At 48.6% G+C, this 124,879-nt stretch overlaps 1 protein-coding gene across 3 annotated transcripts; it reads left to right on the top strand.

The window, feature by feature from the left end:
- The first annotated feature begins 13,108 nt into the window (after nucleotides 1-13,108).
- On the top strand, nucleotides 13,109-124,065 carry GAS7 (growth arrest specific 7). Of its 3 annotated transcripts, none has more exons than XM_064151130.1 (14): nucleotides 13,109-13,359; nucleotides 53,455-53,578; nucleotides 72,300-72,371; nucleotides 74,695-74,747; nucleotides 77,797-77,850; nucleotides 88,927-89,016; nucleotides 90,924-91,039; nucleotides 97,999-98,073; nucleotides 102,465-102,543; nucleotides 105,010-105,138; nucleotides 107,626-107,749; nucleotides 109,979-110,058; nucleotides 112,797-112,895; nucleotides 113,576-113,696. In XM_064151130.1, exons 1-14 carry the CDS (start codon nucleotides 13,177-13,179, stop codon nucleotides 113,576-113,578), a joined length of 1,281 nt encoding a protein of 426 aa, XP_064007200.1. In that variant the 5' UTR covers nucleotides 13,109-13,176; the 3' UTR covers nucleotides 113,579-113,696. The 3 variants fall into 3 exon arrangements, with proteins under 3 accessions (XP_064007200.1, XP_064007199.1, XP_064007198.1); XM_064151129.1 differs by having other exon boundaries at nucleotides 13,112-13,359; nucleotides 53,458-53,578; nucleotides 113,572-124,065; XM_064151128.1 differs by having other exon boundaries at nucleotides 13,112-13,359; nucleotides 113,572-124,065.
- The last annotated feature ends 814 nt before the right edge of the window (nucleotides 124,066-124,879 follow it).

Raw genomic sequence — 124,879 nt, 5'->3', positions numbered from 1 at the left:
CGCTGCGGGACTGAGACGCCAGAGTGGGCCGCCCGACGCCGCCGTGACTAGGCTGGAGCTCTCCGCCGGTCCAGAGGGGATGTCGGGGAGGTCCCAGGCTGGCAGGTGCCTGCCGGCTCCGAGCTTCTGCCTGCTGAGGGGTCGCTGTTCGGGCTCCTGCCTTGATTGCGGTTGGAGTCCGTGTTTCGGAGGCCTCCCCGAGAGCAGGCCTCCGTATGCCAAGACACAGAGTGCCCCGACTCTGTCCCCGGCCATGGCCCTGGCTCCGTCGCCCAGCGCAGCTCTGGCTCCATGACACTGCGCTGGCTCTGTGGCCCAGCTTGGCTCTTCATTCATCATTATCTACGTGAAAAAAAAGGAGAGTTTCTGGAAAGCAGAACTGTTGTGAAGCCCGGAGTGACCGACCACTCAGTGCAAAACGTCAGGAGCTCAGCTTTGCTGGGTGGTCACGTCTGGCCAGGAGGTAGCGTCCGAGTGACAACCAGTGGCTCTGGCCATTTCACTTGGTCTCGGTTTTGTCTTCAGGCACACGTGCCACCACCACGCATCCGCTGGTGACCCCTGTTCCTGCCTCCTCCCCTTCACTTCAGTGCTCAGTGGCCTGCTGTTGTCCTGCTCCCTCTTTCCGTAGCATTCCTTTCCCCCTTGTGTACTCATCTGTCAATTGCTCTCATACATTGTGTTCCATCTGAGTTTTTGTCATCCTTTTTCTGTTTCTCCTACCCTGCCATCACTGCTGGCTGCAGCCCATGTGCCTCGTGGCTGGCCGTTCTCCCGTTCACATTCAGGGTGCTTTGTGCCAGTCAAAGCTCTCTGATGTTTTGTCTGCTGCTGCCCCATCAGATGGTGACACTGCCTGTCAAGCTCACAAAAATCAACTTATTCTTTTTCCCTGTGTCATGGCTACTTGCCATCCTAGCTTGCATGTACTTCAATGTGACATCTTCTGTTGTTGAAGATGGATGTGGACAGCCCAGTCAAAAACACAGCAGTCTGTGGCTTGAGCTGTCATTGTGCGCAACACCCCCAAACTGGCAGGTCCTGCCCACACTCTCACATGATGTGGTTTTCATTCCACAGCTGTGCACATTAGGACCACGTCTGCCCCAGCCAACAAGCAGTGCTGTGATAAGCACAATACTAGCAGACAAATCAGTAGATTAGCAGGGTTCAATGCGTTGTTAAATAAAAGCCTGTTCTCAACACTCTTATTTTCACAGAAAGGAAGAAAAAAGGGAAGGAATGAGAAACAGCTCTTGCCTGGGAGATTGTTCTGCAGGAGTGGTTTTTGAGGCTACTTTATTTACTGCGATGATGACTGCAAACATATTTCTAAAGCTGAAAGCAAAGCCTTTGAAAATTTGTTTGCACACTCAGAAACTTCTAGGTGTGCTTTGTTGTTGTCATGAGATCACTAGAGAATTCTGAGTCTTTTGCTTGTATCAGTAAGAGAGAGGTGATGGAATGAAGGGATGCATAACCAGCACTGGCACTTTCTCAGCATGCTGTGCTGGTTTAACACAGTCTGCTCTCAGAAGCAAACCCCCCACACACAGAGGGGAGGGAAAGTAACACAAAAAAAAACCACTGGGCTGAGATAAGGAGTTGAATGAGATGCTGTGTGATGAGCTAAGATTAGCCCCCAATAAATCTACTCAAGCAGCTCAGACAGCTTAGAAGCAAACGAAGCTGGATATTTACAGCCAGGTAAAATTTACAAGCAGATAATACAATACATATGTATAAAATATATTTACAAGTATTTTCAATTTAGAAATAACACAAGGATGCTCACAGGGATCCCCCTGAATTGTTCCTCAAACCCTCTCTACCAAAGCCCAGAAGGGGCTAGCAGCCACCTTCTACTCCTCAGAAAACTGAAAAGGCCTCAGCTGTTAATACTGAGCCAAGGTTAGTGCAGAGATCAGTGCAGAGGCGCTAAGGAACAGCAATGCAAGGAGGCAGAAAGGCAAAGACAGAGAAAGGAACAGTCTATAGGGCAGATTATATACCAGTTCAGCAAATGAATGAGATGATATAGATTTCTCTTTTTGTTGTTCTCCTGCATCCAATGCAATTCTTTATTTAAAACTTCAAATGAAGCTGGAGTGTTAACCCTGTAGCTGTCACATGCTGCAGTCGGCAGTTCCCTGCGGCTGTTGTGCGGACAAGCAGAAGCAGCAGCAGAAGCAAGTGACAGAACAAACTCCCCAAGCCCACAGCCAGCCCAACACCCCAAAACTGGAAAGTGAAAGCAGCAACCCAAACAGGAAGCCTCTCATGTTGCAATCTGAACTACAAGCTCCACGGTACTTTGCTCCAGCCAGCACTGTCACTTCAAAGCTGGCATCATATCAATAAGGTAGCAAATGCTCATCAGCAGATTCAATTGGCTGAACCCAGCCATCCAGTGAGACTTGGACAGACTAAGAGATGGGCAAAGAGTAACCAAATGACTTTCAACAAGGACAAGTGCAGAGTCCTGCACCTGAGAAGGAATAATAAAGTGCACCAGTACAGGAGGTGATCTGCTGGAGAGCAGCCTTGTGGAGAGTGACCTGGAGTGCTGATGGATAACATCCATGGGACAGCAATGTGGCCTTGTGGCCAAGAAGGCCAATGGGATCCTGGGGTGTATTAGGAAGAGTGTGTCCAGCAGATCCAGGGAAGTTCTGCTCCCCCTCTACTCTGCCCTGGTGAGACCCCATCTTGAGTACTGCCTTCAGTTTGGGGCTCCTCAGTTTAAAAGGGACAGGGATCTGCTGGAGAGGGTCCAGTGGAGGGCACCAAGGATGATTAGGGGACTGGAACTGCCTGATGAGGAGAGGCTGAGGGACCTGGGGCTGCTTAGTCTGGAGAAGACTGAGAGGGGATTTAATAAATGTCTATAACTATCTGAGGGCTGGAAGTATGCTGGCATACTGGGAAGGATCCAACAAAAATGGCTAGCATCACTCAGCTGGATTGTGTGTGCTGTGCGAGATGTGAAGGGAATGATGTTCTTTTGGCCTTAAGAACGGTAGTGAGGGATCTGACTGCTGGAAATGGGGTTATGAGTTGAGATGCATCCAAGCTTTTCCTGCAGGTGCACAGTGAAAGTGCAAGAGGCAATGAACTCTTGTTCCAAACCAGGGAAGTTCATTTGCAGCAAAAGGAACACATTATTTACCATGAGAGTGCTGCAGCCCTGGGACAGGCTGCCTGCAGAGGCTGTGGAATGTCCTTCCAGTGGAGGGCTATGAGGATGATTAGGGGACTGGAGGGCATGGCTTATGAGGAGAGGCTGAGGGACCTGAGGCTTTTTAGTCTGGAGAAAAGGAGACTTAGAGGGGATTTGATACATGTTTATAAGTATCTGAAGGCTGGCCAGGAGGGGGGGACAGGCTCTGCTCACTTGCTCCCTGTGATAAGACAAGGAGCAATAGGTGTAAGTTGCAGCTAAAAGAGGTTCCACCTCAACGCAAGGAAGAACTTCTTTACTGTAAGGGTCACAGAGCACTGGCACAGGCTTCCCAGAGAGGTCGTGGAGTCTCCTTCTCTGCAGACTTTCAAGGCCTGTCTGGATGTGTTCCTCTGTGATCTGTGTTAGATAGTATTGTCCTTTGGCAAGGGGGTTGGACTCAATTATCTCCTTGGGTCCCTTCCAACCCCTGATATCCTGTGATCCTCAGGGATCTCCAGAAACATGTGGAGGAGTCTCTGAGTCCTGCTTTGAGTAAGACTGAAGACCTCCGATATGCCTGTCAGTGGCCATTTCTCACTGCTGTAGCTGAACTCACTAATGCAGCAGGAAGAAAGGTGCATTCTGCTGTTTGAAGACTGATCACTGAAAAGGCTGAGGACTGCAGAGCTGATACCAGCCACAGGAAGGTCACCCTAGCAGGAAGAGTGGTGGCTGGGACAGTCTTCTGATTTAGGCACCATCCGAGTCAGCCATCAACTCACCTCCTTCAACCCTCGAGTCCTCAGGGATAAAATGCCAACTGCTTTCCCCTATTATATTTGTACAGCACAAATGTGTAATGTCTGTCGGGACATGGTGCTGGATAACCTGCTTTAGGTGGTCCTACGTGTCCAGGGTGTTTGGGTCAGATCACCTCCGGAATTCCCTTACAGCCTCAACCTCTCCACAGTTCTGTGGTTCTGATTGTATCTGTTGATTCTAACATTCTGGCCAGCTCCAGCCACTTGGCTTCACTCACAGCAACATGTTTCCTTTCATGTGTTAGCACCTCTGCCCCTTGCTTACCACCTAACATCCTAGAGAGAGAGAATAGCATTTCTAAGTCAATCTCGAACCCAGCTAAAAAAAAAAATATATTTCTTGTCTGCAAGTTTTCTGGGTGTGGTCCACATACCTAGAGCTGTCTTGCAATTATTATGTCATAGGGATGTGTCACCATTTGTTTTAATCTTTCCTGATCATCTTAATCTGCATCCCCAGAGACTGTTACCTCTCTGGGGCAACAGAGAGGATAAGAACTCTGAGATATTCTTTCTGTACTCTTGGATAAGATACCAGGAAGCAGAACCTTCCCCACTTGGTTTTCAGGATCTGGATTTTCCTCATTCATGGCCATGGGGGATTTTCTGATAAAATCTGGAGTTTTTGTTTTGTTCAGCCAGTACCCAAATTTTGCAAGATATATGATGTGAAGATCATTGTGGGTTTTTTATATTAGTCTATATCACTGCCCCAGGTGGTCCCTACTGCCAACTTCACAGTCATTGAGGCAGCTCCATGTGCAGGTGTAGCTTTCAGTGCTCTGGGAAGAGTGCCCCTGCCTCTTACCACTCACCCACTGCAGTTGGCAGAGGTGCTGAGTAGCCTGGCAATACAAGGGAGAGGGCTAGAGTGAGTCATCTGTGAGGTCTGAGAATAATGTAGGGGGTGGAAATGTCACTAGGTGGATCCTTCTTTGAAAATGAGGTGAGGAAAAGTTTGGCCACGGTGAGCAGTGCCATGCTGAACCTTTATCAGAAGCAAGTGGTGGCCTCGCAGTGACCACTGGCAGAGTGAGCTTCCTGCCAACCTGGTGTTTGCCAATGTGTGGCAGCAGCAGCAGATCTTAGGGATTAAAGTTGTCAAGGAAAAATGAATGCTGTTTCCAAGAGTTTCTGGGATCGAATCCTCATCTTCAATACTACTCAGGGTGAATATAGTTCTTGCCTAATTCTTAGAGACTTTCCTGTATGAGTCATTGTTCACAAGAGAATGGCAGCTTTATACACAGATGGTTGCAGAACAGAGACACCATTGAGAGGAAAACACTGAGACATCTATGTCCTGCAGATACAGGCACACACTTACACACAGATCAACAGCTTTGTCCACAGAAAGCAGTCAGTCCTGCTCAGTGTGTTCAGGCAGGGTCTCTGCTCTTTCATGACACAAGAAATCCCTGATGGAATTCAAGTAATGAGCAATTTATGCTGAAGAGGGAAGCTTAGTGTCAGTGAAATATCAGTGTCCAAACCAGCACACCCAGAGGGAGCATGGCTGGAGGACTGGCTGGATGGATGGCTCTTCTTAGCTGGCCACAAGCCCAGTTCTCCATGGGATCAAAAGAGAAGATCAGATGTGCTGGGACCCAGCAAGCTGCTGCAGATGATCTGTAAATCCAGATCACACCATTATGAAAATAAGTCAGAGAGAAGAAGGTTTGAAGGAAGATTTTGGTGCCTCTCCATGTGATTTTGGACAGGTGCCTTGAGACTCTAAAAGTAGGTGATTCATGGCCACATCTCCACACGCAGGCACCTTTCAGTCCAATGGTTCGGGTTTGGACACCAGTACCACTAGCAGCATAAAGGTCACTGTTGACACGTTGTGCTTGTGGCTGTGGGCCAGCATTGCCTCAGATGAAACAGGCAAGGGGCAGCTTCCAAAACGTGCTGCCTGCCTGGAAACCTTTTCTGCAGAACTTCAGGGATGCCAGAAGTTTGCATGGACTTCGAGAATACCTGTCCTAGATAATGGAAAGAAGCTATTAAATACAAGATGCTCCCTCTGCCTAGGGAAGACCTGAGCTATCCTTTGCTGGGAATCAGGAGGATGCTCTGCAGAAATAGCTCTCTGCACCAGTCCTTTTTGCTAGACTGCTGCCATGAGATACTGCTGGAAGTGGGATGATAAACCAGGCAGATCTGTGGTCTAATCCAGAACTATTTTACTTGTGTTGCTGTATAACTCCAAGAAGTTGAGACTCAAATGGCTGCAGCTCACTTGTTACTGACACCAAAACTGTATGATTTATAGATAATACCATTTATCAGTTACATTGATGATGGGACAGACAGACAGAATCTTCTCAGAAAGTTAGCTTCTGATACCAAACTGAGAGGCTTGGATGATACACCTGAAGCCTGTGTGGCCATTCAGCAAGACATGGACAAACTGAGAGATGGGCAAAGAGTAACCTAATGAAGTTTAACAAGGATGAGTACAGAGTCCTGCACCTGGGAAGGAACAATAAACTGCACAAGTACAGGCTGGGAGGTGATCTGCTGGAGAGCAGCCCTGCAGAGAAGGACTTGGGAGTCCTGGTGGACAACAAGTTCTGCATGGGACAGCAATGTGGCCTTGTGGCCAAGAAGACCAATGGGATCCTGGGGTGCATTAAGAAGAGTATGTCCAGCAAGTTCTCCTCCCCCTCTGCTCTGCCCAAGTGAGACCTCACCTAGAATATTGAATCCATTTCTGGGCTTCACAGTTCAGGAGGGACAGGGACCTATGCTAGATTCTGTAGTCCTGCTCTGGCAAGAAGGTTGGGCTTGATGATCTCTGGAGATCCCTTCCAACCCCTAACATCCTGTGATCCTGCAATCCTTTCTTTCTTTCCATGGCTTTTCTATTTAACATGAAATAGTTAAATATCCAATAAATACAATTGTGTGACCCAGTGCTTATTAGAACTGGAAGAGAAGACAAAGCTATGTTATCTGCCATAATGAATATCAGTGCTTAGGGGGCATTGAAGTTATCTAGAGCCAGGTCTGTCCTCTTTGTGAGCATCCTAGTCACCAGGAAATGCCCTGGGTATGACCTGCATATTTATTTTACACGAAGAGGAATAGCAGTGAGATGAACTGAAGGAAGCTTTCTGCTGAAATTCTGGAGACAACCAATTGCAGCACTGTTGTGGCTTAGGATTTGCAGAGCTCCTAGGAAGGAAGAAATGAGCACTGAAGTGCTGGAGGCAGGGCCTGGCATCACCACCTCAAACTAAGGGGTTGTGACTACAGCCTGCTGTTGATACTCAACTCTAAGGCAGAGTCAGAGCTGTGACTCACATTTCTATGACCAAATATATGCCTGTCCTGTGTCAGGGTGGGACCTGCCTTGCCTGTCAGAAGAAAATGTGACTGGAAGTATGCTGATGTTATCAGGACAGTTTGTTATTCTGTCTGCTTCCAAGAAAGGAGTGAATGGAAGCAATCAGCTCTCCAGGTATGCAGTATCCTGGCAGGCAAATCCAGTTTAGTCTCAGGTGATTCACCACAAGCTGTTTGTTCATGTAAGATCACTGTCCATTTATAGACAGGGACTACACTTGTTTATGTCTGACTCTAAAATAGTAGGTGCATCTCTGGGCACTCTTAGGACAAAAATGACTAAACCTGTCTTGGAACATCACAGTGGCAACAGCCAGGCAAAGCACTACTTGTCCAATCTTATTTTCAGAACCAACCTTGCAGAGGGGGAGTTCCAAGGTCAGCAGAGCCACATTGCTAATGGCAGGGATCAAAGGGAAATCCAATCTGCACCATTAAGGGATTTTTTTAATTGTGTTTGAATCATGGATTTGATCACAGGAACAGGAGTCACAACTCTGAGTCCTCTCCTTGGAACCTTTGAGGTCCTGAATGCCTAAACTTCCAAATGTGAGACACAAGGGTATCTGGCTTAGAAACCCCTGAACTGCAGTTAGGTGGACAGTGGGAGAGTATTCAAGGGAAGCTCTGCTATGTTGTGCATCACTCCACCCTGTGCACTCTTTTTGCATTGCTGTCAGACAGAAGGCTGGAGACTGGATGAGATTTCACTCTGAGCTCCTCTACCTGGTTTTGTGTTGTGGCTACTCAAAGTATTGAGAATGGCCCCTTCCATCAAAAGATGTAGCTTTTCAGCACTGTAACAACTGGAAGTATCTCAGACCATTCCTCTTCAACGACACAACTAATTTATCACAGATTCTATGATTCTATGAACAACAGAACTAAATTATGTTACTCGATTAGATTCCAAAGGTCATTTAAAGACCCAGTGCTATGTGTGGTTTCTTTTTATTCTCTTTCTTTCCGGGTCCTTGGACTCAGGAGATCTCCTGGTGTTGCTGTGTCTTGTAAACAGGCATGGCCAATCAATTAGTAATGTGAATCTGGGCCACTCGGTTCAAGAAAGACCTCAGGGAACTGCTTGAAAGGGTCCAGCACGGAGCCACAAAAATGATAAAGGCAGTGGAAAATCTTCCCTAAGGAGGACCTGAGGAAGATGGGCTGTGCTGCTTGGAGAGGAGGAGCCTGAGAGGTGACCTCATCAATGTTTATAAATATGTAAAGGTGAGTGCCCAAAGGATGGAGCCTGGCTCTGATTGGTGATGCCCAATGCCAGGACAAGGGCAATGGATGGAAGCTGAGGCACGGAAAGTTCCATGGGAACATGAGGAGGAATGTTTTTCATGTGAGGGTGACAGAACATTGGAACAGGCTGCCCAGGATGGGTTGTGGAGTCTCCCTCTCTGGAGATACTCAAAACCTGTCTGGATGCATTCCTGTGTGACCTGCTTTAGGTGATCCTGCTCTGGCAGGGGAGTTGGACTGGATGAGCTTTTAAGGTCCCTTCCAGCCCCTGACATTGTGTGATTCTGTGTAATCTCCAGTCCATCCTGAATAGAAAACTCTTCCATGCACCTGTGCTAGCCCTTTTGTACTTAGAGCTCTACAGGCTCTTCTCAGTGAAGACAGCAGGAGTGGTTTAGCTCTTTTTCATGGGCTAGGCAGATTGTCAGATGTTGTTTTAAACAAGCAAAAGATTGGCCATGCTGCTTCTACAGCTGTCAGATGTAAGCTTTCTTCTGTTATTCCCAAGGTGTTCTGAGGTCCTTCTGCAGGGAATCTGTCCATCTGTATAGGGCTTTAGTGGCGTCATTTTAAGCTGTGGGTATAACCTGTAAAATCATGGAATAAATGGTCTCAGCCTGGGTAACCATGGCTGGGACTTGCACTGTTGCCTGAAGCTAGTTCTCATTCACAGGTAGCATTTCAGTGACACTAAGATTTGTTTAAAAGTTTGATGTCTAAGACTGAGGTCTCCACTCTAAATTCTTTGGTAGCAGGGAGTGGGGAGAAAGTCCTTTTGAGTTGAGATGCACAGAATCAGAGTGGTAGGGGCTAAAAGGGACCTCTGAAAGTCATCTATTCCAACCTCCCCTGCTAACATCAGAACACCTAGATCAGGCTACATGGGAATATGACCAGGTGGGTTTGGAAAGTGCAAAAAAGTAGACTCTTTCTGTCACCTAACACAGAATATGTTCATGTGTCACTAATTTCAGGATTAATTTCCCATTGCTACGTGGAATACCCTCCTACAGCACATGACAGAGTGGGTGTGACAGCTGTGGTGGTTCAGGAAGTAAATTCTGAGAGATCTTGCAGCCAGAGGGATTGTTTTGATCATTGAGTCAGACCTACAAAGTGCTGGCCAGAGAACACCTGCATCCAGCCAAGATGCTGTAGCTGAGCTGGAACAGTTGACAGAAAACAAGGCTGAGATTGAAAGCTTACCAATTCTTTCCAAAGCCTGATAGCCTTGAAGCTGAAAATCTGTGTGTTTTGGGGATGGCTTCTGTGTCTTCCATCTAGTCACCCTGGCTCCAGTATGCTAAATAAAAAACCTTTCTGTGCCCATAGATAATATTCCTCATAGCCAGCAAACATGTAACCTCTTAACATCCTTCATGGTAAAGGCAGTACATGCTACAGAAGCAAACATTGGTCTAAGCCTTTGGTAAGAGCTGCTTTCCGTGCAGGATGAAGCTGAGGAGCAGGACCAAACCTATCTCGAGAAGCTACCATGTAATGATCTGCTTGGCAATAAATCACAAATACATAAGTATTCTGGCAACATTAAACGTAAGAAAAGTAAACTTTAGACTGAAATTCCTTGTTGTACATGAAAGCCAGAACCTAGAATCTGTGACCAGGCAAAGCTGGGTTTGTGTATGCTGAAGAAAAATAGAGGTGGCTTGGTTCGATTTCAGTTCTCGCTGTCTATAAATGGCACAGTCAGAGAAGACTGCTGGGAAATGTCCCTGAATGTGTGCCATGGTATCAAGTCTATTGCTTTTCACCAAGCAAGGCACAGCTGGTGTGATAATAGCACATAATGGATCAGAGTTCAATAGTTATCAGCTTAAATGCCTACCAAAAGGGGATATTTTAAGCAATTTACCACAAATTCAGAGAATTAAAAAAAAAATGTGGAAAGCAGTCCAAAAATTGTTGAAACAATCCTAAGGAAGAAAAAAAAAAATACAAAGAGCTCATCTCAGTTGGCTGCTCAGCTTGTCTGAATGAGGGAAAGCTAGGGCTAAAATCACCTTCTGAAATCTTTGGGAGAAAGACTACAGTCAGGTACCTGACTGCTCACTTTAAAGGAAAAGCTATAGCAGGAAAGGAGAGGTAGAATAATGCTCAAATAAAATGTCACAGAAATAAAAACTTGTGCAACCCCAGGCCAGGGGACACACACATTGCTCAGTGACCTCATTGCTGTCTACAACTAACTGAAATTTCCTGAAGGGTGCTTGTAGCCAGGTTGGGGTTGGTCTTTTCTCCTAAGCAACCAGCAACAGAATGAGGGGACACAGTCTCAAGTTGTGCCAGGGGAAGTATAGGCTGGATATTAGGAGGAAGTTCTTCACAGAGAGAGTGATTGGCATTGGAAGGGGCTGCTCAGGGAGGTGGTGGAGTCACTGTCCCTGGAGGTGTTCAAGAGAAGACTGGATGGGGCACTTAGTGCCACGGTCTAGTGATTGGATAGGACTGGGTGCTAGGTTGGACTGGATGATCTTGGAGGTCTCTTCCAACCTGGCTGATTCTATGATTCTGTGATTTACACGGTGATACATTATGGGCACAAAAGTTTGTTCTGAACTTGCTCCTCACTCCTAGTTGCAAAGCAAGAACAGCTCAAAAGGAGAAACAGGAGGCTCTTCTGCTCTCTGGAGCAGCACGCGTGAGTACACCACAGACAGCATAGGAGCATGCCATGTTTCAAACCTCCCTGAGTGGAAGATCTCAATGCACCACAGAGAAATGCAGTGTGTGCTGCTGCTGCAGAGACGTGCAGACACTGGGCCGAGTCAGACCACACACTCTGAGTCCTGTGGGCTGCAAAGACTGAGAACTTTTGCAACAGTTGTGGTGGAGTGTGCTGCACCCACTGAGGTGACTGATGTGTACACCCATCCACCACGTGTGTTCTGAAGTCAGTCACTGCTCCTGTGAGCCTCTCCTGTGGCCAGCAAGGTTCTCAGACACATGCACACCCAGTCAGTGCTCACACATTTGCACACCCCTAAGGCCCTCACAGATGCCCTGGAGCTGGATGTGTGTTTCCCAGCCCACTCACAGACACGGTGTCTAGGAGGCAATCAAGTGAGCATAGGAGGAGACATGGACATGTCTGCTGGGCTCATCTGGTTCCCGTGGGTCAGTGTGGGGAAGGACCCTCTCATGCCACTGATGTCTGAATACAGCAACAGGTTTGGGTGCTCATTACCCTCTCACTGCCTACTAAAGGTGGCGGGTTTGGATCCAGCTCTTTTGGTCTCATCCCTTGCACACCACCCTGGTGTGAACTCTACATGCACAGAGGTAAGCCTCTCCCTCTGCTCCACGCACCACCCGTGCTGCTGATGGATGCCATGCAACACAGCTTGCCAGACACGTGTTGGACACATACAGGGGTGTCTAACAGACAGCTTCTCACATACTTCAGACACATTCAGTGTCACCATGGCGCCTTTCACAGACACACAAGGGTGTCTTGGTGTCACAGAGATGGTCACTCTCATGTGCTGACATGGGTGCCCCTAGCAAGCACACACATGGGTACTACTAAGAGACAGTGTCTGTCCCCAGCTTGTGATCTCTGTCACACATAGGGCTGTGGGGCACATGAATGTCACACATGGCATCCCTCAAACACACGGTGCCTGCCACACAGGTGACGTCTCACACACAGGGCTGTCCAGCACAGCACACTGGTATCACATACAGCGTTTCTTGAACACTCACTGTTGCACACATACGGTGTCTCCCTCAGCCCCTCACAGACACAAGCAGTGTCTCTCAGGGTCACACTCACTCTGTCCCGTTCTCACACACGATGTCCCGTTCTCTCACACGGTGCCTCGTTCTGTCACACACGGTGCCCCGTTTCCTCACACTGGCTCTGTCCCGTTCTCTCACACACGGTGCCCCGTTTCCTCACACTGGCTCTGTCCCGTTCTCTCACACACGGTGCCCCGTTTCCTCACACTGGCTCTGTCCCGTTCTCTCACACACGGTGTCCCGTTTCCTCACACTGGCTCTGTCCCGTTCTCTCACACACGGTGCCCCGTTTCCTCACACTGGCTCTGTCCCGTTCTCTCACACACGGTGTCCCGTTTCCTCACACTGGCTCTGTCCCGTTCTGTCACACACGGTGCCCCGTTTCCTCACACTGGCTCTGTCCCGTTCTCTCACACACGGTGCCCCGTTTCCTCACACTAGCTCTGTCCCGTTCTCTCACACACGGTGCCATCCCGCACGGGCGATTCTCGTCCCTCCCCGGCCGCCTCTCCCCGCCTCTCGCCTCCTCTCTCCCCGCCGCATTCCCAGCCCCGCCTCTCCTCCGCCCCGAGTCGCGGTGCCCGTGGGCGCCCGGCGCCGGGCTGCTGCGCTCCCGCCGCGCCCCCGAAACCTAGCCAGGTCGAGCCGAGTCAGGCCGAGCCTAGGGGTGCCGAGCGCGGCCGCGCCGAGCAGGGCGGGCGAGGGGCGAGGCCAGAGCGGCCCCTCCCGCAGCCCTGCGCGCCGTGGGGCGGGCAGCGGCGCTCCGGGCGGGCGTGGAGGGGCCGGCGAAGCCGGGGCGGCTGCGGGCGGAGTGTGGCCGCGGCCCGCGGCAGGATGTCGGGCTCCCGCTGCCAGACGCTGTACCCCTTCTCCGGGGAGCGGCACCGGCAGGGGCTGCGCTTCGCCGCGGGGGAGCTGATCACGGTGCTGCAGGTGCCAGACGGCGGCTGGTGGGAAGGGCAGAAGGAGGATGGGCTGCGAGGATGGTTCCCGGCCAGCTACGTGCAGCTCCTGGAGGTAAGAGCGGGCCGGGGCCGCGCCGACCGGGCGGGCAGGGGGTGTGAGGAGAGAGGAGGAGGGAGCCGCTCGGCAGCCAAGGGAAGGAACGGGGCCGGGGGAAGGAAGGAGCCGTCCCGCAGCGCTCCGAGCCCGGTAGTCCCGGGGCTGACCCGCTGGCCGGTGATCGCGAATCCCTAGCGGCTGCAGACCGACGTGGCTCTCGTGGACCGGCCTCGGCATCGCTCTGTCCCGTGGCAGGGGCTCCGTCCGCCCAGGTACAGGGCAGCCAGAGAGAGAGAGCAGCCAGCCCGGCCCCGCTCCGGCAGCTGCCGCTGGTATCTTCAGCTGGAGCGGCAGGGTTCGGTTGTGTGGCTGCAGGACCCTCTGCACACTTCATGTCTTCACAGTTGTGAAACAGCAGCAGGAGGTAGTGGCTGAGGAGATGCAGCTCCTGCCAGCCATGCCTGTGGGCCAGATGCTAGCCAAGTGCCTCTCCCTCTCTCTCCCCTTTTCCTCATGTCTCCTTTTGCTGAACATCTCTTCGCTCGATGTTGTGGAAAATGTAACTCAGATATGTCCCTTCTGCAGCAGCACTTCCCCAGCTGCCTGGACACATTCTGCTGCTTGTGTGTGGCACTGTCCCAGAGCGCCCCAGCAGAGTTAGAATCAGTTTCCCAGACTCAAGGGTCATGGAGCTCCATCAAGTTGCTGAAGCTCTGTTAGCTTCAGTTATCTTAAGGGCCTTGACAGCCAAGGTAACAGTTGTATTCCCACCTCAGGACTGCCTGTGTCTGAACTTATTCATTACTTTCCTATGCAAACAAGACAGGGTAGAAGTGTAAAGTCTACAGTATACATCCACGAGGTGTGTACTCACAACCTCTGTTTTTCTGAAGGTGAAATCTGAAACATCTTGTGCTAAAACAAGAACCTGCCATGATCCTGCCAGTCCTTCTCTTGATGGCCATGCCTGATTGTCATTTGGAACTTAATTAACCTAGGATGTGGCTGTGCAATGGCCTTTTGAAGTAGTGCATGTGTGGTGTTTGGGCTAAAGTGGTTGGCAAGAGAATATTTCTCGGGTCAGCCTCTGTTTGTCCTCTGGGTTTCTAAGGGGAATCAGATGGTCTTCTTGCTCTACCTGCTTCAGCTTTTCAGTGCACAACCCCTGGGGAATCTGATGGCAGAAATCACAGCCCTGGGCAGAACTGGACCCACCAGATGTGTGCAGAGCAGCATTCTGTGAGCAAAGGTTCTGTGCAAAAGGATGTTTTACCTATAGATCTGGCATTGCCTTTTGGTTTCTCTAGACCAAAGGAAGTTACAAATATGTGATGTTTCCATTGAGCTTTTGTTTCTCTTCTTACCTGGAAAGACAGGAAAGCAGAAGCAAAATTTCCCCACTCAGTGCTCTAGGAGTGAGGCCAGGGACTTTTCTGTGCCACTGAAGCACTTGGCTTTTTTTTTGTTAGCTTAAGAATGTAGGAGTCCTTTTGTTTGTCAGTTTTGCCTCCTACATAATCATTTACTGAGAAACGTGAATGTTTGTGGTTTCACAAATTGCTAAATATTTACACATCCAAAGAAGAACTTAGGAATTGTTTGAGGCAAGATGTATCATGAAATGAGATAATCTCTGCTTGGTAGAGGCAGTGGGAAGTCGCTTCTGTGTACACAGTAATTTTGCTTTCTTGTCATCTCACTCTAGGAAACTCCTCTTTTCCTACTTAAGTCTGAGCAAGTTCCACTGTGCTCAGATCAATGCTTGCAGCCCCCAGGATGTGCCTTTCTGACCTTTGGCTCATGTACCACTGCAAGCAGACCAGTTGACCACACAGCCTGGCCTCTTTTCTCTCGAGCAAACCTTTGAGAAGGAAGATGGCAGGTGCTGAGTGATGTTCACTCTGGCACAGGTGCTCCTTTTCTCCAGAGGAGGTGCCTAACAAGGAGTACATGCCTGAGTTAATAAATATGTCAGTAACCAAATTAACCAAATGGATAGGATGTGTACTTGGCACACATTGTGGCAGGCTGAACATGTGAAAAGAAGAAAGTTCTGTGTGTGTCTCTCATGGCTCTGTGTAGGCAGCCTCTTTCCTGTTTGCGGGTATGCAGGTAGCTTACTCAGGCACCTGGTCTAACTGAAGGACGCCACAAAAGAATGACTTTCCCTTTCTGTCATCTGACCCAAGCCCCAGTCCAACCATGCTGACCCTGGAGCAGGTGCATAACCAGATGGGGCCACTTGGGCTGGCTTTGGGTGGATGTGGCCCTGCAGCTTTTGGTAAGGTTTGGTGTTGTGTTCTGAGCTGAATTTAACCACACACTGTTTATGGAAGAAGAAGATGCTATTCCTGCCCTCTGCCCTATTCTCACTTCCCCAATGCCAGTTCACTCCAGCAGCTACCTGTGCTTCTCTCTCTGGAACCTTGTACCTGACTGTCCGGAATGATGGCTGACTGCATTTTCTGACACAGCACTGACTGAACATGGCTCATGGCATTGTCCAAGGATGCCACGAGCCTGGCATATGCCAAGATGCATTCTTTCTCCTCACAGCAATACATGTCAGGTGGCTGGCTGTTATCAAAAGGAGATGGCCTTCTGAATTTAGTAACTCTTAAGTCTGCCTCACTGAGTATAGACAGGAAAGATGGATTTTCTCATGCAAGTTCATGTTTACCAACACTCTGACAGTGCTGCTGTAAAGTCTGCACTGAGTTTTGGTCCTGAGCTCAAAGAATGAATCAGGAAAGGTGTGAATGGCAGCAGCTGAGAGAGAACTTTTCCACCTTGGAGCAGTTTAGTGGTCTGTGGTGTGTTGGTTCCTGCTGGATGAAGGAAGAGCAGTGGCTGTTCTGGTGCTGTCTCTGGCTTGAGAGGAACTGTGCTGCACCCACTGCACCTGCTTCTCTTCACAGGCAGGCAGATCATCTGCATGCCACATGGCTCTATGTGGTTTGCCCAGGAGCTGAGGACATGACAGGTACTTCCTCCTCCTGTGCTCCCAGGGGGTGGTAGTGCTTGGCTCCTACACAGGGAGATAGGTGTCCATGGCTGGTAGGTCACCACAGCACATCTGAATGGCAAGTGTGGAGCTGGACAGTCTGAGAAAACTTCGAGTATGGCTTATGGGAAGTGAACTTTAGAGCTAGACATGAGTGTCCTGAGGGATTGCAGCCTTTGCCTTCTGAGTTCTCTTACAGCAAAAGTGGGTTTTCAACTCCTTCATCACAGAAGATCATGGAAAGGATCGAACCTGTAGCAAACATGGGACAAGAGAGACACAGGGAGGTAAAGAGGTAAAGGAGTTTGGCATCATTTGGTCTCTGGTCTTGTGACTGCTGCAAGCACACAATGTTAGAACAAAATAAAATGATGTCTGAATGTTCTGCTCAGGGCAGTGATGGAAACAATGAGAGATGGAGGTGGACTGTGGGAGTGTGTGGTAGGGATAAGCCAGAAACAAAATGTCTCTGTGAGCTCTGGAGAGGATCCAGTTGTCAGAGAGCAAAAGGGATAGCAGAAACGAAAAGACTACTGAAAGCAGAAAGCAAGGTGAGCAAGAGAGGGCATTAGCTCTGTGATGATGGGGTTCTAGATAGGATCTCTGAGACCAGGCTGGTTGGCAGCAGTCAGAAGGCTGCTGTGATTGTGCTCTCAGATTCAGAGTTTGAAGGGACCTCTGGTGTTCAGCTAGTCCAGCTTCCCTGGCCACATCTGGGCAGGGAGTACATGCAAAGATGAACTCTCCAGGACCTTTCTAGGCAATCAGAAGTCAGTGTGTGATTGTAGTCACTGTTCTTGTGTTTTGTTGCAGCTTGTACCCATTGCTCATCCATCCTTTCACTGGGTGTCACTGGCTCTGCTTTTCTTACTGCACCTCCCACAGCTCTTTATGCACATTGAAAACATCTCTCTTGAGCCTTTTTGTCTTGTTGCCAGACTGTCCCAGTTCTTTAAGAGTTTCCATGATAGGTGTTCCTAGCTCTTAATCATCATTGTGGCCCATTGATGGACTTCCTCCAGTTTGTCCTTGTTCTGAGAAGCTAAGTACAATTTCTTACACTCTTGTGCTCTGGAAGATGTGTTTATGGAAACACAGTCTCTAACAATCTATTGGCACCAGAGGAATCCAAAAGAGTGCCACAACACCCTTCTGCAGACTCAAGGGCTTGGGAGAGGAGGAATGTTGTTGCTTGTAATCCATATCCCCCTGAGTAGGTGCATCATCAGTTTCTACCTTCACCCCTCCTTTGGTGATGCTGACCACAAGACCTGGAAGTTGGGGTCTAGCAGCTGCATCTTCTGAGCATTTTCTGCCTCGTGCATACTTCTACATTTTTGCCTGATCTTTTGACTGTTTGAGCAGAGCCATGCAGGGAACCTCTGTACCAGACTATTGCAGTCCCAGGTTAAGCAATTGCTCTTCCCAGCCTGGTGCAAAGGGGAATGTGTGCCGACAGAGTGCCATGGTGGACTCAAGTATGGTTCAAATGGAATGTGGTATGTGAGGTATTTCTTAATAGCTGAGGGCAACAAAATGTTTCCTGCTCAGAGGCTAAGTGCCTCCTGACCCCACCTGCATGAGAGATGCTTGAGGTGATGATATGTATAGAATGGTATATAAAGCTCTAGACCTGAGAGCAGCTTAGGACAGGTCTCAGGTTTATCACAACCTTTATGGTGCAGGGCAGCACAGATGTCAAGTGGGTAAGGTGATGACAGAACTCTAGGGTATGTACTCCAGGAGATGCTCTTTGTGACCCTCAAGAAACACTGTCTACCTTTTTCTGAGGAGTGGTCTGCAGAGGGGTGGGGAGATGTGGATGTGTCATTCAGCCCTGCACACAGGCAGTTTGTTTAAAATCTATTTTGGGCATTGCTTTTGTATTTGTGGTTAGCAGGCAAGCACTTATATAAGCAGCAGCATATGCAAATCTGCTGAAAATTGTCAGCACTTTTTATAGCTTCAGTCATCCCACAGCTGTAAGTCTCTGTATGAAGCACAGTGTGTGCTTCCAGCAGGGATGAAGATGGGGAGGTGGCTCTGGAATCTGACTGAGCAAGCTGGACTGAGTGGGACTGAGAGCTCATCTTGCCTGCACTTTCACAGCTTGATTTACTGGAACGGGGAGGCAGTGTGGCGCGCAAGCACTGTGCACATGGGGCACGTGCAGGCACCCAGCAGTGTGGAACATTCACAGAAGCACAGAGTGTCAGGGGCTGGAAGGGATCTCCAAAGCTCATCCAGTCCAACTCCCCTGCCAGAGCAGGATCACCTAGAGCAGGTCATACAGGAACGCGTCCAGGCAGGTTTTGAATATCTCCAGAGAGGGAGACTCCACAACCCCCCTGGGCAGCCTGTTCCACTGTTCTGTCACCCTCACAGGGAAACAAATTCCCCCTCATGTTTAAATGAAACTTCCTATGCCTCACCTTCCACCCATTGCCCCTTGTCCTGTCACCAGCATCACTCAGCAGAGCCTGGCTCCAGCCTCCTGCCACTCACCTTTACATATTTATACACACTGATGAGGTCACCTCTCAGTTTTCTCTTCTCCAAGCAGCAAAGCCCCAGCTCCTTTAATGTCTCTTTATAAGAGAGATGTTCCATTCCCTTCAGCATCTTTGTGGCTATGTACTGGACTCTCTCAAGCAGTTCCATGTCCCTCTTGAACAGAGGGGCCCAGAACTGGGCCTTCCACTGCTGTGTAATACTAGGGAGAGTAACTCATCTCACCTAACCCAAGTGGCAGCACCTGCCACATGGACCTTGAAACCTTCAGACATTTGAGCCTGGAGGCTGAGGAACACTGAGCTGCAGGAGGCATGGCATGAACTGCTTCATTCTTTGTGCCCAGGTAGACAGAACGAAAAAAGGATGAAAGGAATCCATGGAAATGCTAATGCCTCTAATTTATTTTGTAATAGCAGAGAATATGTAGAGGATTTTTGTGCCAAACTGTATCTTGTAAGCTGATAAGATCCAAGGAGACAGTGTGCATAAAGGGAAAATAGAAGCTGCCAGCTGATGAGCAAGGAAAGTTCCATTTCATAACAGAACTCAACTTCTGAACATTTGTATGAAACTGTGGTGATGAAATCCCTGTTTTCATGTTAGTGATGGAGTGTTTTTCACATTAGTGGTGGGGCCAAGATAAGCCCCAGACCAGTTCATCAAAAAATACCTGGGAGTGAACATTCTGTAGCCCATGCTGTGCTGTGTGCTATTGCAGCAAAGAAGCTGCTGTCTGCTATCATGGGAGCTACAACATCCACACTACACACTTGGAAGAGAGGAGAGGCTGGCACCTGTGGCAGCAGGACCTTTCCTGATGGCTGTACAAAGAAGGTTGTGTATGGAGGGTGCCTGGCTGGCTATGAGTACCTGAGACCTGGGCTCTTTGTATCTGGCGCTGATACCTTCTGCATGCAGCAATGGTGCTTTGTTTTCTACATCCTTGGAGTTTGTTATCTCACATCCTCCTGTTCTTCCAACTTCACACTCAAAAATGAAGAGCACCAAGGACTGAGGGGATATGTAGTACAGCTGTGTCGTACTACTGCTTTCTCTAAAGATGCCCTGGGGAGCAGGTGCTACTTCAGGATGCAGTCTGATGTGATGGGAGAGGAGTCTGGGCATTAATCCAGTGTGATAAGGCTGTGGGTGCTGATCCCTTCTGTGGTTTCTAAGAGACTAGGGAGTGTGCTCAGGAAACCTGTAGGTTGCTCAGCTGCTGATGCCACAAGCTTAGCAGTTAAGCTACTCGGCTGAGCAACTGCCAGGCTAGAACTGGTGCCCCCATCTCCTGTCGACCCAGCCCAGGGGTGGCTGTAGGTATTCTGGCTCCTCCGCTGCCACTGGGGGTGAGCAGCAACCATAGCTGAAGAGGGGATGGCATCTCCTGGTGCAGGATGATGTTGGTTTCCCTGGTGCAGGGAGGACTCCCTGTGGTTGGTAAGGCTGTGGGTGGAGGCTGCAGTGGGTGTTGTCTCAATGGGAAGGCCTCAGTGCTCACAGCTGCTGAGGCTGGTCTGCTTTGCATGATCCAACAGCAAACCTCCGTCCAGAGTGGGATGTTTGCAGGATCGGAGTGACAGTGAGAATTGTGTGGTACTGCTGTGCAGTTCAGTTTCAAGACGTTGTTTCTGCATCTGTATCTTTTCAGACATAGAAAGCCCACTGACTTTTCTGGCAAATGTGAACAAAACTGAACAATCTGTTTTCTCATATTGAGAGGCTGAGGAAATTACATTTTGTTGCCAGAAGATCACTTTCTGATCAAGGTTTCTGAAGGGTTTTAAAGCCCTGTGAGAATGTGAGGAGATGTGATGCTGCAGCTCAGTCCCTTGCTCTAAAGTGTGCCAGCTGTCATGGATCTGGTGTTAGTTGTCTAGGACTGTTGAAGTAAGAGGTAGAATTCAAGAACTGAGTGGTATGATAAATACAAAAGATCTGTGAAAGGAGAGTTCATACTGATGGGAATGGCTTCTGTCCTCTGCACAAGCATGGGTTCATGAATGCAGCACCACACAATCACAGAATACATCCAGTTGGAAGAGACCTCAAAAGCCATCCAGTTCAGCTCTTGACCCAGCACTGAAGGGTCAACACCAAACCATGTCCCTAAGTGCAGAAACACATCCAGGGATGGTGACTCCAGCACTACCCTGGGCAGCCTGTGACAATGTTTAAGAACCTTTTCAGTGCAGAAATATTTCCTGCTATGAAGTCTTAACCTCCTCTGGTGCAGCTTGAAACGATTTCCTCTGGTTTTGTCCCTAGCCACCAAGGAGCAGAAGCTGCTCCTCACTCCACCCTCCCTGCAGGGAGCTGCAGAGAGCAATGAGGTCTGTGCTCAGCTTCCTCCTCTTCAGCCTGAAAACCTCCAACTCCCTCAGCCCCTGCTTATAGCCCAGGCTCTTCTTCAGCCTCTGGACATGCTCCAGCCCCTCAATGTCCTTCCTGCAGTGAGGGGCCCAGATCTGAACACAGGACTTGAGCTGTGGCCTCACCAGTGCTGTGCACAGGGGGATGATCACCTCCTGTGCCCGCTGGCCACAGTGTTTCTAACCCAAGCCAGGATGCCATTGTCCTTCTTGTCCACCTGGGCACTGCTGGCTCATGTTCAGTCACTGTCAGCCAATACCCCCATGTCCCAAGCTGCAGCTTTCCAACCATACATCTCCAAATCCGTAGCTTGCTGTGGGGCTGTTGTGACGAGGTTGAGAACCTGGCACTTGGCCTTGTTGAACTTCATACAATTAGCCTTAGCCTATGGATCTGAGCAGTAGCATGTGGCCTTGCAGAAATTTCACAGGACAGAGCTCTGTAAGGCGTTCTTTATCCTTAGCTACAAGATGAAAACTGGAGGTTTTGTCTGGAAAGTCCTGGTTCTGCTCGTGGGTGATAAAGAGACTCTAAAAATGGTCTCCGAGGAGATGCCAGCCTTGTAGGTGTTAAGGATTAAACGAGCCACCTCGCACTTGTGCATCAAAGGTGGGGACACAGCTCAGAACAAAAGTGCAGATCAGTTAAAGGCTCACCTGAAGATCTCTCAGTTCCCCTCTCTTCTGGGCTCTGAATGGAGCATGCATCCCATGGACAGCCATCAGAGTGATTCCTGCAGTGGTAGTCGTGGGGTACTCTGAAGTAGACTTACTTCTCACCTTGGCCACAAAATGCACCCCTGGCCTCAAGTGTGGCACAGCAAGCCACAGGCACTGGCTGCAGCACATGGTGCTTTGTGCTGAACGTAGAGTAAAAAACACAGGGTAGCAATGATGAGGAGATGCCAGGTATTCAGTGTGTTCTAAAAAAGGGCTCTTTTGTGATGTTCAAAATAAAAAAAAATAGCTCTGAAACCAAGAGGAGAAGATTCTGGCAGTGTTGGAGGGGTTTGGTTTCCTCTGCTTATTTCATTTTTCCCTGCGATAACAAATGACCAGGTGGAATTAACTTGTCACTTAAATAATCAGAGCAAACTCCTGTGATTCCTTACCTCCCATGGTTGCTTTTGCCCCACAGAGCACATTAGCAGTTGTGCACACTGGTTCTGCATTACCAGAGTGTTAAGTGTATGCTCAGCACTTGGCTAGCAGTGTTTGCCTGACTGCTGACACCAAGTGCATCCCCAAAGACAGGACATTCTTCTGTTCTGGGCAAGTCACACAGGAAGGTGCAAGCAAGTACATGCTGCTGCAGGTAGTCTCTGTCTTTGGACTGTTGGGATTGTTTTTGCTGCTGCCAGGCCTCAACTCAGGGCAGCAAGGGTGGCATTTGTTACATTGGGAGCGTTCATTTAATGGCAGGACAGGGGGCAATGGGTAGAAGTTGAGGCATAGGAAGTTTCATGTAAACACGAGGAGGATTTTTTTCCCTGTGAGGGTGACAGAACGCTGGAACAGGCTGCCCAGGGGGGTTGTGGAGTCTCCCTCTCTGGAGATATTCAAAACTCACCTCTATGTGTTCCTGTGTGATCTGCTGTAGGTGATCCTGCTCTGTCAGGGGAGTTGGACTGGGTGAGCTTTGGAGGTCCCTTCACATTCTGTGATTCTCTTATTCTGTGATCCTGTTCTTGCCACAGGCAGGGCACAGGCAGCATGGCAGCAGCAGCACTAGTGTGTTTTGGGCTGTCTGACATGACACCCAGATTTTTCTTTTTGATGCTTCCAGGGAGCACCTGTTCTGTGCAGCTCCTCCAGAGCCCAGGCTCAGGGATGTGCCTCCCTTGCTGCCAGTGCATGGAGGGTTTGATGGGAGGCTTCCAAAGGCTTGGGCTGTGCTGTAGTGGCTGCTTTCTGCTGTGCACAGGTGCAGTAACCCTGCATGGCTCCACACCTGCAGACAGGGAAGGAGGGCTTGGGAAAATCTGAGAAGAGTGAGGGGAGATGGCATCAGTGCTTACAAATACTTCAGGAGTGGGTGTCAGGAGGATGAGGGCAGCCTTTTCTCACTGGTGCCCAGCAACAGGAACGAGGGGTGATAGGCACAAAGCTGAACACAGGGAGTTCAACCTAAGCATGAGGAGAAAACTTATTTACTTTGAGGGTGGCAGAGCACTGGAACAGGCTGCCCAGTGAGGTGATGAAGTCATTCAAAGCCCACCTGGATGCCCTTCTGTACAGCCTGCCCCAGGTGAACCTGCTCTGGAACCTGATTTCCAACAGAGCCCTCCCCACCACCAGTGTGCCACTCTGTGGTTCTGTTAGTGTGCAACTGAAGGCAGCAGTTTGTTCAGCCACTCTTAGTCAAGAAGAGAGTTCTCCAACAAGCGTTTGGCTTAAAGTATGCTGTAGAGCAGTTGGAATTTTTTATGTCACACTACCCTGTGAAACATTACCTATTAAGAGGACCTGTGTAAAGGGCTGGAATGTGACAGGAAGCCTGGACTACGAGCTCAGCAGATTGACTGAGCCCATGCAGGAAGGGCAGTGCCAGCCAGAGCCCCTGGCATGTCTGTCATGCCAGCAGGAGGGCACTTGTGCTCGAAGTGGGAAACAGGCTGCACTCCATGGGATGGAGACTGTGTCCCCTGGCTGCCGTGCTGCTTTCTGTGTACGCACTGTCCTGGCAAGCTCACCTTTTACAGGTGGCTGTAACAGCAGAGAATGGTTTTCTGCTGGTGCTACTAATCCATTTTTCCACACGAGCCTGGCAGTTTGGCTTTTGCATGAGCCTCCTGTTTGCGGCTGGCTCCTTCGCTGGCACATTCCAGGAGGATGCTTTGAGTTGCTCAGGAGCTGCCATTCTGCTTTTGGTAGAGCAGCACATCTAGCAGTGGAACAGGCCAAGGTCTCTTCAAATAGATCCTTTTCAGTATTGGTGAGCAGTCTCCACAGGACTCAGTGGTTGGTAAGGGCTACTTTGGAGTGAATTTATGCTGGCTGACAAGTGACTTTGGTCACTGATCTTTGAACCTCTAGACAAGTGGAAGTTTTCTAGGCCAGGCTGGATGGAGCTTGGAGCAGCCTGACCTAGTGTGAGGTGTCCCTGCCCATGGCAGAGGAGTTGGAGGTAGATGATCCTCGAGGACCCTTCCAGCCCTGACGATTGTATGATTCTGTGATTCTAAGTGCAAAGGTTGGAAATCTTTGGCATCGTTTGAGAAACATCTGGCACCTCTTCTGACATCCATGGTTGATAAGAGTCCTGTGCAGGCTGTTCTTGAGCCACAAATATTCTCCCTGTGGTGCTGGCTGCAGAAGCACTGTTGTCTTCCAGTGTTGGCCTAAGCACCAAGTTTGTTTACTGACGAGGTATCTCAGGGCTTCCCGAGCTCTGTGGCAGCTTGCAACAGCCCTCAGCACCTCTCTGCAGCTCCAGTCTGCAGGATGTGTGCTAGGAACAAAACAATTTCAACGTTGACTCTTTCATCCCTCTTGATGAGTTCTGTGCCTCTCTTCCACTCTCTCAGTTGGTCTTCCTTGGAGGAAAAATAAAGCTCAGCAAAAGGTAATTAAACGTAAAAAGTCGTGTGAAGACCCCAGATGCTTCTGTCTCACCTGGGATTGTGTTTAGCATGCAGAAGGGGATCTTATTGGTGGTTATAGATAGCTGAAGAAGGGTCCAGGCTCTTTAGAGTGGTGCACAGTGACAGGACAAGCAGCAATGGACACAAACTGGAACCCAGGAAGTTCCACCTCAATATGAGGAAATACTTCTTTGGTATGACGGTGCTGGAGCCCACGAGCAGAAGTTGTGGAGTCTTCTTCTCTGGAGACTTTCAAGGCCTATCTGGATGTGTTCCTGTGTGACCTACTGTGGGTAATCCAGCTCTGGCAAGGGAGCTGGACTTGATGATCTCCAGAGGGTCCCTTCTAGCCTGTAGCATTCTGTGATTCTCTGATGCTAGGGCAATCAGGGCAGGGGCAGTGCTGCAAGGCTTTCACGTGTGACAGAGAGAGAAAGCAGGAGCTGGCTCAGGGCTGGATATGTTGTCACTCATAGCCTTTGAAATGCTCTCTGACACTCAGCCAGTCCAGGAATGGATAAAAGGGAGAAAGGTGTGAGAGTGAGGAGGGTGCAGAGGCACATCACAAGATAATTAAAATCCTCATTTAATTTCCCTGTGTTTGCCCATGTCTTTTACTTGGAAACCCTATGAAATCATCCTTAATGTTCAGAGGCAGATCATGGCCCTTCCCCAGCATCTCCACATCCCTGCTGTAACAGGGGCTCCAGAACTGGATGCAGTACTGTAGTACTCCAAGATGTCAGCACTCCCAGGAGTACCTGACACACACACTGATGCTGCCATCGTGGCTGCAATATTGCTGTTGAGTGTACTCTGGCACTCTGGTTTTTTTTTTCCCTATGCTAGTCTAGAAGCACTTTCAGAATGTTCTTTCAAAATGGCTGACAGGATCTGCTTTGTCTTCCTAATCCTGTCTAATTCACTTATTTAGCACTTTAGTCATGTTTCCTGAACCAAAGCCCACGTTGCTGTGTGCCCGCTGCTCCTCCTTAGCCATGTACCACAAAGCTGGACCTACCATGACAGGCTGGTGTGTGGCAAGAGCAGGTTCAGCTGCTGCAGAAGTGAGGATTGGTCAGAGGGGAGGCACCATCAAGAGCTGGCAAGGTTTTGGTAGTAGAGATGTATGGAGGAGTTTGGAGGAGGAAGAAGATTTGGATCTACTGAAGGTCTATAAATAGCTGAGAGCTGGGGGTCAGGAAGGAAAGGACAGGGACAGTCTCTGCCCACTTGTACCCTGGGGCAGGACAAGATGTAATGGATGGAAACTACAGCACAGGAAGTTCCACCTCGGCACAAGGAAGAACTTTTTGACTGTAAGGGTCCCAGAGCACTGGCACAGGCTGCCCAAATAGGTTATGGAGTGTCCTTTGAAGACTTTCAAGGCCTGCCTGTCTGGATGTGTTCCTGTGCGACCTGAGCTAGATTGTATGATCCTGCTCTGGCAGCAGAATTGGACTGGAAGATCTGCAAAGGTCCCTTCCAACCCCTAACATCCTGTGATCCCATGATCCTGAGCTTGCAAGGGGTGACAGAGAATGAAAAATTCCTGCAGTTTGGATTCAGTACTGGTATGGCAAATTGCCTGCAGGCATTGTACAGAAGAGGAATTACATTTCCAAGGAGTGGGCAAATGCTGAGCTCAGAAAGGAATGAGCAGACACTGGGCTGCTGGGTGCTGTGTGCTTTGCAGTCCCAGAGAAGTGTGTATTGTCTGCAACTTTCAGTTAAAAATCCTGCTGAGGGCTGTGTGTGTAGCACATGGCTGAGCAGTTCCAGCCCTGCCCATGGAATGAGCTGCCTGAGCAGCAGATTTGCTTCTCCTGTGCCAGCTGCTACATAATAGGACTAATTCATTACCCAAGGCCAAGTAATCACTCTCAATAGCAAGATTTAGAGGAGAGCCTGTGACTTGTCTCATTGAGATGTGAACTGCTGATTTGCTAATCAGCAAACTGATAACTGGCACCAAATGAAGCATGGCATTGAGCCTCAGTCTGATATGGGATGTGGAACTTCAGGTATTTCCAAACAGAAATGATGTTGAAGTTATCTGTGAATCTCTTCTGGAAGGTAAAGTTGAAATGGAACTGTGTCAGTGAGCCTCTGTGCTCAGCTCCTGTCTCAGCTGCATTGCGCCAGGTCTTGCTGGACTCCACCACTTCTGCCCGCTCCTCTGCTCTTGGGGAGCACAATTTACCAAGTCTGAGTATGGATCTTTGGTGGAGGACAAAGCCAGAGACGTGATGGTGGGCTCCAGCTGAATGCAGGGATGGGGCCGTGGCAAATTCTTCTGATGTGCATCTTGCTGACTGTGCAGGAGGTGGTGAGGAGGAGAGCTGCTGCACTTCCTAGCGCAGTGTGGTCACTGGGGCTGGTGCTTTGTGCTGTCCAGTGTGCACCAAGCAGGATGCTGCCTGTCCCATCACTGCATCAGGTAGGGCATCTTCCAGCATAGCTCTGCTTAATGATCCCCTGCTGCTGCAGCAGCACTACAGGTTATCTTCTGGCCACACTGGAGCTCCAAGGACAGGTAACTCCCAGATAAAGACCACCAGTCCTAAGCAGCATATGAAAAAGGAAAGAGACTGAGGGCTGGTGCCCTCTCTGTGAAGCAAAGAGCTGAATGCTACAACTCCAGCTGCATGTTTTACTGGATTGGGTTGGAGAAGCTGATCACAGAGCTCCACCCAGTGATGCCCAGCAAGTTCTTTATACAGCAGCCTTATAGGTTGGCACTACTCATTGTGTGCACCCAAGGGAGGACCCCTACAGTCTGATCTGGGATGTACAGGAACTGTCACCTCCCTCATGACTGTGACCCAGTGTTCCCTTTCCCGAGGAGGCTGCATGTCCAGGCCAACAGCTGCTCTACCTGTATGTTCTGGGCTGAGAGGCAACCAAGTGCAGATCATTTCAGATACAAAAATCACCTCACAAAATCATTTGCACAGATGTCACACAGGAAGCTGGCCACATCTTGGCACTCCGGGGCTGGCAGGCTGCTGGGCTGCCTGCTGCTGGGTTGCATGGAGAACTGGGCTGGGCTGGCCTGCTCTTCTTGGAAAGGACTCTTCTTCACCATTCTCCTTTCGCTTGACCTCAGTGGACTTTGCATTAGGCTCAGAGTCTCAGCAGCTGATGGGTCTCATCCCTTCCTCTGAGCTGACTATGAACAGGTTTGTTCTTATTCTTTCATCATTTCAGCAGAACTGGGGGAGCTGGTGTTGAGCAGAAGGTACTGGTGCTGAGCAGAGGGGCCAGCCCAATGCCCTGCACTGGGTCTGCAAAGCATCATCTCTTGGACCCTGCACTTGCAGCTGAAATGTGGTGATTTTGTAACAGAATGAATGAAGTTGGCTGAAGTTCTGGAGTGGGTGGTGCTGGAGAAGCTGTGGATCTCTGGGAATGGCTTTTTTGTGGCTCTAGAATCAGTTTTGCATTCAGTTTTGGCATCTCATTACAAGAAGAATGTGGAGGTGCTGGAGCCAGTGCAGAGGAGGGCAAGAAAGCTGGGGAAGGGCCTGGGGAATAAATCTGATGAAGAGCGACTGAGGGAACGGAGGATGGTTAGTGTGAAGCAGAGAAGGCTGTGGGCAGACCTCATTGCTGTCTACAGCTACCTGAAAGGAGCTTGTGGAGAGGTTGGTGCTGGTCCCTGCGCACAGGTAAATAGTGATAGAACAAGAGGGAATGGCCTCAAGATGCCACTAGGTAGATTTACACTGGACATTAGGAAACATTTCACGGCAAGAGTGGTCAGGCACTGGAATGAGCTGCTCAGGGAGGTGGTGGAGTCACCAACCCTGGCTGTGTTTAAAAGTCATTTGGATGTGACGCTTAAGGATATGGCTTAGGGTGAACTTTGTAGAGTAGGGCTAATGGTTGGACTTGATGATCCTGAGGGTCTTTTCCAACTAGAATGTTTCTGTGATTCTGTGACTGCTTGGTTTGGATGCAACAACTGTGTCTCTGCCTGTAAGGGAGGGCAGAGAGCAAGTGTCATGGTTCTTCATTGTCTCTTTGTGGCATGCAGCTTGAAGGACAGATGTCATAGAATCATAGAATGGTCTGGGTTGGAAGGGATCTCCAAACCTCATACAGTGCAACCCTGCTGCAATCAGCAGGGACATCTTCCACTATGTCAGGTTGCCCAGAGCCCTATCAAGCCTCAGCTTGAACATCTCCGGGGCTGGGGCCTCAATTTCCTCCCTAGGCAACCTGTCCTTGAGCTTCTTCAGGCTTGAAATGTGATGCAGCTAAAATACTTATTGCCACTTTCATTTTAACAAATAAGCTTACATCTTGGCCTTCAGTAGAGCCTTTACCTCCAAGATGACTTCTTCTGCCCCATGGGCAGTGGCAGGTGTCTTTCTCTGCCATGTAATATGTGACTGCCTCACTTGCCTCACCAGAATAATTCTGAGTAACAGAATCGAGCTGTTGATCTTTACAATGCAGGACACATTTTTTTTCCTTTCTCCTTTCTTTATGATGTTGTCTTCCTCGACAGCTTTCACATTTTATTCTGAAGGTGAGACATTTATTTATAAATAAATTGAATAGATGCATTTATAAATTCTTTGGTATTGACTCATTTCCTCTTCTCTCTGCTGGGCTTCAGCACCTGCAGCAGGAAGGACTCCAGTAATAGGAAGGCAATATCTTCAGTCAAAGGACTTAAATATATCACCCCAGAAAAGAGCAAGTCAGATCTGAAAGGTGTTCCTGTAACACTAGTTTTGATCTCAGCCCTGCTTCCTGCCTAAAGACTTCTTCAGTGGAGATCAAGAAATGTCACATTCATTACTTTTGCTCAGAGCATGCTGAGAAAATGGATTTGAGCTCCAGAGATTGTTTCTCTTGTGAGCATGAGCATGGGCAGCCATGAGTAACAGCAGAGTTGCAGTTCTCACACATTTTAAGATGATATTATTCTGAAGACCAAAAATGTTTGATGTGTTGCCATGGTGTAGTAGCATATGATTAATTAAACTCAGACCCAGTATGTGCAAGATGACTGCTAGAATTGGGCCAAACCCAGGATTCCCTCCCAGATTTCCCTCAGACAGAGCAGGTTCTGCGTTTTTTTCCCGTGATGAGATCCTGCAGCTGTGCAGGATTCACCTCTTGTAACCAACTTTTCTCCTATCATCCACTCAGGTACAGGAACTTGGGATGGGCAACACAGAGTTGCTGTGGCAGGAGCACCACTGCTCTGTTGACACCCACTGAAGCATCAGTGAAAATGGTGCCCAGAACTTCACTGAAGCAGCAGTGAAAATGGCAGTGTTCTGTGGGCACTGCCCAGGAGGAAGCACACACACAGGTGTCACAGAGAGGCAGCTCCTGCTGAGCCTATCTGGAAGCTTTTGCTGTCCCAGTTCAGCGACAGGCACAGCAACATCTAGGGTAACATGAAAGATGTTCTAGGCTGTGACAGGGGAAGACCTATGGTGAGGGTGTAGGCTGTGACAGGGGAAGACCTATGGTGAGGGTGGAGAGATGACCTGGTCTGGCCTCCCTTTCAGTCATTCCCTGCCACTTTAATCCCATCTGCATTCAGCAGCAATCCCATGATGACCCTGCTGAACCTCCATCTTTAAACTGGTCCAGTTCTCAGCAGCAGGATCCTTGCTGTTTTGCTGGGCTGGCTTCTTTGCTGGCTGAGCTCACAGGGCCACGAAGTACTAGAGCCCTTCAGAGAGAATGTCAAGAGTGGGGACGGGAGTGGATTCCTGCTGTGAGCCAGTGTTTTATTTACCCTGTGATTGTGATCTCCAGGGATGCTGAACATGTCCCTTGCCTCTCTGGAGCTGGTGTGGCTGTCAGGAAGCACACAGATCTCAAGGTGTTACAGGTGGTACCAGGGCCAGACCTCCAGCTGGTCACTAGCATGTAGGTGTTCAAGCAGGTCATCTCCACCATCTCAGGCAGGCATCCAGCCGTTTTGGACAGACACTGGTTTCTTCTAAGAGAACTGCAGTTGGGTTATGCTTAGCAGGAGCTGCCCCACAGATGTCATGGAGAGAAGTTGCACTTTTCAGGAGGGAAGTGGTGCAGCCAGTGAGGAACCCTGAGCAGGGCAAGCTCCTGACAGAGGGTACCTCTTAGAAGTGTGGATTTGGGATACTTTACAGAGGCTGTTTCCATGACTCCTAGATTAGCTGTCCCAAAACTTGTGCTGCAGTGCTTCTCTGTTTTTAATGCTTTCCACAGGGTAGCAGATTGTTACTAGGAAACTTCTGACTGTTTATTTTTACATCAAGTCTGGATTAAAAATAGAATTCTACCTTTTTCACCAAAACACATGGATTAAAAATCCCATGGCCTTAAAAATCTCTAAAAATCCGAATTAGTGGGATATAATTGGCACACTCATCAGGGCTTCCCTGCTTTGCTTCGGTTTAGGTTGCTTTGCAGCTTCAGGCTTCAGAATATCTCTGCTGCAGATACTGCTGTGGTTCACGTGCAAAAGTTCACAGTGATTCATGCCTAGGAATTATTCCTTTGTGCCCTTTTGAGGTGATGATGTCCAGGCAATGATACATGAGACTGGAGAAAGGTGGTGTGCGAGTACAGGGTGCAGGGTGACACCTTGGCTGGGCTGCTGGGCTGGAGTGGGCTAGGCAGCTCCATATTTCAGCCTCTCACACAAACCCTCAGATGTTGCAAGCATGTGTGTGCTGCAGTGCCTAGGGGCTTTGGCAGGGACCACTCAGCCCAACGCACTTAGCGGGAGTCCAAGGTCACTGCTCTGAAGAAGCCTCTGAGAATACAGCACAGGCTTGGGTCTGCCATCCTGTCAACTTCCAGCTGATTTTTACCAGGTCTTTTCAAAAACAGTGACCTTGTGTGTTTGTCATTCAAGCACATTAGTCCTTACTGACATTTGTGAAGGCCTCTTTGGCTCTGTGTTTCAGAACAGGTTGGAAATGTCCTCTTGGATTTGTCGTAGAATCACAGAATGGTTTAGGGTGGAAGGGACCTCAAAGCTCATACATTTCCAACCCCCTGCTGTAGGCAGGGACACCTCCCACTAGAACAGGTCACTTAAGGCCTCATCCAACCTGGCCTTGAACACCTCCAGGGAGGTTGTGGATCACAGAATGTGATCTCGTTCTGTGCTCCACAACCTCCCTGGGTAACCTGTGCCAGTTTTTCACCACCCTCACTGGAAAGAACTTCTTCCTAACATCCAGTTTAAATCTCCCCTCTGCCAGTTTAAACCCATTACTCCTCATCCTGTCACTACAAGACCTTGCAAACAGTCACTCTCCAGCCCTCCTGTAGCCCCCTTCAGATACTGGAAGGCCACTCCAAGGTCTCCTCAAAGCCCTCTCTTCTCCAGGCTGAAGACCCCCAACTCTCACAGTCTGCCTTCATTGTATGGATGGAGAATTGTCTGAATGCTCAGAGAGGTGGGCAATGACCAGAACTCAGCTGAGGTCTTCCACAGCCTTTTGAAAACAGCCTGGTTTGTGTGTCACAGCATCACAGCATTAACCAGGTTGGGAAAGACCTCTGAGGTCATGGAGTCCAACCTATCACCTAACCCTTCTAATTAACTAAACCATGGCACCAAGTGCCTCATCCAGCCTCCTTTTAAACACCTCCAGGGATAGTGACTCCATCACCTCCCCATGTCTGCAGGGTTTGGTTAATAGTAGTTGAATGGCTTCTTTCTATTTGATCTTAAATACCAGGATCAAAGAGAGTCAAAACAATGGTAGCCAGGGCCTTATTCCCAACAGCTGCCAGTCCAACCATTGCTCATAGACTCATAAAATCATTTTGGTTGGAAGAGACCACAGAATCCAACCATAGTCATGGCTCTGACAGCTGAGTCCCTTACTCTCAGAAGAAATTCCCTCCCCCCCCCCAGAGGACTGAGATGAAGCAGATTTAAGCAAGGTTTTCACTAACGACAGAACTCCAGCAGCAGAGGCCTTTGGAAGAAAATTCTTTGTGATAATATTATTGAAGGTTGCATTGTGGGTGCCAGCAGAAACACTACAAAGGCCCCACCCCAATTCTTTCAGCTTCAAGTGTTGACCTTCTCTAAATAGCATTTTCTCACATTAGGGTTTGTTTTCTTTTTAATGCATGATATCATGCTTTAAATAACATTTCCATTTTCATGTCAAGCTCGTCTATTCCAAGCCACCTCAGGGAGTGTTAGCATAGTGTGATCTTTGACAACAACTACCCACGTTACATCCATGGATCTCATACTACAGTTGTAGGCTCACTCCTCTGCTCCCTGAAAGGCTCAATAATTCCTACCTAATTTCTTCTTCATCTGCTCTTTTCTTAAGGAAGTCCAAGCTGCCATGACTTCTATATCTCCTCAATTCCCAACATTCCTTCCTGCAGTTTAAACCCATTTTTTATCCCACCTATCATGGATGGGAAAATCATAGAATCATAGAATGGGTTGGGTTGGAAGGGACCTCTGAAGCTCATCCACTCCATCCACCTCTGCGGTCAGCAGGGACATCCTCAACTAGGTCAGGTTGCTCACAGCCTTGTCAAGCCTCACCTTGAATACCTCCAGGGATGGGGATTCAACCACCTTCCTGGGCAACCTGTTCCAGTGTTCCAGCACTCTCATGGTGCAGAACTTGTTCCTAACATCCAATCTAAATCTGCCCCGCTCTAGTTTGAAGCTATTGCCCTCATCCTGTCAGTGCAGGCCTTTGCAAGCTGTCCTTTTTTTCAGCAGCTTCATGATGTTTCTGAGACACTCCCCTCATTCCTGCTCTGCATTAATTGTTTGTTTCTTTGTTTCTTTGTTTCCAGGTTATATTTTTTCCTATATATCTGTTTTTCACTCTCTTCTGGACCATCCAGCTTGTTCATATCTTAAATAGTGAACCTCAGAGTCTGACCACTGCTCCACATGAGGTCTTACCTGGTCCATGTCTCTCAGGCTGCTCTCTTGTTTTCCTTCCCAGGAAGATGTTTGTCTCTCCAGGAGAGTGTACCACTGCTGACACCTCTGTGGCCTCACTCCTACCCTGGGGCCAGTGTTCCATCATACACAGATGATCAGATTGGTTCAACAGATCTATCCATGACAAAATGCTGTAGGCTTTTCATTATATCCTTGTTGTCTGCTCAGGGTCTAAATATTTTGTTGATTTATTTTTCTAGGAACTGGACTTCAAGTGTCTGTTCCACAACTCCATTTCATGGAACCACAGAATCACAGAATCTTAGAGGTTAGAAGGGACCTCCAGAGATCATCCAGTTCAACTCCCCTTCCAAGGCAGAAGCCCTTAGGGTAATTCACACAGGAATGCATCCAGGTGGGTTTGGAAAGTCTTCAGAGAAGGAGACTCCACAACCTCTCTGGGTAGCCTGTTCCAGGTCTCTCACCCTCACTGTAAAGAATGGGGAAGTTTCTCCTCATGTTGAGCTGAAACCTTCTCTGTTCCAGTTTGTAGCTGTTGCTCCTTGCCTTATTGCTGCTGACCACCGAAAAGAGTTTGGCCCCAGCCACTTGGCACCCACCCCTCAGATATTTGTATACATTGATCAGATCTCCTCTCAGCTTTTTTTTCAAGACTAAACAGCCTCTGGGCTCTCAGTCTTTCTCCATAGGGAAGATGCAAGTCTCCCCATCATCCTTGTGGCTCTCCACTGTACTCTTTCCAGTAGGTCCCTGTCTCTCCTGAACTGCGGAGCCCAAAACTGGACACCGCATTTCCTTCTTTTCCTATGTCCCCAGTCATGCACAGAGCATGTGTTGCCCACCCTTCTTTTCCACAAATGCTCAGAGGTGTCTGACAAATGCTCTGAGATTTATGAGCCAGTTCTTTAGAATTCTGAGGATGAGTTTCTCAGTCTCAGTGTCCTTCAACTTACTTCTTCCCTACTGCAGGCCAAAATCCTTTGTTCCTAGTCTGAATGTGGCAGCCACTTGGTCATGGATCACTTCTTTATTAACAGATGACTCTTTGTTGAAGATATGGAGCCATGGGTACCTCCTCTTATCTGCTGAACTGCAACTGCCTCCCCTGCTTGGTCTTCCCCTTAATACTGCTGCATTTGTAGAACATTTCCTGTTACTGTTAATGCTTCTCTGCTGATTTTATCTACTTCTGTGCCTGCCTACACTTCTGTATTTGTCTTAAGAGTAACTGGCAGCTTAGTTTTCATTTCAAATCAATATAAAAGGTTTCTTTCCTTACACACATAGTGCCAGGGACAAAGGGTTCCCAGGCCCAGTGACTTCTGATGTTTCCATGTCATAATTATTACAATTCACTGCTGCAGTAAGAGGTAATTATATCCTGTGGAGGTAAGAGGAAGATGTATATTGAAATGCTTAATTTTGTAAACAAGATTAACTTATTGGATGCAGAACAACCAAGCAGATAGAGTTTCTGTCCCTGCTTTGAGAGACATGGCTTGGTGATGAATCCTGAGCAGCTCACACACTGGAAATGCATCCTCGTTGCAGGGTAGTCCCAGGGATGAAGGGGTCAGCTTTCCTCCCAAGGAGCACATTCAGTTCCCAGCTCTGCAATAAGCTTTATCTGTAGTGGGCATTAAGTCATAGAGGCTTGGTGCCTCTGGCTCCCTTCGTATAGCTACAGTAACTCAAAGCCAAAATTCCATTTAAACTTGGTTGTTGTGGCAATAAGCAGCTGCTGTGCTTGCTCATTCTGTAGGCAGCACACAGGCTGAAGCTTACTTCTCTTGGAATGGCAGAGGTTGTGAATTGCATGGAAATAAGATATTTGGGGGTGAGTTCAGCACTGAATTCTGTACTTCTGTGTCTCATCCCATGTCAAAGGGTAAGAGCATGGCCATAGACTTCACCAGTGGTGCATGACATGGACTGGCAGTTCTTTAACAGAAGAGCTGGGCAGGGGAAAGCAAGGGGACCGTTGGTGGTGTGTCAGCTCTGCAGTGTATTACCTGACCCACTGTTAGGACCCAGGGAAGTCCTGCCAGGAGCAACCACTGCCTCCTAGCACAAGTTCTGCATTTCCTGCACAAATCCTCAAAGTGATGGGTGACTTGGCATAACCATGCTTTAACATTGGCCTTGCTTCTAAGAGCTTCCTCCCTCCTTTTTGCTGCTTAGACAGATTAGAGGTGAAGCAAAAATGCATCCTCACAGACATGCGAATGGAAGCTTGAAATCTGGGAAAAGCCCAGAGGAGAATGGAGGGCCTGGGAGGGAAATCTGACAGGCTTAAAATGGACAGGGAGTTGATTTCCTCTAAAGCAGCGTTACTGGGCCAGAGGAGTGAGTGGGGAAAGAGCGCAGGGGGCAGTGATTCAGTGACAAACTCTGTTCTTCTGAGAGTGCTCAGTTACTGCGTGGGGCGAATTCAGATTCATCAATAACTGTTTCCAGGGATTTCCCTCCCACTGGCTGCCTTGTTTTGGGCTGTTTTCCTCTACTTGCATTTTTTCCAAGGTGAATATCAACTTGATATTTCCTGTGAGCATTCCTGCCGGCTCCACTTTGCTGCATGCCTCTGTCCTGGCTGCAGCTGATGAGGATCCCTGTCCTGGACCTGCTTGCCTGTGCTAGCTCCTGGCACATCTACTGAGGTCTGCCTTTGTCTCTTCAGTCCTTTCTACCATCTCCAGTGTGCTGGTTTAATTGTTGTTCTTGTATATGTGCCATCCCAGGGCTACATGCACAGATGTGGTGACCTGGATATTCTCCTCCTGAGATGAAATGTTTGTGTGGTGGAGTTTCATTAAAAAGAGATGAAGTGGGCAAATGAGATTCGAGTTCCCTTTAGTGTGCAGAGGGCCGGGAGCAGTAGCTCTGAGGACATGAAACTCATGTTTTTCAAATGCTCAAAGGTATGCCACTAATGAGAAAGCAAAGATGAACAGACTCTTTCATGTCAGCAGTGGTATGATGAGGCATCCCTGTTACCAAGGAGCAGTCTGTTGACTGCTCACTTGCAGACCTGGGTAGGTGGCGTGTGGGAGAGAGATGCAAGTGTCGTCTGCGGATGTTGTCCTCCAAGGCCAGAAAGGGGAGTGAAGCCTCTGTGCAGGAGTACTAGAGAGGGGCCAGTAGCTACAGAGAGCACTTTGTGCTGCCAGGGTTGATGTGAACCCCGTCAGTCCTTCCTGGGAGTGGCAGAAGCTGCAGAAGGGACAGGAGAGCACATGGCTCTGGCACAGCAGTGGAGCTCCTCTGCTGCTCTGCCTGTTGTGGAACTTCTTCAGAAGCAGCTGCTGGTGCTGCATTAACTGTATGTTGCATTTGCACTTTTTTCCATTCCTGTAATGGGAAGAGGCTTGTAAACAAATACAGGATACTGTGGTGTCAGCAAGCAACTGCTGGTGTTGTCCAGACCTTCCTGCGGGAGGGAGTCAAGGCAGCCAGGCAGAGATGCATGCGGTCATGCTCAGCATGTCCTGCCTGAGCAACCACCAGCATTGTCAAGCCTGAGAAGGCTGGTTTTCCACAGTGTCATGTCAGTCCTCCATCGGGTACAAAGGTAGTCCCCTGCATTGCATTTTTAGAGCAGGGGCCACTGAAAAAAAAGCTGCAAGTTCAGCAAGCACTCATGTCAGCAGGGACGCACCCACTGAGCCTGACAGGAGACCTGGGACCCAGCTGCAGGGGTTGTGCACTGTAACACAGAGCCCTAGAGCTGCCAGCCATCCCTTTGCCACCTTGTGTCCCCAGCAGGAATAGGCACACGGCCTGGTGCTTGGCATCACACCAGCCCTGCTCCCAGCTCAGCTCCGACTCCTGCTCCAGCGGTGGCTGCCTGTCTGGTGATGGGCAGGCAGGGTCTGGGGTAAGCCATGCCTCCGTGAGGGGCCCTGGCTGGGGTTCAACAGGCTTGCTTGGCCTCGTCAAGCTGTGGGAAAGCCTTCTTCCCTTGCCTTTTGTTTGCTCATTTGTTAGGAATTATAGCAGCAGCAAAAGGAAAAAAGAAGCCTGGCGTGAGCGTCTGAGCGCAGGGAGGGTTACAGGCAGCAGCAGCAGCAGCAGCCACATTCCCTGCGCCTGAGAGAGATTAGGGGGGGGGGGGGGGGCGCAGGAATGTGCATCTGGCAGCACTTTGTATCTTGGACATTGCATTGTTTTCTCTGCATCCGAGGTTCCCGAAGTTTTGGTTGTGGAGGGCCATTAGTCCAGGGAACATCAGGTCAGGGCTGCATAACACATTTCCTGTGCAGGGAAACACTGTTTGAGAGAAACTTGAGGACGCTTGTAAATAAAAAGTCCTCATCCAGGCTACCTGCTAGGAGCTTTATCTAGGGATCCTGACCTGCCACAGCAACAAAGGGAAGGAAATTTCATCTTAAAATGCAGGAAAATGGATCTGTAATGTGCCAAAATGTTAATAGCTTTGCTTAAGCCTGGGGCTGGGAGCGGAATCTGAATGAGCTATTCCAAATTTATTTTAATTGCATAGATTTGGAGATAATATTTAGGATAAAACTATCTTAGTAGAAATGCAGATTGTTCACGTAAGACATAAGGTTCTCTGGGACCTAGTCCCAACATCCCTCCTAAAAGACATCAGATATTTAAAGACTTTTAGAAAGTAATTAAAGATAAGCACAGTCAACTAGCCCAGATTATTCTTTGGACAATCCCAGAATATTCTTTTGTTAACTTCTCTTGAGAAAGATCACAGTTTCACAGGATGTTAGGGGTTGTAAGGGACCTCTGGAGAGCTTCCAGTCCAACCTCCCTGCCAGAGCAGGACCAGAGAAACTGGAGCAGGTCACACAGGAACACATCCAGACAGGGCTGGAAAGGCTCCAGAGAAGGAGACTCCACAAACTCTCTGGGCAGCCTGTGCCAGAGCTCTGGGACCCTTACAGTCAAGATCTTCCTCATGCTGAGGTGGAACTTCCTGTGCTGTAGTTTCCATCCCTTGCCCCTTGTCCTGTCCCAGGGCACAGGTGAGCAGAGGCTGTCCCTGTCCCTTCCTTCCTGACCCCCAGCACTCAGCTCTTTATTGACATTGATCAGATCCCCTCTCATCCTTCTCCTCTCCAGACTAATCAACCTCAGGGCTCTCAGCCTTTCCTCATCAGGCAGTGCTCCAGTCCCATCAGTGTCCTTGTAGCCCTCTGTTGGACTCTCAAGTTGATTTCTGTCCCTCTTGAACTGGGGAGCCCAGAATTGGATGCAATATTCCAGGTGGGGCCTCACCAGGGCGGAGTAGGAGAACACACCAGCTCTGTAGGTCTAATCAGAAACTCTTCTATGACGCTTTACTTGGTTTTCTGTCTGACAAATATTCTGCCTGCTTGCTCCAAAACGTTTTTGCCAATAGACATTTTTGGCAGATGGCTGCAGCAGAGGTGGAGGTTGCTATGCCGTAGCTTTGCAGCGCACGCTTGTGTGTGCACGTGGGAGAGAGTCTCTGTGATTTAAGTGAGAATCTTCCTAGAGCAGGCCCTGATTATTAGCTGTTGTGGTTGTATTGTGTCTGGAAGGCTGCAGCACACAGCAGTTGAATCACGCTTGTTAAAAAACCATAGTGGTGCATGCAAAGGGGTGCCAGGAAAAGGCATGTCCTGGCACGGCCCCCTGGCACATGGTGTGTGCTTGTGAAGGTATGGTGTGGAGGCATATTGTACCCTTGAGAGCAAAAGTGTCTTTCATAGTGATTTGTACATTTTACACTTTAGTTTTATTCATGTCTTACTCATTTTGCATCTCATGCATGGAGTGGAGAAGTGTCCCAGTTCCATGGAAGCCACAAAAGTAAGTGACTGTTTCCAAGAGCCCTGGCATTCACATCATCTCTGGATACCTGCAGTCCCACCTGGAGCAGGGGCTTGCTGCTGGGGGCTGTTGTTTCTGTGTCTCACTGCTGTGGCTGACACTGGGCCTTGTTTACCTGGCTGCTGTGCTCTGGGTCAGGTGGTGAGCTCAGAAGAGAAGATGCCTGCAATTCCTGGGGGCTGTGGAGAAGGCTGGAGGCAGACAGGCTGACAGGATGCTGCGGCAGGGCTGGTGGAGGGGTCAGTAAGCAGGTGGGCAGCCCCTGGGAGCCTGTGAGAGGCCAAGGGTCCCCTGCCCATGTCTGTGGGCAGGATTTTGTTCTGGGGTTCAGGAGGGCAATACAAAGTGTGGTGCAACACAGCAAGTCCATGCATGTGGTCAAGAGCAGCCCCAAGAGAGCCTCACAGTGAGCAAGGCACAGGTTTACTTCTATTAGTTATATAATATCTACAGTACCTTATATAACTAATATATTACATAAGGACTTTCCTATTTGAGCAGTTACTTCTTCACATTTGTCTTCAGATAAAACCTTTGGCATTTGGGGGGATGGCCATGGCAGCAAGGGGTCTGCCCACAAAGACCAGAGTGGCTTGGGGCTCCTCTCCCAGTTCTTCATGTGTTTGGCAGCTCTCTGCAAGCAAAGGGAAGGATCCAGTCGTGACAGTGCATCTAATCCTCTGAAGCCATCAGTGCTTCCTGGCCCTGGCTGGAGAGAGGGGACACGTTCCCATGTGCAGGTGAGCTTGGCTAGGCTCAGGGCTGTGTCCTGGTCTGCCAAGCTTGTGTTGTGTCAGCGTGGACAGGAGGGAGTTTTCAGCCAGGCTGAGCTTTCCTGCAGCACACGGGCTGGAGGCCCCACATACAAACCTTTGGCATCATTCCCAGATGCTTCATTTCTCCCCAGCCAGCTGCACTCAGAGGGCCATAAGAGCCCAGCAGACAGCCGTGCTGCCCAGCTCCTTGCCTGCTCTACAGCCTGCTGTGGGTGACTTCTCTGCCCCCTTTTCCCCTGCAGCAGCCCAAGAGCAGAGAGAGACTGCACATTTAGGTGGCTGTGGGGACTTTCTATTTTTAACTGTTTCCAGTGCAGAGCACCTGGAGCAAGCAGCTCCCTGGCAACCTCTGACCTCTGGCCGTCCTGCTGGTCTGCCATGCTTTGCAGCCACTCAGAGGGGAATCTGTCCCCACACTGTGCCATTTCAGACTGGAGACAAGCAATACTGCTGCAGCTGGCCTGACCTGGCCTTGTGACTCTTTGGGCCTATGTGGGTGACTCTTACAGTACAAGGTTTGCTCAACAATAGCCCTCTTGTCCCTGGCTGCTCAGGACAACAAAGCTCTTCAGAGCACTTGGCCCTGGTGCTTGGCCCTTCGTACCACATGCTGATGTCAGAGATGGAGCGACACATCCCTCCTGATGCCAGGGCTCCTGCCTCCTCCTGGGCTGCCCTGGCACAGGCACATCCAGCTACCCAAGTGCTGGTGCAGCCTCATTCCCAGGCATTTGCCTTCTCCAGCCCATTCCCACTCTACCAACCCATGGTGTGATAACTCACACCTGAGGAAGTCTTAGGATCCAGAAGAGCCAGCTTATGGCAGCCTCTGGCAAAGCTCCAGGCCTCAATTCCCCTTGAGAGGATGGAGCTGTAACTCAAGTAGCCTATGCCAAACTTTGCTGTGCCCCAGTGAGCTGAGTGTGTGCAGCAGTGTGCAGAGCTTGGGCATAGAAACATGAAGCTGCACTACCATCAACTTGGTGACCCAAGCTGACTGTATTAGTAGGAGATGAAACAGTCCCAGACCTCTGCAGCCTGTATTGTTTTCTGCTAGTTAGCAAATTAGGTGCCACGGTTAACTCTGGAGAGCAAAAAACAACACTACTGAGAGGAACACAAGAGGAATGGGAGAGTGATAACTTCTTGCAGAGAGATGTGGTGGAGGCACCATCCCTGGGGACGTTCAAGGTCAAACTTAAAGGGGCCCTGAACAACCTCATGTAGTTGGAGATGTCCCTGCTGACTGCAGGGGAGTTGGACAAGATGACCTTTGAGGGTCCCTTCCAGCCCAATGCAGTCTGTGACTCTGTGATTCCCTTGATTCTGCAATGGGTTTCACCCCAGACAGTGTTTCTGATTGCTCTCATGCACAGGGGAGGCCCCAAGCAGAGTGCTCTCTCTGTAGGATTAGGTACTTTGATTCTCCACCAATCATTGTCCCTCTGTGTTACTTTTCCTGTGCTCCACTGTGGCTGCAGCTGAGGCCACTTGGGAGATCTTCCCCCTATCAGTGCCAGAGCTTTGCAGCTGCCCAATATGACCACTTGCAGCTTCTTTCACAGGATCACAGGATGTTAGGGGTTAGAAGGGACCCAAAGACATCATCAAGTCCAACTCCCCTGCCAGAGCAGGACCATACAACCTAGCTCAGCTCACAAAGGAATGCATCCAGGCAGGCCTTGAAAGTCTCCAGAGAAGAAGACTCCACAACCCCTCTGGGGACCCTGTTCCAGTGCTCTGTGACCGTTACAGTAAAGAAGTTCCCCTTGTGTTGAGGTGGAACCTCCTGTGCTGCAGCTTCCACCCATTGCTGCCTGTCCTATCCCAGAGAGCAAGTGAGCAGAGCCTGTCCCCCACTCCTGACCCCCAGCCCTCAGTTATAAACATTGATTAAAACCCCTCTCAGTCTTCTCCAGACTAAACAGCCCCAGGTCCCTCAGCCTCTCCTCATCAGGCAGTGCTCCAGTCCCCTCATCATCCTCCTAGTCCTCCCTTGGACTATCTCCAGCAGATCTCTGTCCCTCTTAAACTAGGGAGCACAGAACTGAATGCAGTACTCAAGATGCAGTCTCACCAGGGCAGAGTAGAGATGGAGGAGAACCTCCCTCAATCTCCCCTCCAATCTCATTCTGGTTGTCACATTTCCATGTGTAGCTGGGCTGGATGATAATAGCTGGGAAGGGCTGCTCCAAGGGAGTGAGACAGATTTGTCCATTCAATGGAAGCTGATCCATTAGCACAGAAAGGAAAAATGACCATGTGTTGTCCAGGAGGTGATTCCTGAGCTCCCCATGGGTGGGGATGCATTATTAGACTGTGCATGTAGCCATGGCCACCACCTCCTTGACAGGCTTACTCAGAGCAGACCCCACACCCATCTGGCTCTTTGGGGTCTTTGGCACCAGCTCTGAGGGTGATACTTCACTTCCCATTTCTTGGTTGTTAATTCAGTGCCAAGACTCTACACCCTTGTCAGTGCTTAATACTGTCCCAGGGCAGCACTCACCCTTGCTGTGAGCAGGCTGGCAAGGGAGCTAAATAAGGTGATGGATTCTCAGGAGCACAATGAGAGCTCAGGCAGAGCAAGAGGTGAGGAAGCCACAGCCAGGCTACCTTCTGCAAGTTGCGCCCACCCTGCCACCACGCCTGCTGCTCCCCACATTGAGAGCTGGCACAGGCCTTTTGGTCTCTTCCTTGCTAGCTCCCTCCCCCCAAATCAGGGCTCCCCTCCCATGCACTTTTCCCATAGTGAATCTCACCCCTCCCCATCATTCTTAATCCACCACACTTCTTACCCCTGCCTGGCTTTCCTCTCCTCGGCCAAAAGAATTCGATAGCTGTTGTGAAGCACCTCCCTGACCTGCTGATTTGCCAGGAAGTGAACATTGTCTGCAGTAGGATCTGGCCCAGCCCTGGTGCCAGGGGTCCTATGAGACCACCGGAGCTCAGCTGCAGCTCAATGCTGTGGCCTCCCAGTCTGACCCCTGCTGTGGCTTTGTGCACCAGGCAAGAGTTGAGAAGGGAGAGGACCGAGCTGCACTGAAGTTGCTTGACTATTTCACCTCTGGCTTGACAGCCTCTCTTTTGAAGGGGTTTAGGCAGGATTCCCAGATCAGAGCATTTCTCTTCCAACCCAATTTAGTCTCTCACACAGAACTGAGCCAGAAAACATCATCCAGTCTGTCTCCCTGGGTCATGTATCCTTCAGAAACAATTTGGGTTTCCCCAGCTTAGGGTAGTGGCAGAGGAATGTTTACCAGTCCCAGAAGGCTGATTCTCTGCACACACATTGCAGTGTGCTCTACTACCTGAGAGCAGAGTCCTGGGCACATGCCTGCACCACAGCCAGGGACCCGGGTGGGAGAGGAGGGAGGATTTAAGCAGCTGTGGATCTGTCTGGGAGAGCAGGCTCTCAGCAGGGACAGCAAAGCTGGGTGGGAAGCATAGACACTGAAGTTCAGAGCCAGACGGGAAACAGAGGAGTGTGGAGCTGCAGGAGAGCTAAGGGGCCGCCAGGGCACAGACACAAGGTCCCCTGGTCATCCTCCCAGTCACAGCTGTGGTGAGTTGGTAGGAAGGTGATAGAGATGCCATCCAAGGAGACAGCAGCTGCATGGAGATGCTAAATTTAGTTGGAAGGAGAGGCGAAGAAGGCTTTGATGTGGCACAGAGGAGACTTATTAGAGCAGGGAGATTTTTAAGACCAGGAGAAATGAGAGCTGTCCTACTGGAGTGGCCTGTGGGATCTGTGCTGGGCATAAATCAGCCCATGGCTCCAGCCTGGCAGCACAAGCATCACTCCGAGGTGCCCTAAGCCTTGGCACAGGCAGAGGGGCTGTTTGGGGCTGAGGAAGAAGGCTGGTGTTGCGGAAGGTGGCCAGACACGAGGCCGAAAGAAAAGGAATGCCACTGGCTGGGCTGTGGGGGCTGGAGAGGCAGTGGCTTTGGCAGTGTCTTGCTGTATTTCTGCTGTAGAGGCGGTGCCCACAGGGCCACCCAGGCAGGGCAACTCGTCCCCAGCCGCCGTGTGCCATCAAACTGAGCCCAATGGGAGCTGTGCTGGTTGCCATGACAACTGGAACAGGGCATATGACCCGTTCCACTTTCTAAATATAAATGTGTTTCACACAGTGTATGTGACTCCATGGAAACCAAATGTTGAGCAAGAAAGATTGCATAAAAATGAACAAAATAGAGAATGACTCAAAGTGCTGGAGAGAGAGGCTGTGGGTGATGCTCGAGGGGTTCAGAAGTGCCCCAAGCATTCCCCTTCACCAGGACACGCCCATGCCTAGCCTGGGCAGGATCTGTGGGGCACTTCTCAGCACTGGGACCTCCATGCCAAACTTGGGATGCACGTGAGTATTGCTGTAGGCATCCCTGCCACCAAGGGTCCTCTGTGGACTTCACTTGCTAGCAGATCCTGTTTGCAGCATCAGCTGTGTTCAAACACAGACCTCATGTCTGACTGTACCATGTGCCCCTTGTTTCTGCCTCATACCCTTGGGCTGAGTGACACCTCTGCCAGGTGAGGTATTTACAGGTATTTATGGCAGCTGCAGATAGACAGAAATGTAAGCTCAGGGATGTCAGTACAGAGCAAGCTTTTTCCCACAGGGATGGTCTGGTGCTGGTTTAAGTTCTGATTATTCTCTATCCTTGCACTGCTTCTTGCCAAGAGATTCGGCTGCATATTTTCTCCAGCTTTCTGTCACCTGTGATCCTCCAGCACTGGGCAGGATGCTGCAGGGGAGCTGCTTAGCTGGACTCTGTAGCCTTCCTTTGTGCTGTTAGGTGTGCAGCAGACATGCAGTGGCAGCAGCAGGTTGTGTAGTGACACTGCACTTACCTCAAACCTGTCCCACAGCTAAAGTCATCCTCCTAAGATGCTCCAAGGGTGAACAGATAAGAAATCAGATTATAAAGTCAAGGAATAATTACAATTGGAAGGCACTTCTGGAGGTCTGTGGTCCAAGCCCTTGTTCAGAGTTAGCTCAGGTTGCCCAGGGCCTGTGTTTGTGGTCTGGGGATCGCTTTGCTTGAGCTCGGTTGTGTGCTCGGGAGCCCCCTGGGCTGCAAGCTGCCGGAGCGGAGCGCAGTGTGAGCTAACACCTTCAGGGAGCTCGGGCTTTGAAGTGCACAGATGTTTCCTCCCTAGGATCCCTCTTTGAAGGGGAATGGGGATTTCCTGCAGTTTAAAAATGGGAAGTGGTTTTCCTTTATTGTGCAAAGCTGAACATGTCAGTCATCATGGGATGGACTGACGTGTGTGGGCTCTTCACTCTATTGCTTCACTTTGCTGTGTGAAACCCCCTTTGACTTGCCTTTTTTTTCTATCACTAAGAGAGCATCACGTTGCCAGTGGTCTTCGGAAAGGAACAGGATGAGTTGGACTGCTGCTGAGTTGGTCAGGAAGAGCAAGAGAGGAAAACAAAAGAGAAAGTCAGAAGAGGTGGAGGCACCCCCAGTGCCTGCGGGCTGGGCACGCTGCCCTGTTGTGAGCTGGCTCAGCGGGACAGCAGGTGCCAGGGCTTCAGTGTGCAGCCCATGACTGCTGCCCTTTTTCACACGGAGCATCCAGGATGTCTGACACAATTTACAGTCTCTTCAGACATACTTCTGGATAATCTGTGCTTAATAGGACATAGGCAAAAGACTGTCCACTGGTCAGGAGTGTCACCTCTGGGTCACTTGAGATGCTGTGGGGTGGCTGGCCTGCCTGCAGTGGTTGTTCTCCTCTCCTTGACACTCCTAACTCACTGCCTGTGGATGTGGAAGTAATGAGCCACAGGTAGCAGCCAGGCTCGTGTGCTCTGCCCTAAAAAGTATGTCCTTCTGCCTCTTGTCAGTGCTGGGCTAGGTGAATTAAACCCAAAGATCTGCACTTTCTTCATATGCTCACTTTTGCCAGCCCTCTGGTGCATGGTTTAGTGATACTCTATCTGCTTTGAGATGCCTTTTGCAATTTATTGCTCATTCCTAGTTTCTTTCTGCTGTGCATTTTGCAGGGCATCCTGTCCCTGTGTTTCTGTAAACAGCAAAAGAAACCATTGCTTGCCGTGGAGAATGAGGCCAGCTTGGTGGCTGGATCTTCTTTGCCCCTGCCCACCCCTGCTACAGGGACTTTGATCCTAGGAAACCTCTCAGGAGGGAAGCACTCGTGTTGGTGGGTCTGACTGATTTGAGAGATTCTTGGATCCTTTTTTCAGGCAGCAAATAGAGATGCAGGAGAGTTTCACTAGGATTACATGATCTCTGCTCTGCTCACGTTGTTCAGATTTCCTGTGTCCTCAATGGTGTGTTGCAGACGTCCTTTTGAGGTCCAGATCTGCCTGTACACCACCAAGCAGCAGCTGGTGACACTCCCAAGAGTGACAGTGAGGGGAGTGGCGTTTCCCTCAGCTCAAAGGCGCTGCAGGAGAAGCAAGGTTTGGAAGGCAGAAGAGATTGCTAGTCTACCCAGCCTGAGCTTCTGCACTTTCAAACCAGGGGCTTCAGGGCCCCATCTCTTTGTCTGATTGGAACAGAACAGGTCTTCCAGAAAGAAGCATTTAATCTTGATGGAGGAACTGCAAGAAGTGCACAGCCCCATGGTAAGCCATTCCAGTCGATGCTTATCCTCAGGACCGGCAGCTTCTTTTGAATCTAAGCCTGTCTGCTTTCAGCTTCCAGCCCCTGCCTGCGGCGCTGCCTTTGCTGGCTCCTAATGCTCTCTGCTGGCAGCGACACCTCCTCTCCGCGCCGTCCTTTACCTGCTCACAAACTGTCCTGGCAACAAGTCTCCTAGAAATAGGGACAGGAGATCACAGTAGTAGCAGACTTGCCAAGCTGTCTGAAAACGAGGGGTGCAAGCAGAAGGGCCGCGCTTTCCTGGTGCCATGTGGCTGGGCACAGGCTGTGTCCCGGTGCGAGCCGGGCTGGGGGGAAGGTTGGAAGCCTGCCCGGCGGTGCCAGCTGCGGAGCGGAGCTGGGCTCCTGAACACCATCTGCTGGTCGCTCCCCGGCTCGGTGCTGCGCTGTCTCGGCAGCAGCACCGCACATCGCTTCGTGTCAGCTGAGCCTCATGTTGTCCCGCAGGGCTGTGCAAACATCGTTCCAGTTTGACTGTGCCGGGGCTAGAAGCAGGGGCCGCAAGGGACCTGCCTGTGACTGGGTGGTTTCTGCCAAGAAAAGGAGAGCAAGAAACCCCTCCTGGGCCTCAGATCTCCTGTTTTGGCAGAGGAGGGATGGTGTACTGTGATCTCTGCAGCACTCTCACTCCTGAAAGAAAGCTAAGTGTGACAAAACCAGGAGCTACTTAATCTGTAATGCATTACGGTGCCCAGCCCCATACGCTCCTGCCCCAAGCCATCTATCCCAGAGCCTCCTGGTAGGCTGGTGAGGAGCAGAGGATGAATCCAAGTTTCATTTCTTCTTCTGTTCCTCTCCAGTGACATTTTAAGTTCCTCCTTGCCTCACAGAGCATCAGTTTGGAGCAGAGCTGACTGGAAGTTCAAGTGCGTGTGTGAGAGAGAGTTGCACTGGGACCACTTAGCAGCTCTGGGTTGTCCTGCATCCAGAGGATCTTCCTTTGCAGTCCCCATGGGGGGATGAAAGCCTGCCTAACAGCGAGCTGCTGTTTAGCTTCACACACCTCTCTAAAGCAGAAAGAAGAGATCTCTACATCCATACTTAATACATACCCAGGCAAACCATTTTCCCACTGTGTTTGGCAGTGCTGGGATTTCCCTCCTGAGCAGTCCTCTCAGCTATCATTGCTAAGGACCTACTGTGCTCACAGCACTTCTTTATTTGCAAAATCAGAAGCAAAGGCAGAAGCACTAGGGACTCAAAACTAGAAATAGCAACTGCACAACATAATGCTTGTGTGCTTTGGGGAAGTGATATGCATTTCGTTAGGGACTACAGCTACAGCACTGGCTTCACGTTGGTCTCTATTTCCAACCAACATCTGCTGGTGCCTGCTCTGTACTGTCCACATCTCTCTCTTGGCATAGCCACACAACCATGTACAAGACCTCTGCTTTTTCTGCAATCCATGAGGGAGACCTGAAGCAACACTGAAAATGTGACCCAAAGAATGTTGGGGCAATCGCAGAACTGTCCTCACAGGATGCTGATGTAGACTATGTGAAATGGAGTACTACCAAAGGCTGAACCTAGTGTGGTCTTCTGCTTGGTTTGTGGGACCATGATAGGACCCTATTAAGGAAGAGGGGCAGTGGATTCAGTTCCAGAAGGAAAAGAAAGTTAAGGACAGAAATGGCCAAGTGTGGGGTACAAATGTGTGAAATCCTGTGCCTTCTAGATTCTGGAACAGAACCCAGTGTTGGGCTGTCCCACATTTTTCTCTCTGGGATGACCATGCACACTGTGGAATCATCTAGGCCAGAGATCTGTGCAGTGACTCTGAGGGACCCAAACTGCTGTGAAATTCTTCACAAGCTGGTACACTCCTGCACTGTGTAATTGTTTTTTGTTCATTGTGCTTTTGCAAGCAGTAATAGGGGACCACTAACCCTCTGATGGAGACCATCCAGAGGCTGTCCCAGGATTTGTCCCTGATATGCTGAGGGAAACTGGTTTGAAAGTTTGAAAAATAGCTTAGGGCTCTCCTGCTTTCTTCCTGATCTGACCTTGTCTTCATATGGTACTTGATCCTGAGCCTCTGAATGCCCTTGAGCCCTGGCTTTCTCCTCAGACCCATCTGCTTTGGACAAGGACTGCTTATAAGTAAAGTGCAAGGAAGCACCTCAGGAGTTAGCCCTGGAAACAGAACTCAGTCGGCCTCTACTTGGTTGCTATTGTAGTTACTGTGGGGACTGCACCATAAGACTTACTCTTTCCAAGAGTTCTTTTCTTCCTGATGTTTCACTCCATTAGATGAAACTGCAGAGAGGAGTGTCTCACAGAGATGTGAGGGAAAAGCTCTTCTTCATGGCAGGTCACTGAAGCTGAACAGGACCAGAAAGTTGCTTGCACAGAACAGCTTTTGTTTGTGAGGTCCATGTGATCCAAGCATGTGGCAGTGCCATGCAGCAGTCTGCTGTTTTGCATCACCTGCACGAGCAGTGAGCAGCTTCCAGAGATGGCATGCCTGGGGAGCCTCCAGGGAGCTATTTTCAGGCTTGACTGAGAGTAAAACCAACAAAAGTATGGTGCAGGAGAGTAAGGCTACACTGCAGGTGTCAGGGCTGTGAGAGCAAGTTTCTGGCGGTGCCAGCATATTGCTGAACAAGACTGGAAATATTTAGAGGGTTGTGGGAGCCATGTTAGAAGTGACACTGCACAGCGAAACAAGGCACTGGGTAAAAATCTATATCACAGACTCACAGAGCCACAGAATTGCTGAGGTCGGAAGAGAAGAGACCTTTAAGATCATCCAGTCTAGCCACTCACCCAGAGCTCACAATCCCACTGCAGCTGCTAAGCCACTGCCACTGAACTACATCCATGTGGCTTCTAAACCCCTCCAGTGATGGGGACTCCACCACCTCACTGAGCAGCCTGTTCCAGGCCCTGAGAACCCCCTCTGAGTGAAGAAATTTTTCCTATATCCAACCTGACCCTCTCCTGGCACAATTTGAGCCTCTTTCCTCTTGTCCTGTCACTTGGTGCATGTGAGAAGAGACCTAGCCCCAGTTTGCTTCCACCTCCTTTGAGGTACTTGTAGAGGGTGAGAAGCAGTCAGATAACCCAGAGGTAAAAGCAGGATAGCTTCATTTTTCTGTCACGTTCATGAGGTTTAGTGTTTTTGTCAGCAGGATTCAAAGCTTTCACAGAGATATGTGTCAGAGGCACGTACAGGGAGGTTCTGCCCCTGTGATAATAGCATAAACTGTGCAAGCTTTCTCACATGAACAGCAGAGTGGAACTGGGAATTGATCTGACTGATCCACAGAGAGTTGAGACACAGGGAAAAGGAATAGATGACAGAGATTCTACTGACTGTTTCTGCTGCCCCCCTGATAGTCACAGGCATGCAGAGCCTGAGAGGTGAGTTACAGAATCAGAGTCCTAGAATTGTTTAGGTTGGAAAAGACCTTGAAGATCATCAAGTCCAACCATTCTCTGACTCTACCAAGGCTGCTGCTAAACCGTGGCCCTCAGCACCACGTCTCTGCCTCTTTAAAACACTTCCAGGGGTGGGGATTCAGCCACCTCCCTGGCGAATCTGCTGCAGTGTTTGAGAACCCGTTCAGGGAAGAAGTTTCTTCTCATATCCAACCTAAATCTCCCCTGGGGCAACTTGAGGCCATTTCCTCTCCTATCACTAGAGACCAACACCCACCTCACTCCAACCTCCTTTCAGGGAGTCGTAGAGAGCCAGAAGTTTCCCTCTGTTCTTCTTTTCTCTGGGCTGAACAACTTCAGTTCCTTCAGCTGCTCCTCACCAGAGCTGTTCTCCAGACCCTTCGCCAGCTTTCCTGCCCTTCTCTGAACACACTTCAGCTCTCCTTGGAGTGAGGGCCCAAAACTGAATGAAGTACTCAAGGTACTGTGTGCAGGGGTAAATCACTTCCCTGGTCCTGCTGACCACACTGTTCCTGATGCAGACCAGGATGCTGGTGGCCTTCTTGGCTATTTGAGCACACGCTGGCTCATATCTAGCCAGCTGTCAGCCAGCAACCAAAGGTCTTTCTGTGCTGGGCAGTTTCCATCCACTCTACCCCAGGCTTGGAATGTTCATGAGATTGTTGTGATCCAAAGGCAGGACTATGAGCATCCTGTTTCTCCAGGAAGGTGCTGTAGGACACCATGTCAAACACTTTACTAAAGTCCAGGTGAAAAACTTCCACAGCCTTTCCCTCATCACCTTGTTGTAGAAGGAGATCAAGTCCCTCAAGCAAGAGAGCAGCTGGTAGAGTCCCTTTGTATCTCCTGAGCTAACTTGTTCAGCTCATGCTGGGCCAGTGGAGTATCCCTGTCTGTATTTCTGCTCAAGGAGAGGAGCAAAGACCTGACCCAGCACAGGCTCCATCTGTGCTGCAGTGGTGGGGCACTATTCATCTCCCACTGGGCTTGGGTCCTTGTGGCTGCTATGCAGCTGTCACCTGTCCCTGTGAGTCTACTCTGTGAGGCAGGGAAGCAAGATCCTTCCTGAGTTCAGTGCCTCTCAAAAGCCACTGTAATCAGGGGATTCTGAAACTGACCTTTGGCTCCTGAACCATCAAAAGTCTCTTTAATTCTGGGTTGGAACAGAGCTGGAATTTGACTCAGAGACTGACTGTGTAGGAGAAGGACTCATGATGTGTTCCTATCTGATGGCACTGTTCATATGACTGTCAAGGTTTAAACATTCAGTGCAGGCAGAAGCTGGAACTGCTGGTCCCTTGGATGTGTCTGCTTCTGATTCTAGTGCAGTCACTTCAGACCTGTCCCTTATGTACTGGAGGCATTTCTTGGCTAGAGACTACCTTCCATGGGATAAAAGGTTTCATTTCACACATTTTAACTTGTTCTTTTGTACTTCTTCCTTTGAATGCAATGTAAACAAACACACAGTGCATTGCCTGCCTGGATTGCCGTAGGGGATGTGGAAAGGCAAAGTGGAGCTCTGGATATAAGCCAAGAAGAGGCTGTTGGGTTCATATCTGCAGCCATGTAGGGCTGCAGCTGCCAATCTTTGGGCATGCATCTTATCTCTCTACCTTTGCCTTATTCACTGCTCCTAGCTGGAGGGACCAGATGGGGTTCATGCTTCCAGTCTTGAACCAAGCAGCTGCTGTAATTCTTAAGCTGTGTAGCAACCACCAGAGTGACTTGGCAGAGAGAAGCAGTCCAAGTGATTCAGTATAGTGCAAGCAATTGTTCAGCTTCACCTCTTTCTTTTCCTTGCAGCTGGGAGCCTGCTCTGAGTCTTGCAGCTGAGTTGGTAAAAAGATGTACAGCTGAGGGGAGACTTGAATCCTGACAGCAGTCCTGTGTGTGTCTGGAGGGCCAGTGCCAATGTGATATTTGTCTGCTGTTCCTGATGATCTGGATTACTCCTAGCAATCTGGATGCTAATGATCCTGCATCTGGACGATATGGATCCAGACTGCACTGTGTGTGCATTGCTAATTGCATGCATTGCTAATTTCATGCATTATTAGTCTGTAATCAGCATATTGATAAATTCACTTTAGCACCTTAGTGCTACAGGCCGCATGGCTCTGCAGTATTTCACAAGATCACAGGATGTTGTATTGGCTAGGACCCAAAGAGATCCTCGAGTCCAACCCCACTGCCAGAGCAGGACCATACAATCTAGCTCAGGTCACCCAGGAACACATCCAGATAGGCCTTGAAAGCCTCCAGAAATGGAGACTCCACAACCTGTCTGGGGAGCCTGTGCCAGTGCTCTGGGACCCTTACAGTAAAGGAGTTCTTCCTCACGTTGAGGTGGAACCTCCTGTGCTGCAGCTTACATCCATTGCTGCTTGTCCTATCCCAGGGAGCAACTGAGCAGAGCCTGTCCCCCCGCTCCTGACTCCCAGCCCTCAGGTATTTATAAACATTTATTAAATCCCCTCTCAGTCTTCTCTTTTCCAGACTAAAAAGCCCAAATTCCTTCAACCAGTTTCCAATCCACCTCACTACCTGATCATCCAGACCACATTGCCTCAGTTTAGCCAGAAGGATGCTGTGGGAGACAGTGTCAAATGCTTTACTGAAGCATTTCCTTCTGAACATGTCTGGAGGTGGTTGTGCTGCTGTAAATTGAATTGACCACTGCTTTTACCCACCATGTACCCACATGGAGGTAAATGAGTGCCAGATGCATGCCTGCCTTCTTCAAACACTTGATTATTTTATGCTTTGCCTTTTACTGCTTAATGAGAGCAATCTTCTTGGACAGGTCCAGATGCTCATGGGACATCAAACACAGAGAGGTTTCCTTCCTCTCCTAGAGGATGTTGTGTGGAGCCAGTGCTCCATGGGAAGTTTGCTTCGTGTTCTGGATGAAGCTAGAACAGGTGAAGGGAGAAATGGACTGAAAGTCTTTGATACACTGGAATCTCCTGAATGACAGAGCACTTGGTCCTGTCCCAGATGGGTGTCTGCTTAGACTTCACTTTATTTGGGGACTGATTTAACAGGCTTTTTTGTTGTTTTTTTCGTTTCTCAGCAGAAACCCAGAAAGGCAACTCCTCAGACAGGAGAAGACACCTTGAATGGTCATCTCCCTCCTGGCTGGCAGAGCTATATGTCCCCCCAGGGCCGAAGGTACTATGTGAACACCTTCACAAATGGTAAGTGGGAGCAGGGGCTCCAGTAAATGTTATCCTAGCAGAGTATTGTCTCTCAGTTGATTTTGATGACAAAGTAGGCCCAGAGTCAAAGGAATTAATACAACCCTGCCACCATATGAAAGAAAGTAATTATAAGAAGGTTTAGTGTTCTGATCCTCTGTCATCTTAATTCTGACTTACGGAATCCCATCATGGAGGGAGTTGGAAGTGACCTCTGGAGATCATCCAGTCCAACCCCCTGCTACAGCAGGGCACCCACAGCAGCTTGCCCAGGATCACAATGCCCAGCTGGGCTTGGAAGCTCTCCAGACAAGGACACTCCACAGCCTCTCTGGGCAGCCTGCTCCAGGCTTGCAGCACCCTCACACCGAAGATGTTTCTCTTCATATTCAGATGAAATTTCTTGTTTCTAGTTCCTGCCCATTGCTTCTTGTCCTGTCTCTGGGCACTACTGACAAGAGTCTGGCCCCAGCCTCTTGCGCTCCACAGCTCCTTTAGCTCTTGCTGAGCATTGCTCAGATCCTCTCTGGAGCTGCTATTCTGCAGGCTCTCAGCCCCAAGGCTCTCAGCCTTTGCTCCTCACAGAGCTGCTCCAGGCCACTCAGTATCTTTGCGTCCTCCTCCAGTACCTCCTCTTTTCTTTTGAACTGTGGAGCCCAGAACTGGACCCAGTAGTCCAGATGTTGCTTCAGTAGGGTAGAGTGGAGAGGGAGGAGAACTTGTGCCCACCTGCTGGCCATACTCTTCATGGGAAGACATCTGAGGTTTTTACAAAACTAGAAACACCTCTGCAGTACATCATTTGGAACATAAAGCACTCCTAAGGGTATGATTTTTGCCACATTCCTTATTGCCTTTCCCTTTAGCTGGAGTTGCTTCTGTCTGTCTATGTACCTGCATGTAGAGCAGTTTAGTGGGTGCCAAGCATCACTAAAGCACCACTAGGGGAAAGCAGAGATTAAGCATTGAAAAGATGCTCCTGTCAGTCAGCTTACCCGTGGAGACAAGGGAAGAAATACACATGGCATAGGACAGCAAAGCCACCATTTTCAGTATCTGTCTGTGTGTTTTTTTCCACTGCCATGCTAGTAGAGAAGCAAACTCAGCTCAGTGTCATATCAGCTGATCAAGACCTGTTGGACTTGCGCCACCTGCAGCTCACCTAAGGCTCTGTCCGCCTGCTTCTCTGGTCGTGAGCTCATGACAGGGTTGCAAAAAGGGGCTTAGGACCAGCAAACCCAGAATTGTTTATCAGAAAGAATGACAGAATGACAAGGAAGGGGAGGACAGCAGGAGTTCATCTTGCTCACAACAGAGTCAAAGCCATCAGGAATGAGCACTGGCATTCCTCTTTCTGACTCACTGAGTGCAAGGAGGGCCATGGACTGTCACAATGTGTGGTCCATCCAGGGACTGATGGACTTTATTCCAGAAGCCTTTGGCCTGGAACTTGGTCAGGTCATGGTTTATGTGAGTTTCATGCACTGAGATCTCGCAGGATCCTCCACATTGCCACGAGACACTGCCTGCATTTCCATGGAATCAGGCACTCAGTTCACCTGGAAAAGACTTTCAATGGCACCTGGAGTATTGCATCCAGCTCTAGAGCCCTCAATACAGGAAAGACGTGGGGACCTGATGGAGCAGGTTTCTCATGCTGGACTCAAGAACCATACATTTCTGAGCCTTCCTCGCTTTGCATGAGGGCTGTAGCCTTTTGTGAGGCAAGAGGATTCTCCTGCAGAACATACAAAGGCACTCTGCTGTTACAGTTATTGGGGGGATCTACTCCAACCTGTAACATCTGCCCCCTCACTCCTCCAGCTTAGCTGATGTCCCTGCCAACTTTGGTTTCTCTCCACCTGCTCAGTTGGAATCCTGCTTTTTACTGGTTTGTTGATTTGACGATATTCCTTGGGAGTATTTTTGCTCTAGCTGGGCTATATTGTATGGCCATATTCATGTCCCAGATAAATGCCTTTGCTTCCTCAGAATAGATTATGTGCCAAAGAAGTGTCACCTAGGATGTCTTCTAGGCCTCAGACAAAGCATAACCTCCAGGCCTTTCTGTTGCAGTGTGTGATGAAGCCTCATCCAGCCCCGGCACTAGCAGCTGTCTGGACACTGTTTTGATTTAATATGACTGTCTCTGACCTTTGTCCTTGCAGAACTGGTAGTGCAGGACTATCCACAGGCAAGCTGTCCAGCCTCATGTTGGACAGGCAGTCAGGCACCTTCTTCCTTGACAAAGCAGGACCTGCTGAGCTACTCAGTCACCATGCAGTCACGTTTGGTGTGCAAGCTTTGCTGTCCTACAGGGACCCTCAGGAAGCATTCTTAGGCCTTTTGCTGTGTGATAATCAAAGGTGATGTGCACCAAACCCACAGCCCTAATGTGATTTCAGTGATCACAGAATCACAGAATGTCAGGGGCTGGAAGGGACCTCAACAGCTCATCCAGTCCAATTCCCCTGCAGAGCAGGATCACCTAGAGCAGGTCACACAGGAATATGTCCAGCTGGGTTTTGAATATCTCCAGAGAGGGAGACTCCACAACACCCCTGGGCAGCTTCTTCCAATGTTCTGTCACTCTCACAGGGAAAAGAATCCTCCTCATGTTCCCATGGAATTTCTTATGGTTTAACTTCCACCATTGCCCCTTGTCCTGACTGGGCATCAACCAGCAGAGCCTGGCTCCAGCCTCTTGGTACTCACCTTTACATCTTTATAAACATGACTGAGGACACCTCTTAGTCTCCTCTCCAAGCAGCACATCCCCAGTTCCCTCAGGCTCTACTCATAACAGAGATGTTCCATTCCCTTCAGCATCTTTGTGGCTCTGTGCTGGAATCTCTCAAACAGTTATGATGTTTATGGCAAGCCTCATGGGCTAGGCAGCTCCCTGACTCTCCCTACTTGTCCATGACCTTGTCCTGTCATTGTCTGTCCCAGGACTCTGGTGCCAGCATACCTCTCTGCCACAGGCCCTCCCCAGGCTCTTTCTTGCTTTGCTTTCATAGCACCATTGTTTCAGCAGCAGCAGCAGCCAGGTCTCTTTTCTCCCAAGGTCTTATTTGTGACCTCCTAGGTTGCTCTCTCTTTGTCATAGCTGTCACCAGGTGATGAAAGAGCTATCCCTGTGTAGTGCACAGTCTTGGTAACTCAGCTAGCTGATTGGCCTTTGGTCTGATCCATGTAGTTAAAGAGCTTCTGCTCACCATCACCCACCAACAGAGGTTGATGCCAACCTCTTGTTTCATGGAATCATAGAATTGTCAGGGCTGGAAGGGACCTCAAAGATCATCCAAGTCCATCTACCCTGCCATGGGCAGGGACACCTCACACATAGCCTCATTTGAGAAGGCCATAACCATTTCTTAGATCTCCCAGGCACCAGTCACTTCTTGACTGAGGCAACAATCAGGAAGTGTTCCAGAATCTCCTCCACACCCTTCACAAATTCTCTCTGTTCTATATTTTTTTCTGCCACAGGGAGGTCTGGGTGTTCAGCAGCTTTCAGGCAGTGACTCACACAGAGGCTGGCTGACTGCATGTTGACTCATGGTAAAACCACTGTAGGGGTGACAGCCATTGCTAGAGTGTACATCTGGTCTCAGCTGAAAGAGAAGGGACAGTGCCAACCCATCAGGAAATACTGCAGACCCTGTGCACGTTGCTTTCCCGTGGTCTTTTCCCTCGAATTGCACAGCTGAGACAGTCTCAAATGATAACTTTTCTCATGCCCTACACATGCAGGTTGTAGAGGTCAGGCAATGCAGTTAGAACTCCCCAGGAAGGGCATGAACGCTTCTCTTGTTGGGACACTGCAGATCCTGACAAAGCATATGGATGACCTCTGCTTGCTGGACAGAGGTCCAGGTGCAGTGGGGTGGATGAAATGTAGACTTGTAGAATACAGCGTAGCATGGGATCTGACCATGCAGCCCAGCAGAACCTGGCTGTTGAGATCCCCGGCAGGGGAAAGGCATTAGAGCTTACCCCAGAGCTGCCATTGTGTCTAGCCTCAGGCAAATGCCAGCAATGTTCTGCTGTTGAGGTTGGAAGAGACCTTTGAGATCATCAACTCCAGCTGCTCGCCTGGAGCTCACAATCCCACTGCTACTGCTGAGCTACTGCCACTGAACTTCTGTGAGGATATGTCACCATTACTTTCTGCCTGCTGCACTGAACTTTTTGAACAGTGCTATATTTAAGGTGTGTGTATATTAACCTGGGACAGAATGATGTTAAAACCCCATTGTGCATAGCTCCTTCTCTGGAGACTTTCAAGGCCTGTCTGGATGTGTTCCTCTGTGTTCTGTGTTAGATAGTGTTGTCCTGCTCTGGCAGGGGAGTTGGACTCGATGATCAGTTTGGGTCCCCTAACATCCTATGATCCCATGAAAACCCCATTGTGCATAGCTTGGTCCCAACCTACCCAATGTCTTCCGCTGTAAGGTGAAGCACCTACTGCAGACTACTTGGCAGAATAAAGTGATTTCCTTTTTGATTGATAGTTCTTAGTTTTCTTTTGAGCATATTACCTTCACATTCTCACACAGACCTTTCAAGAAATGCTTGAGGCTCAGTGTACATTCTCTTCTTGCACTTTGATAGAATCATAGAATGGGTTGGAAGGGATCTCCAAAGCTCATCCAGTCTAACTCCCTCTGCAGTCAGCAGGGACATTCTCAACTAGATCAGGCTGCCAAGAGCCCTGTTGAGCCTCACCTTGAATATCTCCAGGCATGGAGCCTCAATCACCTCCCTGGACAACCTGCTGCACCCTCATGGTGCAGAAGTTGTTCCTAACATCCAATGTAAGTCTGTTCTTCTCTAGTTTGAAGACATTGTCCTCATCCTGTCCCTGCAGGTATTTGCAAACAGTCTCTCTGCAGCCTTCTTGTAGTTCCCTTCAGGTACTGGAAGGTTGCTGTTAGATCTCCCTAGAGACTCCTCTTCTCCAGGCTGAACACCCCCATCTCCCTCAGCCTGTCCTTGTAGCAGAGCTGCTCCAACCCCCTGATCATTTTTGTGGCCTTCCTCTGGACCTGCTCCATCAGGTCCATGTCCTTCCTGTGTTGAGGGCTCCAGAGCTGGATGCAGTACTCCAGGTGAGGTCTCACCAGAGCAGAGCAAAACGGCAGAATCATCTCTCTGGCTCTGCTGGCAGCGCAGCTTTGGATGCAGCCCAGGCTGCCACTGGCCTTCTGTGCTGCAAGCTTACACTGTCTGCTCATGTCCAGCTTCTGGTCCATCAGCACTCTCAAGCCATTTTCCACAGGGTCACCTTATCTCTCCTTAGTCTTAGGCTTCTTGTGGAAATGAACCATGGCTCAGACAAGCCCATGACATCTTTCCAGCCACTTCCATACATGATGCAGCTGCTGAGCCCCTGCCAACAGCATACTGCTGTAAGAGCTGTCTCTGATCACATCTTCTCCATAGCCAAGAGGTAGTCAGACGTGGCAGGTCACTAACTCAGCTAATTGCTGGGGTGGGACATTGTGGCTTTCCCTGCAGGGCTGATGCTGTGCAGTAAATGTAGTACTGTGCTTTCAGTTAACGGTGCCCTGATGGTCTCCCGCAGCTTGCAGCCCACAGATCCATCCTTTTGCTTTTCTTTTGTACATGCATCACATCCCTTAGATGTTGATACTTTGCATCCTCTCCTTCATTGTCCTTTTCATCAGATGCCTCTCAGACATGAGGTAGAAGACAGTCACTTATCTAAGCCATATGCTGAGCTTTATGGAAGCTGCAGGCATTGGGCTCCCTGTCTGGTCTTTGAAATGTTTATTTGGCCATCCTCTGAGTGACATGTCCTGCTCTGGCAGCACTCCAGATGTCCTGTGTGCCCAGCCAGTTTCCTTGTCAGTTGGTGGGAAGCATATCCCAGAGCAGAGTAGGGGTATGCACCAAGGTCCGGGCTGTGGCTGAGCCCTGGGGCACATAAGAGCACAGCAAAACATCTCCTCCATCCTGCTCTGGCACCTTGCTCACACTCACTACCTCAGTAGCCGGGTGCTAGCAAGAGAGGCTTTCCTGGCAGGTTCATGGCAGTTTTAGCACTTCCATAATTGACAAGGAGTGATGGGAGGGGATACAGGCCATCTCACATGGTGGATTTGTTGGTAAACCTTTATACAGCCTCCAGGCAGGGCACATCTGTGAGCAGAGACTCTGGGTGCAGGAAAGGCATCTCAGGCAGGTCTTTAAAAAAGGCAAGAGGAGTTTCAAAGCTGGCTAGGGGAAAAACAAAGTAAAGGGGAAGGAAACCATTCTGAAAGTACAGTAAGTGCACAACTGCTTAGCAGATTGTACTTGCAGCACAGTAATCAATGGTCCCTGGTCAAAGGAAAGTTGGCAGTGAGGAATCCTGCAGGGACCTGTCTGAGGCTTCCCTCTCTGGTCAGTGCTTCCAGTCATGGATACTATGAGCACTTACTCAAATGTTACCTGCATCTGATGCTGGAGGAGAGCAGGGTGTGCTGTGCAGAACAGGGTGAGAACCCAGAGCCACCCTGCAGCTGAGGGCACTGCTGGAAAAGCTCAGTAAAGATGCATTTAAGATTGGAGATTTCATCAGAAATAATCAAGGGGCAAAGGCAGTGGAGCAGTTCACAGACAAAGAGGCTGTTGGAGGCTGTGGAACTGAGTGTGAGCCAGCAGTGTTGTGCTAGTACGCAGCGAGCCAGCGTTTTCCGTGCTGTAAGTGGGAATGTTGTCTGGGAGGCATGGGGCAAGCCACTGACTTTACAAGGAAATGATAAAGCCTCAGCTGGAATATTTTATCTTGTCTGGACTCCAGGCTTCAGAAAAGATGTAAGTCCAGAAGAAGGTATCAAGAATGTTGGGAGGTACAGGAAACATGGCCTGTGGGCAAATATAAGAGATGGATGGTGTCTGCCCTAAGAAGGCAAAGATGGGGAAGGGGAGGTGAAAGTGGGCTGCACGTGTGGGACGTGCTGGTGCAGGGAAGGCTGCTGGCAGGGCTTGTCAACACTACAAGACACCAACACTTCAGCTGCAACAAGGACAGCTCCAGATCTCCTTGGCTCTCTTAAGATTGTGCAGTGTGGGAGTAGGGAGTTGCCTGAGAGTTTGTATCAGTGAAGGTCTCTCAAAGCAGCTTACGCAAAAGCCTGACAAATGGTGTTGGCCGTGTCTGGGGCACAGCAAAGTGGCTTCCTGAAGTCCCTGCCAGGCCTGTTTGTTCAGTCTGTAAAGCCCAACCTGTATGAGAAGTGTTTAGCAGTGCAGACGATGACAAATGCCTGGGACTCAGAGGGGAGTTATTTGTTCTTTATTTGGTGGCTTTGTGGTTCCCCAGTTTTTACTGACAGCACATCTGATGAGGCTGCTGTCACTCAGCTGCTGCTTTGCTTTAAGGCAAAGAGTCAGAGTCTTGCCCCCCCCTGCTCCCCTGGGAAAGGCAGGATCAGCCAACAGGGCAGCCAGTCTGCTAAGATGGCTGTAAAGCCAGCATCAGGGTGGAGCCATGGCCTTTGAAGAAGGTCAGCAAGAAAAAACTATACAGGCTTTGATGTGGTTGGGCTCTGTGCTGCTCCCCAACTGAACCCTGTGTGTAGGTTTGCTCCCTTCTGCTGAAAACACAAGTTGAGTGACTGGTCCATGCCATGAATTGCCTTTCTGAATGTGCCTGGCACTGCACCATCTCTGCTTCACCTTTTGCTTCCTTCCTTACATGGCACAGAAGCCATTATTATTATTAAAACACAGTGTGTGGTGGGTTTTTTTTTGGTGCTTGAACTATTCAGAGATGGAAGCTCAAATAAACATTTCCATTCCTGAGGGAGAAAAAAGGGATTTTAGGGGTAAGTAGCATCCCGATTCTTCTGAGACTTCGAAATGCAACAGCACACTCCTCCCTTGTGAGACATTACTGTTACATTGAGCTGTTTCCAGTGTCTTTCTACATTGTGATTATCTGTCTGTCCATCTGCACTCTGCTCAGGCTGACAGTTCATCTCTGGTGTTGACCTACTTGGAGAAACATGAAGTAAGGTCTCCAGAAACTGCCAGACTACCTTGTGGCTTCTGGATTTCAAGTGAGCTGGCTCAGGCCACAGCTTGATCGATATCCCAGTGCTTTACACAAAGTCCTCTGTCTCTGTGACTCAGGTCAAGGCTTGTTGTGTGTGGCCTGCCTGAAGAAAAGCCAGGAATTCTTTCTGTGGAATGCTGCAGGCCTCTGTTGGCCCCTGAGTGTCTGTGTCCATTTCACTGTTCAGCTGAGGTTGCCTGTCCCTGACAGGTACCAGTGCAGTGAATCAGGGAAAAGCTGTTCTGCTGGAATTTCAAGAAACAGATGCCCCCAAGCTGGCCTGTGTTGCAAAATCCCTGTGTGCCAAGCTTCCAAAATCTTTCGTGTGCATGAGCTGGGTGTTAATAGGGAGAAAACCTGTCTGGAACAGAGGGCAAACAGGAAGAGTGCTGACATATACTCTGAACTCAGCACAGCTGCACAACCTGTGGATCTTTTGGAAGCAGATGTAGGTAAGAGTTCTGGCCTGGATAGCTCCTACCTGACAGTCCCTGTGAAGTAACTCTGTTTACTTGCTGCTGGTTTATGGGGTTGGCAGCAGGCTTCCAGCTGTCCCAAAGCACAGAAGATAGCACCGCTCTCCCCTGCCTGTGTCTCCTTGCAGTGCTTCATATTCAGCTCAGGCAGTGTCAGGACTCCACGCATCTGCCAGGACTACACTGGCACTGTCTGATACAAGTGTGTGTTTCTGAAGTGATCTGGTGTGACATTTCCTTATCAATAATAATTGTAGTTATACATTGGGATTGCAAACAAGAGGAGACATGAGTCTGGGAGCAAGTGGTGGGGAAGGATGTTAGAGCAGGAGAGGTAAAAGGGAGGAGCAGAGAAGGTGAGAAGCAGAATGGGAGGGTGGCGATGTTATACATCTCTGAAAGGTGTAAAGAATTGTGTGCTTCACATAGCCTCTTAAAACCTTCTTCTGTGTGTGGACAGCAGTTAAGCTGTCTGCTAGAAAACTGGAGTAAGCAGTCTCCTCTGCTCTGACATAGAATCAGAGAATCAGAGAATGCTTTAGGTTGGAAGAGACCTCAAAGCTCATCCAGTTCCAACCCTCCACCATAGGCAGGGACACCTCCCACTAGAACAGGTCACTCAAGACCTCATCCAGCCTGGCCTTGAACACCTCCAGGGAGGGAGAATCCACAACCTCCCTGCATAACCTATGCCAGTGTCTCACCACCCTCACTGTAAAGAACTTCCTGACATCCCATGAATCTTCTTCCTGGCATCCCATGAATCTTGTCAAACGTGGCTGTTGTAAGCCAGTGGCTGGATGGTGCTGGCAGAGATGCTGCTGCACATAACCTGGGCAGTAAGAGAACAAGGAAAGGTTTCCACGCTGCTCGGCAGGAGTGGCTGTGGTGTGTTCACTGGAAGGGGAGCCCCAGGCTCAGGCTGCCATGCCAAGTCCAGAAGTACTGTGTGCCCAGAATGCACAGCTACTACGTGGTTAACCATACAGCCGCTTAGTGTCTTTGGGAGTGGTTTACAACTGTGTGTGGGTGGTAGATTCAGCAGGAAAATATTTGATTATGCTGAAGAAATTCTCTGATGTGTTGCAGCTGTAATACCTCCTGCATTAGTCAAACAATAGCACTTCTTCTGAAGCAGCAGTTACCTTGCCCATCACGCTAAAGATGACTTACATACTTACATTGCAAGTGTGCGTGTGGCTTGCTGCCATCTGCATTCTCAGCTGAGGTCAGCCTCACATGTTGTGTCCTTATTTCCAGGCTTCTCTTGTGCTATGCCTTGCCCCTTTCCTAAACAGCTTTCTGCCTCTTGGAAAGCAGAAAATATGTTTTCACATTGCCTTCATCCTAACCAAGTTTCCTACATAGTTACAAACAGCACTTGTGAAATGCCACCTGGGAAGTAAGCTGTGGGACATGGACTTTCAGATAGTCCTGAAATGTGTAGCTGCAAGTGATCACTTCCTTGGGAGCAATCTCAAGCTCAGAACTTTAGAGTTTTAGAAAAACCTTCTTAGTCTGCCTGAAAAAAATCTGTGTGACTTAGTATCCTAGTGCCACCATCCAGATCTTCTGTCTGTCCTCCTGGGTACCCTCTCCCGCTTATCTTGATTTACCCTTCTTTTTTCTTCCACTGAAGTTTCTAACTCTAAACAAGCCTCTGATCCAGCTGTGCAAGCACAGTACACTCCAGCTGTGCAGCCTGCCTGCTGACCCCAGGAAGAGCAGAACCAACAGACAGTGATTTTCTAGCCAGTGACCAAACAGCAGCTGAACAGCCAGTGCCACAGAGGCATTGCATTTCTCTCACAAACCTGTGCTTCAGGATCTCAACCACCCCATGGCTAGTGAGCAGCTGGATTCTTTCCATCCAGCATGGTGCTGCTTTTGTCTTGCAAGTGCATTTCCCAGGGCATCAAATCAGTAACTGCTAAAACATCCCAGTTTGAGTGGTTGAGTGCTGACAAGTCTAAGCTCCATTGGAATCCACAGCTGGACACCACACCCATCTTCATCCTCCTTGTCCCTGGGATCATTAACAGCACATGGGTGGATAAGAAATGGTGGTAGTGGTTGTGGTCATCTTGTATGTGACACCTTTGTCACATACAGTGTATGTGTGACACTCACTGGGTCAGAGATGATCTGCAGCAAGTCAAAGGCACTTGTGTGTGTGTTGAGGTCCTCCATCTTAAACCACACCTCTCACTCCATTTGTTTCTCACAGCTTTTATGCAATGGCAGAGCACAGAGTGCTATAACCTTAGCATGTCACAAGCTCAACTCCACTTTCCTAAGTCACATCACCTTCAAGCATTGTAAGCACACAAAAAGGATTCAATTAAGAAGCAGCATGTGCAAAGAAAACCTCCATGCTGCACCACTGTAAGCTAGACCTCAATCAGGAATATCACAGAGTCACAGAAACATCCAGGTTGGCAAAGCCCCTCAGGATCACCAAGTCTAACCTAGAACCCTACTCTACAAGATTCACTTCAAACCACTTTAAACCTAAGCACCACATCCAAACCACCCTTAAACACATCCAGGGTGGGTGACTCCACCACCTCCCTGGGCAGTTCATTCCAGTGCCTGACCATGCTCTCCATGAAAAACATTTTCCTAATGTCCAGTCTAAACCAACCCAGTCTCAGCTCGAGGCCATTCCCCCTTGTTCTGTCTCCAACTCCCTGTGAGAAGAGCCCAGCAGCAGCCTCTCCATAATGTCTCTTCAGTTAGCTATAGACAGCAATGAGGTCTCCCTCAGCCTCCTCTTTTTCAAACTAAACAGCCTCAGCTCCCTCAGTTGCTCCTCAGAAGATTTTTTCTCTAGGCCCTATATGGAAGCACTTTGAATAATGCTGCATTCCACTGGGTGTTTGGAAGATGATGACAGGACCAGTTAGGAGAACTTCCTGTTCTGTGATCATGTGGAACTATTTTCATTTTCGCTGATGCTGTTGTGAGGAGATGAACAGAGAGAGCAGCCAGTTCCCAGTGGAAATGCACATATTATCTGCTCTGGCAGCCCAAGCACAGCCCAGAATGAACTTGGCTAAGAGTGGCACTGAGGCTATTGCAAACAGTCGGCCATGCTGTAACTTTGGCTGTTACAAACAGTTGGCCATTCTGTAGCTTTAACTCCAATCTCCACCAAACCTGGAACTCTTTGTTTTCAGAGACTAAACAAGACTTACTTTATCTTTGCTTGGTTAGAAGGCTGAAGGCATGCCATTTCTTTGAGGGAGGTAACCCAGCAGTTGGGTTAGACTGGCATGTTCCTGCAGCTCCTGCCCCCAGCACACCTTGTCACATCCCCGACAGCCAGGATGTGCGGCAGACTGGGGCTCAACAAAGCCAGATGCATTAGAGTGGCTCTCTCCTTGAGCACAACCAGTACTGCAGTGCTGGAAAAGAGGGAGGAAGTTTATCATTTGCAGACAATTCTTGCCCCTCCTGAAGTGAGACATCAGTGGATTGAAGGAATACAAAAATAGAATCATAGAAGCATAGAATCATAGAAAGGCTTAGGCTGGAAAAGACCTCAGAGATCATCTAATCCAACCTCCCTGCCATGGGCAAGGATGCCTCTCAACTAGACCAGCTTACTCAAGGCCCTAACCTACTATAACCACAACCTTCTCAAATACTTCCTCTACCTGATATTTTTTCCATCTCTCTGAATCAGTTACAGAGCTTGGAAATATTTAGTCTGTGGTGTTTCATATCTCACCAGCTATGGTCAACATCTACTCCAGCTGTGCCTGCAATGCAGCTGAAGTAGCAAGTCATCTGTGGAGACACCTAAGAGATCTCAAGGACTTTTATTAGATGTTTTTTTCTCATACAGACAAAACCTGTTAATGACAGTTTTGCTCTGACACAGGATGCCCTAGCTAAACAGTGGTGTAGAAACCTGCCCTGGTGACATGACCTAAAACATAGAAGAACAAAGTGTGTCCTCAGAAGGTGCTGGAGGTGGCACTGTTAGCATTGCTGTCACTGCTAAGGGCAGTGAAGGACTCACTTCTGTTGCATGGTGTTGGCAAAAGGAGGGGTGTGGTGCAGCTCCCAGAGCTCAGCTTTTGAAAGCTCAAGTAAGGGCTACTGTCAGCAGCTCTTCACATGCTGTTGAGGTAGGGACAAGCACCTCTACCCTCAACATATGGACAGAAGATTTCAGGAACTCTTGGATGGTGCTTGTTTGGGGATGAAGGATAAAAGCTGTGTAGCAGCCTCATTCTGTTTCTTACTGAACTGCCCGTGGGATGGAGCTGGGTCTCAGCTCTGGCACTGCAGCTCCTGCTGAACTAGTTCATGCACTGCATGCTGCTCTGCTTTCTGCACTCCTTAGGTTGAATGTCATGTTCTGTGCAGGTGCAGAGATATGCATCTGCCACTTCTGCCTGCTTTTGTTATCTCTTGACAGTAGGTATGAGGAAAGGAGTAAAGCTCAGGGTCCTGGGGGGCCCATGGAAAAGTGTGACCTCCCCATGTACTGAGAAGACACCATGTGGAAGACCTGTGCTGTTCAGAGGCTCATCTATGGGCTGGCTGCTTGGGGCTTTTGAGTTGACCCTTACTGGGATCAGTACTGCAGGGCTCACTGAACCAAAACATTAGAGCACAAGGACAAAGGAGCTGCATGCAGGGCTGAATCAGGGGAGTTCTCAGACTCTGGTCTGCAGGAGGACAGAAGGGGAGAGCCAGCATGGTCCTTCCTGGCCTGAAGATAGTTTTTGTGAATCAATGCAGATGTGAGGCCTTCTCATTCCAATGAAACAACATTTTCTTGTGCTAGAAAGACAATTCACAGAGGTTCATCCTCTGTGGAATAGGAGGAAGGCATTTGCATTGTACTCTCATTCACCCACTCCTTCTGCCTCTAAAACTTTGCATGGTTTACTCCAGTCTTGGGGCAGTGCAAGTGATTTCCCTCCTTGCTTGCACAAACCCACACAATGCCCCTGCCACTCCTTCAGGCTGTGTTCGCCCACACACAACGTAAAGAGTGAAGGGCTATGACAGCCTGTCTGATTCATCACAAGTGTGGGGAAGATCTTAAGTCAGAAAGGGGAGACAAGGTACAAGAGCACTGACAGGACTTTGCTAGCAAGGTAAGGTTTACTTCCAGCAAAGCCAGCTGGAGCAGGGTGGCTTCAAGCAGCCTGGGGAGTGCAGTACTGTGCTGCTGAGAGGGAGACCTGCTTCCAGAGCAGGGCCATTTGCATTTCTGCCATTGGCAAGAACAAAGTGAATCCAAAAATGCTGAGGCAAGACTGCTCTATGCTACTGCAAACAGCATTTCTATCTTTCAGTGTTTTCAGGAACAGTTTGGGAGAAGCTTGCAGGGTGTCTGCTTGTGGCAATGAGGAAGGACAAGTTTTGTTGCTGTTCTTCATCCATGACAGAGTGGCCAGTGCAGCCTGCACAGCTTCACTTTGTTCAGGGTAGAAATTGGTTTTGGAGCTGCTCAACACTACAGGTTAGCTGTTAAATCCAAACCAAACTCTAAATCTATTTGTAAACATGTGAGATAGCAACAGTAGTTGGGTGACATGGTGTAGCTGATACAAGTCCTCAAGACCAGGGAACGTTTCTGCACAGCAAGCAGACCTAGAGATCCTCGTGCTTGCTCTCATAGGTTGGCCAATGAAACTATGGAGCATTTAGGCTCTAAGATAGGGAGCCCTGACACCATGCACAGGTTCTGAATCCATTCGTGAAAGCAGTATCAGTGCACTCAGGGGAGATTATGCTAGACCTTGAAACCTGGTGTTTGGCTGACCTTGTGTGTTCAGCTTGGAAAGCAGCTGTATTGAGCTCAGAGCAATCCCAGACTCACGGAGAAGGGACACAAAACTTCTTCAGCTGCCACACTTGGATCACAAAAATCATCTGCACTGAGACCTCCTGGTTCTTGACTGGAATGATGCCCCAGTGTGTGGCTCTGTGAAGGCCTGACATGTCATGTCACTTCTCATTCTGTCAGAGATGCAAAGTGAATTTTCTTCCCCCAAACCTCCTCTGGGAGGAAATGTTTAACCACATCTGTGGAAAACCTCTTTGCTTCTCTTGGCATGGGCAGCTTGGGTCTCATAACTATTTTTCCTCTCACTGCATCATTTCAGATAATTTCCAGATATCTCCCAGGGCTACAGGGACTTCTTTCTCTTCACAGTCCTCCTTCACAGCCCAAAGAGTGCCAAGGAAACTACCGCTTAATCCTTCTCCTAATTGGTTAATAGAATAGTTAATGTGTGGCTGATAAGGGAGGACAGGACTTGTCAGTGTTGCCCTGCCAGGGCTACATTACATCCTCTCGGGGTGACAAGTTGTAGCTCAACTCCATTATACTATCTGGAAAATTGAATGGGATGTAAAATCTTGTCCAGTGTTGAATCTGTTCCTAGCAGCAGTCACTGTATAACCACAGGGTTACAAGAAGCCTTCAGACGTTCTGAGCACCAGAATCAAAGACCTCATCTGGTATTCCAAGACCAAATGCTGCCTCAACCACACCAGACAGGGAGTTGTCTCTCACCAAGCCTTTTCTACGTGGAAAAAAATAACACCCCTCTCCTCCCCCTTCCCTTGTAACCATGAGCAAGCTGCAGAGGAATCGCTGCAGTATTCCCTGGGAACATTTAGCTGCTTCCAGCAGATGGCATGAGCAGAGCAGTCCTGATCGAGGCTGGTTCCCATCCCAACTTGTGAAGCCAGAACAGTTCCTCTCTCACTCAGGGTGCACAACTGGTTTTATATCTCTCCTAATGCTCAAAATAAATGGGCTTAAAACCGTTCTTGTTCTTTTCATTTCCTACCCAGCAAAAGCTGTGATTTCTATGTTACGCAATTGAAGAGTCTGGGTTGGTTTTGGGTGTCCATAGCTCCATCATCACCTTGCTTTAGAAAATCTGCCTAGACCCTGAGTGGTTCAGGTTGTGTCCACAAAGACACCAACTCTGGGCACAGAGATTCGTGTAGAGAATTTCGGCCCTAAGGTTATGCATCTGGGCTTTCCCTAGGGCAGAGGAGAAGACCCAGGCAGTTCACAGCAGCACCACTGCAGCTAGCAGGCTACAAGACCACCTTAGGGGAGACCTTATTGCTCTCTACAACTACCTGAAGGGAGGTCGTAGCCAGGTGGGGTTGGTCTTTTCTCCTAGGCAACCAGTGACAGAACAAGACACAGCCTCAAGCTGTGCCAGGGCAGGTTCAGGCTGGATGTTAGGAAGACGTTCTTAGCAGACAGAGTGATTGACATTGGAAAGGGCTGCCTGGGGAGGTGGTGGAGTCCCCATCCCTGGAGGTGTTTTAAAGCGACTGGGTGAGGCACTTGTTGCCGTGGTTTAGTTAATTAGAAGATGTTAGGTGGTAGTTTGGACTTGATGATCTTGAAGGTCTTTTCTAAGCTGGTTAATTCTGTGATTCTGTGAATCAGCTGTAATTACATTCACAGATATTTATAGGGCCTTAGCTACATTCCTCTGTATGCTCTCAAACATGCAAAAATACCATAAACAAAGATGCCTGCATTAAAAAAACCCAGCCAGATACAAAGGGAACTATTTCTACAAAGTCAATTCTGACAAAAACATTTACCCCAGTGCCTGCATTGGGGCATAGCATGAGTGGACCTCACAACCCCTCCACAGAGACCTCCAAAGCCCTTCTTTAAAATGCTTGTCTTAAGCCAACTCACATTTTTCATTACTTGACAGTTGATATTAGAAAAGCAAACTGGACCAGAAGTGTGGGCAGCACCTTCTATGGTTTTTCTTTGCATCCCAGTAACTGCAAAGTAGAAGTTGCCTGTGTTGAATCCATTTGTGTATTTTAAGCTAAGCCAAGCTGACTCATAAAAGGCAACTCTTAGCATTTGATTTTCCTTCTGTTCAGTTAAAACACATTCCAATTCTTCCTCCTTGACCTAGTGTGAAATTTATTAACTTGCTACTCAATTCACAAAAATGTTGAGTCAAATTGAAATATTTTGCTGTGATTCATCAAATTCACCAGGGTCTGCACTTGAAAGGAAAAAATAAAACAAAAAGCAAACAACAAAACTCAAAAGTATTTGTCTTTGCAAGCAAAAGCATGCTGAGGCTTGGAGACAGTGGGAGAGAGGGGGAAGCAAGGCATACATCTCAAGGGTTTAGGCCTCCCAGGTGTGATGGATGACCCTTTCTAGCATTTGGGACTGGTGATCTCAAGAGCTTTGCTGAAATAAGGAACTGAGCCTCTGTATGTGTGCATGGATATATGTACAAAGGTAGATCAAACAGAAGCCTCTTCTTTCTGAAGATGCTGAAGGGAACGGAATAGCTCCCTTATGAGGAGAGCCTGATAGAGCTGGAGCTCTGCAGCTTGGAGAGGAGACTGAGAGGTGACTTCAGGAATGTTTATCAATATGTACCAGGTGAGTGCCAGGAGGCTGGAGCCAGGCTCTGCTGGGTGATGCCCAGTGACAGGACAAGGGGCAATAATGGATGTTGATGCATAGGAAATTTCATGGAAACATGAGGAGAAGAAGGTTATTGGTTGGACTTGCTGGTCCTGAAGGGATTTTCCAGCCTGAATGTTTCTGTGATGGCAGTGCCAACTGCAAGCCCTCAACAGTTCCATTGCCACTTTACTATGCTCATGCAGAATACTGAGGGAGATGCAGGATTTCAGGCTTTGGCAGGGTTAGGTGGCTGTTGGTTGGGATCTTGAAATGCCAGCTTCAAACAGAGTTGCCAAAGTAGTCCTTTGACTTAATTCCACTGACCTGCTGAGTTCCTGATTTGATACTGGCAGGCAGGCAGCATTACAGCTTTGGTTTGACACCAGTATTTTTATCAAAAGGAATGGTGGCTTGGGCTTTCTAGCTAGACTTCTGAGAATTTACTGTTCCAAATCCACTCTCTGCTATATGCATCTTTTACAAAATACTGCAGTTAAATCTTCTGTATTTAGCATGTGGTCAAAAATAATTTTCCAGTTGCTGGGAACATGAGCAGAATGGTTGAACTACAGAGGAATCTGAGAGAGGGAAAGCAGCACCAATCTTTTTAGTATCAAAACTAATCACAGAATCACAGAATGGGTTGAGTTGGAAGGGACCTTCAAGATTCCAACCACCCTGCCATGGGCACAGACACCTCCAACTAAACCAAGTTGCTCAAGGCCTCATCCAACCTGGCCTCCAGGGAGGGAGCATCCACTACTTTCCTGGGCAACAAGTTCAAGTGTCTCACCGCCCTCACTGTAAAGAATTGCTTCCTAATAGCTGGTCTAAATCTACCCTCCACAAACTTCAATCCATGCCCTCTTGTCCTGTCATAATAAGCCTTTGTCAAAGGTCCCTCTCCAGCTCTCTTGTAGCCCCTTCAAGTGCTGGAAGGCTGCTCTAAGGTCTCTCTGGAGCCTTCTCCAGGCTAAACAGCCACAACTCTCCCAGCTTGTCTCCACAGAGGAAGTTCTTCAGCCCTCTGATCATCTTCATGGCCTCCTCTGGTCCTTGTCCAACAGTTTCATGTCCTTCCTGTGTTGGGGACAGCAGGAATGGATGCAGTGCTGCAGGTGAGGTCGTATGACCCATCTGGATAAAAAGGACATTTGCTAGAGAAGCAGCTTTTTGAGGGAAAAAATACCTGACAGTCAGTGTCTGTGTCACTAGAGCCATCCACAGCAGCCTCTCTTGCAGAGAGCAGGGACAAGGACACTGCCAGTATCTGGCTCTTGTGCCTAGGGTAAAGGTCAAGATTGGCAGTGCCAGGCAGGTCTCTGTGCCCACAGTGGGCTGCAGGTGAGACCCTGGGCTGGGCTTGATTAAAGGACACCTAGAAAGGTTGGCTGGGCAGCCAGCCAATGAGCTGTGCTACAGCTGTGTCTCTGCTTCCTGACTGAGCAGGGCCTTGCAGCAGCCCTGCACTGGAAGAACCAGTGATGCAGCTCCCACTCTGCTCTGTTTCCACCCATCCCAGCTGGCTGCCAGAGCACTCAGGCCTGGGGAGTGACAGCAGAATGCTCTGGGACACAATGGGAAGTGCAGGGAGGTGCTGGCACCTTCCTCACAGGTGCCTGGTGCAGAGAACACTGAGGGTCAGACTCATTTGCAGGTGTGTAATGGGCATAACTCTGGTGTGTGCAAGGCTTCCGTCACCCTTATACCAATGTTTCCCTCCAACAGAAACGACCTGGGAGCGTCCAAGCAGTGTGCCTGGGACTCCAAAGAGCCCTGTGTCTCAGAAGAGCTCTGCAGGTACTGTTCTATGCTATGCCTGACCACTGCATTGCCTGACTCTGCTACTCTGCTCCTCACCAGAGCAAAGGAGAATGCTGTGCTTGTCTGGGGTGCATGGCAGCGTAGCAGAGTAAACGTAGTGAGGCTTTCCCTTCCAACACAGCCTCTTGCCCACTGCTTCCCTATACATGCATCTTTTGCCTGGTAGTCTGAAGCATCTGCTCAGAGCAGAGATGCCTCCTTCCTTGGAGCAGAGGCAGGTGACGGCCCAGCAAGCCAGCAGGGCTGATAGCTCTCCGGGAGGACCTCCTGCCATTTCCAGCCCTGCTCCCTCTCAGGGCAAGGAAGGAAAAAGCTGCAGAGGGACGTGGGCTGGCTGTAGCTCTTCAAGCAGAGCACAAGTGCACAGTGAAATGTTTTAGCATGTGCTGGCTACAGGACTGACCAATTCTGACCTGACTCAACATTGCAGGAAATTAAGTGCCAGAGAATCAGCTACAAATGTGTACTGTAAAGCTTCAGGTGCTGCAGAAAGACAAAGCAAAGCAATCATTCTCTGGAATAAGAAGTGTTAAATGTTAAGGCCGTTGCTGCCAACTGACTGTAAATCATGCAGCCCAGAGGATGTTTGTCATAGAATCCTTTCAAACTGACGCCCCTCTTCATCAGCAGAGCTGAGTGGGAAGTATGCAGGAATACTGCAGGTTTTGGTGTGGCCAAAGGATTTGTAATCTTGTCTGAACTCTGCTTTGAGCATTATTCTTTTCTCTCTGTTTCAAAAAATAAGCATCTTACAGCTGTGTACATGAACTGTGAACATCTTACAAGGTTGCTTCCTTGACATGAAACATTTACCCAGGGCTTTAACATGTGTGGTGGCTTGACTCTGGCTCCATGCCAGGTGCCTACCAAAGTCATTTTGTCACTCCGCTCCTCAGCTGTACAGCTGAAAAGCTCAGGGGCAGAGATAAGGACAGGGAGAGATCACTCACCAGTTCCTGTCATGGGTAAAACAGACTCAACCTGGGGAAAAATAATTTATTAGCAATTAGATTGGAGTGGGATAATAAAAAAAATCAGAAATCTTACAAAACACCTTCCCCTAACCCCTCCCTTCTTCCCACGTTTGACTTTACTCTTGATTTTCTCCAACTCCTCCTCCTGAGTGTCACAGAAGGACAGGGAATGGAGTTTTGGTCAGTCCATCAAACACTATCTCTGCTGCTCCTTCCTCAGGGGGAGGACTCCTCAAACTATTGCCCTGTTTCAGCACAGGGTCCCTCCCATGGAAGACAGTTCTCCACAACCTTCTCCAACCTGAGTCCTTCCCACAGGCTACAGTTCTTCCTGAACTGCTCCAGTGCAGATCCAATCCTCAGGGCAGAATCCTTCAGGAACAGAGTGCTCCAGTGTGAGTCCTCCAGGTCACAAATCCTGGCAGCAAACTTCCTCCAGTGTGGATTCCTCTCCGTGGCGTCACAGGTCCTGCCAGAAGCCTGTGCCAGCAACTGGGTCATAGTGTCCTTTGGGCATCCACCTGCTCTGGTTTGGGGTCCTTCACTGGCTGCAGGGTGGAGAGCTGCTCCGCTGTTAATCTCTGTGGGCTGGAGAACAACTCTGTCTCCCCAGGGTCTTCATCATGGGCTGCATGGGAATATCTGCTCCAGGTTCTGGAGCACCTCCTCCCCCTCCTTCAGTGCTCTCGGTGTCTGTGGAGTCCTGTTTTGTGACTGCTGCTGGTGTTGTGCAGGGTGTTTTTCCCTTTCTTAAGGATGTTATCACAGAAGTGCTACCACCTTCATTGACAGGCTCGGCCTTGGCCACTGGCAGGTCCACCTTGGAGCTAGTTGGCATTGGCTGTGATGGACATAGGTGAAGCTTCTAGCAGATTCTCACAGAAGGCACTCCCCCACTACCAAAATGTTGCCACATGAACAAAATACAACAAAGTGTACTTCTTTGAAAGTCACGTTCTGCCACACAGTGCTGTGGCAACTGTTTGGAACTTAGGAGTCTTTCTTGGCTCTTTTCAGCTCAGTAACTCTGGTCATAACTCCTGGTAAGACCTTGCTGTGGGAACCTGAGTGAAGCTGAGTTTGCAGAGAGTCCAGTTCTAGAGTGTCTCTGGGTCAGAGCTAACACAGCATATAGCCACACAGCCTGCTGGGATGGGGAGAAGCGTCCATGGTTTCTTAGGTTGGAGGCAAGGAACACTGGTGACTCCAAAAAGGCACTATGATGTATATCTGGGTGTGCAACTATCTGATCAGCTTTTAAAACATAAAGTTTTGCACTGTCCACCAGCAGCAGGCCTGCTAAATCTCTCCATCTGTTCTTACAGTGAATGGCTACCACATCTCTGGAACTCCAGTGCACCAGCTCGACTCTGGCCATGTAAGTCTCTGAAAAGTCAGTGGGGACCCCCAGGTATATTTTGGGGAAAAGCCAGACAGTGGTATCCAAGAACAAATGGCCCAGTACAGAAGTACTTTGGGAATCCACCCGGAGCGGGAGGTCGGAAGCATTTTCTTTCAGACTGTCATATAAGACAGATTGGTTGCATCTAGCACAGGCTACCTTTGTGTCCAGCTGGTGAAAGAGCTCCAAATGCCAAGATCCTTTGGGTTTTTCTGGTTCTGGCACTCCTTTCTGAAAACTCCACCAGACCACTTCAATCACTATGAGCAGCCCTACAAGTCTGCCTGCCACTCCAGCCTGCAGCCTGGGCCTGCCTCCAGCGCTGTCCCTCTAGGCTCCCACGTCTGCCCGTGTCTGTATCTCATTGTATGTCCCTGCAGCTCCAGCTTTCCCTCCCAAAGACAGTATTCACAAAGAATTTGTCTGAAGCTTTTTGCTCGATTACTTCATCCTTTCCTGCCTGCCTTCTCACAGGCCCTGCTCTGTGCCTTACACACCCTGTGCCTCACCCATCTTGTCACCCTGGGCAGCCGTTCAAGGTGCTGACCCATGGACAGCCAGTCTCCCCTTCCCAAATTTTCAGTAAATATCCCTGCACTTTTCCTTGCACCACTTCATGTCCCTGGGAGAGTCTTCCCTGCAGGTCTGCAGATGCAGCACAAGGCCCTGTTCCAGCTCCTCCCATGAAACTCTTAGCTCCCTGCCAAAACAGCAACAGTTGAATAGCTGGTGGATTGCTCTCCCATTGGGTTGTGCTTCTCTGCCAGATGGCATTTTTCCCCAGTGGTGCTGGACTCGAGTTTGCTCTTTCCTTCTGTGTTAAGTAGTCAGCTCTTCTTCAGTGCATCTCCTGCAATACTCACAGTGAAATGCATGTTTGATTTGTGTGCTGCTACCATGCTGACCTGGGCTGCCTGTTGCTCTCAGTGTCCCTCTGATGTATCCTATATCTTGGTCTAAATCCTGTGTTGTTTGCCAGCTCTCCCTCCTTTCTTCAGTCTATTGCCTTCTTGGTGGCCCTCAGCCCTGCCTTCTCATGTGCTGTTTCAGCTAAGTCAGCATTTCTGATTTGCTGCTCCACCAGCTGATTCGTGGCATCTCCCGTGATACAGTCCAGCACTTTGGACTCCCTGTTCTTTCCACATCAAACATCTTGCATTGCACTGCCCATGCTGCTGCTTCCCTGAGCAGTTTGCACAGGCTGGAGGCAGAGCATGTGGGCACCTAAAGTAGGGCAAAAGCATTTTAGAGACTGATTTAGCGCATTACCAGACACCCCTGTCCACACGTCTGCTGCGACTCCCTCAGAGAACCTGAACAAACTTGCAGGCTGTGGCTTCCTTTAAAGAAGGCTATGCGAATCCTTGTGCAAAAGATCTCTTTGCTCAAGGTGTCTGATTCACAATGTTTTGCTGCTAGCTTGGTACCCAAGTCCACTTACTCAGCTCCCCCAGAACTCCCTTTGTAACATTTGGCACTTTCCATTTTTCTGCTGCTGAGGCTGACTCAGGTTTTTAACCACCTTTTTGGTCAGATTCACATTAGAATACATGGGGGGCTGTGCACTGCTGTGCTCAGCTGACCATGCTGTCAGACTGACTAATATCCCTTTCATGACTTTTCTCATTCAGCTGTCTCCATGATACTCTCTTTCCATTACTCCCTTATTACAATTTTTCCAAACTGAAGCCCTGGCTTCACTCCTGCTTTTAACCTAAACTATGACTAGTTTGGAATCTACTGCTCTAATCTTAAGAGCAGCTGAAGTTCACATCCACTGGGGAGCCTGGTCTTCCTGGGAGCTGTGACCATTCTTGAAGAAGAGTCCTTAGGGAGGAAAATGTCTGGCCAGAAAGGGTTGGTTGCAAGAAGCTGGTCTCTGCACCCTCTTCCTCATACACTTGCCCAGTTCCTCACCTGCTTGCCTGTCTTGAGCCTTCCCGAGCTGCTCTGCCCTATCTGTCCATGGCACAGGAGGGCTCCTGCTGCAGAGCAGCTTCCAGGCATTCTCCAGGATGCTTTCTTAGACCTGGGCAGCAGCCATCATGCCAACAAACGCTGGCAAGATCCCTCCGGCAAGCTCAGCCACATTTCTTGGAAACAGGTTACGGAGGAAAAAGCCACAAGTGAGAACAACAGGGAGCTGCGCTGTCCTGGGCGCAGGGCCAGGCCTTGTTTACGGCTTCCTGCGGAGCGGCTGAGGGCTGCCCGTTCGGGCTGGCGCAGCAGCGGCAGAGGAGCAGCGGCACGGCTCGACCGGCGCGTCCCACGGCCCGGCAGCGGGCCCGGGAAGCCGAGTCCGTGCGGCCTGGACGCCCTGCTCCGCGGCTTCAGCCGGAGGTCGAGGTCCACGCTGTAGCCCCAGGGACACCCAGCTCTGGAGCACGATCTCAACTCCGTGCCCCGTCCCACTGCCGGCAGCGCTGTAGGCGTGGTGCCGGGGCAGGGACACGGGGCTGGGACACAGCGGACACGGGGCTGGGACACAGCCGGCACGGCGCAGCGCTGCTGCCAGCAGCGGACTAGCCGGTGCACATCAGCTTCGAGGGCGGCCAGGACCGAGCCGTGCCCGTACATCCCCGGCAACGCGGTTCAGCCCGGCCAACCCCATAGCCCGGCGAGGCGGAGGCGAGAGGCGGAGCGGTGTCGCTCCCAGCCATCGGCCAGCACCGAGGGGGCGGTGGCTCGCTGAGCGCGGTTGGGAGCGGCTTCCACCGCCCGGCCCGGCCCGGCACTGGCGGCGCGGGAGAGGCGGTAGCCGGGCCAGCGGCGCCGCCCTCAGCGCTCCACCCGAGCCGCGCCGTGCTGAACCGAGCGTTGCCGAGCCAAGCCGCGCTCTGCTGAGCTGAGCCGTGCCGTGCCGTGCCGTGCCGAGCTGTGCCGCGCTGAACTGAGTCGAGCCGAACCGAACCGAACCGAACCGAACCGAGCTGCCCAGCCATGGGCTTCGCGTAGCGCCCGGCCCGTGCCCGCCATGCTGGGCTCCGAGAGCGGCCGTGATGATGTGCCCCGCTTGTCTCCACAGAGTCCGGGGTCCCCGGCGGCGCCGCGGCGGCAGAGCAAGGAGAGCAGCCTGACGGTGAGTGCGGCGAGGCGGGCTGCGTGCTGGGCGCCAGCAGGCTCCCGGCCGGCGGGGCTGGGGGAGCGCGGGCGGGCAGAGCTTCGGCCGGGGGCAGCTTCTGTTAGGGGCCATGGGGGGCTTTTGGGATCCCCAGCCTAGGCAGGCTCCCAGAATCGTTTTCCCTCGGATGCCGGTGGGTCTGGGATGAGCAGGGTGTTGCGGGCAGACCGGCGAAGGGAGCACGCGTGCTGCAGCGATGCTGACTCTGAACCAGGTGTCCTGGCAAAACTTCCTCAGCTAGAATACAGTTTGCGTTTCCGGACTCCTCCGTGCAGAGCAGGAAACGGGAAGGAAATAAAAACAGGTTAGTGAAAGTGGCTGGGAATAAAAAGGTTTATTTAAAAGGAAACAATAGGGAAGGTAATTGAGCAGATAAACCAACTGCGGTGATAAAGGAGCTTATAAACTTGACTATAGCTGCAAGCAGTGGCAAGGTATAAAATCCATACGGACAAAAGGAATGATTTCATGTTATACTTCACCACTGTCACAAGAGGAGGGGGTGGTTGTCTATATTATCAAAGGCAGCCTGTTGATTTATCCGTCAGTGAGCATGATTCCCTGCGTTTCTGGTGGAATGGCTCCCTGCATTTCTGGGGACGCGGATGAGGCTTCAAAAGGGGCATGTCCAGGTGCCTCTGCAGGGCAAGTCAGTGCAGTTTTCTGGGGGAAAAATACCAAATCAGTAGTTTACTTAGCTATCAAAACCAGTCATCATGGGTAAAGACTCTGTTGCCACTGCTGATTAGTGTCTTGAGGAGTGGTATGTCATGAAGGAAGTGTAAATCTGTTGGGCAGATTTGAGGATGCTCTGGAGAATCAGCTGCAGGATCTCCACGGCTATGGTTACTGGAGCTGGCATGATGTCTGAGTTGCTTACTGCTCAGCCAGCTCACCTTGCTTACCCAGCTCCAAGGGGCAGGAGCAAACCATGGACTGGGCATCTGCAGAGGGGCTAGACATTGTCCCGAGGTTGGCTACATGAGGTTGCAGAGAACAGCACAAGACAGACGGCGCTTGTGTGTCTGAAATACAGCTTACAGGGGTGAGGGCTCAGGCTGTTAGCTGACAGTGGTTTTCACTCGCATATCTTCTGGCCCATGTGCCATCTGGTAGCATCTGCACAGCAAGAAAGTGTTGTGTGTTATGTCAGGGTCACTGGTTGTGCGTTTCTCCAGCAGAAGTCCAAAGCTTTCAAGTACGATGCATCAGACAGACAAAAACAAGCTAATTTTAACAGATGTTTGCTCCAAGCCATTGCCCGCATCAGAAAAGCATTGTGATAAACAACATTCTCATACAGAGTGTAAACTGTAAGGCAATGTAATTTTCCCCTCTGTCTCCTAGGAGGTTATATTTGTTCAGTGCCACTCAAGCTGATGCTGGGATGCTCTGGTTAACAGAGCTGCAGGGCATGTCCTTAGCTTGCTCAGATGCTTTCTCGTGGTCTGTAGCAGGGCTTGGGCAGAATGTTTTCTTGCAGAGAGAAATTTTGTGATTAACTTTCAGGCTCTTAGTCCAGCAAACCTCCCCCCAGACAGAAATCATATGCAAACTGTGGACATCAGGTGATGTCCAGCCTGGCCAACAGCTGCAGCCTAGCTTTCAGCAGAAGGGTGGGAGTTTGTTCCCTTCTTCCTAGGAATGCGTCTGCCTCCTGTCTGTCCAAGTAGCCATTTGAGAGCATGGCGTCTGGAAGTCTTGAGTACAGGTGGGAGCTGGAGCATTTGTCATCTCTATGAACCCCAGAAGAAGAAGAGTATGGTGATTTATTTGTCTTTGGTAAATCAGTGTTACCAGCAGTGTGTTATCTGTTTGCTTGGGAAGGGAAAACCCTGCTGGGTTATATCAGGGGCTGTTACGAAACCACTGCTTGCACGAATTATTGATGCTCACTTGGGAAGCAGCAGTGCAGGTCTGCAGTCTGCTGATTTTGCCCTGAGTTTTGAGGTGCTCATTAATTTTCAGCTGGATGCTTTCCTGTCTGCCCTGGCTGAGTTGTGCCTGGACCTTTCTACAGGAAAGCAAATAGAGAGGGCTCCCAAATGCTTTGGGCAGAATCTGGCCTGGGAAACATGAAGTGTAGCAGTTAAGTTTGAAAGAACTTGGGTCACAACTTCAATTTTCTGTTCTCTGCTTCTATTGTACTGTAACTGCAGCATTGTCCTGCCAGTGCTAACACTACCTGCAAACTTGTGAAGCTGAGGCTACCTAGACATGGTCTAGGTATTACTGGGCCTCCCTGTCTGGGTAAAGTTAAAGCTGCCCAAGCCTTTGTGCTTACGCTCTTCTGAGGTCTCTGGTGTCTGTTGTTTTGCTCAAACAGCCCCATTTGGCAGCTGAAATCAATTACATGCCTCTAGTCCACCCTGGTGAGACCCCTGCCTTGAGTAGTGCATCCAGTTCTGGAGCCCCTATGACAAGAAACATCTGGACGTGCTAGAGTGTGTCCAGAGAAGGGCCACAAGGATGATCAGAAGGCTGGAGCTCCTCTGCTATGGGGACAGGCTGAGAGAGTTGGGGTTCAGTTTGGAGAAGAGAAGGCTCCGAGGAGACCTTAGAGTGGCCTTCCATTATCTGAAGAGGCCTGCAAGAAAGCTGAGGAGGGACTTTTTAAGCTGTCAGATAGTGATAGGACTGGGAGGAATGGAACAAAACTAGCAGTGGGTAAATTCAGATTGGCCATTAGGAAAAAGTCCTTCAGCATGAGGGTGGTTAGACACTGGAACAGATTGCCCAGGGAGGTGGTGGAAGCCTCGTCCCTGGATGTTTCTATGGCCGGTCTGGATGTGGCTCTGAGCAACCTGATCTAGTGTGAGGTGTCCCTGCCCATAGCATGGAGGTTGGAACTGGGTGATCCTTAGGGTCCCTTCCAGCCCTGCCAATTTGTCCCAGGTTTGGGCTGATCCCTCCCCTGGGAAGAAATTCACAACACAAGCCCCCCTACTTCTTGAAAGTCAGGGAAAGATGAAATTGTATTTTCTTATAATATAAGTATAACAATGTAAAGAGAAATAATAACTAGAGAAGGAAGGAAGGGAAAAAAAGAAAACAATACAATAACCTTAAGGGAGATGGGGAGGGGTCAAGCGGCGGCGAAGCAGCAGAAGCAGCAGTAGCCAAAACAGCAGCTGGGGAAGATAGGCGAAGCTGCAGCAGCAGAAGCCAGCGGGAGAAGGGGGAGAACAAACTGTGCTTCTAGACATTAAGTTCTTGATGCTCCAATGAAATTATATTAATTTATCTATTGTTGCCATTTATGTGGCCTATCCCTGGAATGTTCATCTCTCCCCTATGTCTGAGCTAGAGGATCAGCTCAAGCGGCCACACAATTCTGTGATTCTGTGCAGAAGTCAGGCAGTCTGGTACAGTTGTGCTGTGTTTAAGGTGCTGTGTATATGCAGAAATCAGGAAAATCAATTCCATTTTTAAGTTGAGGAAATGAGCAAGAACATTCCCCTGCTTTAGTCACTTTAGCACAGCACAGTAAACTCCCTCACTGTCTGCTCATTTATTTATACAGTGCCTTATGTAATAAGCTTGTAGTTGATTATCTAAGCCTTGATCAAATTATTCTTGTTTTATTCATGTTGCTTGGTGATGTCTCATTTATGGGTGAGCGCTGGTAGCAACTTCAAAGCCTCCAGAGGACTTTGAAATCCATTCAATGAATGTGCACATCCAACCCCACAGAGCTTCTTGCTCCTGTGTGTGATGCTCTGTGCAAATCCTGTGGGCTCCACTTCCTCACTTGGCTATTCTCTGTCATCCTTCTCAGACACCATCAAAAGTCACCTACCATATAAACAGCTCATTTTGCCATCACTGCTCATGTGAAATAGGAGCTGCTTAGGGTGTAATTGCCTTTGCTTATGGTCAGCATACAGGCAAAAGTGTTTTAACCTGTTGAAGTGGGGTACACAGCAGGCTTGTCAAGACAGACTGCATCGGTTTGTGCTACTTGTCTGGTCTTATTTGCCCCTATCCTGGTCTGTGTTGTCACCATGTTTTTCACAGGACTATGTACCACCTTCTAGCCTCACTGGTCTGGTGGCTGTCATGCAGGCTTTATGGTACCACTGGAACAGGCTGCCCAGGGGGGTTGTGGAGTCTCCCTCTCTGGAGATATCCAAAATCTGCCTGGAAGTGTTCCTGTGTGATCTGCTCTAGGTGATCCTACTCTGGCAGAGGGGTTGGACTGGGTGAGCTTTGGAGGTCCCTTCCAGCCCCTGACATTCTGTGACTGTGATTCTGTGACTTCTCACAATGGCAACTGGAAGGGCAGGCTGCTGTCTTCTGGCATGTTTCCTTAGCTTATACTTGGAGAAAACTTGCTGGTGTACTGTCATTAGTTTTGCTTTGTTGCAAGCTGACAACAGCTATTACTTTTATTAGCAAAGTGGCTGGATGAGGGCTTAGTATCATGGTGAGGCTGATTATTACCTTCAGCTGCCCCAGTGGAGCTTGTGCAAATGTAATGCAGGTCATAACACCTTGTTTGCTCTTAATGTTCCGCGACTCCCTCGTTAGCTGAGGTAGGTGTTTTATGGCAGTTACAGCTGCCACGGCTCCTGCAGGCTTTTGTTCAGGACTTGCTGGCTGGTCAGCATTGCTGAAAGAGATTAGCACTGCCACGGTCTGTTGTGCTGTTTGGACCTCGCATACAGCCAGCTCTCAGCCCCTGAGAGAAGGGACCCTCGCTGCTTGCAGGACTGAGGGAGCAGCTTACTACTGTTACACATCAGGGTGCTACTGGGAGGTGTTTTGGCTCTCTTCAGCATCAATCAAAATGTTCTTCAGTGGGACTAAGCTGGTGAAGCAAAGTGGCATTCTTTTTTCGGCTATCTTAGGTTTTCAGCAAGAAGAAAAGAAGCATTTCAGAGGAAGGACTGTGGGAGTCGTGAGATGTGGTCACTGCGGCGCTGGCATGAGGCCATACCCTGCTCAGCGCTAGCCTGCTGTTCCCAGCCCTGCCGGGACACTCTGGGGGCTTTGAGAATTGTTCACACATCCAAGAGCTTTTGTTTGACGAGCAGAAATCTGCAGTGGCAAAAGTTAAGAAAGAGTCACAGCATCTCCTGCGTAGTTGTGTGAAACTTGTAGTAATATTTCTAGAGTTATGAAAATGCTTTCATGTCCTCTCTGGAACTTTGTGTAGAAGACTGTGACTTCTGTTAAGCTCTGCTTACTACCCAAATAATCATCTTGCCGTTTATTTTTCTAAGATTGCAAAATCTTTTTTTTTTCTTTTTTCTTTTTTCTTCCTTCTTTTTTTTTCTTTTTTCTTTTTTCTTTTTTCTTTTTTCTTTTTTCTTTTTTCTTTTTTCTTTTCTCTTTTTTCTTTTCTCTTTTCTCTTTTCTCTTTTCTCTTTTCTCTTTTCTCTTTTTTCTTTTTTCTTTTTTCTTTTTTCTTTTTTCTTTTTTCTTTTTTCTTTTTTCTTTTTTCTTTTTTCTTTTTTTTCTTTTTTCTTTTTTCTTTTTTCTTTCTTCTTTCTTCTTTTTTCTTTCTTCTTTTTCTTTTTCTTTTTCTTTTTTCTTTTTCTTTCTTTTTCATTTTCATTTTCGTTTTTGTTTTATTTTTATTTTTATTTTTCTCTTTTTTTTCCCTTTTTCTTCTCTTTCTCTTTCTTCTCTTTCTCTTTCTCTTTTTCTCTTTCTCTTTTTCCTTCTCTTTCCTTTTCCTGACACTAACTTCCCTTTAAATTTGACCCTGGACCTAAATGGCCTGAAGGCTTTTTCCAGACTGTTCAGCAGCGTTTCTAACAATCAAGTGTAAGCTCCTGAGAAGTGGAGAATGTTTGATTTAATCATAAAACCTTTGAGCCTGCTGACACTTTTTGAGAAAACAAGCCCTGACCCTACTCTCATCACCTGTTGCCATGTGTCCTCACTGATTCTCTTCCTGCTGCGTGCATGGCAGTGCTATGGTGTCTTGGGCCCATCGCAGTGGGACACCTTCACCAGTCTGAGTGTGGGCATTTTAAGTGACTATGCTTTTTAATTCTGGGCAGTCATGATGTAACAGGCCCCATCTGGAATATTGCATCCAGTTCTGGGCTCCCCAGTTCAAGAGGGACAGAAATCTGCTGGAGAGAGTCTAATGGAGGGCTACAGGGATGCTGAAGGGACTGGAGCGCTGCCTGATGAGGAAAGGCTGAGAGCCCTGGGGCTGCTTAGTCTGGAGAGGAGAAGGCTGAGAGGGGATCTGATCAACGTCTATAAAGAGCTGAGTGCTGGGGGTCAGGAAGGAAGGGACAGGGACAGCCTCTGCTCACCTGTGCCCTGGGACAGGACAAGGGGCAAGGGATGGAAACTACAGCACAGGAAGTTCCACCTCAACGTGAGGAAGAACTTCTTGACTGTAAGGGTCCCAGAGCTCTGGCACAGGCTGCCCAGAGAGGTTGTGGAGTCTCCTTCTCTGGAGCCTTTCCAGCCCTGTCTGGATGTGTTCCTGTGTGACCTGCTCCAGATTCTCTGGTCCTGGTCTGGCAGGGAGGTTGGACTGGAAGCTCTCCAGAGGTCCCTTCCAACCCCTAACATACAGTGAGCCTGTGAACAGAGAGTCTCAACATTAATAAGCAGCTTCCAGCTGTTCCAGATTTAGTTTTTTTGTCAAACAGACGCTGATTTAAGCAAGGAATATGAATGTGTCCCTTGCAGTTTCCCTTTTCAGATTTTTAAGCTGCAGACAACAACTCGTGTGCCACTGTACCTGTTCCTTGAAGTGACACCTCTGTGTCCTCGTTCACAGTGTGATGCTGCCTATTCTGCTGGTAAAGGCTGTAAAATACATGTAGGAGGTGTCTGTTTCCCCACTTCTTGTTACCCAACATGAAAGTCTTGGCCCTAGAATTCAGCCTTGAAAGCACTGTTGTCTTCATGGGACAGCTGAAATGTCATCTTGGCCAACACAGAAGTCCAGCAGTGTGTTTCCATAGGGGACCTCCTAGTCCTTTACGTGATCACCATTAAGAGGATAGGTGAAAATCAGAATAGCTTCTCCTTTCACCACTGTGATTTTGGCACTTCTGGTGTGGAGATTTGAATCATTTCCAGCATCCTTAAAACTTCCATGCAGTCACTTTACCTCTTTTGCACTCTGTTTTTTCATTTGAGCTGAATCTCAGTGTCTCAAGTTCATGTAGCTTGGCAGTCTGCTGTCAGCAGGCATCACCTTGTCCTGGATATCCCATGAAGTGTGCTGTGTAAACACACAAAGTGGCTCTGCACAGAGCAGTGTTTTGTGCAGGCTGCCAGACTGGAGTTGCTGGGAGTTTTGGAGATTGGAGGTGCTGGAGAGGCTACATGGACTGGCAGGGCTGGCATCCAAGTGACCTCTGGCCATCACCCAAATTTTTCCTCAGTGTGAAATGCAGCATCAAAGTCAGAGAACCTCAAAGCCAGAAGCTGTTTAAACCCCTTTGCACCCTGCATGCCTTCAGATAGTTACCTATAACATCGTCATTGCTGACAGACCTTTGTTTCCCATATGTGCCCTGCCCTGGGAGGATGAACTGCAGCACTGCTTACTCGTGGGAAGCTGCCAGCCTGCTAAGATAAGTGGCAGAGCAATTGTTTGCAGGTTCTGAAGCCATCCCATTATAGTTACAATCAATGGCTCCGTGTCCCAAGTAGAGACCAGTGCCAAGTGGTGTCCCTTGGGGGTCGATACTGGGACAGGCAGTGTTTAACAACTCCGTCAAGGTCATGGACAGTGGGATCAAGGCTTCCTCACCAGGTTTGCCAGTGACACCAAGATGAGTGGTGCAGTTGACACATAGGAGGGAAGAGATGCTAGGGGGACCTTAACAAGCTTGAGAAGTGCATGATCCTTCATGTGGTTTGGGTCACACCCAAGCACAAATACAGGCTGAGTGATTAATGGATTGAGAGCAGCCCTGTGGGGAAGGACTTGAGGATGTCAGCAGCACTGACGCTCAGCCCAACCCAGCAGTGCTCACTGGAAGCCTAAAAGGCAAACTGTGTCCTGGGCTACCTCCAAAACAGTGTTCCTAAGGGAGGGCTTTCTACCCCTCTATTCCACTCTTGTGAGATCCCACCTGGAGTGCTGTGTTCTGCTCTGGGGCTGCCAACATAAGAGGGACCTGTTAGAGAGGGTCCAGAGGAGGCCCTTGAAGATGATGAGAGGTCTGGAATCCCTGTGCTGCAAGGACAGCCTGGAAAAGTTGGGGTTCAGAATGGAGAAGAGAAGGCTCCGAGGACACCCTAGAGCAGCCTTTCAGCACATAAAAGGGCCTGCAAGAGAGATGGGGACAGACTTTATACAAGGACTTGTGATAGGGCAAGCAGTGATGGCAATGAACTGAAAGAGGAGAAATTTAGATGTTAGTAAAGAGTTCTTCATGGTGAGGGCACAGGCTGCCCAGGGAGACTGTGGATGTCCCCTGCCTGGAGGTGTCCAAGACCAGATTGGATGAGGCCTGGAGCAACCTAGGCTGGTGGGAGGTGTTCCTGCCTGTGGCAGCAGGGTTGGAACTGTATGAGCTTTAAGGTCCTTTCCAACCCAGACCAGTCTGTGACACTGTTTTATTTGAGACAAAATGTGCGGCTGTGTCAACATGGAAGTATGGCTGTGTCCACGGTGCTCTGTGAAGCAGAGCAGAGCCTTTTCTCTGTCTGCCCCTGTGCACTGTGCTGGCCCAGGGTGGTGCCTGTTGGACACTGTTGGGAAGTAGAGATTTGGCTTCAGGTTCCTAGCCAGTATTTTTAAGGCATTTGAGCTGATGAGTGTGAATCACAGAATCAACCAGGTTGGAAAAGATCTCTAGGATCGAGTCCAACCTATCAGCTAACCATTCTCATTGATTAAACCATGGCACTAAGTGCCTCATACAGGCTCCTTTTAGACACCTCCAGGGATGGGGACTCCACCACCTCCCCGAGCAGCCCATTCCAATGCCAATCACTCTTTCCATGAAGAACTTCTTCCTAACATCCAGCCTGAACCTGTCCTGGTACAGCTTGAGGCTGTGTCCTCTTGTTCTGTCCCTAGGTCCCTGAGAGGAGAGACCAACTCCACTTGGCTACAGCCTCCTTCAGGTAGTTGTAGACAGCAATGAGGTCTTCCCTGAGCCTCCTCTTCTCCAGGCTGAACAACTCCAGCTCTCTGGGGATTTCCTGCAAGACTGAGAGGAGTCTCCTAAGGGTGCTGAGCCAGTGCACACTGGCAGCCTATGGTGTAGGAGCATTGCAGTGCCTATCAGCAGCTCTGCATATCCCTGCTTGTACTGGCTGGTCCTGGAGGAAAGGTGCCAGCTCCTCTCCTGTTGCTGGGCTTTAGAGGATGGCAGGATCTGCTCACAGGCTTTTAGATCTGGTGATCATTGAATGGAGAAGGGAGAGCAGCCCAACCTACCTAGCAATAAAAGCAAGGCAAAATGTCATGAAATAACTGAGCTGGCAGGGAAGAGGCAGGAGAGAGCTTTAGCACAGACAGAAAATAGCCTCAGTGAAATGCCCTCATGGAAAGGCTTTGTGGTAGAGGCTGTGGTGGTGACAGGTGAGCACTGTCGTGTGCCTGTCCTGCTCTGAACTGAGCTGATGTTTCATAGCTCCTGATGCGTGGCCCTTCTGATGGGGAAGGAGCAAAGGGCTTCCAGCAGCTCCCTCTGGATGGTGTTGGGACCTTGTGGCTGCTAGAGGCTGGCTGTGGGTAGAGATGCAGACTCAACAGGCTGCTGCCTGCAAAGTGATGGTGAAGTGGTCTCCAGCCTGCTGCAGTCTGACTGGGAGCTAGGAGGATGCCTGGGGGAAGTTGCATGGTTTAGTATCTGTCTGAGGTGACAACCAAGGACACCAAAATTACAGGGTCCTCAGCCTCTCTGGCAAGCTCTGGACAGGGTGATTTTTGTGGAAGTGGGTGGGGGAAGCTCTTGCATTGCACACAGGACAGCCACTGGAACTTCGGCACAGGCAGACAGCAGCAGGGCCAGTGCTGGTTTGTAGGGACAGCCTTGTATCAGCTAAAGGCTTTGTCTGCATTGCTCAGCCTGGTGGCTTTGCATGGTGTCAGCACTTTGCAGCATGTTTCTGTGTCCTTTTTGATCCTCTCTGAATAGCCCAAAGGCAGGTTCAAGGCCTACGCTGTCTTTAGGTCTGTTCGTGCAACTGTGCTGACCCTACCCACAGCTGTGGGGTTGCATTTTCTGTGCACATTAATTGTTCCAAAATGCTCCCAGACCTATAGAGTTACACCTTCAATCCTGCCAGCTTCAGGTTCTGTTGGCTCCTTAATTAATATCCAAAGCCTTTTAGAGACCATTGAAGCTGTGGGTGTGCTAAGAGGGGCTGCTGGGGTGTGCCTGCTTGGCAGAAATTGTAGGTGAGTGTCATGTGCTGGCAGCAAGCTCAGACTCTTGCCAGTGCGTCCCCTGAAGGGCTTCAGTGTGTCCAGAGTTACTCTGCAGCACATTTGGCAGTGCCTGTCACACTCTTCACTTCCACCCTGCTTTTATCAGGCTATTTTCTACAGAGATAACTTAATGAGCACTTTTTTCTGCCTCTGTTTAATGCCTGTGGGGAGTGCTGTGTCACAAACCACTGAGGCTTAGCTGACTTTAGAGACCTTCCTGTCCTTTTTTTCAGGGAAGGGCTGTGCACTGAGAAAATACCATTCTTTGTTGTAATCCTGTGAGAGACTAAGATAGGCAAGGTTTTCTGAGATGTGTCCATAGTGCCCTCAGTGTTCCCTGCCACTCCTGCTGATTCTTGTGTTCAGTCATGCTCAAACTGCTTCACATCAGGATTTTTGCCACGGTTTGTTAAAGATCCAGGAGAACTCCCTATATGGCTCTTTCCCAATGCAGCAGGTTTTCTTCTTCAGGTTCTTCACCCTGCTTGCTCAGAGGAGCTTCCTGGGAATACTTAGCTGCTGTTTCCATGCAACAACTGATTTTTCTTCGCTAATGTGCATTCTGTGTGGATTTTCTGATTGTACATAACCTTTCATTTGCATATTTCTCATCAACAGCTAAATTCCTTTGTCTTCTGACTCTCTTTTGCTTCCTTTTGCAGATAAACTGTGTAACTTTCCCCCACCCTGACGTAATGCCAGAGCAGCAGTTGCTGAAACCTTCCGAGTGGAGCTACTGCGATTATTTCTGGGTAAGTGGGCAGACAGGCACATGTCGTAGCTTCCAAAGCTAAGCTTCCAAAACAAGTGGAGCAAACAACTTGATTTGGGAAACAAGGTAAAGGAGATGTTGGGCTGTGGTGCAGTGTGTTAAGGCAGCACCAGGGAGACTGAGAACACCAGCGAGGATCAGACTGAAACCATTTAACTGGTGTCAGATGTATCACGAAATCATAGAATTGCCTATTTGTGTGGGCAGTTAGCAGAAGAGTGCCCCAAAAGGGAAAGTCAGCTGTCAGGAGATGGTTTTAGTCAGGAGATGGGAATAATGCAGGTCAAACCACCTCAAAGGGGCTGTGCAGCAGGAGAGTGAGGTGGCTGGCAGGGAATAGTGTTTTGGCGTTTCCCAGATCATCAGGGATGGGGATGCATCCCATTTAAAATAAGCAGATAGTTCCATATTTTGTGCTCGATTGTAAAAGTAACTCCCACAGGACATTCCAGAGGGGGGGCATGATAAATGACTTTTTTAAAGGATGAGATTTGTGAGGGAGAGGCCCATTAGTAGCTGTTAAATTGAGTAACTTAATGCAGCCTTCAGCACGGGAAGTCTCCAGTGACTGCGTTTCTGTGTGTGCCCTCTTGTGCTTGGCTCTGCTTTCAGAACCCTGAATTCGATTAAATGGAAACAGTAGTTCTTGGAGGGTGGAGCTGACAGGAAAATTCTCCCTCTGGAAAACTGTTTTCTGGGAGGTGGGAGTGATACTACTTCAGCAGTGAAAGTTAGGTGGATTTCCCATGTGCTTTCTGTTCTCAGTTACCTGAAGTATTTCCATTTTTGACCAAAGGGAGTTTCACTTCCAGCGTTGTGCAGCTGCTGGAGGCACAGCAGCCTTTTTTCCCTTCGGATCTGCTCAGTGCTGGTGTGAGGACTCATGGCAGCAACTTGCTCAGATATGCTGACACCCTTGCAAATGGTCATGTTTCTATCCCATCAGAGTTTCCTTGGCGACTCCCAGTCTCCTGATCCCAAGGAGCAATAAACCATTGATGGTCTAGAGGCTTGCCTATGTGTTGCAGAAGTTGCTTCCCTTCCTTAATTCTTTCCATTTAGGCTTGGCTGCTGCTTGGCTGCTTGGGTTTAGGCACATTTTGCCCCACTTAAAGCTGCCTTTCTTCTGCAAACTTTTATCCTGCCACAGCTCCACTCCTCCACTCCCAGGACTTTCCTCTCATTTGGCCTTGTTGTCTATGGTCTGGCTGTGACTCATCTTCCTTCTTTGATCAGCTCCACTCCTGTTGTTGCAGCTGCCTAGTCCTAGCCTGGCATCCTACAAGTTTCATGCATTGATTCATGTGGCATTCTCCTGTGCAGGTGTGCAGCACCCAGTATATTGGAGCAGAAGCTGTAGTGCTTAGGGAAGTGTTCTTTGGGCCTGTTTATTACAAGAAGGTGGGAAATTGCATTCTGAATTAGAGAAAAGCAGAGGAGAGGGAGAAGAAAGGCAGCAGAGAGAAGACTGTGCCAGTCCTTGTAGAAACCCGAAAGTCATTGGAGCCAAGGGTGGAAAGAGCTGTGTAGGAAACAGTGAAAGGTGAGATGTGTGGCAGTAATCTGCTGAAGCAGTTGCTGTTTTCCCCTGCTTGGCAGCAGGTGTGTGCAGACTGGCTGTGTTTTTCTGAGTTCAAATCAGGGTTGAACATGACAGTCCATTAAAAGCCATGCAAGGCTGCCTTTGCCTTGGAAGGAGCATCCCCTCCTCTCCCGCAGCAGGTCCCTCATGCTGGCTACAGGATCCCTTCTCTTTGCAGGCTGAGCCCGCAGGGTGTTACCAGGTATGAAAGGCCGTGAGCAGAAGGGGAAGCTGCTTTGACATCAGCTCTGTCTGTGGTTTTGATCTCCATATCACACTTTGGTGAACCTCCTTTTTCCTTCCAGGCTGACAAGAAGGACTCACAGGGGAACAACACAGTGTCAGGATTTGAAATTCTGCTTCAAAAGCAACTTAAAGGGAAGCAAATGCAAAAAGAAATGGCAGAGTTCGTTCGAGAAAGGTAATCAGCTATTTACTGTCAAAAGTAACTACTGATGGCAACTTTTTTCTCTTTGGTACCTTAAGGCTGTGTAGGCTACTAGTACTTAAAGTTCTTTAGTGTCTGTCCACGCTCTCCATCCAGCTCTCAATTCTCTCCTGCAGTGCCTGTCTCAGTCATGCTGTCCATTTAAGCTGCAGACTCAAGGGGAACACGTGGCCATGGGACAAACAGAGCAGAGGTGATGTTTAGAAAGGAAATACATTGTCTGAAAATGGAGAAGCAGTTTTCTGTCATGTAGCACAGGCAGAGTCTTCTCGAGGGAGATGTAAAACAGCATCACTTGAGGCTGGAGCTGGTTGTGGAGCTAAACTACACATACAGACACTTAGAGTGAACCCCAAGTCATAAAGGCAGATGTCACTACCAGAAAGTGCTGTTAGTGCCATGGAATAGCACTGAACACCAGGCAAGCAGCTCAAGTAGAGGAGATGCTATGACATCATTACTCTTATGCAGTGTCACTGTTATGTCAGATTGCTTGTCAGATGCCCAAGCCAGTGTAAATTATCTTGAGAATGACTCTCAGAGCTTCAGAATGGCCCACAGGGAACAAGCAGTTTACTCTCAGGAGGAAGGCAGAGCAAACTGATGGATGTTCTCTCCTAGAGGTAATTGCACCAGTTGGAGGAGCTGCTTTGCTCTCTTACTGTCTCTGTGTTGGTGCTTGCTGCTGCTGAGCTGGCATTGCCTGCCTGCTTCACTGCTGCAGACACAGCATGGCTCTGCCCGTGTCAATCAATAGTGGTGGAAGCCATGAGCAGGGCAACACCTGTGTTAGTGTTTGGAGGGCATTTCAATTGGGCTGAACTTGCAGATAGCTGCTTCCATTTGGAGTTTTCTTTCTCCCTTTTGTCTTTTTTTGCATAATAGGAATGTAGCAGCAGGGTAGAAGTGCTAAGTATAGCACAGGCAGTAAACACAGCCTGACACAAGAGGTGCAGAGTGCCCAGCATCCATGTGTGGTTCCTATTGCCTTTGGCATATGACAGTTGCCTCTGATCCATAAAGAAGTGTAACTAGAAGATGTAGGCAGAAGACCCCACCTGGAGTACTGTGTACAGTTCCGGAGCCCCCAATACAAGAAGGACACAGAACTGTTAGAGCGAGTCCAGAGGAAGGCCATGAAGATGCTCAGAAGGCTGCAGCAGCTCTTCTGTGAAGACAGGCTACAAGAGTTGGTGCTCTGCACCTTGGAGAAGAGAGCTTCAAGGACACCTTGTAGTAGCCTTTCAGTATCTGAAGGGGGCCTACAGGAGGTCTGGGACCTATTTACAAGGTCTTTTAATGACAGGATGAGGGGTAATGGGTTTAAACTGAAAGGAGAGATTTAAGCTGGATGTGAGGAAGAAGTTTTTTCCAGTGAGAAAGCACTTTCTTTCCCGTGGTGAGATACTGGCACAGGTTGCCCGGGGAGGCTGTGGATGCTCCCTCCCTGGAGGTGTTCAAGGCCAGTTTCGATGAGGCCTTGAGTGACCTGTTCAAGTGGGAGGTGTCCCTGCCTATGGCAGGGGGTTGGGACTATATGAACTTTGAGGTCCCTTCCAACCTAAACCAATCTATGAGTCTATGAAAGGGCCAGCTGGCAAAGGAAAAGTACAGTTGAGAAATAATCTTGCTGAGCTGGAAGATAAGGAGAAGGCAAGCAGAATTGCAGTAGCCTTGACCAGGGAAAAGAGGAGGAAAGCTACTCCAAAGAAGGATACATGTAATGAGATTTGAGAGAACCAGAAGAAAGGAGCATTCAAGAGGGAGATAAAGCTGGCAGGAAATGAGAGAGAGCAAGGAGAGAGCAGCTCTGACCCTGGGAAGAGGCATGTTTGTGTCCTCAGTGGACTGAAAGGGGAATGTGTTTTTCTTCTGTTTGGACCAAATGATTCAGGGTTACTCTTTGGAAAAGGCGGAAGGCAGTGATGAGCTGGGGAGGTTATTCATGGAAATGAGAGCTCAGGCCATTGGGAGAGCTTTGACTTTCCCAGCTAAGAGGGAAAGAGTACTGATAAGAATTCCATGATGAGCAGCAGGTGTCTGAGGGCACACAAGACCCTGTTGGTATGGTTTGTGTGGCCAGAGAAGTTCTCTCCATCTGTACAAGCAGACTGCTGGAGGAGAGGTTCAGGCAGCTAATGAAAACAGCTTTGAACAGGAAGCTGGGATGAGACATAATAGCCAGATTTCTTCACCAGCTAACCAGCAAGAGGCAAGACTAACTGAAATATAGTTTATCAAGGAAATGTTGTTAGAGGAGCTACTTGTAAATAGCAATCCAAGGCTGTGCAATTTTCTGTTCATTCAGTTCTTGTTGACAAAGGTAGGGTTATGATAAAGACTTTGAATTTTAAATGAGACCTGGAGAAAGGGGGGAAATAATTACTAAATTGACTGAACTGAAAGATCAAGAGTGTGGGTGGGAAATAAGAGAAGAATTACTTTGCATCAAAAGCAAAAATGTGGTCCTGCATGTGCATTCAAGTAAGCACTCCAAAACAGTCAAGAAACTCTACAGACTATCCTGAGCAACATCAGTCTCTCTTGAGTGTGAGAAGCTGTGTTTTTATCAGGAGAGGAGCACTGCCTTTTGCTTCTGGCCACTCACTTGTAAATTGAGCTGGGCTGTGCTTGGAAAATTACAAATAAATAGGAGATTGCTTAGCTGAATGAGGAGAAACACAAGTAGGGGAATGGCTGCAGGGATCTACTTGAGAGTCCAAGGGAGGGCTACAAGGATGTTGAAGGGACTGGAGCACTGCCTGATGAGGAAAGGCTGAGAGCCCTGAGGCTGCTTAGTCTGGAGAGGAGAAGGCTGAGAGGGGATCTGATCAACGTCTATAAAGAGCTGAGGGTCAGGAAGGAAGGGACAGGGACAGCCTCTGCTCACCTGTGGCCTGAGACAGGACAAGGGGCAAGGGATGGAAACTACAGCACAGGAAGTTCCACCTCAAGATAAGGAAGAACTTCTTGACTGTAAGGGTCACAGAGCACTGGCACAGGCTCCCCAGAGGGTTGTGGAGTCTCCTTCTCTGGAGCCTTTCCAGCCCTGTCTGGATGTGTTCCTGTGTGACGTGAACTAGATTCTCTGGTCCTGCTCTGGCAGGGAGGTTGGACTGTTGGACTGGAAGCTCTCCAGAGGTCCCTTCCAACCGCTAACATTCTGTGATCTTGTGAATCTGATGAAGGTCTCTCTAGCCCACTGACATGCATCTGACCATGGTGGTGCAGACTGCATCAAAGAAGAGCAGGCAAATCTCAGTACTTTCTCTTTCCAATAACTAGATGCTTGGGGATTTCCAGAGCCAGTGTTTGCCTTAGGTCTGCCATACTCATCAGATCCTTGCAAGCACCTTCTGCTGTTTATCTAATCCTTTTGAACCTTTTAATATTTGTGACCACTGCAGCTGTTTGTAAGAGGCTTTTCCAGTTCATGCACTGCAGGAGTGATTCTGCTTCTGTTGTCTGAGCATTTAGTTGTTGCCTCTTGGTTTGGAGAACCAGTGTACAGAGACTCACGGTCACTGTTCTCACACAGTGACAGTCATGCAGATGTCTGTCACATACCCTCTATCACCTTTTCTTCACGTTCCCTTCGTTGTCTTAATCTATTTATTTTCTACCTGCATGGCAGTCACATCAGATCATCTTTGCCTCCCTTTGCACCTCTCTGGTTTTCCTTCATCCATTGTAACCTGTCATGGCTGAAGCTGTTGGAGTGTGGGCACACAGAGTGCTTTAGTAGAAAAGAAAATAGCCACCTGCAAGAGAACAGGGAATAAATAGCCAGAGAGCAGCTAGAACTGATGAAGTCAAGGCAACATGGGACAAAATACCCTTGCAGTCTGCAGTGCTTCTGACTACACAGGGAGTGAAATTCTGGAACTTTTCCAGCAAGTCCAGGTTCCTTTAGTGAGAAGGTGGAGGCTGTGTGGGTTTGTGGAGGAGGGCTCAGAGCTCCCTGTGTGCGCATTTGTTGGTGTTCCAGTCGCTGCAGGCCAGAGGCTGCAGGATGTTTGTTTCAGCCAGAGCCAGGAGGTGTTATTTTTCATTTTTGAAGTGTATCTTCTGCTTGTTTTTTTTGCCTCTTTTGAGTTGTTCCAGGTGTTTTACCTACACAGGACACCAGGTTGCGGCTGAATGATTTATGCCTTGTAACTGAGCTGTTAGCAATAACCAGTGCAGATGACACCAAGCTAGGAGCAGGTGTTGATCTGTTGGAAGGTAGGAGAGCCCTGCAGAGGGACCTGGACAGGCTGGATGGGTGGGCAGAGGCCAATGGGATGAGATTTAACAAGGCCAAGTGCAGGGTTCTGCACTTCGGCCACAATAACCCCAAGCAGTGCTACAGGCTGGGGACTGAGTGGCTGGAGAGCAGCCAGGAGGAAAGGGACCTGGGGGTACTGATAGATAGTAAGCTGAAGATGAGCCAGCAGTGTGCCCAGGTGGCCAAGAGAGCCAATGGCATCCTGGCCTGCATCAGGAACAGTGTGGCCAGTAGGACAAGGGAGGTTATTCTTCCCCTGTACTCAGCACTGGTCAGGCCACACCTTGAGTACTGTGTCCATTTCTGGGCCCCTCAATTCAAGAAAGATGTTGAGGTGCTGGAACATGTCCAGAGAAGGGCAACGAAGCTGGTGAGGGGCCTGGAACACAAATCCTATGAGGAGAGGTTGAGGGAACTGGGCCTGTTTAGCCTGGAGAAGAGGAGGCTCAGGGGTGATCTTATTACTGTCTACAACTACCTGAAGGGGCATTGTAGCCAGGTGGGGGTTGGCCTCTTCTCCCAGGTAACCAGCAACAAAACAAGGGGACACAGTCTCAAGTTGTGCCAGGGTAGGTATAGGCTGGATGTTAGGAAGAAGTTTTTCACAGAGAGAGTGATTGGCATTGGAATGGGCTGCCCAGGGAGGTGGTGGAGGCACCGTCCCTGGGGGTCTTCAAGAAAAGACTGGATGAGGCACTCAGTGCCATGGTCTAGTTGACTGGCTAGGGCTGGGTGATAGGTTGGACTGGATGATCTTGGAGGTCTCTTCCAACCTGGTTGATTCTATGATTCTATGATTCTATTCTTATTTTTTAGGGTAATTCCTCCTAGACAGACAGTTTGCCCTATTACTATTGCTGTGCATCTGCAGTCCAAGTAACACTTGAAATCTGAGAGTCTGGGCCAAATCTGGGAGGAGTGGGGAGCAATTCCATCAAAGCCAGTAGCTTTGTGTTAGGGCACCATGCTTAGAACAGGCACTGCTGGCAGCAGACAGTGTCTCTTCATGTGTGAAAATCCTGAGACTTACTTTTGTCTTGTGTTCCATGAGGGAGCTAGGGCTCTTTAGTTTGAAAAAGAGGAGGCTGAGGGGAGACCTCATTGCTGTCTACAACTACCTGAAGAGATGTTGTGGAGAGGCTGCTGCTGGTCTCTTGTCACAGTTAATTGGAGACAGACCAAGGAGGAATGGCCTGAAGTTGAGACTCTGGAGGTTTAGATTGGACATAAGGAAAAAGTTTTTCATGGAGACTGGAATGAGCTGCCCAGGGAGGTGGTTGAGTCACCCAGCCTGGATGTGTTTAAGGGTCATTTGGATGTGGTGCTTAGGGCTATGGTTTAAGGTGAATCTTGTAGAGTAGGGTTCTAGGTTGGACTTGGTGATCCTGAGGGGCTTTTCCAGCCTGGGTGTTTCTGTGCTTCTGTGATCCTGTAGTACTTCAGTTTTTGATAAGCCGTAGCAATATCAAGGAAAAGATGCGTAGGGCTTTAAATTCATTGTTTTCACAGCCAACCTTTATGGTGGAAGGTGTTCATTGCTCTGTTCACGAGACACAGATTCTGTGAGGCTCTGTTTGCAGGGGTAGCTCAGAACAGTCAGCAGACCAGTGAGCAGCTTTTCACACATTCACAAGTAAACCACTCAAAGACATGCAAAATTCATCAAGAATAAAGTTGCATGCTGAAGGATGCAGATTGGAGCTTTGGCTGGAGACTCCTGGTAACTGAGGGAAGAGCAGTGGGACTTGGCTTGGGCTGGCCACTTGTATTTATCTCAGCTACCTTTAGACCTTTGCATCTTTAGCCTATGCTCCTTGTCCAGTGCGTAGAAACTGGCACCTCTGAGACAAGGTTAGCCTTGTCCTGAAGGAGTTATTGAAAGGAGATGTTATTTAGGTGAGATGTCCCTGGATAAGTGCTTTTCATGGTGTGGTGCTAACCAGAGTGGCCCTTGGTGCTGGGCAGCTGTATTTGCTGGTCTTGCTGCAGCAGGTGTGAGGAGCTGGCTGCTTCTGTTCTCAGGGGGGGGAGAGAAGATGACCTTCACATGCTGAGGGAGGGCTGCAGTTGTACTGTGCTAAGCTGAGCTGAGCTGGCTGTCACCTTGGGCCTCACCCCAGCTGCCTCCCACAGGGTGACTTCAGATCATACTTTCAGCAGCCCAGAATTGGCACATCTTCACCAGCTCTGCCCTGTGCTGGGGAGCAGGAAGCTTTCTGTGTCCCTAGGAAATGAGCAGCCTACAGCTCGTTTGAGGATTTCTGCTCTACCCCTGCATTCCTTCATCCTTGTTTCAAGGACAAACCATCTCCTGGTTAGCAGCAGACTGAAACATGCTCCTCAAGCATTCTGCAGACAGTCAGTGCTGCACAGCAGAAACAATTTGTCCTTGTTATTTGCTCCTCAGAACTGAAGCTTCTTCTAATTTTATCACACATGCTGTCCTCCATATATCCCTGCTCTTGCCACTGCATTTTTAGCATATGGAGGGGAGAAGCTGGTGCTGCCAAGCCCTAGAGACTGAAAGGAAAATTCCTGTGGCAAGATCTGTTGAAATGCAGAGGATTTCTTTGAATTGTATGTGTGGGTTTCAGCCTTAAAGCTTTCTTACTGATGTTTTTTTTCTTCTTTTTTTTTTTTTTGTTCTCTGTGTGTGTGAGTGTAGGATAAAGATTGAGGAGGAATATGCTAAGAACCTGTCCAAACTGTCTCAGAATTCCCTGGCTGCTCAGGAGGAAGGGTAAGTGTGTCTCTGTGGCTGTTGCAGAAGACAAGAATCTGAAGGCAGAAGGTGTTATTCCCACACAGGTACCTGTATCTGTCCTGAGCATTCCCATTGAGCAAGGTTTGTTTAGCTTAGCAGCCTGCCTATGCTGGGGAGGGTTGCTCTGGAGTAGTTTTCTTTTGAAGATGTTCACGCTAGATTTTTTGGAATATGTATATAAAACCTGGTATTTCTAAGAAGGTGTTTGTGCTGTCCCTGTTATAGCCAGCACTAGTTCCCTGCAGGGTTGGCCTGTGGAAGTGCTGAATTACTTGTAATATGGATGAGTATTTGGGATATGTAGTGCTGAAAGTAGATCCATAAGGCCAGGCCAGTAGAGTTGGAGCAGCAAAGGCAGAGGGAGGATGGAATTTCTTATTGTGGGTCTGGCCCTCTAGGAAAAGCAGCAGCTTGTCCCTTATTTACAGCATGGTTACACTCAGTAAATTCTTCAGAAGGCATTGGGCAGTGCACCTGAGACCTGATTCCTGTTCTGCAGTGTTAATGGGAAGAAACAGCTCCTGAAGGACTGGAAGTTAATTAGCTCTGTTCCAACACAAACCCTGGAAAGCAAGGCTGGAAATGACTGTCCTCACCCTGGTTCTGACACTGTGTTTCTGCTCGCAGTGAAGCTCCACGGGGTACTTGCTCATCCTCCAGTGGGCAGGGACAGAAATAGCAGGAGGCTAACTAGGTTGTTACTTCTGCAAGCACCTACACTGGCAGTGGTTTCTGTTCTTCTTTCCCCTTTAGAAGTGGATATTAAGCTGCTCCTAGTAAAGCTAAAACCACTTTCTTCCACATCCTCCTCCATCGTTCTCCTACCATCAACAGGAGAAGAGGGGGGAGCACCTGAAAAATGAAGCAGGCAGAAACTAGGGAAGAGTAGGGAATGAGGATTGAAGCATAAAAGGTGTTGAGGTAGGTAACTGAATGGAACATGGAGCATAGCATAGAAAGCTAGGAAAACAACCCAGCAGTGCTCTTCCTGGAAGGGTGGCACAGTGAGGAAACGCCAGGAGGTCCTTCTGCAATTTGTCCTGGGGCTGTGGTGGCTAAACTGGCTAGGACCAGGAGCAGGCATCCTGGGAAGTGGTGAGGCTCAGAGAAAGGAAAACTGCCATTTTAAAAAGTGAGGATGAGCAGCCAACAGGAGGATTTGAGGGCCCTAAAGGGGGACTGCAGCCTCGCACACTTGAAATGAACATTGCTTAGGGTAATTCCTGGGAAGGTGTGAGTGGGGGAACCCCCTGAGCTGCTCTATGAGCCCACCAGTTAGTGCTGCTGCTTTCACACTCCACAGAGCATACTCCAGCTTTGCTGAGCATCAGTCTTCGGGACTGACACAAAGTATGGACTGTCCCTCTGGGGTGCTCTGGCCTCCTCTGCTGGTGAGAAAGTCCAGCGTCATGTCTGTGAGTAGGACTAGTTTGTGGTATTGAGATGCCTCTGTTGGAGCTGCTGTGTGTGCAGTGCTGCACATAAGCAGGAGGTCACACACAATCCATGGGCTTTGAAGTCATTGTAGCTGCATAAGAGGTGCAGCAGTTGCTTAGCCGGCTGAAATGCCTTATTTACATCAGATAAAATAGTGCCAGTGAGAACAAGGCAGTGGGAGGGACCTCGGGGATGGGACTAAGGAAGGGTAAGAGTTTGGGAGCACTTAGGTGGGTCAAACAATCTCAGGTTGATTAGCTGTGGTGAACACCATGTTTGAGGATTCAACTCGTTGGAGCAATATCAGGGATCACAGATCCTTACTTTGAAATTGCAGGTGACAGGCAGCTTAGACTATTGAGAGGGGGCAAATATAACTGTCTTTAAAAAGGGGTGTATGAGAGTGCGTAGGAGCCAGGAAAACAAACTCTGCAATAGCAGAATCAACCATCAAGCTTTCTTAGAAGCACTTTATGTTAAACCAAGTGATGAGCAATTAGGGAACTCATGCAGAACGAACAATTTCAGACCAACCTAAATTCCTCTGATGAGGAAGTAACAGAAGTCACACTATCATATAATTGAATTAAATAATTGTCAGGGCTGGAGGGCAGCTCAAGGATCATCCAGTTCCAACCCCCTGCCATGGGCAGGGACACCTCACACTTGATTGGATTGCCCAGAGCCACGTCCAGCCTGGCCTAACAACTTCCAGGGATGAGACTTCAGCCACCTCTGTGGGCAACCTGTTCCAGTCTCTCACCACCCTCACACTGAAGAACTTCATCCTAACATCCAATCTAAATCTCCTCTAGCTTGGATCTATTCCCCCCAGTCCTATCACTGCATGACACCCTAAAAAGTCCCTTCCCAGCTTTCCTGTAAGCCTCTTTCAGATATTGGAAGGCCAAAATAATGTCTCCCTGGAGCCTTCTCTTCTCTGAACTGAAGTCAACTTCATAGCTCTTCATTTAGTTTGTCTTTTTGCTATGGGAGATTCTTAGAGGTTTAAGGAGGACCTGAGATCCCTCAAACTGCCACACAGGCAAAAGAGATGTGGCCGAGGTAAAGCCTAAGGTGCAGAACTAGGTAAAAAATCCTACCCACTACTAACAGACAGTGAAAGGAAGAAAGCAGCTATGTAGAGACATTTCCTTTGATTTGTCCCAAGCAAATCAAGTATTTGTAATGCTTTTGCTAATGGCCTGTGGTGGAATAAAGACCAGGTTTACTGCACCTAGGAGAGATGGCATAGAGAATGTGAGGAAAAGATTGCAGTTCAGATTTATGTTGTAGAAGTAGAGAAATTAACTGAAAAAAAATTGTAGCTGCATTTCAGTGAGGACAAAAGAGCAGGCTTTATACTTTCACAGGATGTGAAAGACACAGTTATATAAGGCTTTGTGGGAGAAGGATCTGGCTGTAGTGAATCACAAGCTTATTCGTCACCAGCTTCATGCTGTTGTCTAAAAAAGCAATCCTGCTGAGATAGGTAGAAGAGAGAGTGTCTGGTACCAAGTAATCTGTTACCAGTTTAGCAACTGGAAGACCTCCACAGCAAGGTGGGGTTGTTTTGGTTGTGATGCTTTAAGAGGAATCTGAGCTGTTGGAGAGGCTCTAGAGGATTTCACCTAAACTGCTGTCATCTGGAAAATAGTTTGTCTGAAGGAAAAAGAAGATGGGGTAATTTTCAGATGCTGGGTGGCTCCTCTCAGGAGAAGCAGAATAATCTGCACTGAGGGCAGGATGGGAAAGAGGAGAGACAAGGGAAAAACTGCATCGGCTGTAGATCTATTTTGAGGACTAGAAAGGAAAAGTCTGTTATGGTAAGGACAAGATGCTGAAGTATCTTGCTTATAGAGACTGTGGTGTCTCTGTAACTGGAGACCATTATGAAGGAAGCTGCATATCCATGCCAGTACAACCCTGCCTTGGTCACAGAGACCAATCAGCTCCTCAGTTTCCTGCCATCACGTTCCCATAGTTGCCGATGACACCAACCTGGGTCACTGTGTTGATCTGCTAGAGGCCAAGGAAGCTTTACAGTGGGATCTGGACAGGTGAGACCAAGGCTAATCGTGTGAAGGCCAAGTTGCAGGTCCTGCCCCTGGGTCACAACAACCCTGTGGCAAACTACAGACTGTGAAATGTGTGGTTGGAAAGCTGCAACTTGGAGAGGGACTTGGGGGTATTGGTTGACAGTCAACTGAACATGAGTCAGCAGTGCCCAAGTGGCTGAAAATGGCATCCTGGCTTGGATTAGAAACAGGGTGGCCAGCAGGGATAGGAGGGCTCATCCCCCTGTGCTCAGCACTGGTGAGGCCACACCTTGAGTATTGTCTTCAGGTCTGGGCCCCTCACTGCAGAAAGGACATTGAGGGGCTGAGCATGTCCAGAAAAAGGCAGTGAGGCTGGAGAAGGGCCTGGAGCAGCTGGGCTATGAGAAGGGGCTGAGGGTGTTCAAGCTGGAGAAGAGGAGGCTGAGGGCAGACCTCATTGCTCTCTACAGCTCCCTGAAGGGTGGTTGGAGTGAGGAGCAGCTTCTGCTCCTTGGTAGCAAGGGACAGGAGCAGAGGAAATTATTCCAGTGCTCCAGGGGAGGTTCAGTGTGGATCTCAGGAAATATTTCTGCACCAAAAGGGTTCTCAAACATTGGCACAGGCTGCCCAGGGAGTGCTGCAGTTACCATCTCTGGGGCTGTTTCAGCAGCCTGTGGAGCTGGCACATGGTTTGGTGTTGACCCTTCAGTGCTGGGTCAAGGCTTGGACTGGACAAGCTTGGAGATCTCTTCCACCTGGATGTATTCAGTGATTCTCTGGTTGTGTGTGGCTTTGATGAGCCTTGTCTGACACTCTCTGGCAGGCGTCTGACAGAGGAGGATGTGCAGAAGACAGGGCATTGATCATCACTGCCACTCTGTCTTCTTTCAGGACACTAGGAGAGGCTTGGGCTCAGCTGAAGAAGAGTCTGGCTGATGAAGCAGAGGTCCATCTCAAATTTTCTTCTAAGGTAAACAGTTCTGCCTTTTGCTATGTTTTTTTGCCCTGTAGTTGGTGTGAATCTCACTTCAGTGCTAGGTAGTGGAGAAAATACTCCTGCATGTGCTACAGATAGAGAATTACTGTTGCAGTGAACAAACTTACTGAAGCTCTGTCCATTCTTCCTGCCAAATGCAGAATTTACTCAATCTGCCTGATGAATAAGTTAAAGCACAGACAGCTTTGGGGTTTTATTGATAAAAAAGAAGGAAGGCTGATTCCAGAGGTTAAGGCTCAAGTTCCTGCTGAGGGAAATTTACTTGGAGGTTGTACAGAATCCTTCTGCAAAGGAAGAAATAAGAAATAATATTTGACTTCTCAACAAGCATCTGCTGTATCTGTCTGGGAGGAAGAGATCCAAGGACTCTGCCTTCTTCTTGTCAACCTTTCTGAAAAGTGCAGTGGGAACTTAGCTGCCTGTTATTTTTCACTCTCCCTTCCAGTGGTGCCCAGAGAGATTTCTTGTACAAATTATGGTGTTTACCCATTTTTTTTCCACCACATGACATGGTCCTGCATCCTGTTACATTATGTTAACTTCTGTGGGTGATCAAGTTCAATACAGTGGCAGATATCTCAGCACAGCAGCCATGTTCTGAAGGAAAATTATAGCTCTGCACTATTTGTAAGTGATTATGCAGAGGTTACTCAGGCAACCAGCCGCTGCCTTGGTAACCTGCTGCACTCCTTCAAAGTTCTTCTTCTGGGCTGTAATTAGTGAATACTTCTTGTTCTCCATTGTCCTGTATTGTCTTCTAAAGAAAGAAATGCAGCCTGGAGTAGTGTGTGTGTAGGCAGGCAAGGTAGAGAGGCACTCATTATTATACAGCAGCTCTGCACAGAAACTCCTCTAGCATCACCTGAGCTCTGGTACCTGCTTTGGGAGTTCCTACTTCTGGCTTGCCTTTATTAACAGAATATCTTCTTAAACGTTTGGTTACTGCCATGGCTTTCAGAGAAGTTATTCTTAGAAGTAGCAATTATGTAGATATTGTCACATGTTGTATAGATAATATTATATATTATATAGATATTATTGCATATTATATGTCTTGTTGATAGTCACAACACAACCAGTCAGTGCTGGCACAAGCAGTCACAGAATCAGAATTAACCAGCTTGGAAAAGACCTCTAAGATCATTGAGTCCAACCTATCACCTAACCCTTCTAATTAACTGTACCATGGCACTAAGTGCCTCATGCAGCCTCCTCTTAAACACCTTCAGGAATGGTGACTCCACCACCTCCCTGGGCAGCCCATTCCAATGCCAGTCACTCTTTCTGTGAAGAACTTCTTCCTAACATCCAGCTTGAACCTGCCCTGGCACAGTTTGAGGCTGTGTCCTCTTGTTTTGTCACTGGATGCCTGGGAGAAGAAGTCAGTACAGTGCAGGGCACACCAAGAATGTTCAAACATAAACTTGACACTGGACAACTTCAGTGACAGTCCTTCACATCATAAGAGATCAGAGAAGGTGACACCACTCTTGCAGCACTTGGAACATAAAATATTCTTGCACTGTTAATGCCTGCACAGACTCGTGTGGCACATGAGGAATCTCTCAAGAAGGCCATGATGACATTGAGCTATCTGATTGTCAGTTGTGGGCTCCCCAGTTCAAGAGTGACAGGGACCTGCTGGAAAGAGTCCAGTGAAGAGCCACGAGGATGACTGGGGAAATTGAGCATCTCTCCTATGGAGAGAGACTGAGAGCCCTGTGGCTGCTTAGTTTGGAGAAAAGAAGGCTGAGAAGAGATCTGATCATTTCTTTAGACTTCCTCATACCTGACAGAAATAAAGACAACTTGCCCTTTGAGGCATGGGAAATTTCATGTAAACATGAGGAGGAATTTTTTCACTGAGAGGGTGCCAGAACACTGGAAGAGGCTGCCCAGGCAGCTTGTGGAGTCTCCCTCTCTGGAGATGTTCAAAACCTGCCTGGATGTGTTTCTGGGTGATCTGCTCTAGGTGATCCTGCTCTGCAGGGCAGTTGACCTGGATGAGCTTTGGAGGTCCCTTCCAGCCCCTGACATTCTGTGGTTGTGTGATTCTTAATGGAGCTCTTTTCACTACACAAGAAATGCAGATGTGTCACTGACTCACCTTGTTGCAGGCAGGGTTAGCTGCTTTACTTTGTGTGTTGCGTGGGGTTTTCAGCTTAAGATAGCCCTCTGGGTAGTGCCTGCACTTTTGACCTTAGGTGTAAGAAAGAGATAGGAGGGAGGAAGGCAGGGTCTGTCTTTTTGCTCCCTCACTAAACATTCCCCTGACTGCAAAGAGCTGAGCTCTGCAGCAGCGCTGGTGGGAGGAGGAGCATGGTTTGACACCAACGTGTGTGTAGCTTCCTCTCAGACCTGAACTCTGCTCAGCAGAAGAGGCAGGAATCATTGCCTGGCTCCTCATTATTGCTGTTCCTTCCCTTGTTTCTCTACCAGCTTCAGAGCGAGGTAGAAAAACCGCTGCTGAACTTCAGAGAGAACTTCAAGAAGGACATGAAGAAGTGTGACCACCACATCGCGGATTTACGGAAGCAGCTGGCCAGCCGCTACGCAGCTGTAGAAAAGGTGGGGGCAGAGACCAGCCTGGAGAGGATTTGAGAAATGACTGGTTTGGACAGAAAAGCAGGTGCCTCCTGAACAGTTTCTGTTCTACCACAAAGATCCACAGAAGCTTCTGCTAAGTGCTTCCTGCTGTTGGTTGTGCTTTGCTGGGGCCCCACACATCCTTTGCTACTGGCCTGAAATTTGGGAAATGAGAAGGTGCAGGCAGGGCTGATGAACCACTGCTGAACTGGCTTCTTGTTTTCATCCTCCACTTCCCAGTTCTGGATGATATCATTCTGATGGGTTTGATGCAAATACTCCAGATGCAAAATGTGCATCTGAAAGTCACATCAGTCACATCAGTCACATCTATTGGCCTCCAGATCAAAAGCACCACCTGCCCTAGAATAGCAGCCAGCTCGGACCAAAGTATCGCCTGGCTTGGTGTCCTCTCATGCAATGGCCAAAAGCAGACACTTGAGGAAGGCATTTCAAACATGGCATGACAAGTCACAAACTCTCTCCCATTTCCCATTTTCTATGTCTCATAGCAAACATCTGCACCCCAATACCCCACACAGCAGCAGCACCTCAGTGTCAGGGCCTGCTCTAATGTGAACATCCAGTAGGTCACAGATATTTTGAGCTGAGGAGAGTTATACCCACAATAAGTGCTCTCACCAGCAGCTGGCAGGAAAGAGAGTACCTGTGCCTTGACTGAGAGATGCTTATGCCAAAGGGTATTCTGCTGTGGGGTGGAAGTTGGTAGGGAAAGTGCCATGCTCAGTCAACCCAGAAAGTTGTTTTGCCTTTCATCAATGTGTACATGATAAAGTTTGTCTGGGCACAGAGTTGTTGCAGGGCACAGAGGTTATCATGCACATGCTGGGGGAAGGCAGTTTTCTGCAATGGTTGTATTTTCAAAAAAATACCATTACAGGCTCACAGGATGTTTGGGGTTGGAAGGGACCTCTGGAGAGCTTCCACTTCAACCTCCCTGCCAGGGCAGGCCCAGAGAATCTGGAGCAGGCCCACAGGAATACATCCAGACAGGGCTGGTATGGCTCCAGAGAAGGAGACTCCACAACCTCTCTGGGTAGCCTGTTCTAGTGCTCTGGGACCATTACACTAAAGAAGTTCTCCCTTATGCTGAGGTGGAACTTCCTGTGCTGTAGTTTCCATTCCTTGCCCCTTGTCCTGGCCCAGGGCACAGGTGAGCAGAGGCTGTCCCTGTCCCTTCCTTCCTGACCCCCATCTCTCAGATATTTATAGACGTTGATTGGATCCCCTCTCAGTCTTCTCCTCTCCAGACTAAGCAGCCTCAGGGCTCTCAGCCTTTCCCCACCAGACAGTGCTCCAGTCCCTGCAGCATCCTTGTAGCCTTCTGTTGGACTCTCAAGTAGATTTCTGTCCCTCTTGAACTGGGGAGCCCAGAGCTGGATGCAGTATTCCAGGCAGGACCTCACAGGACAGAGAAGAGGGGGAACAGATCTCCTCCAGTATTTCTTAGTAGAAATATTGGCACTATAGAGTTAGCTTTGAGAGTGAACAGAATGATGGCAAGGCGCTGTCACTGGCAGGACACGGCGTCTGCCAGCCCTTTCCTGCAGCTCCCTCTTGTGCCCTGCTCAACCAAGCTGCCGGTGGGAAAACTTCAAGCAGTGCCTCGGGAGTTTTTAACTTGCAAGCTGGTGTGACTGTAGAAAACTTGAAGGTGCTAACAGTCACTCAAACACAATAACTGGATGAAGAACAAACTTGACCTTTCTTTATAACAAGTCTCTGCAAAACAAGTTGAGTTGTTTGTTTCAGGAGACCTCAGAGGTGACACCACAGGCATGTGGTACTGATGCTTGTTTGTTAAGACACTTTAATAATTTGCCTGTATAAGTTCAGCAACAATGCTGATAAGTTAGGATTTAGTGAAATAGTTTCAATAACCACTTGTAACCAGGTCTCAGGTCCTTGCTCTCTGTAGCATAAGCTGCTGTTGTCAGGAAGGTCAATTAGCTTCTCAGAAGTCAATCTAAAGGTTCCTGTTGTGGTTTCTGACAAATGTCTCTTGAATCCAGAAGGTACTGACAAGTACAGCTTAGAAAATACTTGAAAGTCTTTAAAAATTCAGATCCTAAGAACAGCAAAAGGAAGAGATGTCTTGGTGATGCTGGTTAAAACATTGAGAAGGTGTTTCAACTCCCCTTTCTTTCAGGAATAGTGAGAAAGTTGCTAAGGAGCATAAAAGTTTTATGCTCCTTTGTATTGTGCCCTTCTGAGAACCTATCAGGAATGCTTTTGTGATTTGTTGGTGACAGCTTCTGCACAGGGGTAGGACACATCTCTGAATGCCACATGGTGTCCTAAGGGCTTCAGTCCCATGCAGGACCCAGGTTTATGTTGAGTTCCTGACAACTTACTGATGAGCACTGGTGTGAAGCAGTCCTGGCAGGCTGGAAGCAACTGCCAGCCCTTTCCCTCTAAACCTACTGACTCTGCTTTGGTTACTCTAAGGCCCGGAAAGCGTTGACAGAGAGACAGAAGGATCTGGAAATGAAAACACAGCAGCTAGAAGTGAAGCTCAGCAACAAGACAGAAGAAGAGATTAAGAAGGCGAGACGGAAGTCCACCCAGGCAGGTGAGTGCCTGTGTCTGGCAGCGGTGGGAGGTAGGCACAGCCCTGCAGATGGCTGCAGCAAGTTGAGGTGCAAATGTCCACCCACCTGCCTCTTGTTAGTTAATACCGTGGCTGCAAAGCCAAAGAGAGCTGAGTTAAGATCTGCTTAGTATTAAAATCTCTGAAGAAACAAGCCCAGTCTTTCCAAGCCAGATATCACGGATCACAGGATGTCAGGGGTTGGAAGGGACCCAAAAGCATCATCGATTCCAACTCCCCTGCCAGAGCAGGACCATACAATCTAGCTCAGGTAACACAGGAACACATCCAGACAGGGCTGGAAAGGCTCCAGAGAAGGAGACTCCACAACCGCTCTGGGCAGCCTGTGCCAGTGCTCTGGGACCCTTATACTGAAGAAGTTCCTCCTTGTGTTGAGCTGGAACGTCCTGTGCTGCAGCTTCCATCCACTGCTGCTTGTCCTATCCCACGAAACAAGTGTCACCCCCCCGGCCTGACCCCCAGCCATCAGATAGTTACAAACATTTATTAAATGCCCTCTCAGTCTTCTCCAGACTAAGCAGCCCCAGGTCCCTCAGCCTCTCCTCATCAGGCAGTGCTCCAGTCCCCCAGTCGTCCTTGTAGCCCTCTGCTGGACCCTCTCCAGCAGATCTCTGTCCCTCTTAAACTGGGGAGCCCAAAACTGAAGGCAGTACTCAAGATGGGGTCTCCCCAGGGCAGAGTATGATTCTGATAACTGGGGTGAGAACAGCAGGAGGAGGCTGAATTATCCTTTTCTCTTGTGGAAGTGTGCTGAGGTAACTGAATGGTTGTGAGACTTTCAAAGTTAGATTCAAAAAAGCTCAGCTAAGGATGTTTTTTTCTTAAATGATAATTCCTTCCTAAAGCACAGTCACTCACAGCTGTGTAGGTGCCTGGTTGTGCTTCCTGTTACTGCCTTTTCCCTTGAGACTGAACCTCTGGTCTTTTCTTCCACTGCTACTTAGTGGTTAAAATGATTTCTTTTTGAGGGATCCTGAGGGTATAGTAGTGTGTGCTGTACTCTGCTGAGGACGCAGCTACCTGATGTGACCTTTGCATGTTTTACAGAGGCTAAAACCACTTCTTCAGGATACATCAGGAACTGTCTTGAGACCTGCAAAGCTGATACATGCAGCTATTAGTACCTTTGCTGAAGTATGTTTTAGCCAGGGCTTCTCTGATCTCTTCATAGTCCCAGTCATTCATACATACATGGAATGGTTTGGATTGGAAAGGACCTTAAAGATTATCCAGTTCCAACCCCCTGGCCACTTTTGGCCTGTGGAGTCGTGTTCTTAAAGCATGATTCACTCCTAGTTTATGTATAAAGACCTTTTCCACGTGAACAGGATAAATCTGAGTCCCAGACACATGAAACAAAACAGCAGGGAAAGTGTTGCTAAGCCTCATTTAAAGCAAAAAGACACTTTGCTAGCTGGAAAGAATCATCTCAGAGATAGCCTTCCAGATTGCCCTCTCTGTCAGAACAGAGTGCTGCAGCAAAGGAGGGATAGAAATAATCACATCTGACTGTGTTACTGCCTTGAACATGGGAGGAGGATAGAGGTCAGCTACAGTTGTGCATCTTCGGGGACTGAAGAGTGCATGAGTACAACTGGGTCGAGTTTGCACCTGAGCATCCCTGAGTCTCATACAGCTTGAGCCTGACGCTTCGCTTTCATTTCAGAGAGCGCTGCCTTAGAATGCAGTGGCGTTAGAGAGCGCTCCCCTCCAGCTGCAGGGCACAGCAGTGGTGCTCTCCCATTTTAGTTATTTTACTCCTCAGACAGAACTTCCTGCCTGTGGCCATTGCTCTTCTTTTTACCTGAAGTAAATTGCCTTCAGAGTTCTGGGCCTTTTGGAAGACATTGCTCAGTGTTCATGTCTTTAATAGCCTGCTCCTCCCCTTCATTCTTTCTCATCTCCATCACTTGGTCTTTTAAGGCCAGGCTGGATGTGGCTCTGGGCAACCTGATCTAGTGTGAGGTGTCCCTGCCCGTGGTAGTGGGGTTGGAGCTGGATGATTTTTGAGGTCCATTCCAACCCTGACAATTCTGTGATGCCGTGAAACAGAATTGTACAGAACTTAAAAGCTCCACTAAGGCTGACCTTCAAACCTTCTGAGTCTCTCTACAAAATCCAAGCTGCAGTTTCCTTCTGAGCTCCAGACCACTGCCTGGAGCTTTCATCTGTTGCTAACTTGAATTTCAGGAGATGACCTGATGCGCTGCGTGGATCTTTACAATCAAGCCCAATCCAAGTGGTTTGAGGAAATGGTAACCACCACCCTGGTACGTAACTCAGTTACACATCTGACACTGCACCATCCATCACTCACAGCTACTGACAGCAAAGCAGGGGACAAAATTGGGTGATAAGTGTCCCACTGCATTTCTCTGTTTCAGCCCTAAGAAAAACTCCTGGTATTAGGGTTGGGAAGAAATGTTTTTTTCCTTTGCAGAAGGCATTAATGCATCCAGTTCTGGAGCCCTTGGAGGTCTATGCATGTGCTGGAAGGTGTCCAGAGAAGGGCCACGAGGGTGAGCAGAGGGCTGGAGCTGCTTTGCACTGAGGAGAGACTGAGGGAGTTGGGGCTGGTCAGTCTGGAGAAGAGAAGGCTCCGAGGTGACCTTCTTGTGGCCTTTCAGTATCTTAAGGGGGCTACAAGAAAGCTGGGGAGGGACTTTTTAGGATATCAGGTAATGATAGTAGCAGGGGGAATGGAACAAAGCTAGGAATGGGTAGATTCAGAGTGGCTGTTAGAAAGAAATTCTGGTGGTGAGACCCTGGAATGAGTTGCCCAGGGAGGGGGTGGAAGCCTCATCCCTGGCGGTGTTTAAGACCAGGCTGGATGAGGCTCTGGACAACCTGATCTAGTGTGAGGTGTCCCTGCCCATAGAAGAGGGGTTGGAACTGGCTGACCCTTGTGGTCCCTTCCAACCCTGACTGATTCTATGATTAAACCAGTTCAGGTCTGCTTAGGGGCCAGAACACTGGAGCTGTTGAAAGGAAGGATGAATTAAAGCACAGGAAGGACATGGGGAAATGTGATACATCACTGAATCACAATGAATTTCTATATTCCATGGGCTTTCCATTTCCTCATGAGTGTTGCCAGCTCACAAGAGGCATCCTCTAATGGCTTAGTGCTTCGTTTTCTGAAGGAAGTACAGCTCACGCAATTCACTCTAAGGCCACGTGTCTGTGGGGTTAGACACCAGAATGCTAAGATACAGCTCTGGTGTGCTGTATTCCTTGGAGTATCTGTCTGTTGGCTTCAGGGCTTCTCCCTCAAGTCATTCTCAGAGGCCTCCTGGACAACAGCCAGTTGCTTTCAAAAGTGGGAAATAAAAATCTCATCTGTATGCATTTTTCACATTGGACAAACACAAAACTGTAAACTCCTCCTAATAAAATCAGTATCATAAAGTGCTCAGCAGTTGGAAGTGTGTCAAATGTGACATTTCAACTGCAGGAAATTAAGACAGACAGATGGGTGAGTGGAAAACCAGGAGGTGAGTCTCTTCCAAAAAAGCAGAGCAAGAGGGAGAAAGTTGCCTGTTCTCACACGTGAAGGGTCTGGTTTTCCTCTCACCTTCACTGCTTGCTCACTGATGCAGATGACACTGGGCATCAGTGCCCATGTGTCCAGCTGTGGCCAGGTATTTATTAGCAGTGTGTTTTCCCCTGGAGAAATCTGACTCAGAAATGCAGTGGCACTTAGCTCAAGAGGGATGTCAGAGCCTGCAGGCTGCACAGCAGTTTTGTCACTTGTGAAGCTCAGGCTGAGAAGCATCTGAAGATAAGTCTTGATGGACATGATTTGAGAATCTAAATTGAGCAGCCCAGTACAGAGCAGCTTATATGCAGTGCAAACCTGCATGTAGGGTCTGAGAAAGGTCTCCTTGCACACCTTCCTGCCTGCACTGTCTGATGCAGATACAGCACAGGTTCTGTGTGTGGCTGCTGGGTTCTGCTTCTGATGCTTACACAGCAGTGCCCTAAGTAAAGGACTTAAAGTTCTGCATGGGCCCTTTTTCACACAGGGGCTGTCCAGCAGCCAGCAGCAGCAGCAGGAGCTCAGGCTCCTGTCCACACCATAAGCTTCCTTGCTCTACTTCCTTCCCAGGCAAATATCTGCCACCTGAGATTCCTGTGCTGGAATGAAGGTTGTTTCCCAGTAGACAGTTAACCTGGATTGCAGCCAGCCCAGGGAAGGCAGAGTAGCAGCCTGCATCTTTAGTCTCAGCTTGCAGTCCCCCAGGATGTCCAGGAAGTGGACACCAGGAGCACCGTTTGAAGGCAGGTTTTGCCCTACAGATGCACCTGTGAACACAGAGCTTTCCAGTGACACAGCAAAGCCCATGTCAGTATGTCTTGAAGGGCAGACTTCATAATGTGCTGCTTCCACTGCTGCTGCTCAGATGGACATGAGAGACTAAATGCAGATTTTGGGGTAAAATACCAGAATCCAGGAAAAGAGGGAAGCAGAAAATAATCAGGATGAAAATTAGAAATCATCTGCCTTTTGGAGTAGTGTTTCTGGTGTCTGCTTACTGAGTGAGGTGGAAGTTTGTCCCAGCTCATCATCTGGTGAACAGCTGAAGTTGCTTTTGCAGGGGTCTGGTTAGACCAAGGGCACCCAGGCTCTCTGAGCTCTGCACTCCACTGTGCTCTCCTGCTCTCTAAAGGAATCACTCAACAAGGCATGCAAAAGCTTCTTGCAGGAAACAGATTCCCTCCTGCTTGCAGCATCACTGAAGACAGTAACTCCTCTCTCTGCCTTGGTTGTCTTCAGTTTTGAAAAGGCTTTGGCGTTTTTCTGTGGTTAAGCTGAATCTGAAGTGATTTCTGATGCTTGCTCTCTCTGGTTCTTTGCAAATCAGAGGGATGTGCAACCCTAAGTCCAGCTCCAAAGCATGACCCTAAGACAGTATTGCTCTGACTGGCAACCTGTTGTGTGTTCTTTTGCTGGGCCTTTGGGCTCATCATCTGAGAAAGTTACAGACTTGCCTTCCTTTATGTGCAGGAACTGGAGAGACTGGAAGTGGAAAGGGTAGAGATGATTCGGCAGCATCTCTGCCAGTACACACAGCTGCGGCATGAGACAGACATGTTCAACCAAAGTGTAAGTCTGCTCTTTCTTCACTCCTTTTCAGTCTTCACTGTGCTTTAGCTGAGTAAGGGTCCTGTTCTGAGTGACCTGCATCGAATGGAGATTGAAAAGTGCATGTGATCAGCTTGTTAGTTAGCAGCACTGTGCTGCCACCCTACAGCCTTGCTCCTCCCAAGGCTCTCTGACCCTGAATCACAGCTCTTTGCTGAGGGAGACATAATCAATTGAATTATGTTTGGCCAGCTTCAGTAAATATTAGCTCTCCCAGCATGATGCACTGCTCCTTGAAGTCATCTAATCTTGCAAGGAAGGTGGTAAATAGTTTCACTGTTGGGAAAGGGAGTAGATAGTTTATTCTTGCTAAAAAAGTGGCTGACTTTCCAATACTAAGATGTAGGGGATGTATGCTGACCTCAGTGCATGGTTGTATTTAATGTAGGGAACAGGTTGCAGGACAATGATCAGACTGGCTGGCCAGTGACTGACAGGCATAGGAAGCCTCTCTCTGCTTGACCTTAGAAGTTTGTCTCTCCTCTGCTTCCCACTTGAGGCTTTACATTCAGATCTGGCTGTCATCCCCTGAATCTCCCATACGCCTGCAGATGCAGCATAGGTGTGCCCACTGCGGCTCAGAGCAATGACTGTCTCTGCACCTTTGACACTGTGCTTCTTCTTCTGTTTGTTTTAGACAGTAGAGCTTGTGGATCAGTTGCTTCGGAAAGTGGATCCTGCCAAAGACAGGGAACTGTGGGTAAAAGAACACAAAACTGGAGATATCCGACCTGTGGACATGGAAATATAGACTGAGCTGGAGGTGTCTGTGAGGAGTCCACTGACTGAGTCCAGGCTAACGTTGGGTTTCTAAGGGGCAGAAGAACATAGGGAAGAGGTGGTTCCACTACCTTGTAATTTATGCCTGTAGGGGCTCTCTCTGTTACATTTAGTCATTAAAATGGTCCTCATTGTGCTAAGCCTTAAGCACCAGACATTCCAGGGTGAAGAAACCAGATGTGTGCTTCCCACCAGAGGTTCTCAATTGCACGCAGCTTCCAGAAGAAATCTGCTTTCTGGTACAGAGTGTGCTCTGGTCTTCAGTGACTTTGTGCTACATCCCTTGCATGACTATCTTTATACAGTATGTTAGAACAACCATGCAGTGAGCCTCTGGCCAGCAAGTAGGTCACTATTTGAACATGATGCAGGAGGCAAGGAAGTCCTGATCATGAATCCCAGGTCTGTCACTGACTGCTTTACTGGCTGTAGGCAAGTCAATTAACGTCCCTGGCTCCCCCATCTGTGAGACATGCATATCTCAGCAGTGTTGTGCAAGTACTTTTGTATCTGAGATCACAACTTCCCACCATGGCAGTGAAGTGACGGCCCTTCTCCCAAAACCTATGGGGAAGACTCCTGCTCTTCCTGTTTTATACTCCCTCTCAGGGATACATGAACCCATTCTCATCATGATTTCTGTTCCAGGCTGATCGATGAGGTTGAAAGTGTTACCATCACTGCTGTTTATCAGGAAAGACTTGGTTGTGCTCTACCTACCTCATTAGCTGTCTGAGTGCCCTCAGTGACAGGAAGAGGTCATCTACCAAGGAATAAATGAGATGTTAAGAAACTCTGCTGCTTATGCAAGATGTTTTCTCGCAGTATCTCCCTAAACACAAGTCCTCTAACATTTTATTAGGGATTCAGGTTAAAATTGCCCTTGGTTCCTTCAGGTGAATATCACAGCCTTTAGGTACCTTCCATTACTAAGTTTGTCCAGCTAAATTGTGAGGTTTTATCTCTTTAAAGCCGGATTTTCAAAGGTGCCATGAATCTGTGATGCTAGATTGCACTGAATGTAGATGTAGGTGCCCAGCACTTCTGCACCACTGGATTCTTAACCTGAAGTTTTTTCCTCTGTTACCCTTGCTGCAAGCTACCAAAAATTGTACACTGCTCTTGCCACATAGTGTTCATAGTTTGGAGGCTGGTTTGGAAAAGCTCTTAATTTTCTTTTCCTGCACTTATTTCTGATTGATTATTCAGTATAGCTGTTAAAATACTTTTCAGCATTTCACTCAATGCTGAGAGTCTTAAGATTCTCACTTCACATCCAGCAGAAACCTTGATTCTCACCACGGTGGCCTTTACTCAGTGTTTACAGTGTTGTTATCTACAGTTTCCCAAACCATACTTTTTCATTTGATCCAGAGCCAGGCTTTCCTATTTCTCATTGTTGCCATCCTTTGTTCCAAAACTGCATTCTGCTCTTCTAGCTCATTGTTCAGCAGCCTCTAAGTGCTGTGGTTAGAGCACTGAGAATTATTATTCCCCATTACAGAGAAGTCTTCTCTGAAACACACTTTTAATATTGCTGCAGTGATTGTTTTTCTGGTTTGCTGTTTCAGACTGAGTTCAGTTGCATTTTCCTCCTGTTCCCTTCTTCTCAGCCATCTCTTTACTGATACAGATTCATTTCTATCTTGTGAATGCCTCCACAACTCACTTCTCTGATGTGTCATTAACCTTTATGAACCTCTGCACCTCCATGGGTGCAATGCCATGACAACTGCCTGCTCGGGATCCCTGTGTCCCTGTGTGACACCTCACATGCTGCACTTCCATTACACGCTGGGATCTCGCAGCTTCTGTTTTGTTCTCATGCATCCAGCACACTGTTCTGAGAGTCTCTGCTCATCTCCTGCAAAGGCCATTGCAATACCAATGAAACAGGATTTGCCTCTGCATCCTGGAGTCCTGGAGCTCAGTGGGCTTGGCTGTGCTTCCTTAGCCTCCTGCTACACAAGCAAGGAAGAATCATCATGATTATTTCTTTGTCAGTCTTCCTATTCATCCACTCTCTGTCCCATTCACTTTTTGGCTTATAAAGACACACTTCTCCTACCCTTACCATGCACTTTGGAGTACAGGCACTTTTTTTTTTGTTTTAAACCATAGATGCACGGTGAGCTTTTCAAAGTTCAGTGGCCAGAAATAACTGGAGTGCTTAGGAGCTGCATGTCAGATCAGCCCCTGTATTCTGAGCTGTGTTGTGAATTAAAACAAGCAATCCTGCCACGCCTCACCACCTTCTTGTTTGGGTGACAAAACTCAGCTACTTCTGCACTTTATACTCCCTAATTAAGATCTAAAATAATCTGCTATCAATTACAATTTATCTTCCCCTTTCTTTAAAGGTGTTTGTTGTTCTCCCTATTTTGGACTGAAACTGCTGTGTAGCAGCAGAGTTTTCTCTGGGGACTGAGATGTGTTTTGGTTCCTCTGCTAAGGTACATCTGAAGTGCTCTCAATTCTCAGTTGTATTTTCTGGTGATTTTCCCCCCCACCTTTTTATTTCCAGACAATGTTCCTACTTCCTAGTTTTTGTTCAGTTGGAGATGTTGCAGGAATGTGTGAGCTGCACAAAATGATTACTCCTTTGATGGAGTCTGCATCTCTCTTTCACTTCTGTAACCTGAGGTGAGCACTTGCGCCTGGCTGTTGCTCTTCGCCATGATGCAGCTCTGCAATGGGTGAGATGCTTCCTCTCCAAGACTTTCATCAGTAATCAGGGGAAGTGTTAGGGAGGTTTTGCTATTGCTTGTAAGATTCCAGCTTCTTTTCTTGCAAAAGGTGATATTCCCCTATGATACAACACTGCAGACAGTGGGGCCAGGCTTTCCTGGCTCAGTCACTTCTCTAGCTGATGGACCCTGGTCAGTGTGGTGCTTTACAAAGCAGGGAGTGATGGAGCCCCTCTGCTTCTGAACAGACAGCATCTTCAGAGGAGGTCTGAAGGAAAGCATGGACACCTGCCCTTGTGTTTGTTCCTAACCAGGTAACTTGGGGAGTTTCAGCATTGCCTTACACATCTTGCATTGAGTTGCAAAAATGCAGTTGAACCTAGTCTTTCTTCATGCTATAGCTCATCCTGAACTACTTCTTCTCTGGAGCAAGACCAAGCTCTGTGTCACATTAAAATAGTTGGTGTGTGAAAAGCACAATGGGGTGCAGTGTAACTGATAATGGGAATAGCAAAGGAAGTCTTTTGGCTCCACAGGTGCTGCCTGAGCTTGAGGGTCATCTCCTTGGGTCTGGCAGGGGAGACTCACACGTTTGGTGCAGGTTTTTACAATTTTAGTCACTCCAGGTGTCAGTCTGGATGCTGAGTGACAGGGCTGACTTACAGCTTCTTGCAGCTCCGTGGTCACAGAGCAGAAGGTGAACTTCCAGTTCATCCTGCTTGCTTTCATCAAGAGAGGGCAAATCAGGGAGAATGTGAGTCTCATTCTTAATCTGGTAGTTCTGCTGGCCTGGCTCTTCCTCGAAGCTGCTTGTGTGTGCACCCTTGCTGCTCCAGGGGAGATCCTTTTTTGTCTAAGTAGTGCTGGCGTATACTTGTCCTATATTGTCAAGCCCCTGGCTCTCTGGAGTTCTCTGCTTTGGCCAGAACCTTCTGACCCTTCTTTGAGGGCTTCATGAATTCCTGCAGCTTTGAACAGGGTGTTCTGAGTCCAGCCCAGAGCTGCTGGGGTCCTTCCTGGCTGCAAACTCAGCTACCATACTGAATGGGAGTATTTTATTCACCATGCATTCCTGCCTGCTTGTGTCATCAGAGCCATCTTCTGGCACAGTTTACTCAGCAGAGAGTCCTAGTTGGAAGTCCTTGTGTAAAGTATTTCATCCTTCCTAATAGAACTCTTTCTGGATCCAGTGGCTGTTGGCTGTTTCCTGTTGGAGTTACTGAGCTGAAAGCAAACTACATGGGTACTCTTCTTGTGCAAGATTCTAGTTTCTTTCATAGACTAACATCCCAAAGGGCCTAATTCTCAGCTGTCCAATCTGCTCCAGATTCCCTCACATCTGCCATTCACATTTGTTCACTGTCTCAATATGTTGAACCTCTTTTGAAAGACTTCAGCTGGTTCCCTCTAGGAACGTTACAGCATTATTTGACACTGGGATCTTTAAAAATAACTTTAGCTTGTTGCTTTTTTTTCTAATGTTAAAATATTGCAACAGCAGTGAAAGTCCCAGGGAAGTCCCTGTTAGGTTTCTAGATGTTTCCCCCTGCACAGCACTGCCTGAGCTGCTGTCAGGCAGCTGTGCTCCCGCACACACTGGCATGCAGCTGGCCTGAGGCAGGGAGCTGCACTGGGAGCTTATGTAGTTGTTGATGTTGTGTTTGGGGGTGTTTTTTTCAATTGGTTTGGTTTAGATTTGTTTTTCTAACAGGAATTCTCTGCAAAGCAGCCAGAAGAAACCTGTGTGCTCAGTAACAGCCATCGCTTCTCAGACCTCAGAAGCAACAAGAGCAGCATGGCCAGCAGGGCAAGGGAGGGGATGCTCCCCCTTTACTCTGCTCTCCTGAGAACCCACCTGGACTACTGTGTAAAGTTCTGGAGCCCCCAGCATGAGAAGCACATGGAACTGTTTGAGCCAGTCCAGAGGAGGCTACAAAGATGCTTGGATGGCTGCAGCAGCTCTGCTGTGAGAACAGGCTATGAGAGTTGAGGCTCTGCAGCCTGCAGAAGAGAAGGCTTCCAGGAGACCTTGGAGTGGCCTTCCAGTATCTGAAGGGGGCTACAGGAGGGCTGGGGAGGGACTATTGACAAGAGCTTGTAATGACAGAATGAGGAGTAATGAGTTTAAACTGGCAGAGGGGAGATTGAAACTGAATGTTAGGAAGAAGTTCTTTTCCAGTGAGGGTGGTGAAAACACTGGTGCATGTTGCCCAGGGAGGTTGTGGCTGCTCCCTGCCTGGAGATGTTCAAGGCCAGGTTGGATGACACCTTGAGCAACCTGTTCTAGTGGGAGATATCCCTGTGTATGGTGGAGGCTTGGAACTGGATGAGCTTTGAGATTGCTTCCAACCTAAACCATTCTAGGATTCTATTTGCCTCTGGTTTAATGGCATTATTTAAACATTAGCTGCAAGGTAGACTCTTCATGTAGGATTGTGCACTCTTCACCTGCTCTTTGGGAGTACTCAGAGTCACACAAAATCACAGAATGTCAGAGGCTGGAAGAGACCACAAAAGCTCATCCAGTCCAACCCCCCTGCCAGAGCAGAATCACCCAGAGCAGATCACATGGGAACACAGCCAGGCAGGTCCTGAATATCTCCAGAGAGGGAGACTCCACAACCCCCCTGGGCAGCCTCTTCCAGGGTTCTGGCACCCTCACACAGGAAAAAAAACCCTCCTCATGTTGCCATGAAGATTCCCGTGCCTCAGCTTCCACCCATTACCCCTTGTCCTGTCATTTGGCATCACTGAGCAGGGCCTGGCTCCAGCCTGGCACTCACCTTTACATCTTTATTAACACTGATGAGGTCACTTCTCAGTCTCCTCTCCAAGCAGCACAGCCCCAGCTGCCTCAGGCTGTTCTCATAGCAGAGATGTTCCATGCCCTTATCATCATTATGGCTGTGTGCTGGACTCTCTCAAGCAGTTCTATGTCCTTCTAGAAATTGGGAGCCCAGAACTGGACACAGCACTCCGGATTTGGCCTCACCAGCTCAACACTCAGAGATACCTTGGAACACAACAGGGAGCATGTGGGTGGTGAGAGGCTTTGAAAATCAGACTAGAACATTGAACTGCATAAGCCTCTGCTTTCCTTAGTCATTAGGTCCATGTATAAGGTAAACATTAAGAAATGAGAACCTCAGGTACTTACTATATTAAGACCTAGCTGCCACACATGCAGTCCTCAGCAGCTCCATGAGTGACCCTGTGTGTCAGGGTGTGGTAGGAATGTAGCTCTGGAGCATGGGCCTGCATTTCAGCTTCTGATGCAGCTGCAGAATCCTAAATCCAGAGTTGCAAAGAAGTTGCTCTGCCCATGTATTTCCTCAGTCACAGAGAATGCGAGCAGTGCTTACCCAGGTGGGTCCTTCACTATCAGCACCTTAAGAAGTCCAGACCAGCACCTTGGAGGTCCCACTGGAATGAGTAGATGTGACTTCTTGGTGTGATCAGCTGATTCTTCCCTTCTGAATTAAAACCATGTTTGCTGTTTTGCAGTAGCCAGTGTGCCCTTCTGTGCTGCTGCAGCTTGCTGGGTCTTGTTCCTGGAGCTGGCAGTCAGGCCAAATCCTTAGGATCTCCACTCCATGAGAAGCAGAGCTTCAAAGGACAGTGGTGAAAAGGCAGCTTACACCATAATCAACTTTCTTCCTCACAGACCTTTCTGGAAAGTCTGTGGGCTTTTTACTACCCAGCATGTGTTGAAATAGGAGGATGGGGTCCCAGAGATTGCCCAGGCCTGACCACGAATGGTCCTTGCTGCGTGCACATTCCTCCCGCTCCTGATGGGTCCAGCACCAGGCTCAGCTCTGCTTGAGTTCTGCTGAGCACGAGAAAATCAGCCATGAGATGTTAGTTTGAATCTGCACCTGTCTGTGGCAGCAGGAGGCCAGTGTTTTGGCACCACTGTGCTGGTGGGTGCAGAGTGGTTGTAGGCATCTGGCAGGGCTGAGGTGTCCTGCACCCTTGCACTGAACTGGCCATGAGCCAGGCAGAGGTGTGGAGCCTGGTGTGCAGGGACTCGGAACTCTTCATGATGCATAATGGTGATGAAGTCTTTCCTGTCAGCAACCCTCTGTCTTTTCCTGAGGAGCACTGATGTGTGAACAGCTCTCATCAGTCTGGCAGTACATCTCACTCACAGAAATGTGCAGCCCTTGGTTCTTTTCCCTCCCTGTTGCAGGTGTGTAGCCGACTCCTTCCATCACTGGCAAAGAGCAGCTCACAGAATCTTTCATTCTGTGTTTCCATGGAATGTCTCTGTTGCTTCCATGTGCTGACCAAGTTTCATGCCTTGGGGTGTTTTTTTGAGAGTGGTACATGCATGCTTTTTGGAGGGGTTATGTTGGGTTCTTGCTCATCAGCCACCAGGTTTTGAAGTGCAATGACTTTATATTTTTTTGTGACAGTCACAAGTTTCTTTTATTTCCTGGACACTTTTTTTGCTGAAGGGACCAACACATAGCACAATTTGATTTAAATTTCTGACCCCACATGTTCCTCAAGGCAGAAACCTTTTGTGCCTAATGATGCATCTGATCCTGAGAATTACACACGGATAAAGTCTTTCACAGACCAATAAAAAACCCAAATCTTAGGTTAACCACATCATAGTCATGGGGAAAATGAGACCAATTTGAAACATCCCAATTGAATTCCCTCAACTTACATTAAGTTGAACTGTTTCAGGTGCATTGTAAGAGATAAACCCAGTGGATATTCAGACCAAAAGCTGTTCAGGTTCAGCGAGTTGACAGGTCTTGAGTTTTCACTAGATGCAGTCTTTCAGGGCTTTAACAAGTAACCAAGTCCTGACTCTTCTCACAGCCCCACTAAAATTCTGCCAGTGGTTCCCCTTGAAGTGCCTCTTTTAATTGTATCTGCAAGCACATGGAATAATTCACAGCTCCACCCTACACCTTTCCAGAACTCAGGAGCAGCCAGTATGCACAGATCTGCACAGGATTCTCAGCCCTCCTCCTTGCCCTGCACTCTGTACTCCACATATCCAGCAGGCTTGCCTTTGTCTCATCATTTACTGTCCAGCACAGCATCCTGAGTGCTGAAAATGGGGTAGGAAATGCTAGACTTAAAAGCGACTGCACTGGAGGGAGGTAGCTGACCTGATCTTCTGGCACATCCTTCAGGATAGAGAGCTTAGAATCAGCAGGGAATTCTGCATTGAAAGAGTTGAGTAAGTGGTAGGTGGCTCCTGGCAGGCCCTTGTGGTGTCAAAACAAAACAAAGATAAACCCAAACAAAACCCAAAACAAAATGAAGCAAAAAAAAAAACTCCAAACAAATGAAAACAGGCATAACAAAACAAAGCAAAAAAAAAACAAACAAATGAAACAAAACCCAAACAAAACAGAGTAAAGGAAAAAAAAATGACAAAACAACCAAACAAATGAAACAAAACTCAAACAGGGCAAAGCAAAAAAATTAAACAAATAAGACAAAGCAAAACCAACCAAACAGCACAAAACCCAAACAAAATAGAGCAAAGGGGGGGAAAATTGAATCAAATAAAGCAAAACAAAGCAAAAAAAAAACCAAATGAAACAAAACCCAAACAAAACAGAGCAAATGAAAAAAAAAAGACAAAACAACCAAACAAATGAAACAAAACTCAAAGCAAAGCAAAAAAAATTAAACACATAAGACAAAGCAAAACCAACCAAACAGCACAAAACCCAAACAAAATAGAGCAAAGTGGAAAAAAATTGAAACAAATAAAGCAAAACAAAGCAAAAAAAAAAAAAAAAACAAAAACAAATGAAACAAAACCCAAACAAAATAGAGCAAAGGAAAAAAACCTGAAACAAATAAAGCTAAAAAAAAAAAAAAACCCAAACAAAACAGAGCAAAGAAAAAAAAAAACAACCAAACAAATGAAACAAAACTCAGAGCAGAGCAAAAAAAATTAAGACAAAGCAAAAACAACCAAACAGCACAAAACCTAAACTAAAAAGAGCAAAGGAAAAAGAATGAAACAAATAAAAAAAAAACACATGAAACAAAACCCAAACAAAACAGAGCAAAGAAAAAACAACTTGAAACAAATAAAGCAAAAAAAAAACCCAAACAAATGAAACAAACCCCAAGCAAAACAGAGTGAAGGAAAAAAAAAGACAAAACAAAGCAAAAAAACCAACCAAAATCCCAAACAAAACAGCAAAGAAAAAAAAACTGAAACAAATAAAGCCAAAAAAAACCAAACAGATGAAACAAAGCAAAAAAAACCCAAACAGATGAAACAAACCCCAAGCAAAACAGAGCAAAGGGGGAAAAAAGACAAATCAACCAAACAAAACCCAAACAGAGCAAAGCAAAAAAAAATTAAACAAAGACAAAACAAAGCAAAAGCAACCAAACAGCACAAAAACCCCAAACAAAATAGAGCAAAGAGAAAAAAAACACTTGAAACAAATAAAACAGAGCAAAAAAAAACCCACCCAAATGAAACAAAACAGAGCAAGGAAAAAATAAAAGACAAAACAACCGAACACATGGAACAAAACCCAAACAGAGCAAAGCAAAAAACAAATAATGAAATAAATTAAATACAAAGCAAAGCAAAAGAAAAAAACTCAAACAAATAAAGACAAAACAAAGGGGAAAAAAAAAAACAAATGAAAGATAAAGCAAAGCAGAAAAGCCACAAACAAAACCTTTTGCTTTTATTTAAAGCAATTTCTGAGAAGAAATTTTCCGGTGATGGAAGTCTAGAGGTGAAGAGTGGGTTTGGGGATGTCATAGCTACGTGACATGACAGCCTTAGTCATGTGGGTTTGACAGTGCTCGACCTGAAAGCTCTTCTTCCTTCAGAGGTTTTTAACGCAGTGGCTGAGATCCTCAGCACAGCCTAAGGCGCTCGGATGTTCGTCTACCACTTCTTTAACTCCTGCAGATGAAAAGCACTCTTTAGGGACAGCAACCTCCATCCGTGGTGCTAAAAGCAGATACTAGCATCGGACAAATGTTTTGCTTCTCCTCCTTAGGTGGTTTGCTTTCTTTTAGTAGCCCAAAACGGCATGAAAAATCCACCCCCCGTTCCTGCAGGTGTTTTACCAGTGGGGATTCAAAGTCAGGCCAAGGTCACCACTCACACTAAACCTGAGATTTCTACTAAAACAGAGTTGTGTATTTGGTCCTTCTTGTGTAACTTTTGCTAAATCCCTCTAGGTTTCCAGGAAAGTTGTCTTTTACCAGTACTAATGACTTCTTTTTAAAAGCCTTTAACCAAAATTTTCTAACTCCCCATAAATTTTGACTATATACACCCCTTGAACAGTCGCTGTACCATGCAGCCTCTGTCTGGGTAACTAGTAAGGCTTGGATCGTTGTGCAGATGACAGGATGGATTTTGTTCCCTAAGGATACATGAAGGAGTCACTTACTGAAGAAGCTGAATGCAGAAAAGATTTAAGGGGCAGATCTTCAGCTTGGGTAAATTGGCAGAGTTGGGTGGAAGCTACTTTATGTCAGCTGTGGATCTTGTCCTTCAGTGTTGAAGGCATTTCCTATACATATTTTTTTCTGTCTTACTGTAAACCAATTTCATATGGTTAAACTGTATTTTCCTATATTGTTCTGCAAGTTTATATGCACCAGAGTGCTCATCTCATCTCCTGTAAAATAAAGTGTACAGAGACACACTCACTGTGGCATTGTCTTGATTCAGATGCTTTTTCTTCTAGCAAAGCCACACCATTCCACGCTAGCTTTGCCATGGTTATTAATATCATAGACTCATAGGATGGTCTGGATGGAAGGGACCTCCAAAGCTCATCCAGTCCAACCCTCTCTGCACTCAGCAGGAATATACTTAATTAGTTCAGGCTGCCCAAAGCCCTATCCAGCCTCACCTTGAGTATCTCCAGGGATGGAGCCTCAACCACCTCCCTGGGGCAACCTGTTGCAGTGTTCCAGCACCCTCGTGGTGCAAAACTTGTTTCTAACATCTAATCTAAGTCTGCTCTGGTCTAGTTTCAAACCAATGCCCTTTGTCCTATCGCTGCAGGCCTTTGGAGACAGTCCCTCTGCAGCCTTCTTGTAGCCCCCTTCAGGTACTGCAAGGCGGCTGTGAGGTCTCTCTGAAGCCTTCTCCAGGCTGAAACAGGAATTATTAAAATATAAATATTTATTGATCCACAAAAATCCCACCCCAAACTATACACAAAATGTGATAATTTATTGCCAGCCTCTGGGTATTTGGTTGGGAGATATTTTTCACAGTGGGGAAAGTAATAATACACAGCTGGAGAAGGTTCAGACCCGAAGAAAGAGAATCATAGAATCACTCAGGGCTGGAAGGTACCAGAAGGATCATCCAGTTCCAACCCTCCTGCTGTGGGCAGGGACATCTCACACTAGATCAGGCTATCCAGAGCCTCATCCAGCCTGGCCTTAAATACCTCCAGGGATGAGTCTTCCACCACCTTCCTGAGCAAACTCATTCCCCTCATGCTA

This window comes from Pogoniulus pusillus, chromosome 11, assembly GCF_015220805.1.
Source record: "Pogoniulus pusillus isolate bPogPus1 chromosome 11, bPogPus1.pri, whole genome shotgun sequence".
Classification (NCBI taxonomy): Eukaryota; Metazoa; Chordata; class Aves; order Piciformes; family Lybiidae; genus Pogoniulus; species Pogoniulus pusillus.
The sequence above is the reverse complement of the archived record's forward strand: the minus strand, read 5'-3'. Positions and strand labels throughout refer to the sequence as shown.

Bases quoted from the DNA above. Each gene is read 5' to 3' on its own strand.
- GAS7 (XM_064151128.1), top strand. From the start codon at position 13,177: ATGTCGGGCTCCCGCTGCCAGACGCTGTACCCCTTCTCCGGGGAGCGG. The intron at 53,579-72,299 runs GTAAGTGGGAGC...TCCCTCCAACAG, and splicing joins TGTGAACACCTTCACAAATG to AAACGACCTGGGAGCGTCCA. The intron at 89,017-90,923 runs GTAAGTGGGCAG...TTTTCCTTCCAG, and splicing joins GCTACTGCGATTATTTCTGG to GCTGACAAGAAGGACTCACA.